General features: G+C 38.9%; 1 protein-coding gene, 1 non-coding gene and 1 pseudogene across 2 annotated transcripts; 2 read left to right on the forward strand and 1 right to left on the reverse strand.

The window, feature by feature from the left end:
- Positions 1 to 37,685: 37,685 nt before the first annotated feature.
- Positions 37,686 to 106,602, reverse strand: WIF1 (WNT inhibitory factor 1). The gene is made up of 10 exons (XM_004053507.5): positions 106,050 to 106,602; positions 105,423 to 105,562; positions 64,888 to 64,996; positions 55,802 to 55,942; positions 54,729 to 54,824; positions 53,677 to 53,772; positions 49,522 to 49,617; positions 43,085 to 43,180; positions 42,183 to 42,278; positions 37,686 to 38,527 (listed from the first exon to the last, which is right to left on the reverse strand). Exons 1-10 carry the CDS (start codon positions 106,195 to 106,197, stop codon positions 38,406 to 38,408), a joined length of 1,140 nt encoding a protein of 379 aa, XP_004053555.1. The 5' UTR covers positions 106,198 to 106,602; the 3' UTR covers positions 37,686 to 38,405.
- LOC115930400 (U6 spliceosomal RNA) lies at positions 80,758 to 80,864 on the forward strand. The gene has a single exon (XR_004067025.1). It is a non-coding gene; the product is annotated as a U6 spliceosomal RNA (small nuclear RNA).
- A 3,333-nt stretch (positions 106,603 to 109,935) lies between the features above and the next one.
- On the forward strand, positions 109,936 to 120,147 carry LOC101147190 (MICOS complex subunit MIC26-like; annotated as a pseudogene).
- Positions 120,148 to 121,896: the final 1,749 nt, after the last annotated feature.

The following is a 121,896-nucleotide window of genomic DNA, read 5'->3' on the forward strand; positions in this document are numbered from 1 at the left end:
CTGACCTTGGGTGTCTGGAGGGGCACTCCTAATAATCTGGATAGATGAGCTCTTCTAAGACTTCTCCCAGAAGCATGTTGTGCTGGCTTTAGAAAGAGGTTAAATGGAATCCAGTGTTCCCCTTTACTCAACTTCTAACAGACATTTGGAATTGTTCATCAAGAAGGTCCTTGGAGGAACTTTGGGGTCACTGTGCTTCTATAATTGTAATTTTGTTAAATAATAATGCATGATATAAATTCTTGCTTATGGTGGGCAAGCAACAAGGGCATGACTTTATTTATATCAAATCAAATTTTAGAAACAATACATCCCCCCTCCTCTAATATGTTTGGTCTGAAGGAAATTTATGCTTAGACAGGTGGGCCCCACATACCTTCCCCAGGGTTGTACAAGAAACTTGTGTGGTGTTCAGAAAATGGAAAACATACCCCCAGTAGCCTGTCATTGCTACTAATATCTCACCATTACTTTTTCACAGTCTCTTGAAGATGGGTGGCTTAGAGTGGGCTAGAGAAAAATATGATGACAATAAAATAGAAATTAGTACCTCAATAAATGATCCAGCCACAAGAGGATGAAGACATGGTCTTGATGATTCCACTGTGCATTCTGTTTCTGGCAGAGCAAGGCTTTGACTTCAGGCAGTTTGACTCCAGAGCCCATATGGAATGAATTTTTTGATTCATTCATTAAGTCGACCACCTATCCCATCAACCAGTGGTATTTATCACCCACCACATTGCAGGCACTGTGTACAGCTATGAACTCCTAGCACAGGGGGCCTTTCTTAATGTGGTTCAAAGCCTAGCTGTAGAGGCAGACATAACCAAATGCAGCAGGGGAGGAGAGTTCACACCTTGCTACTCAGATGTGCTAAAAATTAAGTTTCCTTTATTTCTTATGATAGGTCTCATTCCTGCTGATGGTAAGAAAAACCGTTAAAATTATCAATCAATAAAACTAATTAATTCTTTTATTTTTTAAAATAGCTACTTTTGGTCTACCTCAGTCTCTTTTGGGTACTTGTATTTAGTATTTCTCACCCCTTCTCTTTCTCCTTCTTTGGGCATGAGGAAGCCTGAGAAGCCTGTGGGTAGGGAGAGTTCTTTGCTTGTGCTGTACCCTGAGAATTGTGCTGGGATTTCTCTGCTAGAACTTCCTGGGGTTTCTACAGACCCTGGTCCTCTTCCCTTAGGGAGTTTCAACCCTGAGGAAGAACAGGGCCCTTCATCCTGACCTCTTTGCTTTGCTCACTTTCTTTCCTCTGCAGGGAAGAGGCATCTACATCTATGGATGAGAGTTTCTAAGAGATATTCTTTGCTCTTCCATGATTGTCTTCGATGTGGCTTTCTGCTTCCTTGGGGCATTTGATTATGCATTCAACAAACATTTATGAAAACTCTACCAAGTACTAGGGATATATCAGTGATCAAAACAAAGGTTCCTGCCTTTGTGAAGTTTACATCCTAGTGGGGGGAACATGAAAGAACCAACACACGTAGTGAAGAAGTAAATTACCTAGTGTGTTAGATCATAAATGTTACCAAAAGAGAGAAAGAAAAGCAGGGTAAGTGTGAAGGAGACTGTGGGGCTGGAGGGTAGTTGCCATTTTAAACAGAGTAGTCAGGGTGGGCCTCATTCCGAAGGTGAGCTCCGGGAAAGATCTGTAGGAGGTTGGCCAACTGGATCTGGGGGAAGAGCATTCTGGGCAGAGGGAACAGCAATAGCTAAGGTGGGGTGTGACAGGCACACAGCAGGGAGACTGGGCACCTCTGGAGTGGAGTGAGTCAGGGATCAGCAGGGCTACAGGAAGAACGTTCATGAAAGTGGAGCGGGAATGTGTAATTGTGTGAAACATTTATATAGCTCATTTTTCCATCAAAGTTTTAGCTCCTTTAGCCAAGATGCATGCAATACTTCTTTTTGCTGGCATTGGAGGCACTTGATAATTACTAATTTTTTTTTTAAATAAAAGATTTTGAGGGATTACTTGAGTATAGTTCTACCTAGTGACACAGTGATGAGCTATACTCTCCTTTGCTGTTTTAAATTCCTGACAATGATTGCACTTAGTCCTGAGTTATGGTGGAACATTTCTTGTTTACATTCAGATCTATGCTTGTTCCGTTGGCAGAGCCTCAATCAGTCAGGTCGGAGCAGGAAGATACTCCTTCGGCATTGTGCCCTGATTCAATAAGTCATGCGGAGCTCACCACAGCACTTAGCTCAGAAGCACAGAATCTCATGGGTCACAGATGTTTTTGCCTAGAGGAATGGCATTTTTATTTAATATTTAGGTAAAGGGGGCAGCTGTACATGGTCATCCTGGAAATTCATTGCAGGAATTTTTCTGATATGCCCTGCACAGATATTTCAATTCGGTGATATATATTTTATATCTTTGAAATCAAAGTTTTTATAGTAAATCTATCAAGGAGGAACTGAACAGGTGCCATTCTTGCCCAGTCAATTAATATGATCTCTGGCCCTGAATCCTGTCTCTTGTAAATTTATTCAAGTAGAGATTACTTACTTTCTGAAGGGGACCTGATAAGAAACCAGGAGCTGAGCATCTGATAAGTTACTTTTCTGTGTTTGAACAACTAAAGAAATGTGAGGAGCATGTTGGAAAAAGAGAGATGGCTTTTAAGTTTCTGTTAAGAATTAGCTGCCTGTCTTTGTACTGTACAAAAGTACAATCTGTAAAATATCACATTCCTAGAAGGTAGATTAATGAAATTCTGAAACCATCTAAATATGATACACCTCTTGGGCTATCTCACATGTGTTAAAATTGTTGCAGATATTTTCCCATCACCACAATTACATATTTTTTATGTGTGGATAGAAAAAGGAAAAGAATTCATGAAATTAAAGTAAGTCTTTCTCGACATGTGGCAAATCCATCGGATATATGATAAATCTTTTTCAGAGCTGAACTCAATAGGGCAAGAGTATTTATTCTCTTCCAACTCAGCCTGAGCTCTAGTAACTCATTAGTCGAGCGTATAACTGAACTTTGCATCCGAACAAAGTTCCGGAGGCCCCCAGTGTGCAGTTTGTTTCTTGCTGAGCACATTTTAAGGTTGTATTTTGAGTTGTTTGCCTTTCCCCTCCTTGAACGCCATGAAGCAGTTTACTAGAGCAGAATTGCTTTTATGTGTCCTTTCTCCTTTCATGTCCATTTTTGGCTGGCTCTTCAATAGTGTGGCCATTGGCATGAGCTGTAATGCTCTGGTAACTGGGCAAGCAATTAGGAGAGCCAAACAAATCTTCCTTCTTGCAGCTGGGCTTTCCTGGCTTCTCTAAACACAGTCGGCCAAACAATGAAGATCCTGGGAAGAAATCAAACAGTAAAGCACTTCTTTCTTTAAAAGAAACACACTCAAAACTTTGCTAATAGTTGTCATGTTGTAGCTGAGGACAGGATGCTTCAGGAACCAATGCCATATGGATAGTGTTGGAGGGGGTGGCTGGAGCCATCCTAACCTGGTGTTTCCTGTGATTATCCTTTTGTGTCTCCCTACCTCTGTGGCAGTACATCACTTTAGAAGCAAACACTCAGATTCCAGATCAATGCATGGCTAATAGGTGAAGCTTCTGGAAATCCCCACTGACATTCTGAGAGGCCAGCTTGAAGGGTGAGAAAGGAGTGAGACACCTCTTCCAACATCTTGGAAACAAATGACAGATTAGTTCTGGAACTGTCATTAGGACCTTAGATGAAATTTCTTCCATCGTAGAAACTAAACAAACTAGAAGAAAGAGAAAATAAAAAACAACAAGCAAACAAAAAACACAACGAAATGTGGTTTATAGATACAAAAGGAACAATTAAGTTAGTAAGAATAGGCAAGAACTCAAAGGTAAATAGAAGCACGAATTTTGTAGGCATGGGATCAGATAAAATACATTTTTAAGCCTTTCAAATCTCTGAATCCTACTGCTCTTGAAATGCAGCTGAAGAAATGGAAAAAACATGGCTAGAAGCTTTAGTGAAGCCAGGGGAGTAGAAATTCTTGGTTCTAGTCAGCCAAACTCATCCCAGGAACAGGGAATGAGGAGTCAAAGGAGTCATTCTTCCACATCATCCTTGTTAAGGACACAAGAGCTGTAGCCTCACCCTTCCTCTTTGTAGACACCATATGGGATCAATCTTGGTGATGATGATAAGTCCTTGGTGAATGTGATAGTTCCCTTTAAGATCCTTCAGATTTGACATGGAACTGGGACTGGGTGGAGGGGTGGAGTCAGAGGAGGGAGAGAAAGGGATTATAGGGGAAGAAAGAGGATAATGAATATCAAACAAACCACAAGAAGACAAAAAGATGGGACTCCTCTGAGAAGTTTCAACACTTCCCAAATGAGTGAGTTAGGAAAACCTCACTAAATGTACCGCCCTTAATTTAAGGTAGTAAAGAAGAGGCTCTTTTGTATTGTGTTTTCTGAAGGCTGGATTAAGTTCTGATGCATGCTTTTGCAAACAAAACAGTAATTCTTAATTTCTCAACTTGCTGGAGCTTGCCACTTGAGTAGGACACCTAGGATAAAGCTGCTGTGTGTTTTTCCAATTTACAAGGACAATCATGAGGGAAAGAGCACTGTGTTGGGAGCCTAAAGATGTGGCTCCCTGCCACCAACCACTTATGCAAACTTTGGCAATCAGGTAGGATCTCTGGACCTGCTTTCTCATCTGTAAAATGATGCTGGGTTGATGACCCATTAGAATGCTCTGAGTTCTAGAAATACCCTCAAATTTGATAATCTATAATTTTGAGTTTATCTCATGTTTTCCCAGTTGACATAACTCTTAGTCATCCCTTCTGGAAACTTCCTCAAAATTCACTTTAAAAGGAAAACTTTATGTAAAATGTTTTCTGTAGATGAATATGTGTCTCTAGTTTTTATTTGCTAAAGGCATGTGCCATGCATGCCATCTGTAGGAAACCTCTTCTTTTCCCTGCCTCTTTCTGAGGGTAAAGCTTCCTTTCTTACTGATCTCCACATGATTGCCAAGGATGAGACCAAAGTGGAACCTTTAACAACAGTAATAGAGTGAGAGGAAAAAGAAAGAAGGGAAGGGAGAAGACAAGTCCAGGGAGGACCAGGCCAAAATGAGGAGGATGTGAGGAAGAAACTATTATACAACCACCCTAAGGAATGAACTTTGGCCCTGGGCAGCCCTCAGGATGAGAGGGGTTCAACAGCCCTCCGATGGCTCAAAATTTCTAAAAAGAACAAAGAATGCTTTAGCTGGCCTAGCTTAGAATGTACACCTACTTTTCTTGAGTTCTGTGGGACTTTAGGTTACACAAATAAAAGGGTACTGTAGCCTGACAGTCTCTAAGGCAGAAGTGGGATCTGCCAACTTAAATGAGCAGCCCTAGTGGAGCAGCAGCACCTTGGGAACATGAGGAGGCATCTCTGAAGGCCTCCTGTTAAAGAAGCAGGGGCCGGGCTCCTGTAGGGACACCTGAGAAACATGCAACCCCATGAGTTGTCATTGGATCCATGGGTAAAGCCCACTGCGCCACTCCACTCACCTTTTTTCAATGCAAACAGTCCTCATCTTCAGGGCTGCCCTCGGCTCCTGTGTGAGATGGACACATGGTGTGCCACCATGTTGCATGCATCTGGCCTGGGAAAAGAGGTGAGGTTGGATTTAAGTAGGGATTCCCCTCGAACAACTGTACTTAGCAGCCCTGCTCGAACTCACACTGGAATTATCATCCAGGTCTATGACAGGCAAAGCACAAACTCCCACCCACTGATCAGCAACTCAGCCTTCCAGAGAAGCAGAATCAGGTTACTGTACAGGGGAATCATGTTGACTCTGTGGGATCCTGGCCCCCACGAGGAGAAACTTTGTCCTAGAAGAACCAGTACTTAGTTCTTCTACTTTACATCTCCTTTTAAAGCGAACTGCTTTCAGCAAAACTAAGCTTTGTTAAAAGTCAGAAGGGTGGCTAAATTCGGCTGGAGTCTGGGAGGGTGGCAGTGATTGGAAAGAGTGAAGAGGCTCCTGGGTGCTGGCAGCATTCTCTTTCTTGATTTGAGGGCTGGTTACACAGGTGTGTTCTGCTTATGAAAATTCACTGTGCAATACGATCATTGTGCGTGTTTGTGTGTATATGTTATACCTCAATTTAAAGAAACATTTTCTTTGCAAACCGCCCTGGGCTCTGCTCCCCTTCAGGACAGGGGATGTGTTTTTATTCACTGCTCTATTCCTTGCTTTGAGCGCAACGTCTGGCTCATAGTAAGTGTCTTAGCTCAAGTGGTGGCAGATTTCGCATCTGGTGAGGCCTGGCTGGCTTCCTAATTCCTACATGGCTCATGGCTGTCTTCTCACTGCGTCTTGGTTGGTGGAAAGGGTTAAGAAAGCTCTCTGGTTTTTTTTTTTTTTTTTTTAGATGGAGTTTCGCTCTTGTTGCCCAGACTGGAGTGCTATGGCATGATCTTGGCTCACTGCAACCTCCACTTCCCGGGTTCAAGCAATTCTCCTTCCTCAGCCTCCCAAGTAGCTGGGATGACAGGCACTTGCCACCATACCCAGCTAATTTTTTGTATTTCTAGTAGAGATAAGGTTTCACCATGTTGGTCAGGCTGGTCTCAAACTCCTGACCTCAGGTGATCCACTCGCCTTGGCCTCCCAAAGTGCTGGGATTACAGACGGGAGCCACTGTACCCAGCCTACGGTCTCTTTTATAAGGGCTCTAATCCCATTCACGAAATCTCCACCTTCATGATCTAATCATCTCCCAAATGCTGCACCTCCTAAAACCATAGCATTGGGGATTTGGAATTTGATGTATGAATTTCAAGGAGACACAAACATTCAGACCATGACAATAATACTTAATAAATACTCGTTGAGTGAAAAAAAGAGAAGGAACTGCTTTCCCCTGGTGTCCTGGCACCAACCATCTGTCATTGTCCTTCAGAAGCATCGGCTTCTGAATAATGAGCCACTAAACAGACGCAATTTACAGATGTCAGCAGCTGGCAACAACTCAGCGCCACCCTGGAAAGGAAGCTCAATGAATAGGTGCCTGGCCTTTTGTGTGTTTTCAGTTCTCTTAAGCATAGGATGAATATTCAAGCCTGGAAAAACCATGCTAATAACAAATGTAAATCATCTGGGCCTAACATCCATGGTGGTGAGAAACTTCAAGCCGAAACTTCAAGTGGAAAGGTCCAGCTGCTCTTGGAAGGACCAAAGGACCTGCCCCCAGGAGGTTCTTTCTTAACCCACAGTGGATTGAGCTTCCAGACACCCTGACAATTCCAGGAGAGCCCTGCTGTCAGGTATTCCATTGTTACCACAGGATATATTTGTTCTGGTTTTAAAAGTGTACTTAAAATATTTTTCAATCACAAACTTACAGAAAAGTTGCAACTATGGCATAAAAATCTTTCTGTTTTTTTCCTGAATCTTTTTCCTTACATTAGAGAATAAGTTGTTGACCTGATGGCCATGAATCATTGAATACGTTAGCATGTATTGCCTGAAGTAAGGACATTCTGCTACACAGCCACAGTACAACCATCAGATTCAGGAAGTTAACAGGGATACGTCACTACCATCAAAACTTCAGGCCTCATTACAGTTTTTCCAACTGTCCCAATAATGTCTTTTATTGCAAAACGGTCCTACTCAGGATCATGCCTTGCATTAAATTATCATGCCTCTTCAGCTTCATTCAGTCTTTCCTTGACTTTCATGACCTTCATACTTTAGAAGATTGTAGGCGAGTTATTTAGCAGAATGGTCTCAGTCTGGGTTTCTCTGTTGTCTTCTCATGATCAGATTTTGGTTATTCATTTCGGATAGGGAGTCAGAGGAGTGAGGCATGTTCCTCTCCTTCCATGCTCTCAGATGGCACAGGAATTTGATTTGTCCTGTGACTGGTAATGCTCATTCGTATCACTTAAGAAAGGGGTGTGCCTGGTTTCTCTGCTCTATCATTACTTGTAATGGTAAGTATTTTGGGGAGAGGCACTTTGAGACTATGTAAATATCCCATTCATCATCAAATTATTAACTTATTAATTTAATCTGTATAGACTCATGGTTTCCTTGCTATTTATTTAGTGGGTTATAATGTACTACCATCATTCTTTTTAAAAATATTTAATTGTCCCCAGTTTGGTTGTTGTATCCTTTTCAGTTGTCTTCTGTGTGCTTTTGACACATCCTCATCATTCTTCGAGTACTTCTTTGTTTTTCTGACATAAGATATTTCAGGCTTATCTTATTTTTTTCCCATGCCAACCCAGGAATCAGCCATTTCTCCAAGGAGCCACACACACACACACGCACGCACACACACACACACACTCCATCTTTATTTTTGTATCTTGCTTTGCATATGGAAACATCAAGTTCACATCCATACCTCTGCTTCTAGTCCAACACCAATGCCATGTGCCCTTCACGTGGGCTCCAGCACTGTGTGCTGGTCTGCCCCCATCTGTGGAGGCCTGCTTGGGCTCTGACATCCTACTCAAGGACACCTTCATCCGGACAACCTCCTCACCCTGCTTGGGCTCTGACATCCTACTCAAGGACACCTTCATCCGGACAACCTCCTCACCCTGCTTGGGCTCTAACGCCCCTCAGTGCTGCCCCAATGTGTGGATCTCTTCTCATCACACTTGGGCTGGAGCTCCCTCCTCCTCCCACTGCCAGCGTGGGAGCCCACCTGGGTCTGCACCACCTAATGGCTTTAGGACTAAATTCTCCAGAAATGGAAGGGAAGAATTGAGAAGGGAAAGGAGAATATGCGGAAGGATAACCTTTTCCTTAATTTTGACCCCAGAATACTTTGTTCAGTATAATTATTTCAAGAGCGTATTATGTTCTTTTGAGGTGATTCATCCATGTCTTTTGGTTTATAACTGAGAAAGATATCCTTTTAGACCAATAAGAAGAAATGCCTGATACTTCTTTATTGTAGTTTCCAGAAAAGTGTTTACCATGTAAGTCATATTACTATTTCAAGCAACCTGGCCAACCCTTCTTGGTTGAGGACAATTGAAGGGGTGGGTAACAATTCTAGTGATAGTAGCAGAAGACTCTTCTTTGATTTGTAGCTTTCAATCAAGACAGCCACTGAGAATCTGAACTGCCACCCTTTTGCTACCAAATGAATCCAGATCACGCCCAAGAACCTGTGCACACTGCTGCTCTGGTGGGTGGTGGAGTGAGGAAGGGGATGGAATTCTATGTCCATTATCCCCAGAGCTGGATGGAAAGATACTTCGGTGGCAGTGTCTCCCCAACATACCCATATTATCACTCCCTGTGTTTCCCAATATTCTTGACCCTTTTCTATCTCAGAAAGGCTCTATTTGCCTGAAGGCATTTCCCAAAGAGTATGGGGCTAGCTTTTGGGCCCCTCTTCCTATTTGAGATGCTTAATCCAGGGCCATAATACAAAACATTGGTTTCATGCCATTATCAACATTTCTTCCAGAGGGCGTTCATGCCCACAGTTCTCCTGGAGGCTTGTCCTGATAAGCCAGAGGACCCGACTGTTTTCTGTAATCCCCTCTATATTTAAAATAATTGGTGATATAAATCCTGGTTTTAAGAGACTCAGAAATTAGGTAATAAGAAATCTAGTAATGAATAAATACAGTCATTTGAAAACACAGGGAGAGTAAGTTAATGGTTAACTTCTTCCATGCTTATTGGTTTCTTTCCCTATAAGCCTAGACTTAATAATGGGATTCCAAACAATTTTTCTGGACTTCACCCACCCCACCCCATGCCCAGCCCCAACAAGATTACATTGGGTCCATCACCCTGGACTTTTGTTATACAGAGCTTACTTGGTTTTAGTTATTTAGTTATCCAATTGCTTTTTAAAATGTCTGTATTTTCTACTATATGTTCCATGTGGGCATACACTTTATAGGCTTATTCATCAATTGTGACTGTAGTGCTTAGCATACTGTCTTGTGCATAGTCAGAGCTTTAAAAACATTTGTTGAATGAATGAATAAATTAATATTTTCTGAGCACCTATTATGATGTTATCAATGTCACATTATTTAATCCTAATAGCAGCTGATTTTAGAGATTGGGAGATAGGCTCTGAAAAATTAAAAACTTTGTGCAAAGGTGCATATGTTTTAAAGGGGAGAACCTGAATCCAAACTCATTTAGAGAAAGAATGACCTGTAGTGGCTAAGAGCACAGGTTGTGAAGTCAGACTGCCTAGATTAGGCAATTTTATAGGCTGTCATGAGGAATGAACGAGTTAATGCAGGAAAAGCACTTGGAACAGAGCCTGGCACAGAGCCAGAACTTGGTAGACATTAGGGATTAATGTAATTTATGTCTCTCAACCTGTGTCTTTCCACTCTATCATGTTGCTTCCTCTCATTAATCAACAAACTTTCTCATGTTCTTAACTGCCCTCCCATTAGCTAAAATACGAATCAAAATTAATATACTGCTTGTGAACTGTGATTTTAGAAATATCAAAATCTAGAGGCAGAGCCAGAAGGAAGAAGCCTGGGTCCCTGAATCACTATGTGGAGGAAAGCTGCCCATTCACCAGGGGTATCTGCTTTAGATCACAATATAAGTAAGAAATTAAATTATATTGGATTACATCTCTAAATTTGTGGGTGTGTTAGTTACAGCAGCTAGCCATACCCAGACTAATCTTTTTGCAGCAAACATCTGGGTGGGTAAACTAGACGACAGTTACTTTGTGGAATTTACAACCACTGCCTGTTTTCCTTTCCCCTTCCCTATCTCTCTCTCTCTGTCTTTGTCTCAGTTCCTTTCTTCTGGAAATCACATTCAAACAACATTTAAATATTGGGGGGAACAGAGAAAGAAAGCAGGAAGTCCTACTTAAGCTTCTAAGTCCAAACAAGCCCTTTGCTGGGGTATTAGGGATTTGCATATATGTCAGTAAAGTGGGATTTTGGTTCCAATTTATCTATTATTTCTTATGAGTATGGTTTTTCCCGAAATTTTGTGATGAGGATGTGGTGGTCAGGGAAGGATGTTACATTCCTGCATCTCTATTAGTGATATGATCATAAGAGCACCAAAACTCACTTCTCTCCTTTGCCAGAAGAGACTCTGCTGTCTTTTTATCAAAATAGTGAATTTCATATAAAAATTTGTTGCTGTTTTAGTTAACTGCACCTGTAAGAATCCTGGCTGTTTGAAAAAATTGTGAGACGATCCTACTTACAGGGTAAAAACCCTGATTAAAATCTTTGGAATATAATACTTATTACCTCCAAGCAGTGAAACACAAAAATTTTATTATTACCTTGCATTGCATTTATCATTAGAGGAGAAAACTGTTTTCATAAAAACAAAACAAAAACAATAATAATAAAAGCCAGCTTATTTTTGGAATGTTTTTGTTGGACACTATAAAAACCACCCTCAGTGCCTTTTTCTCCACCTGTCTAATTTGTTTAGGAATTAACTTGAAGCATTTCCTGTAGAGAAGGCAGGCTTGACCACCCCTGCCCACCCTGGCTGAGGCCAGAATCAGATGCTTTTTCTTTGTGTTTCCACAGTACGTTCTGCACACATCCCACGGAATACTAGCGAATTACCTGCTTTCCCTCCTATTCACTTGTTAATGCCAGGTCTTACTCATCTTTAAACTTGGAACATGGTAGAAACTCAATAAATACCTGTTAACATGATTAAGTAAATGATAAACAATTTACATCTGCAACAACCTTTGCTAGGTAGGATACTTTGAACTTGAAGGTACTATTGTACAAGGACATCCCTCAGCTCCTTGGGAAGTAGTGTACACAGAACCTTCCCTTTAGAGAGGGAAAGCAAGATTCTGGGAGGTTTTCAAATGTTTTGTTGAAATCCACTTTTGTTTCCCTTACGAACTCTTTTTTTTGTTTGTTTTGTGTTGTTTATCACTCCCTATGCCTCAATGGACCACATGTTCTTAGCTATAGAAGGCTGAAATACTGCTACAAATTGAGCCTTGTAGGAACTTAAAAGGAAATGTGTCTCATAGGAAACCTGTCCTCCAGCATGTTTTAAGTGAGCCTCAGACATTTGAAGACACAGACCTAGACACTAAAATGAAAATAACAAGAAGGAGCTCCCGAGATGGGGATAGGATGCCTCAGATTTGAATGAGTAGTCAATTGAGTCCAACGAGGGTGCCAATGAGCTCTTTTACGTGGTTCTGGCAAATGTACCCTGCAACCATAATTTTCTCTCAAGGTATCATTAAAATCAAATGATTCCCTTATTTTGGGTATCCATTTACACTGTAATTATTTTGGTTTTTTGTAGTGACTTTCGTGGTTAAATTAAGCAATTCTACTCCCGCCTGTGTAGATAATGTAATGACTTTTTAATCATTTGTTTTCTACTAGCCAAATTGTTTCCATGATCCCATTAGAAATTCTTCTGTAGTGATTCCAATGGATTTATTGAACTACTGGTGACAGCCACACTGATGAACTGCAGGCTGCCTGCTGCTAGATTCAGCCAATAAATATCAAATACCTTCCATTTTCCCCTGGAACTAAGAAAGAAGCTAATAATTCTGATCAATGGACATAGTTCCTGAGTTTTGCCATAGAAGTCATAAAGAATACCATGTGGGTATGGTAGTTTAAAAACTGCAGTTATTATTTTCTTCTGATTATAAAGGTAATATATTATTATAGAAAATTCAGAAATATACAAAATACAAAAAAACTATGAAAATTACCTATAATTTCCCAACTTAAAACCATTTCATATTTGATGGTATTTCCTTATAGTTTTATCTAGTTATCTTTCTATTGTCTCTGTCTGTCTGTCTGTCTGTCTATCTATCTGTCTATGTACCTACCTACGTTCATGTCTGTCTGTCTGTCTATCATCTTTACTTACCTACCTATCTATTCAAAATTAGGGCTATAACTTACATGTGATTTTTTTCCCTTTAATATGTATGATGAGTATTTTTCCATGTCACTGAGTATTCTTTGAGGTTATGATGCTTAATGGTTGTATAGCAGTCCGTTATATTCATTTGTTCTCTAAATATTTTCCAAACTCCTACTATGAACAAGCACAGGATGTGCTGTGATTTATTTAGCAATTTCCCTGTTGTTTTAACACTGGGGAGCCCTTATAGGCTTTGGAGCAGTGGAGAAACATGATATGACTTATATTTTTTAGGGCTTTCAACAACAGGGAAATTGCTACATAAATCACAGCGAATCCTGTGCCTGGCAACATGGGGAGCCCTTATAGACTTTGAAGCAGTGGGGAGACATGATGTGACTTTTATTTTTAAAGGATCTCATTTTGCCAAGAGTAAAAAAGCTTTAGTCCTGGTGATGGCCTTTGAGGCTTACTCCCAAACTTTACCTCTCTTGCTTCATCTCCTGCTCCTCCCCTGCTCAAGCCACTCCAACCACATTGGACTCCCCACTTTTCCTTTGGAAAAGGCCCCTGGGCCTTTTCACCAGCTGTTCTCTATGCCTAGAATGCCGAAGAACTCACTGTTCAGTTAGCTCAATGCCTTCAAACCTTTGCTTGTATCACCTTCTTAATGAAGCAAACTGCTCCTCCCCATCTTACCTTTTGCTATTTCTGATCTCCTTCTCTCTCTTTCTTATTCCATTTTTTGTTTTTATGTTTTTAGAGAGAGAGTCTCACTGTATGACCCAGGCTGGAGTATAATGGTGCAGTCATGGCTCACTGCAGCCTCAAACTCCTGGACTCAAGGGATCCTCCACCTCAGCCTTCCAAATAGCTGGTACTACAGGAATGCACCACCACACCCAGCTAATTTTTATTTTGTAGAGATGGGATCTCACTATGTTGCCTAGGCTGGTCTTGAACTCGTGGCCTCAAGTGATCCTCCTGTCTGGGCCTCCCAAAGTGCTGGGATTACATGCATGAGCTACCATGCCTAGCTGGCTCTGTTAACCTCATATGCTTACTTTTTTTTATATGGTGAGAACATTTAAAATTTATTATTTTAGTGATTTTCAAGGACAACACATTAGCTATAGTCACCATGTTGTACAATAGGCCACTTGAACTTATTCTTCTTGTGTAAATGAAGTTTTCTTGCTCTATATTTTTCACATCATCTATTACTTTCTGATGTACTATTTACTTTCTTTCTTCAACTTTTATTTTAGATTTAGGGGGTACATGTGTAGGTTTGCTACATGGTACATTGCATGATGCTGAGGTTTAGAGTTTGATTGCACCATCATCCCAGGTACTGAGCATAGTAGTTTTTCAACCCCTGCCCGCCTCCCTTGCTGCTCTTGTATTCCTCAGTGTCTATTGTTCCCATCCTTATCTCTATGTGTACCCAGTGTTCAGCTCCCACTTATAAGTGAGAACTCATGGTATCTGGTTTTCTGTTCTGCATTAGTTCAATTAGGGTGATGGCCTCCAGCTGTATCTGTGTTGCTGCAAAGAACATGATTTCACATTTTTTATGGCTGCATACTACTTCATGGTGTATATGTATCACATTTTCTTTATCCAATCCACCATTGATGGACACCTAGGTTGATTTCATGTCTTTGCTATTGTAAATAATGCTGCAATGAACATACAAGTACATGTGTCTTTTTGGTAGAACAATTTCTTTTCCTTTGGGTATATACCCAGTAACGGAATTGCTGGGTCAAATGGTAGTTATATTTTCAGTTCTTTGAGAAATCTCCAAACTGCTTTCCACCATGGCTGAACTAATTTACATTCCCACAAACAGTGTATAAGCCTTCTCCTCTTTTCTCTGGAGTCCCACCGACATCTGTTATTTTTTGACTTTTTAATAAAAGCCATTCTGTCTGGTGTGAGATGGTATCTCATTGTGGTTTTGATTTGCATTTATCTGATTATTAGTGATGCTGAGCAACAAACATTTTTCATATGTTTGTTGGCTACTTGTATGTCTTTTTTAGAGAAGCATTTGTTCATTTGTTCAAAAGTCCTTTGCCCGCTTTTTAATGGGGTTGTTTTTTGCTTGTTGATTTGTTTAAGTTTCTTGTAGATCCTGGATATTAGACCTAGGTTTTCTTCTAGGGTTTTTATAGTTTGAGGTCTTACATTTAAGCGTTTCTTCCATTTTGATTGTATATTGTGATAGGTAAGAATTCATTTTTCTGCCTATTGATAGCCAGTTATCCCAGCACCATTAATTGAATAGGGAGTCCTTTCTCTATTGCTTATTTTTGTTGACTTTGTTGAAGATTAGATGGTTGTAGATGTGTAGCTTCATTTCTAGGTTCTCTATTCTGTTCCATTGGTCTATGTGCTGTTTTTATCCCAGTATCATGCTGTTTTGGTTACTGTAGCCTTATAGTATAGTTTGAGGTTGGGTAGTGTGATGCTTTCAGCTTTGTTCCTTTTGCTTAGCATTGCTTTGGCTATTCAGGCTCTTTTCTGAGTCCATACAAATTTTAGAATAGTTTAATCTAATTCGGTGAAAAATGATGGTAGTTTGATAGGAATAGTATTGAATCTGTAGACTGCTTTGGGCAGTTTGGCCATTTTAACAATATTGATTCTTCCAATTCATCAACATGGAATGTCCTCCCATTTGCTTGCATCATCTCTGATTTCTTTTAGCAGTGTTTGATAGTTCTCCTTGGAGAGGTCATTCACGTCCTTGTATCGTTAGATGTATTCCTAGGTGTGTGTGTGTGTGTGTGTGTGTGTGTGTGTGTGGCTATTGCAAATGGGATTGCATTCTTAATATGGCTCTCAGCGTGAACATTATTGGTATATAGAAATGTAACAGACTTTCGTACATTGACTTTGTATCCTGAAACTACTGAAGTTGTTTATAAGTTCTCAGATTATTATGGCAGATTCTTTATTATTTTCTAGGTATAGAATCATATTGTCAGTGAAGACAGATAGTTTGACTTCTTTTACTATTTGGATGCCTTTTATTTCTTTCTCTTGCCTGATTGCTCTGGTTAGCACTTGCAGTACTATGTTGAACAGGAGTGGTGAGAGTGGGCATCCTTTGTCTTGTCCCAGTTCTCAAGGTGAACGCTTCCAGCTTTTGACCATTCAGTATGATATTGGCTATGCGTTCATCATAGATAGCTCTTATTATTTTGAGGTATGTTCTTTTGATGCCTAGTGTATTGAGGGTTTTTATCATGAAGGGATGTTGGATTTTATTAAAAGCTTTCTCTGCATCTATTGAGATGATCATATGGTTTTCTGTTTTTAATTCTGTTTATGTGGTGAATCACATTTATTGATTTGTGTATGTTGAGCCAAGCTTATATCCCAGGAAAAATGCCTATTTGATTGTGGTGAATTAACTTTTTGATGTGCTGCTGGATTCAGTTTGCTGGTATTTTGTTGAGGCTTTGTTCATCTATGTTCATCAGTGATATTGGCCTGTAGTTTTCTTTTTTTGCTGTGTCTTTGCCAGATTTTGACATCAGGATGATGCTGGAGTTAGGGAGGAGTCCCTCCTCCTCAATTCTTCGGAATAGTTTCAGTGGGATAGGTACCAGCTCTTCTTTGTACACCTGGTTGAATTTGGCTGAGTCCATCCATCCAGGGTTTTTTTTTTTTTTTTGGTTGGTAGATTTTTTATTACCGATTCAATTTTGGAACTCATTATTGATCTGTTTAGGGTTTCAATTTCTTCCTGGTTCAATCTTGGGAGGTCATGAACTTATAGGATTTTATCCATTTCCTCTAGATTTCCTAGTTTGTGTGCATAGAGGTGTCATAAGGATGTTTTATTTTTCTGTGGAATTGGTTGCAATATCACCTTTGTCATTTCTGATTGTGCTTATTTGGAACTTCTCTTTTTTTTTCCTTGTTAATGTAGCTAGCAGTCTATCAATCTTGTTTATCCTTTCAAAGAACAAACTTTTGGGTTTATTGATCCTTTGTTTGCATTTTTGTGTCTCAATTTCATTCAGTTCTGCTCTTCTTTTCTTCTGCTAGTTTTGGGGTCAGTTTGTTCTTGTATTTCTAGTTCTTCTAGGTGCAATATTAGATTGTTAATTTGAGATCTTTCTAACTTTTTGATGTAGGCATTTAGTGCTATAAACTTTCCTTTTAACACTGCTTTTGCTGCATTCCAGAGATTTTGGTATTTGTGTTTCTGTTTTCATTAACTTCAAATCATTTTTTGATTTTTACCTTTATTTTGTAGTTTACCCAAAAGTCATTCAGGAGCAAGTTGCTTAATTTCCATGTAATTGGGTGGTTTTGAGTATTGATTTGTTATTGATTTCTGTTTTTATTCCACTGTGGTCTGAGAGTACTTTTGGTGTGATGTTGATTTTTTAAAAATTGATTAAGACTTGCTTTGTGGCTGAGCATATGGTCAATCTTAGAGTATGTTCCATGTGCAGATAAGAATAATGTGTATTCTCTGGTTGTTGGGTGGAATATTCTGTAGATCTCTTTTAGGTCCAACTGGTCAAGTGTTGAATATAAATCCAGAATTTCTTTGTTAGTTTTCTGCCTTGATGATCTGTCTAACACTGTCAGTGGGGTGTTGAAATTCTCCACTATTATTATTATTTATTATACTTTAAGTTCTAGGGTACATGTGCACAATGTGCAGGTTTGTTACATATGTATACATGTGCCATGTTGGTGTGCTGCACCCATTAACTCGTCATTTACATTAGGTGTATCTCCTAATGCTATCCCTCCCCTCTCCCCCGACCCCACGACAAGCTCTGGTGTGTGATGTTCCCCACCTTGTGTCCAAGTGTTCTCACTGTTCAATTCCCACCTATGATAGAGAACATGCGGTGGTTGTTTTTCTGTCCTTGTGGTAGTTTGCACAGAATGATAGTTTCCAGCTTCATCCATGTCCCTACAAAGGACATAAACTCATCCTTTTTTATGGCTACATAGTATTCCATGGTGTATATGTGTCACGCTTTCTTAATCCAGTCTATCATTGATGGACATTTGGGTTGGTTCCAAGTCTTTGCTATTGTGAATAGTGCCACAATAAACATATGTGTGCATGTGTCTTTATAGCAGCATCATTTATAATCCTTTGGGTATACACCCAGTAATGGGATGGCTGGGTCAAATGGTATTTCTAGTTTTAAATCCTTGAGGAATCACCACACTGTCTTCCACAATGGTTGAACTAGTCTACAGTCCCACCAACAGTGTAAAAGTGTTCCCATTTCTCCACATCCTCTCCAGCACCTGTTGTTTCCCGACTCATCAACGATCGCCATTCTAACTGGTGTGAGATGGTACCTCATTGTGGTTTTATTTGCAATGCTCCAGTGATGATGAGCATTTTTTCATGTGTCTGTTGGCTGCATAAATGTCTTCTTTTGAGAAGTGTCTGTTCATATCCTTTGCCCACTTTTTGATGAGGTTGTTTGATTTTTTCTTGTAAATTTGTTTAAGTTCTTTGTAGATTCTGGATATTAGCCCTTTGTCAGATGGGTAGATTGTAAAAATTTTCTCCCATTATGTAGGTTGCCTGCCCACTCCGATGGTAGTTTCTTTTGCTGTGCAGAAGCTTTTCAGTTTAACCAGATCCCATTTGTCAATTTTGGCTTTTGCTGCCATTGCTTTTGGTGTTTTAGTTATGAAGTCCTTGCCCATGCCTATGTCCTGAATGGTATTGCCTAGCTTTTCTTCTAGGGTTTTTATGGTTTTAGGTCTAACATTTAAGTCTTTATTCCATCTTGAATTAATTTTTCTATAAGGTGTAAGGAAGGGATCCAGTTTCAGCTTTCTACACACGGCTAGCCAGTTTTCCCAGCACCATTTATTAAATAGGGAATCCTTTCCCCATTTCTTGTTTTTGTCAGGTTTGTCAAAGATCAGTTGGTTGTAGATGTGGTATTATTTCTGAGGGTTCTGTTCTGTTCCATTGGTCTATATCTCTGTTTTGGTACCAGTACCATGCTGTTTTGATTACTGTAGACTTTTAGTATTGTTTGAAGTCAGGTAACGTGATGCCTCCAGCTTTGCTCTTTTGGCTTAGGATTGTCTTGGCTATGTGGGCTCTTTTTTGGTTCCATATGAACTTCAAAGTAGTTTTTTCCAATTCTGTGAAGAAAGTCATTGGTAGCTTGATGGGGATGGCATTGAATCTATAAATTACCTTGGGCAGTATGGCCATCTCAACACTGACTCTTCCCATCCATGAGCACGGAATGTTCCTCCATTTGCCTGTGTCCTCCCTCACCTCATTGAGCAGTGGTCTGCAGTCCTCCCCAAAGAGATCCTCCACATCCCTGCAAGCTGGATTCCCAGGCATTTCATTCTCCCTGAAGCAATTGTGAATGGGAGTTCACCCATGACCCGGCTGTCTGTTTGTCCATTATTGTTGTATAGGAATGCTTGTGATTTTTGCACACTGACCCTGCATCCTGAGACTTTGCCAAAGTTGCCCATCAGCCTAAGGAGATTTTGGGCTGAGACAATGGGGCTTTCCAAACATACAATCATGTCATCTGCAAACAGGGACAATTTGACTTCCTCTTTTCCTAATTGAATACCCTTTATTTCTTTCTCCCACCTGATTGCCCTGGCCAGAACCTCCAACACTACATTGAATAGGAGTGGTGAGAGAGGACATCCCTGTCTTGTGCCAGTTTTCAAAGGGAATGCTTCCAGTTTTTGCCCATCCAGTATGATATTGGCTGTGGGTTTGTCATAAATAGCTCCCATTATTTTGAGACACATCCCATCAATACCTAGTTTACTGAGAGTTTTTAGCATGAAGCGCTGTTGAATTCTGTCAAAGGCCTTTTCTGCATCTGTTGAGATAATCATCTGGTTTTTGTCTTTGGTTCTGTTTATATGATGGATAACGTTTATTGATTTGCTTGCATTGAACCAGCCTTGCATCCCAGGGGTGAAGCCAACTTGATCATGGTGGACAAGCCTGTCGATGTGCTGCTGGATTCGGTTTGTCAGTATTTTACTGAGGATTTTTGCATCGATGTTCATCAGGGATATTGGTCTAAAATTCTCTTTTTTTGTTGTATCTCTGCAAGGCTTTGGTATCTGGATGATTCTGGCCTCATAAAATGAGTTAGGGAGGATTCCCTCTTTTTCTATTGATTGGAATCATTTCAGAAGGAATGGTACCAGCTCCTCTTTGTACCTCTGGTAGAATTCGGCTGTGAATCTGTCTGGTCCTGGACTTTTTTTGGTTGGTAGGCTATTAATTATTGCCTCAATTCCAGAGCCCGTTATTGGTCCATTCAGTGATTAAACCTCTTCCTGGTTTAGTCTTTGGAGGGTGTATGTGTCCAGGAATTTATCCATTCCTTCCATATTTTCTAGTTTATTTGCGTGGAGGTGTTTACAGTATTCTCTGATGGAAGTTTGTATCTCTGTGGGATGATAAAGGGGGGTGATATCCCCTTTATCATTTTTCACTGCATCCATTTGATTCTTCTCTCTTTTCTTCTTTATTAATCTTGCTAGTGGTCTATCAATTTTGTTAATCTTTTCAAAAAACCAGCTCCTGGATTCATTGATTTTTTGAAGGGTTCTTTGTGTCTCTATCTCCTTCAGTTCTGCTCTGATCTTAGTTATTTCTTGCCTTCTGCTAACTTTCGAATGTGTTTGCTCTTGCTTTTCTAGTTCTTTTAATTGTGATGTTAAGGTTTCAATTTTAGATCTTTCCTGCTTTCTCTTGTGGGCATTTAGTGCCATAAATTTCCCTCTACACACTGCTTTAAATGTGTCCCAGAGATTCTGTTATGTTGTGTCTTCGTTCTCATTGGTTTCAAAGAACATCTTTATTTCTGCTTTCATTTTGTTATGTACCCAGTAGTCATTCAGAATCAGATTGTTCAGTTTCCATGTAGTTGAGCAGTTTTGAGTGAGTTTCTCAATCCCAAGCTCCAGTCTGATTGCACGGTGGTCTGAGAGACGGTTTGTTTTAATTTCTGTTCTTTTACATTTGCTGAGGAGTGCTTTACTTCCAACTATGTGGTAAATTTTGTAATAAGTGTGATGTGATGCTGAGAAGAATGTATATTCTGTTGATTTGGGGTGGAGAGTTCTGTAGATGTCTGTTAGGTCCACTTGGTGCAGAGCTGAGTTCAATTCCTGGATATCCCTGCCAACTTTCTGTCTCATTGATCTGTCTAATGTGACAGTGGGGTGTTAAAGTCTCCCATTATTATTGTGTGGGAGTCTAGGTCTTTTTGTAGGTCTCTAAGGACCTGCTTTATGAATCTGGGTGCTCCTGTATTGGGTGCATATATATTCAGGATAGTTAGCTCTCCTTGTTGAATTGATCCCTTTACCATTATGTAATGGCCTTCTTTGTCTCTTTTAATCTTTGTTGGTTTAAAGTCTGATTTATCAGAGACCAGGACCACAATCCCTGCTTTTTTTTGTTTTCCATTTGCTTGGTAGATCTTCCTCCATCCCTTTATTTTGAGCCTATGTGTGTCTCTGCACGTGAGATGGGTCTCCTGGATACAACACACTGATGGGTCCTGACTCTTCATGCAATTTGCCAGTCTGTGTCTTTTAATTGGAGCATTTAGCCCATTTACATTTAAGGTTAATATTGTTATGTGTGAATTTGATCCTGTCATCATGATGCTAGCTGGTTATTTTGCTCGTTAGCTGTTGCAGTTTCTTCCCAGCATCGATGGTCTTTACAATTTGGCATGTTTTTGCAGTGGCTGGTATCAGTTGTTCCTTTCCATGTTTAGTGCTTCCTTCAGGAGCTCTTGTAAGGCAGGCCTGGTGGTGACAAAATCTCTCAGCATTTGCTTGTCTGTAAAGGATTTTATTTCTCCTTCACTTATGAAGCTTAGTTTGGCTGGATATGAAACTCTGGGTTGAAAATTCTTTTCTTTAAGAATGTTGAATATTGGCCCCCACTCTCTTCTGGCTTATAAGGTTTCTGCCGAGAGATTCGCTGTTCGTCTGATGGGCTTCCCTTTGTGGGTAACCCGACCTTTCTCTCTGGCTGCCCTTAACATTTTTTCCTTCATTTCAACTTTGGTGAATCTGACAATTATGTGTCCTGGAGTTGCTCTTCTCGAGGAGTATCTTTGTGACATTCTCTGTATTTCCTGAATTTGAATGTTGGTCTGTCTTGCTAGGTTGGGGAAGTTCTCCTGGATAATATACTGAAGAGTGTTTTCCAACTTGGTTCCATTCTCCCTGCCACTTTCAGGTACACCAATCAGACATAAATTTGGTCTTTTCACATAGTCCCATATTTCTTGGAGGCTTTGTTTGTTTCTTTTTACTCTTTTTTCTCTAAACTTCTCTTCTCGCTTCATTTTATTCATTTGATTTTCAATCACTGATACCCTTCCTTCCACTTCAGCTACTGAAGCTTATGCATGCATCACGTAGTTCTCGTGCCATGGTTTTCGGCTCCATCAGGTCATTGAAGATCTTCTGTAAGCTGTTTATTCTAGTTAGCCATTCGTCTAATCTTTTTTCAAGGTTTTTAGCTTTGTGATGGGTTTGAACATCCTCCTTTAGCTCAGAGAAGTTTGTTATTACTGATCGTCTGAAGCCTTCTTCTCTCAACTCGTCAAAGTCATTCTCCGTCCGGCTTTGTTCTGTTGCTGGCAAGGAGCTGCATTCCTTTGGAGGAGAAGAGGTGCTGTGATTTTTAGAATTGTCAGCTTTTCTGCTCTTGTTTCTCCCCATCTTTGTGGTTTTATCTACCTTTGGTCTTTGATGATGGTGACGTACAGATGGGGTTTTGGTGTGGATGTCCTTTCTGTTTGTTAGTTTTCCTTCTAGCAGTCAGGACCCTCAGCTGCAGGTCTGTTGGAGTTTGCTGGAGGTCCACTCCAGACCCTGTTTGCCTGGGTATCACCAGCGGAGGCTGCAGAACAGCAAATATTGCAGAATGGCAAATGTTGCTGCCTGATATTTCCTCTGGAAGCTTCATCTCAGAGGGGCACCCAGCTGTATGAGGTGTCAGTCAGCCCCTACTGGGAGGTGTCTCCCAGTTAGGATACTAGGGGGTCAGGGACCCACTTGAGGAGGCAGTCTGTCTGTTCTCAGATCTCAAACTCCATACTGGGAGAACCACTACTCTCTTCAAAGCTGTCAGACAGAGACATTTAAGTCTGCAGAAGTTTCTGCTGCCTTTTGTTTGGCTATGCCATGCCCCCAGAGGTGGAGTCTACAGAGGCAGGCAGGCCTCCTTGAGCTGCAGTGGGCTCCACCCAGTTCGAGCTTCCCGGCCACTTTGTTTACCTACTCAAGCCTCAGCAATGATGGAAGCCCCTCCCCCAGCCTCGCTGCCACCTTGCAGTTCGATCTCAGACTGCTATGCTAGCAGTGAGCAAGGCTCTGTGGGCGTGGGACCCTCTGAGCCAGGCACTGGATATAATCTCCTGGTGTGCCATTTGCTAAGACTGTTGGAAAAGCGCAGTATTAGTGTGGGAGTGTCCCGATTTTCTGGGTACCATCTGTCACAGCTTCTCTTGGCTAAGAAAGGGAATTCATTGAGCCCTTGTGCTTCCCGGGTAAGGTGATGCCCTGCCCTGCTTTGGCTCATGCTCCGTGGGCTGCACCCACTGTCCAACAAGCCCCAGTAGGATGAACCCGGTACCTCATTTGGAAATGCAGAAATCACCTGTCTTCTGCATTGCTCATGCCTGGAGCTGTAGACTGGAGCTGTTCCTATTCAGCCATCTTGGAACCTCCAGTGAAATTCTCCACTATTATTGTGTGACTGTGTAAGTCTTTTCATAGGTCTAGAAGTACTTGCTTTATGAATCTGGGTGATCCAATGCTGGGTGCATATATAGTTAGGATAGATCAATCTTCATGTTGAACTGAACCCCTTACCATTATGTAATGCCCTTCTTCATCTTTTAAAACTGCTGTTAGTGTCATGTCTGTTTTATAAGAATAGCAACCCCTGTTCTTTTCTATTTATTTTCTGTTTGCATGATAGATCTTTCTCCATCCCTTTACTTTGAGCCTGTGGGTATAGTTACATGTGAGATGGGTCTCTTGAAGACAGAAGATGGTTGGCTCTCATTTTTTAAATCCAATTTGCCACTTTCTGTCTTTTAAGTGGGGTGTTTAGACCATTTACATTCAAGGTTAATACTGATATGTGAGGTTTTGGTCCTGTCATCATGTTATTAGCTGATTGTTTCATAGACTCAATTGTGTAGCTGCTTTATAGAGTCTGTGGGCTATGTACTTAAGTGTGTTTTTATGGTGGCAGGTATTGTTCTTTTCTTTCCAAGTTTAGAACTCTTTAAGGATCTCTTCTAAGCCTGTTCTAGTGGCAATGAATTCCCTTTGCATTTGCTCATCTGGAAAGATTTTATTTCTCCTTCACTTATGAAGCTTTGTTTGGCAGAATATGAAATTATTGGTTGGAATTTCTTTTCTTAAATTTAAAGATGCTGAAAGTAGGTCACTAATCTTATCTGGCTTGTAAGTTTTCTGCTGAAAAGTCTGCTTTTAGCCTAATGGAGTCCCCTTTGTAAGTGACCTGACCTCTTTCTCTAGCAGCCTTTAAGCTTTTTTTCTTTCACATTGACCTTGGAAAGTCTGATGACTATGTGTCTTGGGGATGGTCCTCTTGCACAGTATCTCACAGGGATTCTCTGAATTTCTTGAATTTGCATGTCAACCTCATTAGTGAGGTTGGAGAAATTTGGGGGGACTAGGTCCACAAATATGTTTTTGAAGTTGCTTGCTCTTTTTCCTTCTCTCTTAGGAATGCCAGTGGGTCATAGGTTGTATCTTTTTACATAATCCCATATTTTTCAGAGGTTTTGTTAATTTTTTTTAATTCTTTTTTCCTTACTTTTTTTCAGACTGGGTTGATTCAAATGACTGAGCTCTGAGATTTTTTTCCTTATCTTCCTCTAGTCTATTGTTAATGCTTCCAACTGTATTTTGAAATTCTTGTACTGAATTTTTCAATTTCAGAAGTTCTGTTTCATTCTTTCTTAAGATGGGTATGTCATCTTTCAACTCTTGTATCATTTACTAGTTTCCTTGGATTGAGTTTCAACTTTCTCCTGAAGTTCGGTGAACTTCCTTGCCATCTAGATTGTGAATTTTATTTCCGTCATTCTAGCCACTTCAGTCTTGTTAGGATCCATTGCTGGGGAGCTAGTGCAATCATTTGGAGACAAACACTTTGAACTTTTGAATTCCTAGAGTTCTTGTGCTGGTTCTTTCTCATCTGAGAGGGTTGGTGTTTCTTTAGCTTTTGAAGTTGCTGTTGTTTTGGTGGAGTTTTTTGTTTTTATATATTTTTTTCCCTTGAGAGTTTGTGGTGTATGTTGTATGTAGCCAATTGGTTTCATCTCTGGGTGATTTCAGAGGGCCAGGGCTTGTACGGGTTCTTTTTTTTTTTTAACAGAGTCTCGCTCTGTCACCTAGGTTGGAGTGCAGTGGCACAATCTCGGCTCACTGCAACCTCCACCTCCCAGGTTCAAGTGATTCTCCTGCCTCAGCCTCCCGAGTAGCTGGGATTACAGGCTCATGCCACCACGCCTGAATAATTTTTGTATTTTTAGTAGAGATGGCGTTTCACCATGTTGGCCAGGCTGGTCTCGAACTCTTGACCTCTGGTGATCTACCCACCTCGGCCTCCCAAAGTGTGGAGATTACAGGCATGTGCTACTGTGCTCAGCCTTATATGGGTTCTTTAGTTGTAGCTAGATTCCTGCATTAGGTTTCACATATGAAGTGTGCTGAAGAAATTTTTGTTTGGTGGTCTAATTCAGACCGAGATCCAGTAAATGGCACTTAAGAGTAAGGGCCAGCAGGTAGGCTCTTCCTCATCTTAGCACCTCTTTTGTATTCTCAGCAATGTTCTGGAGAGCACATTTGGGGAGATGGGAGGGCAAGAGATGACCCTCTTGTCAAGTTCATTCCAACAAGGCCTTGGAAGAGCCCCCTCGAATGACTGGTGCCACACCTACATTTCCTTAGCCCCAAGGGGGTGGGGCTCTGGTAGACTGTGTTCCCTCCTCTGTTAGGGGCACCCCAAGCCAAAGGTTAGGTCACTAGGAGACCTGCAGCTCCCCAGAGAGCTGGTCCTCTGTGATTGGCATAGTCAGGGTGGGTAGCAGGGTATCTGTTGGGGTAGTCTGTTGATGAAGTGGGTCAAGGGCAGAGGATCCCTAGACAAGGCAGTGTTGTCAAGGATAGGCAGCTGCTGTGACACCCAAGGCCCTGGGTTTTGTGCTCAGCAGACAGCTATGGGGACAGCCCAGCCTGTGCTTCCCCAACCAAGTTTCTTCTTGGTGTGTCTGCCTCGGTAGCAGGCCCAACCAGCTAGTTTTGTCCTAAGCCTTCTGTGCCCAGATTGCTGGTATTCTGGGATATGGGGCTTCATTGGGCAGATGCTGCAGCTGGCAAACAGGCTACATCTTTCCTGGACTGCACTTGTGGAAGGGGGCATGCCCAGCTCCCATGCCAGCATACGAACCCATACTTTATTCTTTTCAGTGTTGTGACAGTAGGGGCCCCTCCCTCACTTGAGCTCAGATCTCAGCTCAATACCCTTGAGCTGTGTGCTCAAACCCTGGGGGGTTTGGGTCTGGGCCCATGGCTTTGTCCTCTGGCCCCACAGGGTGGCGTACTGACTCCCAGGCTGCAGTCAAAGCACTTGGGCAAGGCTGTGCTGTGTGCACACTCTTGAAGGGGCAGCCAGGCAGGGGTCTTGGGAAAGGCCAGTGGACAGCAAGGTGTACAGATCAGACACACCCCCGTCTTGTGGGAAAGACAGCCCTTCTCTATCCCAGCCCCAAAGTCAGCAGAAGCTAGAGTCACTCAGAGCAAGATAGAGAGCTCTGGGGATGGGCACCTATGGTTGCCTTTTGCTACAGCAGCTTTTTGAAAACAGAATCATACTCTTTGGAGTCTTCTGCACTTCAGTACTGTGTTTCCAGAATTCACCCATGTTTGATTTCTACAGCTGTGGTTCATTGGTTTTTGCTGTATGTTACTTATCCAGTGTCCTGTTGATGGACAATTGGGTTGTACTTACCTCTGTTATTATAAATAACACTCCTACAAACATTTTGCTCGTGATTCCTGGGGCATTATATGCAAAATCTCTGTAGAGTGTATACCTAGGAGTGGAATTGCTGGTTCATAGAGGATGTGTATATTCAGCTTTTCAAGATAATATGTAACTCTTCTTCAAATTGGTTGTATCAGTTTATATTCCTGCCAGCAGTGGATGAGAGTTCCCATTGCTTCACATTTTTCTGTTTTTTTGAGACAGAGTCTCACTCTGTTGCCCAGGCTGGAGTGCAGTGGCATGATCTTGGCTCACTGCAACCTCCATCTCCCAGGTTCAAGCCATTCTTGTGCCTCAGCCTCCCAAATAGCTGGGATTACAGGCGAGTGCCACTGTGCCTGGCTACATTTTTTGTATTTCTAGTGGAGATGGGATTTTGCCATGTTGGCCAGGCTGGTCTTGAACTCCTGGCCTCAAGTGATCCTCCTGCCTCTGCCTCCCAAAGTGCTGGGATTACAGGCTTGAGCCATGTTACCCTGCCCACATTTTTCTAATATTTGGCACTATGCTAAGGTGGCTGGCAAGTAGTATCTCATAATGGTTTGAATTTGCATTTACCTTATTACTAACTTAGGAGATTGAATGTCCTTTCAAATGATGGTTGCTATTTATCTTTCCTCTTTCGTTTTTTGGTGGGGACAGAGTCTCACTATGTCAGCCAGGCTAGAGTGCAATGGCATGATCTCAGCTCACTGCTACCTCCGCCTGCTGGGTTCAAGCGATTCTCCTGCCTCAGCCTCCCGAGTAGCTGGGATTACAGATGCCTGCCACCACACCTGGCTAATTTTTGTATTTTTAGTACAGACAGGGTTTTGCCATGTTGGCCAGGCTGGTCTCTAACTCCTGACCTCAGGTGATCCACTCCCCTCAGCCTCCCAAAGTGCTGGGATTATAGGCGTGAGCCATCACGCCTCTTTTTTTTTTTTTTTTTATAAGGAGTAATAACCAGCATTAACACAATCACTTATTGGGTACTACGTTCTGTGTGCCAGTCTCTGCATGTCACATGTTATTCCCTTATCAACCTTATGAAATAGTTACCATGATATTTTGGGGCCCCAGAAAGATTATTATTAGAGTATATGTTATAAACTGTATTTCTCCAAATCATGGCCTTCACATCTTTATGACATGTGACTTGAGAACCCAAGCCTAGCCTGTAATCCTGCAATTTGACTGTAGGTATCTAATTCCTAAAGTCTATCCTAAGGATTTTCAGAGATCCAAAAAAAATCCCTAGTGGTTATATGAAAGAAAAATTTCTAGACTTCATCTCCAAGACTTTTCTTTGTTACTTTAGCAGAAAGGCTAAGACCACTGGCATTTTTGCTTGTTTCTAGAGTGATATAAGAAATCACTTACATGTGAAAACACCAACCTAGAGCAAGGTATAAGCTTCTTTTCAGGACTGTCTCTTAGAGGACCTATACATTTTTTTTTTCTCAATGAATGATTTTTTTTTTTCCTGTTTGACTTCCAAAAAGGAGTTGGCTGGTGATTATATGAGTCTGGAATTTTAGAAAAGAGGAATGTACTTATTGGTTCTTTTGAATGAATCAATCCAATAAGCATTTATTTTGAGTCTGCTTTCTACAACGCCCTGAGATATAGAGAGATATGAGAGAACAAGGGGACTTCATGCCCATCTCCACTATGTTTCCTATTTAGTTGAAAAGTTTCAAACTCTCAAAGATGGGAGGATTCATTCCTTTTTACTTGTTACAAGTAATTTTTTTCTCATTTATGTGTACCCCTGGAGTATGGGGGTTACACAAAGTTTAGGTTAGGGTTCCTGGTTGATTCTCAAATACGTAGAAAGTTATCATTTTCAAGAAACATTTTTGACAATGTTGATAGTATATCAGAGCAAAACGAGCATCCCAGAGCTTCCTTCAGCCTTCCTGAGAGAAAACCCATAGGGAATATTGTGGGATGGCTCCAAAGGGATATGGAAAGGCGATATGATTCTGCTATGGGTAGCTGGAGCTAGGCCACAGCAGGCTAAGCAGATCTGATCTCCCAGAGCCTCCGTCACCCAATGGAGGAGACCCAGCAAGCCTGGCTGACAGCTGCATCTGGGGGAGTGGAGAGGTGTGATGTGTTCTATTGCCACTGTTCTGTGTGATGTGTTGTGTTGGGCCAAGTTAGGCTCAGTGAATCCACTGGGCCACAGGACCCCTAGGTGTCCAGGCTGCAGGTCAAGGGACGATGAGCAGAAAGTTAATGAAAGGAATGCAGAAAAGGATGACTTGTGAGCCCATGGAGGCTGGAACTAAAACTTACCTTTCTTTGTATACTCCTGGGCAGGTCCTCTCCTCAACTGTGCTTGTCTTCCAGCCCAGTACCATGCTATGTCTGATGATTTGCTTTATTAGTAGAATTGAAAATATAACAAAATTTTAGATTTGACTAAAACACATACATACACACTGCACACTCATATCCTGTCTTCAACCTTTGCATCACTCACTTACCCTTTGCATATATGGTCTTAGGCTATCATTCACTTAAAAAAAATAACTTTATTGGGATATAATTTGCATACCATGAAAACCTCCCATGTTAGGTATAGATTTCAATGATTTTTAGTAAGTCTACTGAATGGTGCAATCATCACCAAAATCTAATTTGAAACATTTCCATTATCCCCAGATAGATCCCTGATGCTCATTTGCAGTCATTACCTGCTCCCCTCTGCCCCTCCAGCCCCGGGCAACCACCAATCTACTTTCTGTTTCTATAGATTTGCCCTTTCTGGGCATTTTATAAAAATGGAATCATACATAACAAAGTGTGGTCTTTGTGTCTGGCTTCTTCCACTTAGCATGAAATTTATCCATGCTGTAGCATGTATCAGCATCTCATTCCTTTTTATTGCTGAATAGTGTTCCATTCCTTGGATATACCATATTGTGTTCATCCAGTCACCAGTTAATGGATATTTGGGCTGTTTCTACCTTTTGGCTATTATGAATAATGCTGCTATGAACATTCGTATGCAAGTCTTTGTGTGTACATATGCCTTGATTTCTCTTCAGTATAAATCTAGGAGTGGAATTGCTGGTTCTTATGGTAAATCTATCTTCTCAAGATCTTATTCACAAACATCCAGTTTCTTAACTTTTTTAGAAGCTGACAAGCTGTTTTCCAAAGTGGCTGCATCATTTTGTATTCCCTGTGATTGACTTAATGGTATGAGTTCTGTCTCTCTCTGTAGGGTGTAGGTTTCTTGAGGACAGCAATCCTACTGCATAGGTTTTCGGTCATTGATGATGATGACTGTAGTGGGCTGAATGTGGCTCCAAAGATACATTTGTCCTAATTACTAGGATGTGAGAATATTACATTACATAGCAAACGATGTATGTGATTAAAGATCTTGAGAAGAGAGGCTCATCCCAGAATATCCAGGTGGGCCCTAAATGCCTATTGTGTATTTCTTATTGTGTCCAATTGGTTTGGACACCATGATGTAATGTTTCCTTTATATAAATACATAGATGTAAATAACCTCACATAATAGTAAAATAGTTAGGAAGAAGTTCATTTTCAGTATTTTTATTCTTTTTAAAATAATTAATATAATTTAATTTTTATTCATTTGCAATTTATTGATTTTATAATTTGTATTCATATAATTTAATTTTTAATAGTTGCAGAGTTTAACAACTGGCTTATTAGTTTCTTAAAAATTTAACAAGATTCTCTCTCATGAGCTGATATAAACTAATTCTAGCTCATTTAGATTCATGCATATAAAGAGTATTCAACAAAGCCTTGCATACACAAATGGAATGTATTAGGTAATTACTACTGCTACTACTATTAATTACTTTGACTGGTGAGCTCTACAAAGGCTGAAAGTAGACATATTCCCTTATTATCCTAGCACTAACACTGAGCTAGGGCCACCCTGTTTTGTGCCCAGGGAAGATTGATTACTGTTTGAAGAGACTCAAATTTAAGGGCATGGTCACCCAAGAACAGCACAGATTTGGTAGCAAAGTGAAGGAAATGTTAGCTACTCCATCTCTGTCAGAGTGCTTGATGTGTTCAGATCATTTTAAGAGCCAATTGTTGGGAATAAAGAGAGGGCCCAGAGAGGGGGACAGGAAAGGGAAATCTAGCTTAAGGTGCATCATTTTGGGGAATCTGGAGTAAGAACCATCAGCTTGTGAGAGGAAGTGTTGAAGGTTCGTCTCTTTATTCCTATCTGCTGTTCTTACTGGTATCTGTGCTCCCTGTTGTCTTTAGTTGGTGACCTTTTGTTCTCTGATCACCACTTCCATCCCTGATTTAAAGTTGAGTAATATTTAAGAAGCAACTGGAGATCAGGAATTGACAAAATCACCATGAAAGCATACCAAAGGCAACTGACTTTAAAAAACTACTTCACAGGTAATTCACACATGGGCTTCCTAGATGTTGGATGTTACTTAAATGTCTCAAAAATAAAATCACTATAAGGATCCATTTATCCTTTTGTTTAATTCCATAAATTGTAAACTTATACCTAAGTTTGCAGAAATTGAGGTGTTTTCTAATGCTCCTATGTGTAAGTAAAGCTAGAATGAAAACAGATCAATTCATTTAGGGGAAATATAAGTAAATTATGTAAAAACAACTGATTTACTTTATACCAGAAATTCTTTGTGTTATAAGTGACAAGTTTCACTCATCCTTGAATTAGCTTCAAAGAGATAGTGTAAATTCTGGAGAGAAAAAAAGAGTGTGTTAAAGACTCAAATTTAAGGACTTCAAACTACTTATCTAGGAGTGTGCTTCCCAAAGCATGCTGCATGGAATTTTATTTCTGGGAAATGCTTCAGGAATAAAATTTCCTAAATTATTCTTTTTAAAATTATTTATTTATTTGTATTCATATAATTTAATTTTTAATAATTGCCGAGTTTAACAACTGGCTCATTAGTTTCCTAAAAATTAAACAAGATTCTCTCTCATGAGCTGATATAAATTAACTCCAGCTCATTTAAATTCATGCATATAAAGAGCATTCAAATAAATTCAGGGTGAACAGTCTCTTTGATGAAGTAAGTTTGAGGGTGCTGCAGACCAGTCCCCTCTGACAGATGATGGCACACAGTCACACAGTAAGGGCTCTGAGGAGTGCTGCTGTAAAGACATCCCTCAGCTTAGTGTAATTCCTCATCTTCTAGACATATTTGACCCCAGAATCCTGTTTTCACCTAACTCCTATTAATATTCCGAGCAACTAGTGTTTCTAGGACACAATTTTGGAATCTTCACACTAGGGTTGTTACTGCTTCTAAGTGGTTTTGTGATCTTCAGCAAACCCTAGCCCTCATTTCTCTGTAGATTTACTGAATCCTTTCACAGAGATGCTGTGAATCGAAATTTCTGCAGAGAGTTTCTCTAAAAAGTTTCAAAAACTACTTTTGTGCTGGGCTAACATTCCTTAGCAGAAAGCCAACTTATGAGTTCTCCTATTACTCCATTCTGCAGAGACTCTCAATAAGGCACATCTGTGGAATGTTGACCTCGGAGTGACACACACTTAAAAGCATTGGTGGACACTTGGCAAAGCCAAGGAAGTTACAACTTGCTTCAGTTTTCAGTTTGATGGTCTGCTTCAAAGGTCATTTTCTTTTTCTTCCTCTTCCTCTTCTTTTTCTTTTTTTGAGATGTAGTCTTTCTGTGACCCAGGCTGGAGTGCAATGGCACGATCTCAGTTCGCTGCAACTTTTATCTCCCGGGTTTAAGCGATTCTTCTGCCTCAGCTTCCTGAGTAGCTGGGGTTATAGGCACATGCCACCATGCCCAGCTAATTTTTGTACTTGTAGTAGAGACAGGGTTTCACCACGTTGGTCAGGTTGGTCTTGAACTCCTGACCTCGTGATCTGCCCACCTCGGTCTCCCAAAGTGCTGGGATTACAGACGAGAGCCACTGTGCCTGGCCCTTCTTTTTCTTCTAAAGGCACAATTGCTGCAGTAATTTTCTGTAGTACATCCTTAGTTGCATCGATACAGGTTGTCGTGGCATAACCTACGTTCACATCCTCGTTTCAAGATTGGCTTAAATGTGGAGCCAGATGACTGTAGCCTTAAGGCCCACCTCAGTTCGTTACCCTGAAGCACCTCCTCGGCCTGGTTTTGGATTAGAAACAAGGTAGTACAGAATCCAAATAAACAAGCCAGGGCAGAATATCCAAATGACAGAAAAGCAAAAACTTATTCTTTACAACTCCAGTAAAATACTTAGGTTTAGCTCATGTGACACAGCCAAGGATTCATTTTTCGACAAGGTGCCCAGTAGACTTGGTGCCATGGGTGGCTTTGCTTCTGCAGAGGATGCCTTTGTTCTTTCCTCAAGCGTGTTATGTTTTAGGCTCAAATGCAAACTCTGAGCAAATGGTCATCTTCACAGAGTAAAAAAAAATCACAGATTTGCTTTTTAATTTTGGGTGTTTTCTTGAAATGAGGCAAGACTAATTTAGGCCTTTGGGACATTTGTTTTGGGGGTTTTTGGAGACTGTCATATGGCTTCTCATTGAATTAAGCTTCCATGTTTGGGGATGAATTTATTTTTTGTCACAAGGCTTAAGATCCCAACTCAGCCAGGTTTCTGTGTGTTTCTTCTAATAAAGAGCAGAAACTATGAGTTGGAATATCCCCGAATTATCTTTTGGGTTAAAATAGCTTGTTCACAGAATTCTGAAAAATATCTTTCCCTTGTGAGCTATAAACTTAAAGCTACAAACTCCTTTCCTAAGCAGGAACTGATGTTCAAACAATTTGACTGGACTCAAACATAAAGCAAATAAATACTTGTCCCCCCAATTTGTCCTCTACTCTCTTCCCTAATTTTGTGTTTGCAATATTAATTCAGAAGAAATTCAGTAAATGGTCACTGACATAACCAGTTTGTTGGCTAATAATTATTTCGTTCTCAAGGCCTGAGTTTTTACAGTCAGCCATGGGACTGAAGCCAAGAGAAAGGCAAGGGAAGAGGCCAGTGCCTAAGGAGAGGAGGATGTTTTCTATTTTACCCAAACTTCCTCATGCACGGACCTAAGAACTTGCTCCCACTCAGGGTCAGCTTCATGGTGTGGGAACTGTGCAGTTGCACAGAGCTCTGCTTTGAGAAGGGCCTCATGTTTGTTGCATGCTCTGTTGTCACCATCTTGAAAATTTTAATACTTTTTGAACAAGGAGCTCTACATTTTCATTTTTACTCTGGGTCCCTCAAATTATGTAGCCTGTTCTTCTCCTGGGTTATAGATGGCTTGGACTCTCTGCTTTCTTCTCACTCTTCTCTTCCAGTCATGCCCCTGAGCCAGGCTCAGGACCATGCTCAGTGCTGGACTCGCCATTGTCATGTCCTCTGGAGAAGGAAGCTTATAGGGAGTCAACTTTCAGTAATCCTTCTGTGGATTTTGTGGATTATTTGTTATCTCAGTAGCTTTTTTGTTTTGTTTTTTTGTTGTTGTTTTTGTTTGTTTTTGTTTTTTGTTTTTTTGGCCATCCCATGGACCTCTAGTTGGTTTGGACTTTCAAGAAAAGTCAGGTAATTTCAACAGTCGTGCAAGCTGAACATGAGGAGGGAGGTAAATATGTTGCCCAGGAAAAATCCCACAATGCCAAAGCTCAATGAAAATTACATTTCATTTGTAATTTTATACTCATCAATGATAAACCAGTAAACAGGTACAACACCAACTTACATTTGGAGTTTACATTAGAATTCTAAAAAATCTTACTGAACACCTGAATACTTTGGTTTATGATGTCTGTTTCCTGTATATGGTTTCTATTTTTTATGTTGAACCATATGGAGGCTCATTTATTCAATGTGCTTATTAAATTTTTATATTTGCACCACTTGTATAAGCTAAGAATTGCTGCCACAAAACTCCTTTCTTTATATAGTCATGTGTGTCTTTTTTTCTTTTCTTTCTTCCTTTTTTATTGCCTTAGGAAATTCTTTTGAAATGGCAATATTTCTTCTTTACCCAATTTAAACATTGCTCACCTTGCCATATCCCCTTCTCCTCTGCTACCTTGGTAGAAATGCTTTTATGAAACTGTACTTTATAGTGAAGATTTGTGCCTTCTTGAAGAATATGAAAAGAAATAGTCCTCTCTGCTATTACTCTGTCCATAATACTGAGAGCATTCTGTATTACATGACACTCTGACTTCTTTACGAGAACCATAGAAGACATTTCTCTGCTCTGAGATCTGGCTTAAGGGCTACGTTATCTGGGGCCATAACAAGCATATAAATCTAAAATTGTGCCAAAGAGAATAAAATGGCAGATACCAGAGACTGGGAAAGGTGGGTGAGGGGAGAGGGGGAGTGAAGAGAGGTTGGTTATGGGTACAAACATACAGTTAGATAGAAGAAATAAATTCCAATGCTTGATAGCAGACTAGGGTGACTATGCTTAGCAACAATATTACGTATATTTCAAAGCAACTAGAAGAGAAGACTTGAAATGGTACCAACACATAAAAATAATAAATAATCCAATTACCCTGACTTGATCATTACACATTCTTTCCATGTAACAAACACTCACATGTGCCCCATAAATATGTAAATTTTGTGTCTATCTATCTATCAATCTATCTAGCTATCTAGCTAGCTGTATCTCAATATAGCAAAAGAACAGAAAGAATTTTAGGCCTGGAGACATATAGTCTGGAATAGTGGATGAGAAGCTGAACCCTGTCAGCATTTTCTTTCTCACCTCTTTTTCACGCAGTTCCTCTATAAATAAATTTGAAAGAAATATTTTAAAGATTATCAGCCTGAACAGATGCCAAAAAAGTAGCATTCCCACAGACCTACACCTCTTGATCTAGCCCAAATAGAAGTACCTCATGTAGTCTAACTTCTCCTGACAACTAGTTTGTTTTCGTATTTATGGTCTTTGGGCCTCCTAACCAACCATGGTTTCCTCTTTGAGGAATGAGGTTAGGACAAAAGGTGCATATGAGCTTCTGCACACTTGTGAGAGATAAGTATATGGTCCACCTCTCACAAGTGTGCAGGAGCTCATGTATGCCTTTTGTTCAATCCTCCTTCTTCCACCAATTTTATTGTCTACACTATTTCCTTTTGCCTCATTTTTCCTACTTACTTTATCTTGCTGATGGTATACGTCTGCCTTACATCCTTACGACTTTAACTTTTAAATTCTTGTTTAGAGGTATTTTATGCAGATACTATCCTCCTTTTCCTCCTTCGTCTTCTTCTTCCTTCCTATCCACCTTCTGTTGTGTGGTAACTTTACAACAGAAACAACAATGATTTCATGTCCCGTGAAGTCACAATTATTGGCCTTTCTATTTGTATTTTTTCTATTCCCTTTAACATTTCTGGCTTTTATAATGCATATATTAGTACAGTTATCCACGTTAATAAATAGTGGTCATATATAGGACTATGTGCTCAAAAATGTCTAATGAAATGTGCAATTCAAATGGTTCAGAGATGACCAACCAAGATTATTGCAGTTGGTCCCTTTGTTTCAGACTAACTTCCCTATCACTCTATTATTCATCTGTTAGTTAATACAACTCAAGTGCTTAGAACAAAGTAAGTACTATATACCTTAGCTATGATTATTATCCTATTGCCAAACTTGACTTTCTGCCACCATCCTAATCTTCATTATCACAGATTTGGATTTTTACTTACTTAATAGCTTTAGATAAATGACTTGTTCCCGTAGTGGGATCCCAATGTTGGTTCCCTGGCTCCTGGCCTGCTTTGCCAAGTCTATGTGATCACAGGCTGACAGGCCAGGCTCTCCCAGTTAGAAGAGAGGTTGCTGTGGTCCTACACTGCATCAAAAGATGCATTCCCTCAGCCAAAGCCTTTCCCTTGATCCCTTCCAGTCATCAAGTCACTTCTCTACATCACACAACTGATCATGCCACACCCTACTGGAAGAAAATCTGTAGACATTAGACTATCTATGAAATTAAGTCCACATTCCCTTGGGAGAATCAGAATAACATATGCTGGAAAGCTGCTCTCTAGGATTTGTGGAGCTTTGTGTTCTATTGTGTCTGCTGAGAAAAAGGAAGGAGGGAGAGCAGCATAGTGTTACACTTTGGAGTCAGATGTCACAGATTCAAACCCCATCCCTGTCACGTGAGATCTTATTGTCTCCAAGCCTCAGTTTCTGATCTGTAAAATGGTGTAATGATACCTGCCTCATAGAATTGTAAGATAACCCATGTACTATACTTGGGAACTGACAGGGCTGTTTGTTTGTGTGTTTTTTACTAGGCTCCCTCAAATCATGGTACCAATAGGTTTTTAATACAGGGTAGCACTTTTCATTTGTAACATTCTGACCCTTGAGAAAGTCTTCCACTAAAGGGATATTTAACACATTCTACTTAGTGAGAATGTGAAATATTCTTGAAAGAAATAACAAGCTGAGACCTGACATAAATAGTGTTGCAGGTGGTGACAACAGAGAGCAGTATGGCATGGTTGGAGTACAGTCAGAGAGCTGGGAGGGAGGGCTGACACTGAAGAGCTAAGGCAGGGGCAGACAATGGAATAGCTTTGTTTTTTTATACTGGAAATATTAACTACCACTAAATTGCAACCAATTTTATTTTCATAAGATAGCATGTGCAAAGATCACCGCCATACAACACTCAGAAAACTAAAGCAGCACCTTTATTTTATACATACAAACAGTATAAAATGTTTATTAGGTAAGAGCTGTGTTTTGTTTACAATATATTATATTGCTTCAAGCCAATGCAAAAAGTTCATACATTATATTCCCTATTTCATTGTGTTTAGAATATATTATATTGTTTAAATGCCACTACCACAGTGTAATTTTTTTTTTAATACTGAATCTCTGGAATAATGGTAAGGTCAAAATATATTGTATTGAGAGTTTAAAAATTAACAGCAATTTTTAAAAATGTAACAAACATCTAAATATCTGACAATAAAATCTGAAATGCTGTAACTTCAACATTATTAACTGCTCCATCCAAATTCTTCTGACTTACGCATTTTTGCCCAATTTAACCTTTCTGATGTTCCCCTGCCCCCAGACACCATAAACGCATTGTAATTTTGAAAATATCTGCCAACTACACACTGAAAATTTTAACCTGATCAATTGACATAATATAAAATCTGTCCCAAAGCACTGCAACAAGAAAATCTATACCATCATGCTACAGACGTACTTAGAAAACTTAAAAGGAAGAGTAAATATCAGCTCAGTGATTTATAATGAAGCTAATAAAATTCAGGCCCGTATTCTTAAGTGTAATGAACATTATTTGAACATTCAACACATGAAAGGTTAACAAAGGCTATGAACTTGGTGTAACTTAAAACGTTTCAGATGTCGGAGTTCACCAGATGTAATTGGATTCAGGTGGATCCCGCCGCTCCTCGGCCTTTTTAAGTGAAGGCGTGTGCTGCCTGAGCTGGGCGCCTGCTGGCCTCAGGGCATGTATGAGGCTGGCTCCGTACCCTGCAAAATTATTCACAGCTTAAAAGGAGAGAAACTACAAAACCAGGCTCTTCAGATTCATTATTAACCATTCAAATGAAATCCATTTTTGCCTTTTCAATCCAGAATGAAAACTGCAATGACCACAAAAAGCTACCTGAATGAAGAGATCTCTGTTAAGAGCAACCCATTTTACTAACTCCATGAAACCAGGTTTCCATTGGATTTCTCATTCCCTATATATTCTGGCCATGCAGAAACTCTTGATGCAAAATCTGGGTGAATGTGACTGAATGGAAGTATAGTCTCCATCCAAGGGCTGGTAAGGATCTAGCATTGAAATTTTGAATGCAGCTGCAGATTTGGTCGTTGATCCTTTTCACTGCACTGCAAACCTAACCCAGCTGATATTGATCCAGTTCAATATGACAACCCGACTCTTCATAAAGATCACATGATTGGGTGTGGCTATTGCACTTATAAGACAGGAATTTTGTGAAAATTCAGGACTTCCATTATATGTGTTAGGGAAAAGGTTAAGATTTGAACTGACTCTTCCTTATCAATAGAGATTTGTGTTTTGGTCAAGGTGGGCATCTATCTGTTTCCAGATGGGTTGTAAATGGAATGTGCTAAGTTACACAACTTCAGACCTCCCTTCTTCCTACTTGGGGTGATGCTCAGGGGCAGTGACTCATTTCTCATTTCCTAAAACTGATCCAAGGCAGCAAATTACATTGCAAAAATCTGCCTGCATCTTCTTGTGCATCTGAGTTAAATTCAGCATTTATTTATTCCTTGTGTCTTTAAATGCAAACATGCCATTAAGCAGCTACTGAGAACAGAATACTTTGTTCCTGAATGTGTTCCTTTGAATTGTCAGTATGTAGTCTAGTAGCTCGTGGAGTGGTCAAAACCTGAGCCAGCAATGAGTTGGAGTAAATCTCTACCATGCTGCTTGGCCTGTGACCCATGAAGCCCAAACCTTTCTGTTGGCGAGGGTGAGCCTATGCGGGGACTTCTGTCTCCAGTATCCTCCTCCCCACCATCATGCCTGGGTCCCTGGAACTCCCAACGTGTCATCCCACTGGGATTATGTTCTTAGCAGAACTCTGTGCCTCAGAGCTTCCTTGTCACCTCCCTCTAGTCAAAATAAACCCCCTTCTTTCAGCTCAATTATTTTAGCTAATGTACAAAATGGCTGGGTGACCTCTCCTGGAAAACACGTTTGCATTTGAATCAAGCACCAGGTCATCTTCTTGGCATGCAATGCTTGGATTTGAAGGAGGCACACTGATGGCAGACGCTTTCAGCAGCATAATCTCCAAGTGGGGGTGCTGTTTGGAGGCTGGCAGACCTGTCGGGAGGCATCATCTACCACACGAGGGCCCCTAACTTGCCTTCCCTTTGGAAGAATGGCTGGGTGCATCAGAAGTAACAGTGCCCTTGTGCTCCCCTCTTCATCACTTGTGGAGATCACTGGGATCTGGATGTGAGTCTTAGAAGACCTTTGTAACTAAGTCCTTGCATGTGTGGTCTGGACTAGGCTTGAGGATTTTTGAAAGTTATTTTGATTCTGAAACAAGCCTCAGGGTTTGTCTCCAGTTGAGGGTGGCATAAGAGCTTCGGTTTACTCTTTTCCAAGATGGCACTAGAAATATTGAGTCTCCTATAGGTCTTTTAGTCCAAAGATCTCCTTATCAGTATGTCCTAGCAGGGATACCATTCAACCATTCCCACTGTGTGAGAAGCAATTTTCCAGAGGAGCGGCACTGCTTATTAAACTGTGTCCACCTGAAGCCAATTTAATCAACCATCCAGTTAATTCAGTGGGTGAAAAAGCATCAAATCAGTGGCTTAGTGTAGTGATATGGTTTGGCTGTGTCCCCACCCAAATCTCATCTTGAATTGTAATCCCCATAATCCCCGTGTGTCAAGGAAGACACCAGGTGGAGGTAATTGAATCATGGGGCTGGTTCCCCTATGCTGTTCTCCTGATAGTGAGCGAGTTCTCACGAGATCTGACAGTTTTATAAGTGTTTGGCAAGCTCCTTCTATGGTCATTCTCTCTCCTTCCACCTTATGAAGAAGGTACCTGCCTCCCTTTGCCTTCTGCCACGATTGTAAGTTTCCTGAGGCCTCCCTAGCCATATAGAAGGGTGAGTCAAACCTCTTTCCTTTATACATTACTCAGTCTCTGGAAGTTCTTTATAGCAGTGTGAGAACAGACTAATACATGTAACCTAGACCAGATACCAACCTACCTGAAAGTAAACAGATGTATAACTACATATACACTTATTATAGATACATTAAATGAATACAATATGAACATTGTAAAATATAAGCAAAACTTAGAAATTAGAAAGACTACCATAAGTATATTAAATGTATATTTATATATAAATATAAATCAAATTTAAAATATAAAAAATATTTAAAAACTAGTATATTCTTTTAGCACCCCAGTGGATAATTTCCACACTCACTGGGTTGCATGCACCAACCTTTGGAGACTACTGATCTAGGAAAACATCTGATATGTGAGTGATTTGTTCAGTTTGTATCCATTACTTTGGAGACATAATATGGTAGACACAACCTGGAATTTTGTGAATTTGCTTCTTTTTTTTTTTTTTTTTTTTTTTTTTTTAGAGACAGGGTCTTTCTATGTTGCCCAGGCTGATCTCAAACTCCTGGATTCAAGAAATCCTCTTGCCTCAGCCTCCCAAGTAGCTTGGACTACAGGCATGTGCCAACACTCCCAGCTTGGAATTATGTTTTTGAAGAGTATGGTATGTGACTGAAGTCTTCCTTTTTTCAAACTAAAGTGGACAGTGGGCCCATGCTTAGGAGACTGAGTTCTAGCTGCCAGAAATGCTGAAACTGTGTTGTTTTGTTAATTTGCTAATTGACTGTCCCTCCCACTCCACAAGGCAGGGCCTTTTCTGTCTGTGCACGGGTGTGTCCCCAGTGCTTGGATTCATGCTTAGCACAGGAGAGACCACAATCAATACTGAATGAATTTAGCAAGTTTCATTGTGTGTTTAAAATAGGCCAGCTGTTTATCTACATAGCTAGCTCATTTTTGGTAGTAAATTTTGAAAAAATGCAACTCCATTATAACATCTCTCCCATAGACAGCTTTATAAACGTTTTCTTTCCCTCAAAAGAACTCATTTACTTACTATTACCAATACAATTTAAATATTTTAAGAAGAAAATGCTTCATGTTTTATAATGATACTTGACAAATCATGAATTATAAAATCAGAGGTAAGGAGATACCGATTCTACATTTGATTTAAAATCTTAATTTCATGTGTCATTTCTTTCATAGTTAACATACTATATTACCCCCAAATCAACCTGTATTACTAATTTAGCCTAGAAAATATTTGTGATATTTTACAGATGTGATCTTTTACAAAGATGCATTACTCTTTACACACTAAAGCTTAGACTCTAAAGTTTAAAGAGGTGGAGAAGTATGGGGGAGAAGAGGCAGAGAAAAAGCTGCCTTTAATGAAATGGAAAGCAGGGCTGAGTTATAGGTTGACTGTTAGCCTTTGAAGCCAAGAAACAGAAGTGAAAAGGCTGGCCCTTCTTCTGGTCTCCCACTCACTTTTATTTTATTTTTTTTCCTTGTTTACAACTTTTTATTTCTCCCACTCACTTTTATTGCAATGTCTTCCATGCCAACCTTCTTGACATTGGCATTTGTTGGGTTCATGGCAGGTTCCATGTGCACCACAGCCAGGCTCGCAGACAGCTAGAATCAAAAGAAATAAAAAGAGTATTTCCTGAGCTTTCCTTTTTCAACAGAATTACATAGTTGCTTTCCTTGCAATTCTTTAGAATGTGTTAGTTTTGGCTTCATCCTCTAATTTTTTTTCCTAAGTCAGTCTCCAGTCATAAGTTGGTTTTGGACTTTTTGTAAAGTCCTGAGAATAATCTTTAAGCATGATATTTTTCATTCGCAAAGACATTCAGTAGGATTTTGAAACTGCTGGAGCATGGAAGTTTATTTTCCTTAAGAAAACACCTGGCTGGGCATGATGGCTCATGCCTGTAATCCCAACACTTTGGGGGGCTGAGGCAGGTGGATCACGAGGTCAGGAGTTCAAGACCAGCCTGGCCAAGGTGGTGAAACTCCATCTCTACTAAAAAAAAAATACGAAGATTGGCCGGGCGCAGTGGCAGGTGCCTATAGTCCCAGCTACTCGGGAGGCCGAGGCAGGAGAATCACTTACACCTGGGGGGCAGAGGTTTCAATGGGCCTAGATCGCGCCACTGCACTCCAGCCTGGGCGACAGAGAGAGACTCCGTCTCAAAAAACAAAACAAAGAAACCACCTTGTAGTTAAAACGTTCAGTTGCATGTGTGAGTATCCATTTTTTTACATGCACAGATTTCATACCACACCTCTGGTCTACATAAGGAAGCATATATGTCAGTGAAGAAAGGTTAATTGTGATGCCCAGGCAACATGCACTAAGCACGGAAGTATGTAGTGAGAGACTCCTGCTAGTTTAACGACCTAGTAGCCCAGATTGGCAATGTGTATGGGGTACTTACGCTTTGAACAGAGGTCTCCCTGGTAACCTTTGGAACACTTACATTTGCTTTTCCCAATGCATTTACCTCCGTTTCGACAGGGTTGTGGGCATTTGCCTGAAAAAGAGAAGAATGCAGCTAAACAAGGAACCTGGTGCTTCATTCAGAGGTAATTACATTTTTCAAAGGAATTACAAGGCTTTGAGAGGATAAGTGCTTTTAAATGGCAATTTTCATTTATTTCAGATCTACTCTGGCTTTTTTTTTTGAGTTTTGTTTTTGGAACAGACAGGATAATATTTTTAACTTATGCTTTTGGATTATAAATGTATTGCCAAAATGCTGCATTTATATCCTTTTTTTTTTTTTTTTTTTTTTTTTTTAAAGTAAAGACGGGTTTCATTCTGTTGGCCAGGCTAGTCTTGATCTCCTGACCTCAAGTGATCCGCCCACCTTGGCCTCTCAAAGTGCTGGGATTACAAGTATGAGCCACCATGCCCAGCCCAATTACTTTTTAATAAACACAGTAATCTTTTAACTGACTCACAAATACTTGCTAAGATATACTTTACTAAAAGTTATGACATAAATGACCCTTTAAATAATCTTTTCACTGGGTATTGATTTTTGTTTTTTGGTTCTTTTTGAGATGGAATCTTGCTATTTTGCCCAGGCTGGAGTGCAGTGGCAGGATCTCGGCTCACTGCATCCTCCGCCTCCCAGGTTCAAGTGATTCTCCTGCCTCATCCTCCAGGGTTGCTGGGAACACAGACATGTGCCACCATGCCCAGCTAATTTTTGTATTTTTAGTAGACACAGGGTTTCACCTTCTTGGCCAAGCCGGTCTCGAACTCCTGACCTCAAGTGATCCCCCCACCTCAACCTCCCAAAATGCTGGGATTACAGGCATGAGCCACTGTGCCTGGCCAAGTTTTGATTTTTGAGTGTCACTTTTTCTGAAAGTAAGTCTATACCTGTACCTAATGACAGTCTTAGCCTAGGATTCCCCAGAAAGCAGGATCTGCATGCAGCTAGTTTATTTGGGGAAGTGATTGTAGGAAACAGGAATGGGGGAATGGGAGGGGTGAAATGGAAGGAAGGAAAGGCAACACAAAAGTGTGTTTGTGGGTGGAAAGCAGGAGTATGGGGCTGCTAAGTCGAGGTGCAGTGGCAATGGCTGGTGTGCAAGGCTGGCCAAGAGGCTGTGAGATGTGACACAAAAGGTGCCCAATATCACAACAATGCATTTTCCTGGAATGCCCTAGGTCCATAATGATACTTTGTAATTTATTTTATCTCTTTGCCCAATGAGTATTACGAATGCTTTTCACAGATCTTTGAATCACAGAAATTTAGAGCTGGAGTAAGGCCCTAGGTGTAAAAATCATTTAATAAATTTCTCACTTCTTTCTCCAGAGGCTATTTATTATCCCTCTGCAATCTAGAATTTGCTATCCTAAGTCCTAGTTTTTGAAGAAGTGGAAGATAAGGTACTTTTTACCTAGAGCTGAAACCACATCCTATGCCTGGCATAAGATGTTTTGAAGACAGCAAGTAGCCTGTAGATTTTGGTAGTGGAGGAGTTTGGATTGCTTTTGTTGTTCTTTTTCTTTTCTTTTTATTCACTTTAGCAGAACACTCATTACAAAGGCTTCTAGGTACATAAGGAGAAGTAATGAAAATTTATCCTAAACCAACCCGCCTTTCACTCTCTAAGCCCTTCTTTTTATTGCCAAAGAAAGCTGCGAAAGAAGTCAACCCCCATATATTTTACTGACAAGTACTATTCTTGACAAACAAGAAGTAAATTCTTTATGAAAATCATTCTACTAAAAACACTTTATCTTTTTATTTACCTAAAAGGACTTTATTCATATATAAGTAGACCAAAGCAGTATTTAGTCATTGTGGAGACAATATAGACGTAACAATATTGGGATGTTAGGGTCTCTCACAAACCTGGAATGCCGTTAGACATTGAGGTTTTTCTGCATGGAGGTGTTCCAGAAACAAGTATTAAAACAAACTTAATAACAGAATATCACCTCTTCATTGACCAAAAGAAGGCCCTTTTTTTTTTGCCAGGTTTGAATACAAGAATACCATTTACTGTTTAGTTACGATCTCAGCTCTCACCCAAAAGAAGGAATATCTAACTCCAAATTTCCATTTGCATCAAATAAATACCTGACCCCAACATATACACAAAATTGGGTCATATCACAGTACTCTGCAATGCACCAGGTTTTTTCAAGTGAGCAAGGTATAGGATGATAATTATATGGCAGAAAAGACAGGGTACTCAATACGTGAACTACTTGGTGAGCCCGAATTTTCTCCTCCTCTATGAGGGGTGAAGTTGGTAACTGGGATAATGCAGAAAATGACTGGTGGAGATAATCCTTTCATCAACTTCAAGAAGTTTTTTGTTTTCATGGCAACAGGGAAGTGAGGACCCTTAGATTCACCACAGTCAGGAAGGAGGACGTTCTCTCCTGGCTATTATACAACAGAAACGTGACTGCAGGAGACGTTAGACATTCGAAAGCTATTACTAGTTTAAAGACTATAGGAGCCAAAATTCATGAAGATCTGATTGTTTTAAAATTCATAATACTGGAAATATCTTTAATAGGAACTTCTTCTTCCTGAAAATAGTTTGCAACCAAATTCTACCCATTAAATAGTGGAAAACTGAGTCAGCTTGAGAGATGGCACATTTTTACTTAAAGAGACTAAGCCCTGGCTGGGCATGGTGGCTCTCGCCTGTAATCCCAGCACTTTGGAAGGCTGAGGCAAACAGATCACTGGAGGCCAGGAGTTCAAGACCAGCCTGGCCAATATGGTGAAATCCTGTCTCTACTAAAAATGTAAAAAAATTAGCCAAGCGTGGTGGTGGGCACCTGTAATCTCAGCTACTTGGGAGGCTGTGGCAGAAGAATCGCTTGAACCTGGAAGGCGGAGGTTGCAGAGAGCCAAGATGGCGCCACTGTACTCCAGCCTAGGTGACAGAGCTAGACTCCATCTCAAAAAAAGAAAAAAAAAAATAGACTAAGCCCTGTCTAAAGACAAACAGATTTGACTAAGTTTCAGCTGGTGGCATTTTTACTATAACCAATGGATGAGTCCTTGTAAGAAGAATGAAATAAGAATACATTGACAAAATAAAGACATTAAATTTCTTTTACCTATGCAATTGTAGGATAACTTAAATTATCAGTTTAATGAAGTGACAGTTTAATGAAGAAAACAGATAAAAGGGTTTAAGTGCCAACAATTGTCATCTCTGGGTTTTAGGATTATAGGTGATTTTTAATTGTTTTCTCCAATATTCTAAATTTTTTTTAACAGAGAACATTTTATATTGAGAACTTTAATAAGAAGAACCCACTCAGTTATTTTTAAAATCCTTTTCTAATAATCCTTGCATTAGAAAAGGATTATAAATAATTTGGGTAGTCTTTTTAACTGAAGGTTCATTAAAGATTCTTGGGAAATCCATGAGTCTTAGATAACAAGACGTATGTACACACCATCCATCCAGATACCTCTAACCATAGTTTTGTTAACCTACAAGCATATCTCACAATCAACTCGGAATAAAGTTTGAGATGGTATCATTGTTTTTTACTTTTTTTTTTTTTTTTTTGAGATGGAGTTTTGCTCTTGTCTCCTAGGCTGGAGTGCAGTGGCTCAACCTTGGCTCCCTGCAACCTGTGCCTCCAGGGTTCAAGCAATTCTTTTGCCTCAGCCTCCTGAGTAGCTAGGACTACAGGTGTCTGCCACCATGCCTGGCTAATTTTTGTGTTTTTAGTAGAGATGAGGGTTTGCCATGTTGGCCAGGCTGGTCTCTAACTCCTGACCTCAGGTGATCTGCCTGCTTCGGCCTCTCAAAGTGCTGGGATTATAGGTGTGAGCCACTGCACCCAGGTGAGATGGCATCATTCTTGATAGAGGTCAGGAGAAATGAAAATAAAGATGACATCGGAATATACATTTCATTTAAAAAAAACAAAAAACAAACAGCCAGCAATGAGTGCTGGTGAGGATGTGGAGAAACTGGAACCCTCATACACTGCTGGTGGGAATGTAAAATGATGCAACTGCTTTGGAAAACAGTCTGGTAGTTCCTCAAAAAAGTTGTCACCACGTGACTCAGCAATTCCACCCCCAGGTAAATATTCTGAAGAAATGGAAACGTCCACACAAACATCTCACACGCAGATTTTCATAGCCATATTATTCGTAATAGCCCCAAAGTGGAAACAGCCCAAATGTCCAACAGCTGATAAATAAACAAAATGTGGTAAATCCATAAAATGGAATATTATTTGGCAATAAAAAGGAATAATGCAGTGATATATACTACACCATGGGTAAGCACTGAAAACACTAGAATGAACCCAGGTAAAAGAAGCCACACAAGAAATGCCATATCTTATGTGATTCCATTTATGTGAAATGTTAAGAATAAGCAAGTCTAGAAACAGAAAGTAGCTTAGTGGTTGCCAGTGTCTGGAGGGAAAGGGGAAGGGGAGGTGACTGCTAATAGGTACAGATTTTCTTTTGGGGATGATAACATGTTCTGGAATTTGATAGAGGTGATGGCTACACAATCTTGTGAATAACCCGAATGGTACATTTTAAAATGTTGAGTTTTATGTGATTGTGACTTATATCTTAATTAAAAATAAGAATACATAATTCAACTATACTTTTTTGTTTCTGTACCTTTGGAGGCACTTTTCAACTCAAGACCCATTTCCATATTTTCCTGGTAATGTAGTTCCCGTGATAGAAACAGGAAACTTCCGCAAAGATTTTGGATAAAACTTGAAGTAGGGTCAATCAGGAGCTTTCAAAGACCCACATTTTTTGATGCAGTAAAACAAAAAACCAAGAATATAAAACATTGTCTCTGCCAACAGAAGATTCATAAACCTAAGAACATGAAAGGGCATATTTACATGAAGGAAAATGAGCCTATGAACAAAGATTCATAACCATGAACCAAGTAAGTGTGCAGAGTCTGAAGTAAGTACAGGGGAAAATTGAGGGGAGTTAGTTCAGAGATATCTTTATCCGGGAAGGGTAATTAATAAGAATAGAAACCACACCCAGACAATTAATTACATGTTCTATGGAAACTCTAGAGGTATTTCATTTGAACCCTATAAAAATGGTTACTTCATCCACTACTCATTAAAGTACAAAAACCCACAAATAAATTAGAGGTTGAAAGTTCAAACGGGAACTTAGTCTTATTCAACTTTCAGTCTACAATACACTACTATATACACTACTGTATACACTGTTCGGCTATACCAAACAGTGGTGTTTTACAGATACAGCTGGAAATGAAACACAGACCAAGTTTCCCTCAACCAACATATCAAGAAAGGCAGGGACACAGGACACTTAGTGGACAGGCTGACCTTCCTTTTGCTCTTTCTTGAGCATGTGCTTTGGTGCTATCTGTTCTTCTGGATTGTAAGGCAATCTAGGAGGGAGTTATCTCATTTCTGAGTTAAAGAGAGAGGCTACATGACTTGCTGAGAGCTACATGGCTGGTCAATGGCAGAGCCTGGACAAGCAGTTTGGAATATTGATTCCGAAAACAATGATAAGCTACCACATTTCAACCCTTACTTTTTTAACTTTTGTGTATTGAAGTATGACAAACATATAGTAAAGGCATAATGTGTACCAATCTTAAGTTTACAGTTCAGATATTTTTATTTACATAAACAGATGTGTGGCTCTTCACCAATCGAGATACTTAGCATTCCATAAAGTTCCTTTTGCTCCAACTGTGATTCTCGTTTCTACTGTCATCCGTTAGTTTCACCTATTCTTGAACTTCAAAAAGATGGGATCATGCAGTAGGTAATTTTTTGTGTCTGGTTACTTTCACTTAGTATCTGTGTGGTCCATTCATGTTGCTGTTTGTGCTACTATTTCATTCTTTTTTTATTGCTATGCGCCTCTTTTTTCTCCTTTTTCTTGAGTCTACCTTTTTCTCTTAGATGGGTTGTTAGGCTCAGTCTAGGATATCTGGCAGTGAGCGGCAGGGGAAACAGGTACGTAGGTAAACAGATCCCAGCTGTCCCAGAGCTCTGATCTACATTTCCAGTCTGAAGCTATGGGTTCCACATAATGAGGAGGGGACAAAATGACTAACAGAAAACAATGCAACTGTTGAATAATCCAAACCCAGACATAACCAAGTCAGAGAGCATTTCTTCTGAGTCCTCTGAGGTGAGCTGTGTCACTCTTTGCCCCACCTTCAGCCAAAATGCATGGTAGCTGAATCTAGCAAAAAGAAACCACTGGCCTAAGACCTTAGACAAGTTATTCATTCTCTCTGGGCTTCCGACTCCTCCTTGATAAAATGAAGGGGTTATATGGGGTTTCTAAGGTCTCCCCACGTCAAAAGAAGGCAGAAAGTCAATACTCACTGATTTCACACTGCTCTCCCTCTAGTCCTGGAGGGCAAATACATTTTCCAGGGTAGAAACAGGTCCCTCCATTAAAGCAGGTGGTTGAGCAGTTTGCTGTTAGAATGAGTAACAGGGGTGTTGCATTAGACAGTAGGTTAAATCTAACACAAATTTCACTTAAAGTGAGGTGCTATTTTTTAGGCATCTGCTTGCTACTTGCCCATTTCCTGACTAATAAAATAAGCTGCTTTACAAATACAAAAGTTGTACCAATTGCTTACCTATGTGCAGACTCCAGAACATAATAGGAGACCACACACATCATATACTACCCACCAGTAGGAGTTTCCATCTCAGTGAAGAAAGGCACAGTAAAAAAAATTAGCTTTTTAATTTTCTTATACATAGCTATGCCCTTAAAAGGAGAAGAATGGTATAAACCTAAGGATTTTTTTTGTAAACATCAGTTTGGAGGATAAGGAAAGAGTAAAAAGGAGAAGACTTACTTTGGAATAGATAAAAGAGAAGTCATAAATATCAGGACCTGACAAAAAAGCAACTTTCTTTCAGGACAAGATGAACAGATATTTATCTTAATGAGATTGTTTTTTAAAAAATATACTTTTATGACTTTTGGAGAAAAGAGTAACTGTATTCAGAAAAAGACTGTGGGCCCGGGTGAGATCCCATAGGTAGGAGTGTGGCCACAGCAGGGACCAGAGGATGATGAAGTTGGCTGTATCATAGTGGAAGCCCAATAACCAGATTATCCAGGTAGTAATCACACTTCGTGATTCATCCTAAACCCTCTCTCACAGTGTCAGTTTCTGGAATTTCACTGCTCACTAGCACCTAAAATGGAGGATGGAGAAATGGAGAGGGGAGGAGAGGAAATATCTAAAAATAGACAAGTTGGCTCATTCTATAAAGGAAATTAAAATGAGAGCTTGAATTTTTAGCAATTCCAGTTATATGACCCATTTGTTCTTGTCCCATATAAAATTGGCCAAAATTGGCTATAGATGAACAAAAGCTAAAATAAGCTTCCAGTAGGAAAATCAGAAAAGAAATCCAAAAGTTCTAAGTGTATGCTTTCTTTGTGGGAAAAAAAAAGTCCACAAAGTAAAATGTTCTGTGAGTATCATGCTTCTTAAATGATAAATTGTGTTTAAAATCACAAAGATCTCCCAGTTTAAGGAAGTGCTGTACTCACTTTGGCAAATCAAAACTCTTTTTTTTTTTTTTTTGGTTTGTTTTTTAAAAGAGACAGGGTCTTGCTCTGTCTCCCAGGCTGGAGTGCAGTGGCACAATCATAGCTCACTGCAGCCTTAAACCCCTGGGCTTAAGGTTTCTTCCTGCCTCAGCCTCCCAGATGGCTGGGAGTAAAGGTGTACACTACCATGCCTGATTAAGTTTTGAATTTTTTTTGTATAGATGGAGTCTTGCTACATTGTCCACACAGGTCACAAAAAAATTCAAGCCTCTTAATGTGGAAGGGAGCTGTAGCATTTTGGTATAGGATTTAGGATTTAGGAGAACAAGCTCTTGGGGCCTCCTCTTTGCTGGAGTATTGCTAAGGCTGGACAGTTGTTTTTGTAAGTGTGTCCTGTCTCCTCGCTTCTGTTTCTCTGGGAGATAGAAGGGAATGATGAGATCAGTGCCCTGGAAAACTTTGGGATCAGTACCCACTTGGCCCATGCCCCGTGCGCACTGCCCAATTACTGATGTGTAGAATGCAATGAACCTGGTAGCTTCATAGAAAGTTGTAGAATTCGGCAAGGTTGGTTACATAATTTGGCCACACTCTTAGTACTTGTATGCTATTGTATTGTCATGAGCAAGCTTCTCTACATTTCTGTTGTGCAATGATTCTTGATTAGAAAAACAAGCAGCTAGAGACATGAAGTATCTTTCTCTAGGGCTGAGGCCCCACTGGCCAGTGCTAAACTCCTTAGGTCCTAAAGGTTGTGATGTCCCAAGGGCCAATGAAAGTTATTCTTTAATATTTGTTCAAATACATAGTGCTGATGTCTATTTCCATAGTAGTAATTAAATCATTTTTCAGAGCCTCCACATATTCCCTCCTGGAGAATTAAAGCATCTTTTTGTTGAGGTAGAAAGTTTTTTTTTTTTTAATATTCCCAGATCTCCAGTGAGACCAAGTGGAATTTCAACAGACATTATAAAAGAATAAAAAAATTACTGGAGTCTGATGAGTAGGAAAATCTTTCATTTGAAAGATAAAATATTACAAAATATAGTATGTACTGGAATATAGATAGATATATTACTTTAACAGTGACCATGTGGTGTTTGTCACACCATAGCACTAGAAAAACACTGCAATTGACACTCCATTATGCAAACCACACCAACAATGGCCACGCCTACATAAGAAGGTCTCACAAATGGTCTCTTGTGAATACATGAGTTCTTCAACTAAATCTGGAGGATTTGCTTTATTTATTCATAGTTTTGAGGCAATAAGAGTTTAATTCTCCTCTAGAATGCCCAGTTTTAAAATAGCAGAGACACTGAATGCTAAATTTAGACAAAAAGATTCACAATAATGAATTTTACTCACTGGCTGTTAATTCTTATTAGAGTAATTAGTGCTTAATCTTTATGAAAACACATTTAAAAAATGATTTTTAATCCAATACTATAGTTTTAAAAGACCACTTTAAAAAAGGCAGAAATGCTTTCACATATTATCTCAATATAGTTATAATATATAGCTCAGGGGTGAGGGACAGGAGGGTCAATGGCTTAATTCCAAGTCTAGAGATAGAAAAAGCATGGTCCACAGAGAGATCAAGTTGCCTGCCCAGGTTCAGAGTCACTCGTGGAAGAACCAAGGGCTGAATTAGGTAGCCTGGGTGGCAACATGGTACACTGCAGGATATGAATTTGGGTCAACCTACTCAAGTTCCATAAACCTCACTTTGCTTATCTAGGAATGAGATGGATAATACTTTACATATCTCAAAAGATGTTCAGAGTAAAATCACATAACGGTATGAAAGTACTTTGTACATCATAAAAGAGTAAACAACCATAAGTTATTCTGACTCATACTGAAGGCTCTTTCCTTTAGCTTTCCTTTAAAAAACAACAACAACAAAAAACTGCTCATGGCAATCTTACTTGGTAGTAACTGAGTGATCACTAAAGAGACACTTTTCAAGAATAAAATTTATTATTCTATCTTAACTCATATGTTTATTGACAAAAAATGCTCTATTCATACAATTAGCATTTTTAACACAAAGATAACTTCATTAAATATACAAATTTCACAGCATAGTCTTTATTTTTTTTCCACTTAAAAGATGTGAACTGGGCAAAATAAACAAGTCTCTTGTAAAGAGTATGAATCGTTCAGCAATTTTAGGGCCAAGTTTGAATCCACTCACTAAGAGTAAAATCTGGCTGTGTTGCTGCAATGCTAAGAAGGAAGAACCTGATCTCTCTGGGATGTGATTTGTGAGCAGAGTATTGAATCGGGAGTCAGTAAACTTCTAGGTTAGGCAATGTAGAGCAGGTTGTTTAATTTTAGCCTTAGAAGCTCACCCACAAAACCAATTTAGGACATACTAAAATTCCATGTGGCACAGACCAGCTAATTGTTCACAAAAATTTGCACTCCCATTACATAATATGAGATGTCAGTGGGAGACAGCTGTCCAGCCAGGGGCAACATTTCTTCTGCCTGAAACCAGGTAGGACCATGAGGCTAATTCCTACCTATGGAATAGGTGTGGAAGTTTTGTGGGTAAATTCTGGGCCAGGGCTTTTAAATTTTTTAATTAATTTATTTATTTTTAGCAGTGCTTACTTCAATCCTTCTCTGCCTATTGGCTGGATCTAGAGAGTTCCAAAGCTCTAGGCAGGACCACAGATAGATGGTGCCTGGGCTCCTGAGTCACTGCATGGAGAAGAGCTGCCCTGCCCACTGACCAGGCAAAATGCACTGGAGCATTCTGTGAATGAAAATAAACTTTTGCTATTATGCTACACTAAAATTGGGATTTCAGTTACTATAGCAGCCATCTTTACCCTAAGCCATACACTCTCAGAGCTGTTATGAAGAGTGAGGACATATAAAGTAACTTATTCTAATCAAACATTTTAAAAGTAAAAATAACTTTCTTCTTAAAAAGAAACTGTTACCTTTGTCACAGTTCACTCCATAGAATCCAGGTGGGCAGATGCAGAAACCAGGAGTCACACAAAGTCCACCATTCATACATCGTGGGGTACAAAGGGCTTATAGGGAGAGAGAACCCTGATTAAGGCCAAATGGTATTTTGGAGCAGGACCATTTTGAAATGTCAATAATACAACAGGTCTACATTTTCAAGCTTTGTGGTTGACTCTAAAATGATTACTCTTCAGAGATACAAGTTTGCTATACTAATATTATTTTTGTGGTATAAATTAGGCTGTTTTTCAATTTCTCAGCCAATTTCTTAGAGATGACTTTCGGATTGGTTCCATTTGAGTACTTGAATAAATTTTCCCCAGAATCATTTTGACTAAGATGTGGTCTTCTTAAAACTGTTAAATATTTTCACTTTGCCCCATTTCCTTAATCTTCTAATTCCAACATAAATGCAAAGAAGAAAAATAAGAAAATATTCTTCTTTCTTACTTATTTTAAAATTATTTTTTAACTGTCTCTCACAGGATATTCTTATTTCTTGAAGATGAAAAATATTTTGCTTACTGTAGTCAGAAAAGCTCTTAGTATTTAAACATCTTATGATTAATATTCATTTCCTTGCTTATATCTTTTTTCATGTATTTTTTAAAATTAATTTCCCTGAAATTGATGTACTTACTACACAAATTCTTTTCATCCACTTTTTTGCCTTATCATAACTTCATAACTCAGATATACTCTTAGTTGTGAATCAAGCTACTTTCAACTGGAACAATTTCAGATCAGTGGTGATACTAGCTTTTAAAATCCAACTTAAGAGGAGGAAAAAAACCTCAGAATTTTCATAAGATTATGCCAAAGTACAGTGGCTATATTTCTGAAGTGGGATGAGTTGGGGGAGATGGCCAGGAATGGCCACAGAAAGTGAAGGCATTGTGCCAAAATTTTCTGCCCCTGTGACCAGGAAAATAATTTCAGGTGTTAAAAATACACATGGGGCTCCTGCGTGACATCCATGTTCATTAGGAAGGGAGCAAGGGAAGTCGGCTCCATGTCTTACCTTTCTCACAGTGAGGTCCGTGGAACCCATCAGGACACTCGCAGATGCGTCTTTCATTACAAAAGCCTCCATTTCGGCACCCACCTGGGCACTCAGCTTCAGCAGAGAGAAACAAAGCTTATATGGACACCCTTGAAATCATGTTGGGTGAATCACAGCCAGTGTGAGACAGTAGTGTTCATTTCTGTTCTAGCCCACCAATTAATCATAATTGATCAAATACCAGTACTTCCAACTCATTCCCTCGATATCACTTGGATTTCACTAAATCTGCTGCAGAGTAAGATTTTGCCTCCCTTATTTCCAACAGTAGGGGGCTCTTGGAAGAAGGTAAGGCAAATTTTATTCTGCCTTCATCTCCTCCTATGGATCTACTGTACCTTGTTAAATTCACACTGCAATTGAATGAATGGTATTGCCTGTCCCCTTTCAGAGGATAAGATGACTTATGGGTACATCTTTAGAGCACTGAAATGCTCCAGAGCTTAAATTCTGAGCTAGAAAAGCTTGTATGGGGATGTGAAAGGAGCCAGGCCTTTATAGTTAAATGGGCATCTGGGGTGTGGTGGGGAGGTATTGAGTGAGGCCTTGACCTGGTAGGGATCACTGGCATGAGGTGGCAGTCTGTCCTCTGTGGATGTTCATTAGAGGTTATATTAGTGTTGCCTTTGGGACAAGTGGGAAGTGCTGGTAATTATGAGCCACACTGCCTTGAGCAAACAGAGCAAGAAAGGGGGAAATTCATGACCACGGGTGAGATACACTGGGACTCCCAACAACTGTGTTGGAGGAGTGGAGAGGGAGGAAGAAAAGGTGTTTTGAAAAGGTTCCTATTCCTAGTATTAAAAGTGGGGTCAAGGTCAGAGAAAGTCTATCCTAGTACTGTTGCTAAATCCTGTGCTTATCATCTCCTCCTTCTGTTGCTGTAGCTATAGAGCCATCAACCAAAAAACCATGTATGTATGTGTGTGTGTGTGTGTGTATGTGTGTGTGTGTATAGATATAAATATTTGGTCCAAATCACACCTAAGCCCTTACAACATGTCTTCTCTTGAATCACCATTGGTGCTTACCTTGTTGACATGTTTTAAAGAAGATAGCATTTTGAGGTGTTTGGAGAATGGTGTTGCCTTCAGAATTCATAACAATCACATTCACTTCAAATGCTGCCACCCCATCCTGTTTTCCAAGACATGGGAAACCAACTTGAACAACTAAAAGAAAAAAAGAGAAAGTGTGGAGAAATAGTTAATCTAGTTGATTCTAGTTTTACAGAAATCTTGGGAAGAGAGTCAAAGGACAAAGCAAAAATGTTCACATGTTGTGGATTTCCTTGTATCTCCACGGGAGTAGGAACTGTATTTTGAGCATCTGGGCTCCACAGAAGTTGAGCATCATGTCAGGTGAAGAAAGAGTGAATGACTCCAATTTTTACCTCATTAATATGGAATTGGGGATATTCTGTTCACAGTCTGGACTTGTACTATCTTAAATATTTTCCCTGGAAATTAAAGATGGAAAGAAGAATCATAAAGTGGTTAATTATGTATACGTCAGTGTAGCATAGGAAGAACAGAAAGACAAACGAAAATAAATAAAAAGCGGTTGATTTGGGGAAGAAACTTTGTGGCATCTTCATCAGCCTCCATATAATCCAAAAAGGGCTAGAAATCAGCATTTCATAATCCCTTAAATAAAGTCTGATGAGCAATACCCCACTGGTTTATGTTTACTATGTGTATGTGAAAGTGACAAAATATCTTCTTTGAAAATACTTTACGACTCAGACTAGAGTTCAATCATTGGACCGAGTTAATGAAGTTAATATTTTCTCAGGCTGTTTGTTAATAAGAAGTGTCCATATCTCAGGCATCTTGAAGAGAGTTTGATGTGATGAAATAATCTCATGAATAGGGTTATATCTAATGGTTTATGTTCTTAAAGAGAAGCTTCTCTTTCTTGTGAGTCTAATGATCACTCGGCCTGTGCAAGTGTTGACAATGAAGTCACAAAGCAGGGATTGGGAACTGAAGACATTGCTGTACAAAGAGGGAAGGAGGACACCCATTGTGGGATAACCACAAGTCACTGGGTGAAAATGGGGCAAATCAGATGTGATCATTTGCTGAGAAGCTGATTATGTATATTTCCAACACCCAATGGGTTATTATAACATATCCACTGGGTAAGACTGATGTAGTAGATCCACCAGACTCTTGTTCTTTCTTGTGAATATAAAGAAATATTGCTAATGGGTATACATGTGATTTTTTGCTTCATTTTATTTCTGCATGGCAGGTTATGGTTTCTGCCAAGCTTGTGCAAACTGTATCAAGCTAAGACAAATCTTTTCCTTTTAGAGTGTCGATAAACTTTCTCCCTAGGTTTATAGAAATAAATGAGCTGGAAACTGGACTGCCCTTTTCTGTAAAGCATTGCACACAAGCTGGTCATACAATTTCTCAATGTGCTTTTGGCAACCCAAAACTCCTCTTACAGCTCTGGTATTGTCAGTGTTCATTGCTATGCCATACTCAAAATTACATGGACTTCTATTTCCACCTCCCCTGAAACTTGAGATTTTAACATTGCAAATCATTATGATGAAAAGGAAACACAGATATTTTAACAGAAATAAAAAGAAAAAACAAAATTGTGTCTAAAGTTCTAAAGTAAAATTGTCCCTATTGAAAACCTTGGCTTAATGAAATCTCATATATAAAAATGCCAATTTACAAAACATTTATGAATGGAGATTTCTATTTCAGAAAGAAGCAAAGGAATTGACAAGTAATTTCTTTAAATTTTTTGTACTTATACTTTGTTCAATTATAAAACTTTACTCTTCGTATGACTCTTTTACATGGACAGGTAGGCCAATAATTGCTTTGAGGCATAAAAAGATGGAAAAACTTGAACGGATACTTAAAGATAGAACTTTCAGAATCTTCCTCACTGGACGCCATCATCCAAACTTATTTTCCAGGTGTATCTTTTTTCTGAACCACATTCAGCCTCTCCTTTGCAGCCCACCTGATTCTTTTAAAAATGCCCTTCAGTTTTATTTTGGCTTCCAGAATCTTGGTATGGAAGAGAAGATGCTTATCAGTAAACTCATCTTCATTTCTGCTTGCCAGCATTCTCAAATTTCAAAATGTATCTTGGATGTTAAATATCAAAAACTGTCTTATTAAGTTTGTAGGAAATTTAGTTAAGAACAATTATTAGTTCTTCCACATCTTCAGATGTGCTGAAAGACCGTTTACAAATCCGGTTAAATTATGACTACGTGTTCACAAGCTCTGGTTGTCAGTTGTCAGGGGATGCTTCTAGAGGGCTTGGAGTGCTCACATAAAAGTGTGTGGTTTGCGGCCAGGTGCAGTGGCTCACTCCTGTAATCCCAGCACTTTGGGAGGCCAAGGCGGGCGCATCACTTGAGATCAGGAGTTGGAGACCAGCCTGGCCAACATGGTGAAACCCGTGTCTACTAAAAGCAAAAAAATTAGCCGGTGTGTTGGCATATATCCATAATCCCAGCTACTTGAGAGACTGAGGCATGAGAATCACTTGAACTCAGAAGACAGAGGTTGCAGTGAGCCAAGATAGAGCCACTGCAGTCCAGCCTGGGCAACAGAGCAAGACTCCATCAAAAAAAAAAAAAAAAAAAAAAGGAAAGAAAGAAAAGTGTGTGGTTTGCTAACATAATCTTTAAGTCAATTAAAGTAAGGACATGTTCACAGAGTTCCTAGGCCTGTGGTGATGCTAGAAGATACGGCTTTCCACCATTGCAAGGAACAAAAGTGAGGTTGCAAAATCTAATGAAAGTTTTAAAATAGAAAAACTGCAAGCAATTTTGGCAGATAACTAAAGATGTAGTATCTTCATTTTCTTAGTAAACCAAAAGAAATGATATCCCTAAAAATTATTTTACTAAAGTTATATTCAATTACTGTTATAACTGATATGAAATATTTTCCTTCTTATAGTTTTTAAAGACCTAATATACTCTAGGCTTGCAATTTTTGCTAATTTTATTTGTGCATAATAACTCTAGCCATTAAATTCAGCTTCAAGTTAAAAATGAACACATTAAAAATCCCATCAGCCCAGGTATATAAGTTTTACCTGCACATTTCTACCTCTTTGGAAATAGAAGGCATGTAAGCACAGTTATGACCTGAACCCTACTGCAGAATGATTTGTAAAGAACTAGGAAATAAAGTTTAGAAATTAGGAGGTACCTAGCTTATAATTTCAATGAATTATTATTTTTTTCACTGAGGACATCTTGAGCCAGATCAACAATTAATTTTTAATGTAAAAGAAGAATTACAGAAAGATGTGATAAACCATACCATTATACTTGCCCACTCTTCAATTTTAAAACACAAAGTAAAAATTTTATTTTCTCTTGTGCAAACCCTACTTGTCTTCCTTTCTGTTTATATAAACTTTATCTATAAGACCATTTAGGTAATAATATTTATAATTAAACACCTTTTAAAAGTTTTCAAAGAATTTTGCTTTAAAAAAACAAAATCTGACTTTAGTTAGCTGCATCTCCAGTAATTGCCTTTTGTCAACCCTGTGCTCTGCGCAAACTATTTCTCTCAGTTCCCCAAATGTGTGGTGCACATCCACAATTTCCTTACTGCACACCCAGGTGCTTGGAATGTTCTTTCTTGTGTTTTCTGTCCTACTGTCCTCCCACTCAACTTTCAAGGCCAAAATTAAATAGTACTTGCTTTCTTTAGCCTTTCCTAACACCCCTTGCCTATATAATTACATTTATATATTTTACAAACACCTATATATATTATTTCATTGTGGTGTAATGATTTAATTATGGTTTGCATCCTTTGCTAAGGATGAGAATTCTCAAAGGCAAGAACTATATCTTGTTTTTGTAATCTCAGCATCTAGCATATTGTCTGTCACAAACTAGGTACCAACAGATGTGATATATGTTATGGTAGACACAACCATATACCTTGTGTGCACAGGCACACACTTGCACTTCCACACATGCACATATCTGCACATATACACAGAGACAGAAATTCACCATAGACAGTAGGAGATGTAGAGAATAAAATACTAGCAACATGCACTCAGAAAAACAGATGCACCAAGAAAAAGAGACATCAAAGGCAGAAAAAGCAGAGACTCTTTGCTTCCAAGGAATAAGAGGAATGTGAAAGTCATGTATTTTTGCAACAATAGGCATACGAGTAAAGAGCCATTGTTCCCAAACGCTAGATGAAGTTAGGCCAGATATGAATTCCAGTGCAGAATAGGATGTATAATCTAAACGAGGTGAATTAAAACAACTCAGAAAAACTAAAGCAGATCGAATATAACTCACAGCATTGAAGTACAGACTGATATGCAATTGATTGCACATGAACTAACTTTTCTACAGAAGAAAGCAGCAAATTTGTTCTGATTGCATACTGCTCCCACACACAGATGGGCATGGTGCTCAGATAGCCTCAGCCTCCAGTCAGTTGAGTCCCTGTCCTTACAACAAGGCAAGAGATGAGAAAGGCAGGCAAGAGCCCATCCTCCACACCACATGATCATGAACCGCTACATCACTAGAAATATCCAACATAAATATTCATCAGTCCTTTAAGCTGCCCTGCCAGCCATTCATTCTCTTACCAAATACTTAGCACAAACTCTGGGCTTCACATTCTGCTAAGAACTGAGGTCACCTATAAGAAGATGGTCTCTCCAGCATAAGCACCTATTTAACAGTGTAGACATTGGATTCCTAAAAGTCCTAGTTGAGAAACACCACTGCTCTGTTGGTTTCATGGTCAGAAAAAGAGAGTGTTCAAAGAGGCAAAGTCCTGGCTTCATGAAACTGTTTTTTGTTATACAACTCAGTAATTTTACTGAACCACCCTGCAGTTTGTATTTCCTGTTTTTGTTCTCTTCTGATGCCAGAAGGCAGGCACTTCATAACTGTTAAAGATCAAGAGTTTTCTTTTTTCATGCAATGTTTAGGCATATAGGAGTCTGTAGGATAAAAGAACAGTTTAGCAGCTTGGGGGTATAAAATAGCCTTGTAGAATGATGAATGCTACCTGGATGCTTAAGAGCAAAGACACACTGATTTGATTACTTTTTAATAATGCAAGGTACCTTCACTTCTCCTACTGGAGGGACTGAGCTAATGAGGCTAATAAGTAGCTGCCCTGCAATGGTGTAAGGTTCCCATAAACTTCTTGCACCTGCATTTCTACAAACAAATCCTACATCTGCTTCGAAAAGACTATGTGTGTGTGGGGTGGGGTGAGGGAGTTGTATATGCAAAGGATGTGTGTGTGTGTGAGTCTGTGTGCACACATGGGCATATGTGTTCATATCACCTGGTTCCCAAAGAAGCCTTGTTGTTTTTAGTTTCAGGTTGACCAAAGTGTCACCCACTTTTTCCTCTACATTTATTATTTATAAAGAACGTAAATTATTAGAAAATGATGTTCTATCTAAACATGATCTATTAAAATATCCTCACCTCATATGTTCAAAATCTTATTTGTCAATTTCCTAAGAAGTAGAATTTCAGTAAGATTTTTTTTTATTTTTTATTTTTTTATTTATTTTTTATTATACTTTAAGTTTTAGGGTACATGTGCACATTATGCAGGTTAGTTTTTTAACTAGACACAAAAAGGGAAAAAAGCACTTAGGATACAAGCATTAAATTAGAAATTCAAAGACGCAAGATTTACCAGAAGCTGAGCAGGTAGGTATAACTGGTAATTAATTAATGTATTTTTAATGGACTATGATGAGCTTATATTCCTTTATTAATCAGAAAAAAAGAAAAATATAAAATAGAAATTGCGAGATGTTATGTACTTATTTTATTCTGACTGCTTCCAAAACAAAACAAAACAAAAAGAGCAAAAAATATGATCAAGAAGAATTTTATAGAAAATTATCTTTAGCCAGGTGCTGGCTCATGCCTGTAATCCCAACACTTTGGGAGGCCGAGGCAGGCAGATCACTTCAGGTCAGGAGTTCGAGACCTGCCTGGCCAACATGGTGAAACTGCATGTCTACTAAAAATACAAAAATCAGCCAGGCATGGTGGCATGCTCCTGTAATCCCAGCTACTCAGGAGGCTGAGGTGAAGAATCACTTTAACTCAGGAGGTGGAGGTTGCGGTGAGTTGAGACCCGCACCACTGCACTCAAGCCTGGGTGACAGAGGGACACTCTGTCTCAAAAAAAAAACAGAAAAGAAAAGAAAAAGAAAATTATTTTCAACTAAGAAGGAACACTATTGACAGGGCATGAGATTGAGTGATGATCATATTCCAAGAATTTGGTGGCTGGAGTGTCTTTCTCTTCTCCACAAGGTAATAAAGCCCTACCAATGCCATCTGAGTGGAATCAGCGTATCCACATCTCTGGAATAGATACTCACGTCCTTGGGGCTACACATCTCAGGTGAATAAATCTTCACCCAGAACCCAAACACATCTAAGTCAGAAACAGATCCTCTAGGGGTGCTGTTGGTTACACCTGCAGCACTGTGATGATCAAAGAGAAACTGAAGTTATACTCCTCCTGTCTACACCCACGATGACACTTAGGTCGGGAAATTAGAGAAACTCTGTTTATTTAGTCTCCCACTCTTATGGCACTGGAATGCAACAAGGCAGATCCACTGGAAGTGGTAGATAACCGTAATCTGAAAATGCCCTTTGTAAAAGTATCTGATCTCCTGATTACTTTAGAGACTTAAATTAGCTCCGAAGGGGATTTTTATTTGACATCTGACAAAATTTATTTTCACGTTCCTCTAGAAGAATAAGACTAAATTTTTTTTTAAAAAGAGAGAGTATGCCATCGATGATTTTAAAACACTATAAAGCTACCGCTATCAGAATAGTAAAATAAAGAGTAATCTCTAAACACACCCTATGTGTAGAAAAACTTAATGTGAAATAAATAGCATATCTTGAATCAATTCAACTTCTCATGTAAGAAAAGTTAATTACTCAAAAATAATTCAGGTTAGAGCCTTATTTCATAATATTCCAAAAATAAATTTTTATAAAATGCTAGATGCATATGAAAGTCATAACTTAACTGCTCTCTGGAATAGGAATTAGTATCAAAACATAAATGCAGTGGAAAAAATTGCAAAGGAAAAGATAGGTTTGACCACATAGGATTTTAAAGCCTCTGCATATTCTCCCCCAAAATAAAATATAAATGTTAAATTGAAAAAAATGCAATAAGTGGTAAATATACCTAATATACAACAAGCTTTGCAGATCAGTAGGAAGAACACTATTATCTCAATATAAAAATGAGCATGGTACACATTTTTCATGGTCTAATAGATACAAGAAAATATTTTCTACCTTAACAGGAATAAAAAATACCAAAAGAAGACTGTGACAAATGACTTTTTACTTTTTCTTTCTTTTATCTTTTTTGAGACTGACTTTTTTCTTTTTTGCTCTGTTGCCCTGACTGGAGTGCAGTGGTGCAATCATAGCTCACTGCAACCTCCACCTCCCCAGCTCAAACAACCCTCCTGCCTCAGCCTCCTGAGCATCTGGGACTATGGGTATGTGCCATCACACCTGGCTAATTTTTTTTATTTTTTGTAGAGACAGTCTCGCTATGTTGCCCAGGCTGGTCTTGAACTCCTGGGCACAAGGAATCCTCCCCCCTCGGCCCCCCAAAATGTAGGGATTATTGGTGTGAGTCACCACACCTGGCCTGACTTTTCACTATTTAAGCCACTAAAGTAGTTAATGTGATTAATAACCTATGTTGATGGGATTACAGTAAGCCAAGCATTCTCCCTATTGCTTAACCAGGGTAAAAATGGGTATGATAACCTTTACAGAAAGTAATTTGGCATTTTGGCAATTTGTTTTAAGAGTCTTTAAGAAGCTCATAGTTCCTATCATTTGACACAATAATTCAACTTTTAGGAATCGATTTTAACAAAATAATGAGATAAGCACCAAGATTTTGGTATGCACATTAATCCAACAATTACTTTCTGAATACCTGTTCTGTGCTGGGCCCTGGGGTGGAGCCACAGTGAACAAAAAAATAGGGCTCCTATGTGCATGGAAGTTACCATCCATTAGTTTAAAAAAATATTGTGATATTGCTGTAGTCAAACTCTAAAAACAACATCATTAACAAATAAGGGAATGTGTATACAAATTATGGTATATCCATAAAATAGAATATTGTAAGAGCATTAAAAACAACTTTTGAAAAAATCCATAATGACATAGGAAATGGTTATGTTAAAAGGCTAAAAGCAAAAAAAAAATCATGACGCAAAACCAAATATATATTATCACAAATATCTAAAAATTCAGAGAAAAAAGATGAGAAGGAAATACATTAGGATGTTAACACAAGTGATCTCTGTATATTTCTAAAAGTCAGAAATCCCGGGCTCTAGTCTCAACTCTACTGCTTATTACTATCCTAATATTTGACTTTGGGCAAGTCAGTCAAATCTCCTAAGTCTTAATTTTTTAATTTAGAAAATGGAGCTGCAATTCTGGATTTGACTCGCTACTAGTATTCAAATTACATAACGCAAGAGTGAGTCTGTTGTAAGCTGAAAAGCTTTAAACAAATATCACATACTATTATTTTCTTAGCAAAGAAGGATGATTAGACTAGAAAAGTTGAACCCCTTTCTCCCACTTTTCCATGTCTCTTCTCTCCTTCAAATTCTAATTTAATACAATGCTAACTTTTGGGGAATTTTCTTGACTTATCCCATTTGCCCCCCAATCACTTACTTTGTATCTTTGCCACATTTTTGTGTATCTCATTAATCCTTACATTGGCCAAATATATCTCACCAGATGTGTTTCTTTCTCCTTTTTTTTCTTTAAAAAAGTCTGGAATCACTTATGAACTTAGTGTGGGCTGGGCTGGGGCTATTCTGAATCTTTAGAAAATTATATAACCATCATTTCTTCATCCCATCTTAATCCTTTGCCCAAAGAATAACAATCGAACTGTCCTAAAATCAACAGATCTCTTCAGGAAAACATTTCATAACCTCTCTGATGTAGGACATTTGCATCTTAAATATTCTCATCATCATTACGTTTTAAGTGTAAACCTTTCTTCAGGCAAAGACCACCCACCTGATGCCTTGTGAGGCACTGTTCCCAGCAGAGGGACATTGACAGTTGGATCTGCCATGATGCCTTTATCCAGGGAGTGCAAGGACAGGAATTCATAGAAGTATTCTGCCTACAACCAAAGGCACTGACAGTTAGTAACATGGAAACCCGAGAGGGAGAAGTCACCACAGAATTCATCGTCCATCTGATGGGGCAGAGATAATTTTCATTACAGGAACTCTGGAGCACACAGCATCCAAGATACTGGGTAGGCACAACTCACCCTTCTGTGTTAGACTCTGGAGAGAAGTGATCCCTAAAAACATTAAAAACAGCCACAATAGTTAATCTGTTTTTGTTTGTTTGTTTTTTGAGACAGAGTCTTGCTCTGTTGCCCAGGCTGGAGTGCAGTGGCGCAATCTCAGCTCACTGCAACCTCTGCCTCCCAGGTTCAAGCAATTCTCCTGCCTCAGCCTCCTGAGTAGCTGGGATTACAGGCATGCGCCACCACGCCCTGCTAATTTTTGTATTTTTAGTAGAGACAGGGTTTCACCATGTTGCCGGGGTCTGTCTCGAACTTCTGACCTCAAGTCATCTGCCTGCCTTGGCCTCCCAAAGTGCTGGGATTACAGGCTTTAGCTACTATGCCCGCGCAGTAATCTTTTAACTTAAATGATATTAATTGCTGTCTTTTTAAAAGATTGAGAAAAAAAATTCTCTTAGGGAAATAGGTGATGTCAAACCAGTCACTGACTAGAATCCATCTCAGCTATTTTAATCATTCTTTAATACTCCTAATTCTAAATTCTGAAGTGAGTCTTTTGATCAGAATTTGGAGAGTTGTAATGAAGTCCCAAATTCCATGATCTTGCTGTTAACATTTATTTTTTACTCTCATTCCCTTTGAAAGGTTTATATTTAATGTCTCAATTTAATTGTGGAGAGAAAAGCCAAAAGATGCAAAAACCACCATCACAATAAGACAACAAGCCATAAACCTTTACGTTGTGAACATTTTCATTTACCCACTAAGTCTAGTTGAGAAAATGATTCCTGCTACTCAAATGGCCATGAATACTGAAAGTAATGATGCATAATCTCACTATAGAGCTTTAATGCTTAATGGATTCCCAACTGGATTATTAAAAGCGTTTGTGAAGGCCAGGCACGGTGGCTCACACCTGTAATCCCAGCACTTTGGGAGGCTGAGGTGGGCGGATCACTTGAGGTTAGGAGTTCGAGACCAGCCTGGCCAATATGGCGAAACCCCGTCTCTACTAAAAATACAAAACTTAGCTGGGCATGGTGGTGGGTGCTTGTAGTCCCAGCTACTTGGGAGGCTGAGGCAGGAGAATTGCTTGAACCCAGGAGGTGGAGGCTGCAGTGAGCCAAGATAGCACCATTGCACTCCAGCCTGGGCAACAGAGCAAGACTCCATCTCAAAAAAAAAAAAAAAAGTGAAAGAGAGGCATTACTAGAGATGCTATAGACATTTAAGCAAGAAAAGGGAATATTGCCATCAATGTTACACCAATAAATTCAATGACTTTGATAAAATGAACTCCTTGAGAAACACAAATGAACAAATCTGACAAGAAATAGAAAGTTTGAATAGCCTTATGTCTGTTAAGGAAATTATATTCAAAATTGTAAAACCCTCCCACAGAAAAAATTCCAGGGTCAAATGGCTTCCCTGGTGAATTCTCACAAACATTAAGGAAGAAATAATGCCAACATTACAGAAATTTATAAGCATTGGAGATTGTTATTATTATCATCAATATTGTTTTCATAAGTCTCCTCCCTCAGTTATCAGCTTCCAGCTTGAACCTGGGAGGCAGAGGTTGTCATGAGCTGAGAACATGCCACTGCACTCCAGACTGGGTGACAGAGTGAGACTCTGTCTCAAAAAAAAAAAAAAAAAAAAAGCAGAAGGAGAGTTGTGATGGTAAAATATGTTCTTGCTTAGAAATAAAGAACAATCAATAAATAGCACCAATGCTAACATGAGAGTTAGGCAAGTTGAGTGGTTCTGCAGTTACCTGTAGAGACATCCAGAATTACATTAATGTAATGTAATGAATTCAATTAATTAATTATTTTTTTGCATTCTATCCATTCAGTTCCACACCCAGAACTACATTAATTCAATGTAATTAATTATATTAATTTTTGCATTCTATCCATTAATTAAAGAAATTACATTAACATGGGCTAGAAGGAGGTTGCAAAAGAATATGACCCTACAAGCAATATAAAATTTATTTTACAACATGAAAGATATTAAGAGATACATGGTAGACATTCAAACAATTTGCTGCTTTAAATCACAGTATCACATGCAGCAGGCATTAAGGACTTCACATGAGGATAATAATGCCAAGGGGTAGTCTCAGATGCTGTGGGAACTTGTCCATACTTGAAGTTAATTGAGAAACACTTCCTGGTTTCACTAGGCCAAAAGGATAACCTTCATGGACCAAATTCCCACTGCATCCCCTCCTGTGAGTTGTGGTCAAGTTTCCAAAAGACCACTGTGGACAGTTCCCTAGGTGGGTAACAACATTGTTTAAATTAATTTATAAAATTGATTCACTAGGATGGCCCTGAGAATAAAGGGTCATAAGGCAGGTAATTCTTACCCTGTTTAAGGGAAGGCAGAGGTTTATAAGAAGTCTGATGAAAGGAGTGTTGTCAGGAAAGGTAATTCAATTTGGAATGAATTCCTTTGAGAGAGAGAACAGTATTTCTGTCCCTACAAAAAACCAATGACTATTAAAAGTGGATTTGTTTTCATGAATCCAGGTGTTTTAAATGACTTCTACCACCTGCACTTCCCTCTACATTTTACTAGATAATATGTATCATTTAACATACTGTTCTAAAACGTCTTTTATTTGGCACTATGAAAGGATTTAGTAATAGATGCCCTTATAATGAATAACATTTGAATTATTTCTATTACTAAGTACAGTAACAACAATCACACAATAAACTTGGGTGTAATGCACACCATGTGCCAAAACATTCTAAAGACTATTAACAGTACATATAATGATGGAAAAGAACTGAATGGATAGAATGCAAAAACTTTGAAATTAAAAGGTCAAATACCATATAAGTTATCATTTGCTACCCCATAATTATATCTTTGAGCTTTGTCACATTATAAATTAAATATACCTTTCTATGTGTGATATATTTAAAAATTACATTTGTAAAACTACAATAATTTTAACAAATATAATTTAACTTAAAAAATAAACTTTTAGTTAATAAGAAAAACTAGACACCAAGATTAAAACAATGATTGTGTAGAATTGATGGTGATTTTTTTCCTTTTCTCTCTTTTTCAGATTTTCTATATGTGAATTTATATCTTTTCATGAAATAAGTGCATTTATTATTTTTTTTAAAAGCATTAATCATGTACCCTACTTTCAGTTCCGTGGCTGATGATTCTTTTTCCGTAATTCTCTGATCATAGATAAAATATTCTTCTTGAACATCTATTTAACATGGCTGTGTTTATACAACAATTTTATTTAAATCTCTTGCATGTCTCCTTGAAAGTGCAGCAATTCGCATAAAATAGCTTCTGAAAGTCTCTTTCAAAAAGTTTTGATGTTCAAAGAATATGGAACTGAAAAAATTCCATTCGGAGGCCAGAAACATAACTTCGCAGAGCCTTTTTTTTTTTTTTTGAGACAGAGTCTCGCTCTGTCGCCCAGGCTGGAGTGCAGTGGCGCAATCTCGGCTCACTGCAAGCTCCGCCTCCCGGGTTCACGCCATTCTCCTGCCTCAGCCTCCCAAGTAGCTGGGACTACAGGCGCCCGCTACCACACCCGGCTAATTTTTTGTATTTTTAGTAGAGACAGGGTTTCACCGTGTTAGCCAGGATGGTCTCGATCTCCTGACTTCGTGATCCGCCCGCCTCGGCCTCCCAAAGTGCTGGGATTACAGGCATGAGCCACCGCGCCCGGCCTCACAGAGCCTTCAGGTATGACCACAGAAGGTAGACTGAGAAGCATGGAATCTGTTATACTTAGCATCAGAGAGTTGATAATGAGCAGTGGCACGACTGCTCCACATGATGCAGCTAAGCTTAATAGATTTCTCTGGACACCCAATACTCTGATCTAATCAATAACACACTTTACACAAAAGTGCCCCTTTTATTTCTTTGAGAATCAGTAAACATTTGTCTTATTCTAATAAGACTGTTCATAAGGCAGGAACTGGTTTCTTTCTTGGATCTTATCAGCAAAAGGCAGTTACCAGAGTAAATCGTTTTCTTTCTTGCTGAAGATGATAACTAACGGTGCATGAATCTCTGAAACATGTAATTTCCTGGATACTTGGTACATTTCTTTAAAAAAGATTTTGTCTGTGGTTTTCACTGCCTCTTTAAAAATTCTAACTTCACACTGGGAAGTTTTAAGATTAAAAAAAAAAAAAGAAAAGAAGAAAAAAGAAAAATTTTAACTTGAAAACCATTTAGAAATTGACTAATCTTTTATCTCTGATGTTGACACTAACTTCTTTCAAAGTTTTACTTTGCCATTGTAAAGAAATCTAAAACCATCAATACTGTGAAAATATTTCCACAAATATAGTATTATGAACTACAGAGTAAATATATCCTTCATTTAACCTAAGGGCTTAAATTAAAAGCCACAAGAAATGACTGATGAACAATATATTTATGCCATACTCTAACTTCTAGACAGGACTTTCTGTTTTTACTTTATTTATAATAAATATTCTTAGACCCAAATCTCCCCATTGGAAAAACTTATTTGAGAGCAAATAAAATCTAAATTCTATGCCAAAGAGAACAGAGAACTAGCTTTAAAGTTTGGGAACAATTTCCACAAATTGTAGATTTATTATTTAAATAAAAGGAACTCAGGGCATGAACAGTAATAGAGAAATGGTATACTGGAGAGTCTAAAACCTCTATTAGGAAAAAGTACATTTTGTTCCATTAAATGACACTAGAGGAAACTCAGGTAAAGGCAAACAGAGTAATTATTTGGGAAACACATGAAAAGGTTGCTTTGTATTCAAACAAAGAATGGGTCTATTCAGGAGAATAACTCACTGGCCTGGTTTGCCATGCAGTAAATTTTCTTTTCATGGAGAAGCATAAAAGACACCCAAATATTATCAAGAGAGGAGTGCTGGAGGTCATTTAACTTGCTTCCAATGGACTTGGCTGAATATTAGGATTGTTCCTTCCAGATGAGATGAAGACATCATGTAAACAGCAAAATGGGACAACTTATAAGGCCTTTGTTCTGGCACTCCTTTTAGGGTAGACATAGAGAAAGGAAGCAGAGAATTGCATTAACCATTGAGAGGAATGAAGAGAATCCAGTATTTCTCTTCTACCTTTGAAGTTCTATGTTTATGGTGTGTACTTAATCTAATAAGCACAATAATTGTAGGAGCCTCTGAGTTAAGAATCAAAGATCTTTCAGAAAACCAAGGACTTCAAACCTCTTTTAACCCATATATCATGATGCTGACCTAAGTGCTCATGGAAGAACATTAAAACAATAAAGTTATCATCTTTGTTCTAAAGAAGGTTTCAGGCATTTATAGATACAAAACACACAAAAGCTGTAAGGTTTGAAAATTTTCAAATAATTTTTGTTGAATGTTTATTACACTGCAGTTACTGTTTATTTAATTCTCACAACAGCCTATTATTGTTACAGCATACAAGTGAATTCAGATTTGCAGTTTCACTGTGAATTCAGATTAGCAGATTCACTGGGTATGAGAGGTACTAAAGAGATGTAAAATAGATTGTATGCTGTATGTGAAGGGCCAGAAAAAATCTAAAATAAGCAAGAAAGGAAAATAGTTCAATGTTAAAGACCCAAACAAAATGAATAAGCATGCCCAATGATTAAAATAATCTGAATATCTAGAGCAAAAATTGCCAGATCTCACATTCTTCCTCAGAATTCTTCTTGTTACCTCTGCAAAATTTCATCCTTCAAACTCAAAGCTCATTATCGTTGGACTCTGTGACACTCTTCTGATTCTCATATCACTTCTTGATTTTCCTGCATTTCCTCATTAACTCTCCTCTCCGCTCATAATCATATAAAATCACTAAGACTCTTTTTATATTGTCATGAAACTCAGGTATTTTCACAGATTGAACCATTTCCCTGTAGACAGCGATGCTCAACATGAACCACTCACATCCTTCTTCCAAAGCGCAGACTCTTCTTGCCATCTACCTCATGCCCATGCTCATGTGCATGGAGCCTGGTTCATTATCTTCCAAAATCAGCTTCCCCCACTTGATTTCTCTTTTCTTTTCTTTCCTTTCATTTCCTCTTTTCCCTTTCCCTTTCCCTTTTCCCTTTCCTTTCCTTTCCTTTCCTCTCCTCTTTTCTCTTTTCTTTTCTTTTCTTTTATTTGCACCTTACTCTTGCCCAGGCTGGGATGCAGTAGCACGATCATGGCTCACTGTAGCCTCAATCTCCTGGGCTCAAGCCATCCTCCCATCTCACCCCTCCAAGTAGCTGGAATTACAGGCATGAGCCACTGTGCCTAGCCCCACTTAATTTCTTTTTAGCTGCCAACGGTCTTGTTATTGTTTCAGTTAACAAAGATACTGAAGCTCAGGGTTATTGCTGTTTCTTACCTCTATCTCATGTCCCCACAGAAAGACACCAAAATCTTATCCTTTCTTCTTTTATATCTTATGATTCTGTACCTTCCTTTCATCCCCACCACTTCCACCTGAATCCAGCATTTATTTCCTCATACTGGCATTTTTATAACATTCTTTGAAATATTCTTTTTGCCTTTCTCTTTAAAAGTGGCCAATACATCAAATTAAACCACCACTTTTGCCATGTTACGATCCTTTCCTGTCCCTGCTTATGGCTGGGATAAGGCCTTCGGCCTGTTAGGTGTCTCCACAGCCTGGTTCCTTTATCTTTTTATCTCTCACTACTCCCCAACAGGCATCATCTTCTGGAGCTCACTGGCCAGAGGTGATACCATAGCCATGCCTATATTCCAGTGATTTAACCTCTACTGACCTTCAATAGGATTTAAACCGCTTGGCCCTTAAACATCTACCACTATGTATTACTATTTAACTTTTCATATGTTTATATCTTGTATTTTCATCTAAATGTTGGATTCCTTGTGGCTAAGAATGGGACTACATATTTTTTCCAATGGTCTACTGGAGACTCAGCATTGTGCACAGCAAGGCATTTGAAAAGTATCTGCTGAATAAGTGAATGAATGACCTACTGACAGGCATCCAGAAGTGTAAACCCGGCGCGTTCCAGAACACATTGTTGTGGTAAAATGGCATTAGCCTCTGATTCTAGTGACAGGCAGCAGCTTTTCTGTTTGGCAATTGCTAAGTTACTTTTATGGGCCGAAAACTTCTCTCTTACTTTTCTGTGTGGTCAGTCATTGCAGCCCACAATTGAGAATACAGAGCACTTTTGAAAAAAAGAACAATCAAACACATTTGTTTGATTGTTATAAATTGTAATAACATTTGTTATCTACCCGATCTGTGTGTAGTTTATAACTGTTTTATGCTTGTTCTGGCACAAACCTTTGGCAATAAGGTTCCCAGAAAGAATGAAAGGAGATAATGTAAATGAGGTCCTGTTCTGACACAAGACTTTGCCCAAGGCTCTTCTGGTTTATATTTCCCTCTTGGGTTTCCAGTCACTTTGCCTTCTATAAATTACAGGATGTAATTGTGCTATCACTGGGAAACTGTGAAATACAGATTGAGTATCCCTTATCCAAAATGCTTGGGACCAGAAGTGTTTTGGATTTTAGATTTTTTTTCAAATTTTGGAATATTTGAATATATATAATAAGATATCTTGGGGATGGGACCCAAGTCTAAACACAAAATTCATCCATATTTCATATACACCTTATAGGCTGAAGGTAGTTGTATATAATATTTTAAATAATTTTGCAATTAGTCACATGAAGTCAGGTGTGGAATTTTCCACTTGTGGTGTCATGTTGGCCATTAAAAGTTTCAAATTTTGGAGCATTTCAGATTTTGGATTAGGAATGCTCAACCTATATCAACAATGACTATTTTTCCCTGCCTGCTTTTGAAACTAGCTCTTAGAAGAACTTGTTTCAAAAGGAAAAGGGAAAGCACCTTCTCATGCAGCGTAGCTATTTATTTTACTGATCATGGCTTAAACAGGCAATGGAAGAAACATTGCCTAAAGAGAAAATCTCAATTAGCCAACTTCTTCTGTTCTAGTCATTGTTTTTATACACACTAGACTAGACCACAGCCAGTGGGCTGGACTGAGGGAGTGAGGTTATTGGAATATAATGGTGATATTAAAACTTGAAGTTCAAATAAACACATCCAGGACTATGAGAGTTTTGTAAATTAAAACTGGCAGGAGATCACAGTTTGGCTTCACATGAATCTGAAATTTCTAAGACATTTTCCATTTTTTCCTCCTAGGGTTTGGAATCACCACTGTTCATGCAAACCAGAAACAGACCTGGCTATCTGACAAATCATTGGCTAGTTACTCTCTTTCAAGATGTCTAAAGATAGAGAAGCAACAGAGGGCTATATTGCTATTTTGTATTAAATAAAACCAACAGTTAAGATGTTTTATTTTTATTTTTTGAGGAAGGGGTGACAGAAAAGTAGAAAAGCAAAGCATTGGGAAATGGAAAACACTTTGTTCAGCTCATCTAAAAATTGAAAAAAAAAAAGTATTGGTATAAATATAGTCTTTAAACCACATTTAGCCCTGTTCAGCACACTGCTTTCGCTGGTTTGCCAAAATTTATAATGGAAAGGGTGGTGTAGGCAGCAGTGGGGCTTCTGAAAACTTCTGTTCCCCTCGAGCTTCCAGGACAAGTGCCTCCTCCTCACAGTAAGCCTGCTCCAACTCAAGCAGTAGCAAAGTCCTGGGTCGATGCCAACCTAAAAATTGGGCATGGGGAGGAAGGAAGCATTAGGCAACTATGGTGGAGTAAGATAAGGGACTGAGGGAAGAAAATGTCATTACAGGTGGTGTGGTTGACACTGTGGGGACCAGGGTCAGTCTAAACAGGAGGTGTGGAAAAAGAAACAGCGTGGAGAAACTTGAGAGCACAACGACACATTTCTGTTAGATGCTAAGGCAAGATGATGATTCCAGAGCATGGAGGTGCCCAGAAAGCAGCAGTGTGTGTGCAGGTACTTGGGAGAAGAAGGGAGAGGGAGACAGTTCTGGAAAGGGAAAAGGAATCTCTTTCCTAGTGTTTCTTTTTTTTTTTTTTCATCTCATCTCAAGGCTTACATTTGAATATTTCTTTTCTTAAAGCTTCAGAAGCAGTCATTGAGTATTCATCTGTATGAAGGGAAAAGAGAACTGTGCTAAGAGCTATTCCTTTACTAATAATTTTTTTAAACCTGAGCAATTGGCTGGGCATGCTGGCTCACACCTGTAATCCCAGCTACTCTGGAGGCTGAGGCAGGAGAACTGCTTAAACCTGGAAGGCAGAGGTTGCTGTGAGCCAAGATCGCACCACTGCACTTCAACCTGGGTGACAGAGTGAGACTCCATCTCGGGGGAAAAAATAAAACAAAACAAAAATCCTAAGCAATTACCCTCACACCTTATGCAGTACATTTGTTCTTCATCAATATCTAATTCCCTTGTTCTCTCCTTCATGCATTTCACATGGTGGTATATTTCAGCAAATCAAAATTTTTAGGACAGAATGATATTTACAAAGTGTACATAAAAACTTGAGTAGCACATGTAAGTAACTTAAAGAGGCAAAATTAATGTTCCATTTCTTTCACAGTTCTTTAAAATGCATAGTTACCTCCAGGGGTGTATATTTACTTCATTCTATTGATAAAAAGTAAATGTCAAAATTTTAAACTTGAAATATCAGAAGATATATTCAGTGATGACTTCCAAAATATTTAAAATTAGGTCATATTTTTCTTAGTTTAGCTCTAGGTAGTTTTCTTAAATTCTTTAGTATTTTTTCATTGAATCCACATGGACAGTATTAACTTATTCTTTGATTTAAAAAAAAAGGAGGAAAAAAAACACAGACTTTCCCCCTTAGCTTAATGTTTTGAAAAAACGCATTAGATACTTTCATAAAGGTTATGAGAAGAGCCTTAATTTGACATTTTTGTTCAAGTAATTGCAATTGCATATTTCACAATACTATATTACAAGGTATCTTCTAATGAGCAGTTTGTTCTATTCCTACCCAAGAGTCAAACAGGAAAAAAAAGTCTGTAACCTCTTGGTTACAGATTTTCAAAGTCCAAAACTAGTCTTACCAAAGAAGATTTTAAGAACAGTCATGTATTTGATAAATTTTATTTTACACTTTAGGAAAAGTCATTGCCTAGAAGATACAACATACTTGGCTCTTTTAATTTTCTTCTAAGCCCTTCTAATCATTTGCTATTTAAAAGTTGTTACTCATATATGCATTATTCATTCTGTTTAAGAAAAAGAGAAACTAAGGCAGAACTGAACATTTCCTGAGGAGCACTGATGATGACAAGCCATAATCTGAGGACTAACTAAATCTATATGGCCAACTTCAATTGTCCTCCCAATCCCCAAGAAATTCTTGTAAACATCATTAGTCTCTCCCTTCTTGTACACACAACAGTTTCATAGTTTTCCCCAGGTATGCTGTCCCATTCCTGCTATCTTCTCTCAACTGATGTCAATATCCACAAAGAAAACAGAGATTACTATATACGAATCCTCTCAACATCCCCCCCATCTATCTACAAATAGTCTAATATCCAATCCTGGTTCCTTTCCATATCCTCTGAGACTGGCCCCATCATTTATGCCATCTGTGCACATGTAAGTATACTAATGTGATGAAAAGATTAAAAACTCTGTCTCTACCATCATTATGCTTTTAAAAGAGTCTATAACCATGGCCTCAGTTTTCTTGCCCATCAGTCTTTACTACAGTATGGTTTTTGCCCTAGTCACTATTAAAATTTCTCATAAAAGGTTACTGATGATTTCCAAGTTGCTAAGTCCAATGAGCCCTTTCCCATCTCTATCTCTCCTGTCTTCTATGAAATTTTTTAATGACAATTAACTTCTCCCTATCTTCTTTTTTGATGTATACATAGCAACTCTCTCTGAGTTTTCCTTCTCCTTCTCCAATCACTTTCTCTAGTCACCTTCACATGCTCTTCTCTCTATAATTGCACCTCAAAAAAAAAAAGTTCTGAATGTGGGTCTATGCATCCTTAGAGAATGCATAGGGATAGCTTCAATATTCATATGCATATGAATATTTTTCTGGGGGGGAGCAGATTCTAGCTTTCATCACATTCTCAAAAGAATCTATGACTCAAAAAAGTTAAGAACCATTGTCTTAAATGTTGATGTTCCCAGGAAACAACTACTAGTCTGCTCTTCTGGCTTATGCTCTCTTTTTGGGGGCATCTTATCTATTTCCATGACTTCAAATTACACCTACATTTCATTAGCCTCCAAGATTTTTATCTCCAGTTTTCACCCTTCTCCTAATCTCTAGATTCATATTGATAACTGTCTACTAGATTTCTCCCTTTGGACTTAACATTGGAAAGATAATGGACAAACTCATTATCTTCCCAATGAGGCTGTTCATTTGTATTCCTTAGGAAAGCATAATATACCTATTACCCAAATTTTTTCCTGTATTACAGTTTGAATAAAAAGAAATCACAGACTAGGTAAAATGGTATTGTGATTAAATTCTACTGTGTTTATATTTCCAAAAGCAAGTTTGATTTTCACAGGTCTTGCCTTTTACCCCAGGAATCCATTTCAATGAATAGCTCTGATCAAAGGTTTAAAAGTAAATTAATTCTAATTAATTAAGAACAAAATCTTTTCCAAATTGAGATACACACAGAAGAGCAAATCATTATATCTGGCTGATCTTTCTGTGTTCACGCCTTCTTTCATTCATTCACCCAGTAAATATTTACTGAGTAGTTTCCATGTGCCAGGTTCTGCTCTAGGCACTAGGGATGCAGCAGTCAGCAAAAGAAGTAAAAACTCTTGGCCCTCATGGAGCCTACTTCTGATATGAGAAAGAGGAGGAGACATATAATTTTTAAAGAAATATTTAAATGAACATATATCAAGTAATGACAGGCACTATGTGGAAGACTTCAGTGGAGAAAGATGGTAGAGAATAAAATGTGGAACATATATACCATGGAATACTATGCAGCCATAAAAAATAATGAGTTCATGTCCTTTGCAGGGACATGGATGAAGTTGGAAACCATCATTCTCAGCAAACTAACACAGGAACAGGAAACCAAACACCACATGTTCTCACTTATAAGTGGGAGTTGAACAGCAAGAACACATGGACACAGGGAGGGGAACATCACACTCCGGGGCTTGTCGGTGGGTGGGGGGCTAGGGGAAGGATAGCATTAGAGAAACATAATGTAGATGACGAACTGATGGGTGCAGCAAACCATCGTGGTATGTGTATACCTATGTAACAAGGCTGCAAGTTCTCCACATGTATCCCAGAACATACATATATATATGTGTAAATATATGTATATATATACATGTATATGTGTATGTGTATATGTATATGTGTATGTACACGTGTACATACACATGTATATTTGTATATATATGCGTGGTAGGGGATTGCTGTTTCTGAGAGGACAGACTCGGAAGACTGCTGGGCTGGGATGTTTTACCAGAGACTGGAATAAAGTGAGAGAGCAAGCTATGCAGATATCTGGGGGAAGAGCAGAGGGAATGCTTAGTGCCAAGTCCTTCAGGTGGCAATGTACCTGGCACATTCATAAAAATAGCGAAGAGGCCAGTGTGGCTGTATCAGAGTGGATGGGTACCATGGTTATGAGCATGCAGCTCATGGGGAAGCAATGCCTTAACCCAAGCAAAGCTGTCTGGAGATCCCAGAGGAGGAACCCGAGAAAGCGCCCATAATAACAAGATCAGTTTTAAACATCCTCTGGGGCCAGAGGAAACTCTGTAGATGACATCAACTCCTGTCTGCCTCTTACCTCTGATCTCTCTTGTCCATGACCCCTCTCCTGGAGGAGCTAGATCCTACTGAGAAGGGTCAACCATGTTGCAACCAACCAAGCTGCAGCTAAGGGAAAGGAGAATCTTAACTTTAAATAAAGATCATAATTTTAACTACCACACAGAAGAGGAGATTTTAATTACTGGCATGAGAATAATCTTAGCACTAAAGTAATCAGAGAACATTTTATTATGTCAGGTTGACTACAGAAATCTCAGGATCTGCCTGAGCATCCATCCAAAGACCTAAAGAGAAAGTAGCCTAGTGGTAGGTTTGCAGGAGCTGCTGTGAGAAAGAGTAAAGATCACTCTGTGTGATTACACATGATGGCATTTTGCTTCTTTGGTGCAATAATTTATGTAAGGATGTTAAGAGTAAAAGAGTGGCAGCAGATTTGCCATTTGTAATGTTAGGCAAACTCATGGTCTGTTTTTTGTTTGTTTGTTTTTTGCCTGCTTAACACATGCCAGAATATTAGGACACATCTGAGCCCTCCTTCATTACTTTTTACTTATATTAAGTTATACCTTAGCTTTTTAATTTCTAAAAATTGTTTTCTGCAAATTTCGAGTACTTGTAATTCCTGTTCCTAGATGTATACCTATTTAATGGTAATCACTCTCTTCTGAAAGCACGGCAAATGACAGTATTTTACAGTCAAAATAAATGGTTATAAAACAAATGAGAGCAGACACTATAGTTAGTCAAGCTGATTCATTAAAAAAATACATACACACACACAGACACATTAAAGTTGAATCAACTGTCATCTTTTAGTGATGACTGTTGATCTGATGTGATGAGAGAAAGTTCCCGCATGTGGATAGGTGGATTCGGCTCCCGGATGGTCTGGAACATCGTTAACTCATACAGACTGATTCTGGCCCCAGTTCAAACTTCTAAGCCTTTGTTCTTGAGGCTCAGAGGATGGCTTTGAAGTTCAGGATAAAGCTCTTCCAACACACCATTACCAAAGAATAACCTTTTGATTATGATCTCATGAAAGTATAATCAATAACTTACATAAGTTAAAACCATGGCAAACAGTGACGGTTCTGTAATTGGACCTTTATGAATTCCATATGTTACAGTCTCGGCATTAGCTAACAGTCCTGCATAATACACATATCTCTTCCCCAAACATAGCCGCTGAACTTTCTTAAAAGGCTATGAAACTTTTCACAGCTACTGTCAGCCTTGAACTCTTCAAACCCCTAAGCATGGGTGTAGTACCTAAAGGGCACGATTTTTGGAAAGTCTGAAAGGACAAATATTTCTCCCAGATCCAACAAACACTCATTTGCGGAAAGCAATTTAATCAAAGACAGTAACTTTTTACCTAATTGCATGGCTTGTGTACTTTGAAAAACATATCGGGGGGAAAATACTTTTCCGACAAATCATTGTTAAAATATAAGTGAAAATATATTCATTTAGCAAAGACACGCTCTCATGTGAAGATCCCAAATGCCTGGGAAGCCATTATGTCATTAACCACATTATCTAGGGTTTATATTTGTTTTCTCTTTCTCATTAAATGAAATTGCATTATTAGCAAATTAGAAACGTGGGTGTTTAATGTAGCTTGATTGCCTTCGCTTTGGGAGGAAGGGAAGTAAGCATGAAAAAAACAAAACCAACAGAATTTTCTGATCTAAGGGGGCAACAAAGAAGTCTGAATTGAAGGAGCACTTAATGACAGAATAAAAGATATCCAAGGAAAGATTAGTCCCATCTTTTTGTACTAAACATGAGATCTTTAAAGAGAGATGAGTATATTGCCAAGTGCAATAAATAAAGAGGGCACACATCAAAGGAGTTATTTTTGTGTCTTGGCTTCTTCTTTCCCAGTAACTATTACTAACTTCCCTCCCACTCCATCGTCACCTTAGTGAGTTTTGTTACCTGTTATCATGGATTCTCCTCCTCCTCCTTCTTCCTCTTCTTCTTTTTATTTATTTATTTATTTATTTACTTATTTTGACAAGGTCTCTCTCTGTCACCCGGGCTAAAGTGCAGTGGTGCAATTTTGACTCACTGCAGCCTCCATCTCCTGGGCTCAAGCCATCCTCTCACCTCAACCTCTGCAGTGGCTGGGACTACAGGTGCATGCCACCACATCAGACTAATTTTTGTATTTTTTTTTTTTTTTTGTAGAGGCAGGGTCTTACTATGTTGCCCAAGCTGGTCTTGAACTCCTGGGCTCAAGCAATCCTCCTGCCTCGGGCCCCCCAAAGTACTAGGATTACAGGTGTGAGCCACTAGTGCCCAGCTTGAATTTTTCTTTATTTTGGAACATATTTGAAAGTTGCCAAAGCCACTTCTGAGCAAATTTATATGTCTCTAGATTCTCTAGTTCAAAATAGCACTCTCAAGCAATCCTTGTGGCTCTACTGCCACTACAGAGAACTTTTCCTCTTGTAAATGTTAGTATCTTTCAAATTAGAAATACTCACAATACATTCATTGTACTCATTGCATTAAAAATATGATATTTGGCCCCATATCTCCTCTATTTGATTATAATTCCTAGAAGCAGAGATGATAACTATTTATCAGTCTATTTTCAATAGTCTGGTTTATTTTGTAAAGGTAATTTCAAATGTCTTGCACACAAAAAAAGGATGATCAAAGAAAACAAGTAATACCAAAGGGGAGAGAGATCAGGTTTTTGAATATCTTCAGTTTGACTATCTTTAAAGAAAATATCAGTGAGCTTGTTAGGGCCCCATTTGTAATAGAAGGAAATAGGTTATATAAAGAAGAAAAGAAAAGAAACAGATCGTGCTCACTTCGGCAGCACATATACTAAAATTGAAACGATACAGAGAAGGTTAGCATGGCCCCTGTGCAAGGATGACATGCAAATTCATGAAGCATTCCATATTTTTCAAAACTTAATTCAAGATGGATTACATACTTAAATGTAAAACCCAAAACCATAAAAACCCTAGAAGAAAACCTAAGCAATACCATTCAGGACATAAGCATGGGCAAAGACTTCATGACTAAAACACCAAAAGCAATTTCAAGAAAAGCCAAAATTGACAAATGGGATCTAAATAAACTAAAGAGCTTCTGCACAACAAAAGAATCTATCATCAGAATGAACAAGTGACCTACAGAATGGGAGAAAATTTTTGCAATATACCCATCTGACAAAGGTCTAATATCCAGAATCTACAAGGAACTTAAACAAATTTACAAAAACAAACAACCCCATCAAAAAGTGGGCAAAGGATATGAACAGACAATTCTCAAAAGAAGACATTTATGTGGCTGATAAATATATAAAAATAAGCTCATTATCACTGGTCATTAGAGAAATGCAAACCAAAACCACAATGAGATATCATCTCATGCCAGTTAGAATGGCAATCATTAAAAAGTCTAGAAACAGCAGATGCTGGCGAGGATGTGGAGAAATGCGAATGCTTTTACACTGTTGGTGGGAGTGTAAATTAGTTCAACCATTGTGGAAAGACAGTGTGGCAATTTCTCAAGGATCTACAACCAGAAATACCATTTGACCCAGCAATCCCATTACTGGGTATATACCCAAAGTATAATAAATCATTCTATTATAAAGACACATGCACACATATGTTTATTGCAGCACTATGTACAATAGCAAAGACTTGTAACCAACTCAAATGCCCATCAGTGATAGACTGGATAAAGAAAATGTGGCACATATACACCATAGAATGCTATGCAGCCATAAAAAGAATGAGATCATGTCCTTTGCAGGGACATGGATGAAGCTGGAAGCCATCATTCTTAGCAAACTAACACAGGAACAGAAACTCAAACACCGCATGTTCTCATTCATAAGTGGGAGTTGAACAATGAGAACACATGGACATAGGGAGGGGAACAACACACACTGGGGCCTGTCAGGGGTGGAGGGCAAGGGGAGGGAGAACATTAGGAGACACCTAATGCGTGTGGGGCTTTAAACCTAGGTGACGGGTTGATAGGTGCAGCAAACCACCATGGCACATGTATACCTGTGTAACAAACCTGCACATTCTGCACATGTATCCTGGAACTTAAAAAAAAAAAAAAGAAACAGATCAATAGAAAAAAACTCAATGTATCCAAATCAGTAAAGCTGATGTAATCTGATTCATGATTTGTGTGGATGTATGGAAACTAAGAGCTCTGAAAACTGGGCCTCTTTTATTCACCTTAAAAAAAAAAAAGAACAGCTCTGAGAATTATACACAAGTCAGTATCAATATTTGTTTTCATGGCTTTATTAATAGCTAGATGAACAACCTAGACATCAACATAGAGTCACAAGATGCAAGCCGTGCCATATTAAATTGATGTCTTTGCTCAAAAGAGAGGACAAGAAACAACAGAGATATCTACCTCCATTTCAAAATTGATATTGATTCCTTCCTACATGGCATAGTTATAAAATGAGAAATCTAGCCTCTACCATTCTAGGGGATGGCTAAACAATAGATTTAAGAGTCACACCCAAAGCAGAAACCTATGTCAGCCTGGCAGACACACTGGGTGCTATTTTATTCAGGTTAGTCTCAGAAACCAATCTATTAGATATTCTTGTTAGTGACTTTGACAAATACAAATATGAAGATGCTCAAGTTGCCTACTTCTTTCTCCTACTTTTCTCACTCCCAAGTCTTATCATTTATTCATACTAGTCTACGTTTCTTTTCCTGATCCCTCCAAAATCACTTTGTTCCAAAAAATCAAGTCCTTCCTCAACATTTATTTCTAAATTATCTCCTGACCAGAGAGTGAATCTTTCCACAGAACTCTTTCTGTTGCCATTTTTATAATTACCTTAGCATTGTCTTTTATGTATTTCTGTCTTTGGTGTCTTCCCTTAATTTTCTTTGATTGTATCATATCACTTTGTGTGATACGATTAGAGGAAATTAAAATTCAAAATGTTCTAGTATCATACAGGAAAAACATGTTTACTAAATGGAAGAAGTGAGGAAGAGAGGAATTGTAATTCTAGGATTGGCAGATTCTGGTGAAAAGAACTCATCTCCAAGAATAAGCCAAAGTTATAAAACAAATTAAGAGAAGGACAATAGCACATCAGGGTTAGTACATGTTGTGCTAGCATAATGTCTTTCCTGCTCCATAGGCAGTGGATAAAATAAGTCAATTTATGAACACAGACTTTTAGAAATAGGTTAACATAGGGTCAGGCCAATTTTTCAAAGTCATGTAAAAATAGCACTATTTTTAAACATATATATTATCTGACTGTTAAACACTTTTCAACTCTGTTTGAAAAATCTGTATCTGTAGTTCCTTTTGATGCTCTTGGAATGTCCATAATAAGGAATCTCAGAGAGCTTTGTAAACAGGCCAGTCTTCACAAAGCCCTTCTAAGGGAAAATAGCAGATCACAACACATACCACTTTAGAGCCGGAAAAATTCTAAGAGATCATATGGGGAAGTGGAGGGCTAGGCAGGTTAAGTTACATTTCCAAAGCCCCCCAGTCAGGACTGGCTCAGCATGCTTTCCATGATATCATATGGCTGCCACACCAACCACTTCCGTTTTGCTATTGTTCAATACCTACTATGTCCTGGGCATTGTGCTGGGCAAAATGGATCATGGCCAGAACTGAGTCACCAAGTAGTGCTTGCAACTAGCCCACTCAGCTACTGCCTCAAAATTGAACATTAAAGTCTGTGTGTGTGTGTGTGTGTAATGGATAACACAAAAACAGATCAATGGCCTTCCCCATACTCCATTCCAGAGAAAAACTGTAGGCAACTTTTTCTTTCCACATTTTATGGGACTGTGATATGGTGATGTTGTATCCTAAGACTGAAGCACAGTGAAAAACCCTGCTCTGGTTGTCAGAAAACATGTGCCCTTTAGCCAGCTCTATTGCTAACTCCCTCTGGGAAATCAGTCATCATTTCTAGTCCTTGGTTTCCTCATCTGAAAAATAAGGTGGTTCAACTAATCTTTAAGATTCCCTCCCTTCTAAGAGTTCAGAATTCTAAGCAAGCCCTTAGCAATTTCTTCTAAGATTTAACATGGAGTCCAGAGCATTTGGGAAGAGAATATAGCTCATTCTGCATACATACCTAAGTAGAGAATTTACGGACTCGATATAGACTTAGGTCTTAAAGTCCCAGCATAATTGTTCTGTGCTCTTAGTGACCTAAGATCTAATAAGCAATCTTCTCAGAAACACATGTGAACCTAGAAATTTGATGCACAAATCTCTTTGGAGACATATCTTTGCCTTTATCAATTCCTGATGTTTTCAAAATGTGTAGAAATCTTTTGATAGCCAATTTATGAGATTACTTAGAGTGAGCCAATGGGAATGACTGAGAATGATTTCCCTCCATCAGACCTGCCCATTTCCCTCCTATTTGCCGCATGTTCACTGCAGCAGATTTTGCTCAAATAAGCCACGTGATGCTCCTGCCTTTGAAGTGGCTACAGAAGATGCTCTGCAGCAGAGAGGCCAGCAGTCTATAAACAATAATTTGTGTATGCCTACCAGGCTCCCCTTCTCCCCAACCCGCCACCTTGAACTGTTGTAATCCATAGAGAGCAAATTTAGCAGAAGTTAACAGACACTTCAAAGCCTGAAACAGAGTCTTTACTCAGATATCAAGACTGCTGGTTCAAGTGAAGCCAGCTCTTTGGCTGCCTGGGTACTTTCTCCAAAGACTCTCCTATATCTACCCTTTCCTCTTCTTCCTCTTGGATATACAGCTCTGGGAGCGCTGATTAGCAAGTTTATTTGCCTTTTCTTTTACAAGCACCCATAAGAATGTATTTGTTGGCTCAGTTTCCTCATTTTTATACAATGTAGCATACACATTCTTTCTCTTCAAAAGTGCTATTTTCCAGCCAGTAATGACAATAACTCTTTAAGTTTTGACGTTGATCTACTTGTTAATCCCACTCTACTTCGTCCTTAAGAAAATTGAGGAAATAACACCTCTGAGCATTAGGAGAATATGTTATTTAATATTAAAAACATTTTTAAAGCATTTCTATAAAAATAAATGTCCCAAACTCTGTTATTTTAAAATATTTATGAATAAATGCATGTGCACATGTATATGAAGCATACAAAGAAACTCATAAAAATATTTTACTCATTCATTTAAAAGTAGTAGAAAATATGCTTCCTTATTATGTTCAAAAGGAACTATTTGGTTTATTTTTTAGGAATTACCTACTAGTTTTGTATTTGTAGGCTAGAAGTATAATTTATAGTGTAGCATCTATCTGATGGGTCCCGTGTTCACAATTATAGTCATCCCCATGCAAAGCCTCTAAACTTGAGGGATCTTAACAGCCCTGATGAAAAGGGAGATCACTCACCTACCACTTACTGATCCCCCACTGCCCCCTACAGTATAAAATTCCCACTGAGAAAAACTTGTCCTAACTGAACAAAAATGTAGGCACAAATCAACGATTATCAATACTACTTGGAAAGCTTCATTTGGAGGATTTTTTAAAAGCGACAAAAGCATACTAAAAAAGAGATTCTTGAATAATTCTGTTGGAAGTATGGAGTAGTCATTACGAGCCATTCAGCAATAACGTATGTGCCAAGAGCCCGTAGAATAATTGGCAATTTGACTCAGAAATTCCACTTCTGGAACTCAGTCTTATGGCAATAATCCTTATACAGAAAAAGTTTTATGCATCAAGTTGTTCTTCACAGTGTTACTTGTAACAGTAAATATATATATATATATATGTATATAAAATTTAAACAGAATGTTTAAATAAACCACAGAATAGGGCCAGGCGTGGTGGCTCACACCTGTAATCCCAGCGCTTTGGGAGGCTGAGGTAAAAGGATCATTTGAGCCCAGAAGTTCAAGACTAGCCTGGGCAACATACTGAGATCCCATCTCCACAAAAAAGAAATAATAAAATACCACAAAATATTGTGTAGCCACTTAGAAAAAAAACCATGTTTACCGAGTATGTGATAACATGGGAAGCTACCCTACTGCCCTTAAGCAAAAAACAAACAAAAAAGGACACAAATCTTCTTAGGTGAGTTAACTATATATGAATGCTCTTTTCCCATTCTTCTTTCTCCTTTTTGGTATTTTCCAAATATTTTTAAGGGTGTGCTAATTTATGATGGAAAAATGTAATGAACTTAAAACTCAGTCAGGATTCATAAAAAGACATGGTTATATCCAGGAAATTAAGTACTGCAAACTTTAATGAAGTTCCAGTTTATGTTCTTGGTGAGTAAAAGGTTTTGCAAGTTATAATTACTACAAAGACAACTAGCAATATAAAAACCTCAGTTTGTAACAGAGGGACTAAATCTCAGAGTCAGTTTCTCAGTTGTTTGTAAAGAGCCAAGCCAGGAATAAATGTCATGAATATCTAGAAAGAAGCTACCATTTGAGGAGGTCTTACAGGATAAATATTAGTAATATAGCTGTTCTGTCTACCAGCCTCAGAGTATAACTCCTAAAGTCTGTTTATTAGTCAAATTGAAGACACTGAAATCAAGCTAATAGAGAAACCAGACAAAAACTGCCTAAAATTTAAGAAATTTTATTAACATTAAAATGGCAAACAGTATTTTGAAAAGTTAATTCTGCTCAAAATTTGCTTTATTTTTGCTATAAGCAATTGTATTGTCCATGCTATTTTTCTTGCTGTGATTTAAATTCAAATGCAAAACTAAGAACAATGCAGAAATGATAGTGACCAAACATAAATCACAGACATTTTAGAGTTGAAAATAAAAAACCCTTATAATTTACCAATGAGGACAAGAGTGAAATACTTGTCTGAGGGCTCAGATAGCTGGTGTGGGAGCTGGGCTGGGAGACAGGTCTCCTGAAGTCAGCTCAGTGTGATACTCTGAGTTCACAGAGTGGGACACCATTCACTTAGAGTGGCATTTGGGCATCTTGCCAGCATATCCCCCAGCTTGGGATCAGGAGGACCAGCTTTCTTTGGCCTAATGACTTTCACCTAGCACTAACAGCTCATTAATATAAAGGGAAGAAAAGACCCTACTTTTTCATTGTCTACTATGTGTCAAGAATTTTGTACACATTATGCAACTGCATTTTGTTGCCATTGTAAAAAGTAATTTAATTATTTCCTTTTAGTACTTTAAGAAACTGAGGCCCTCAAGAGTTTAGTTGATCAAGATTTAACCTGTGCTGCCTTTTGCTTCTCTTTGATAGTAACTTCTTTCACTGGTGGGCAGGTAAGACAGAATACATGGTATACTGGTCAAGGTTCTCCAGAGAAACAGAACCAATAGGAGTTATATACAGAGATTTCTTATAAGGAAATTGGCTGACATGATTATGGAGGCTGACAAGTCTCATGATCTTCAGTTGGCAGGCTGGAGTCCCAGGAAAGCCCATGGTGTAGTTCCAGTCTGATGGCCCTTAAGAGCCAGTGTTTCAGCTCGAAGGCAGTCAAGCAGGAGTTCTCTCTCCCCATAGGACGGGCAGCCTTTTTGTTCTACTCAGGCCTTCAACTGATTGTTGGAGACCCACCCACATTAGGGAGGGCAATCTACTTTATTCAGTCTATGGATTCAAATGTTAACCTCATCCAGAAACAGAAACTCCCTCAAAGACACACACAGAATAATGTATGTGACCAAATTATCTGGGCACCCCAAGGCCCAATCAAGTTGACACATAAAATTAACATCACACATGATGTTTTTGCCAGTATGTTCAGCTCAGGGCCTTGGACTAGGCAGGCAAGGTCCCCAGGTTGTGAATTTATGGAGGCACTCATTCCTAGGCTCATACAAGCACGCTGAGTGCCTTGCTTGCTGTGCCCTAGTCCTGGCCCTCTGTTCCACCCAAAAGAGTAGTTTCAATCACATCTCTTAGATTGCAGTGTTTTATATTGGGTGGACAACTATCTATAACCAAGTAAATACCATTCTAGAAAAGCCTTGGATATATAGAGTTTCTGAAAGAGTGGATGGCAAAAAAACATCTAAAATATCAAGTACAAAAATAGATGATGGGTGAGTATTTCTATGTTTACTATGTAATGAAATGGAAATCCACTTATATTTTCCACTCAAAATGTTTCCTTATAATTCAAATAGCATTTATCGACTGGGCCCTTATATATTTTTATTGAAAGGCAAAAGCATTTCTATAAATCACGAACACACAAATCTTTTGTGCGTTATAGAAAAATGCACAACTATTAAAGATTAGGTTTGAATTATTTTACTTTTGGCTAAAGGCCACTTACTGTAAATTATCAGTTATTCCTCATATTTAGTTATCTAAAGTTTCACTAATGCATGATTTTTCCTTACTTTTTGGGAGGACTGAATGAACTTAATGGGATAAAATAAATGAAAGCATGTTTTAAATGATTAAGTACATGAAAGGCATCATTACTGTTAGAAGAATAACAGAACAATGTCTTACTTCATTTCAGGAGAGCTGTACCAATTTACACTTTGCCTCTCAGTTTATGAGTGAATGCTTCCTCAAACTCTAGACAATATAGGACATGCAATAAACTCTAAACTCAAGCCTGCAGATAACTGAGAAACTAGATAAATGTTCAAACTTTGGGAATCAAAAATATTCCACCAGTCTGGAGCCAAGTGGATTTTGTTCTATTTGGCTTCTAAACTAGATCTTGAATATGATGATTTGATATATATAGGACTCTACAAATGAAACTGCGTTTTTAAAAATTGATTTGAGTGGACAGGTAGGCCTACCCTTGTGTAATATGGAGGTAAAATAATATACATATATGTACATGTACCTTGGCATTTGACTGCTAGAATTCAAACCCAGGCTCTACAGGTGACTAAGGTGTGACCCTGGGCAAGTTACTTAATTTCCTTGTGCCTCTTACTTCTCACATGTTTAATGGAAATAAAAATAGTGGCTTCAAGCCTGCGTGATTTGGTGACACCCTGTCTCTACAAAAAAAATTTTAAAAGCCAGGCACAGTGGTGCATACCTCTGGTCCCAGCTACCTGGGAGGCTGAAGTGGGAGGATTGCTTGAGCTCAGGAGGTTGGGGCTGCAGTGAGTCATGTTCATGCCACTGTAATCCAGCCTGGGCAACGCAGCAAGACTCCACCCCACCGCCAAAAAAATGAGTGTTTTTAGCTCACAGAATTGATCCCAGTAATAAATGAGATAATCCACGTAAATTACCTTAGAAGAGCGGCTGGCAGACAGTAAATGCCCCATATATGCCAGTTCTTATTATTAGGTTAAATCACATAAAATTCAAGCATTTTGACCTATGAAAAAAGACAATTTCAAGCAAGTGCAACCATTATTTACCAAAGCCACTCTATTTTAACTTCCCCTGCAGGTATAAACTCTTCTTGGTCAAAGTCTTTATTTAAACTCACCCTCCACAGCACACAGCAGGATACCCTTCATATGCATGCAACAGAATGTCTAAATAAGATGAAGATTCAGAAATATCCTGATTTCAAAGGGCTGAAATTGCAATTCATCATGGATTCTGCAGTCAGACTACCTGAGTGTACATCTTGGCTCTACTACCTACTAGCTGTGTGACCTCAGGCAAGTTATTCAACCTTTTTGTGATCCAGTTGCCACTTTTGTAAAATGAGAATATCAGTAGTGCTTATCTCATAGGGTTGTGAGAATTAAATTAGATAACGATGAAAAATAATAAGCACAATGACTGGCACATGAGCAATACTTAATAAGCATTAGACATTTTCCTCTATTTTCTTCTTCTACTCCTCCTCCTTCCACTCCACCACCCCTTCTTCTTGTTTAGTTCACAATACAAGGCTTACAGGCCAAAATATGATTTTAACATTCTGTAAGTAAGTAAATTTCTAATTCTAGCAATCAACTCTTTTCTCATTAGAGCATAAAGAGTGAAAGGCCAGTAAAGCCTATCTGTAACAATTTTATACTTTTGATAAGTATTTAGGAGTCAGGGCTTAAGAAATGCAAAGCTGAATATATGAAGTAGCTGAAGAAATTGGGGGTGTTTATCATAAAGAAAAGATGATTTAAAGGGGATGGGAGCTGGTTTAAAATGCCTGTGGTCTGATTTCAAGTACGAAAGGGGTTAAAACATACTCCAGTGGCTCCAGAGGACAAGGAGAGAACCAAGACCAGGAATTACTGATGTGACCAGGAGAATAGGAGTAGAGCTCCAATTGGGATTTTGGGTTCAGCTGTGTCTCTGGTGGTCTGTGGCACCCACTGGCATGCATGAGATGCCAGGGACCCACTAATGGGGAGTTTGTTTATGCAGCTGCCTAGGAAATAAGGGGGAAGGAAGTTAGAGGTACACATTTGTACTGAAAGATTCTAAGGCCTGGCCCTAAGGACCAGGCCTGATTTCTACGGGGACATGGGCTGAAGGAACTTAACATTGGTGTACTTCACTGGGCTCAAGGTATTAAGCCATGCTACCTGTCTGTTTTGTGTTGCTGTAACAGAATAGGCTGGGTAATTTTAAAAGAGTTTATTTAGCTCTTGATTCTGGTAGCTGGAAAGTCCAAGGGCATGGCACTAGCATCTGCTTGGCTTCTGGTGAAGGCCTTGCATTGTGTCACAATATGGCGGAGAAGCAGAAAGCAAGCAGGTGTTTGCAGAGTAAGGGAAATGAAGGATTTTGTGGGGGCTTGGACTAGTGCACCAGGGTGTAGCTGAGAAGGCTTGACCCACTTTCTAAGAACCCACTTTCATGGAAACTAATCCAGTCTCACGAGAGCAAGCACTCACCCACTACTGTGAGGGTGGTACCAATAGATTCATGAGGGATCTGCCCCCATGACCCAAACACCTCCCACTGGGCCCCACCTCCCAACACCGCCACACTGGCAATTAAACTTCAAGATGAGTTTTTGCAGGGACAAACCACAACTAAACCATTGGACTGCTTTAGGTACCAAGTGACAAAGTTCAATGCCAAATGAGGAAAGGGGTAGACTCTTCTCCATTCTGCGCAGGACACCAAGCTGTTCTGAGGCCATAAGCCCTGTAGAGAATACAGGCCAGCTTGACCCTTGAGTGTTTACAGCTTAAGAAGCATGGACAGATTGCACTCAGATCTGAGAAGCAGACTTCTCACCAGTGGCACCATGGGTCAGGATATCTCCATTCACGATGGCATATGTGGAACTCTTCCAAGGACTCACAGAATTAGCTGGTCTTTGCAAGGGAAAAAGTATGAGTAAATGAAACAGAATCCCTGCATGAGCAGTAGAGGGGACAGGTTGGCACTTCAGAGTATAAATGCAAGGTAGGAATCTCCAAATGTAAGCCCACAGGCTGGTAGAGTCCAGGGATATTCAAGTTATACTGGGAAGACAGATTTGGACTCATTATAAAAACAACTTTCTATGATTAACAGAATCATATATATATATATATGATCATATATATATATAATTTTTTATTTTTATTTTTTATTTTTGAGATGGAGTTTCACTCTTGTTACCCTGGCTGGAGTGCAGTGATGTGCCTCGGCCCCCCCGAGTTTCAAGTGATTATCCTGCCTCAGCCTCCTCAGTAGCTGGGATTACAGGTGCTCGCCACCACGCCTGGCTAATTTTTCTGTTTTTAGTAGAGATGGGGTTTCACCATGTTGTCCAGGCTGGTCTTGATCCACCTGCCTCGGCCTCCCAAAGTGTTGGGATTACAGGTGTGAGCCACTGCACCCATCCCAAAAATATATTTTAAACCCCAACTTAATGAGCTCCCTGCCACTGGGCATGTTCAACCAGAGGCTGAGAGACCACAGTTCATTGATACTTTGGAGAAAGATTGAGCTCACTGAGTTGGATGAGCTCTGGAATCTCTTCCAACTCTGCTCTTCTGTGTCTTCTAAAGATACAGCCAGAGAAGGCAAAGAAGAAATTGGATGAACATGGAGAGATAACTCAAAACTTGACTTCTGCCTAAATTTGAGCAATTACTTAAAAGAAAAAGAATATGTAATCAGTGTGTAATGAATCATTCACATTTTTAATGAGGATAAGTTCTAACTTTTGATGAGTTTTAATTGTATCAGTGGCAATGAATTTGGGAAACTTTATTTTCCAACCTACTGAATATAGTAATGAGCTATTGAAATGAGTGACATAAAGATCACAAATGGGCTTCTGTTACACAGAGAGCACCTGCAAGCTTAAAAAAAAATGTTGAGATGAAAAATTCCATAAAGAAGTAACTTTTACATTGCCATCTGCTGGTTACTGCTATAAGTGACAGCAAATATAAATACAACCTCAATCCTAATTGAGTTCTAACTGTGAATAAAAATATTGATTGCTTCAATGTGCTTCAAACATGCAGGAATCAGAGTAATTCTACATGTCTATTGGGATCCATCTGGTTGTTGTCTAAAGCAGGAGATGTCCTGGCCTGGCACAGTGGCTCATGCCTGTAATCCCACCACTTTGGGAGGCCAAGGTGGACTAATCACTGAGGTCAGGAGTTCAAGACCAGCCTGGCCAACATGCTGAAACCCTGTCTCTACTAAAAATACAAAAATTAGCCAGGCATGGTAGCTCCTGTAACCCCAGCTACTCAGGAGGCTGAGGTGAGAGAATCACTTGAACCCAGGAGGTGGAGGTTGCAGTGAGCTGAGATCACACCATTGCACCCCAGCTTGGGCAACAGAGCAAGACTCCATCAAAAAAATTAAAAGTTAAAAATTTTAAAAAAGTAGGAGATTTCCTACCTGGACTTGCCTTCAGATGTGAATCCTCCCAGTGGCACATCCATTATTGATACTGAAATAGACCTTGGAAACAAGGCATCCTAATAAGCACTAAAATATAGGTTTATTTAGGCCTGCCTTCAGCTCCCACAAACAAGTTTCCTCAAGAGTTGTTCTAGATGTTTCATTTGGAAGAGTTGACTTGCTCTGTCACCTGGTGGTATAGTGACATTTGTCATATTCATCTCCAAAGAATTAATGGCAAGTCGAAGGCAGACTATAGTAGGCCCAATTATCTCAAGTACATAAAAGCCATGAAGTTAAGCAGAGCAAAAGTTGTTCCACTTGTTAGTATCTTAGTGTGACAGTCTCAGAGTGTGCTCTGAAGAACACCAGGAACCCTATGCAGATAATTCACTCCTCCCCCAGCCGAGTTAATGCTCCTTTCTCAGTACTTTCATAGCACCTTCTTCATACTGCAATTACAATACGTTTAATATTGTATTGTTATATGAGTTATATCTGTTTCCACATTAGACTGTGATCCCCTTGAGAGCAAGCATCATATCCAATTTACATTAGTCTTGTTCATGTTCAACCTAAGCTTTGGTGTTAGACAGGACCTGAATAAATATTTACTGAGTGGAGGTCAAAAGAAGGAAGGGCGATAGGGCAGATGAGAAGGGGAAGGAGGATTCCCTCTTCAAAATCAATGTTTCCATTCTCCACTTCATGTCTTAGCTTCAGAGTCAAATTTTTTTCAATTGTCTACCAGCCTTTGCCATCTGAATGTTCAGTAGAAAATATGTATCCAGGAATTTCCAAATGGATCCCCATGTGTTTGCAGCCCAAACTGTTCTGCCCTTGCTCTAGTTATTGATTTCTTAGTTAAGACATCATTATCCATGCAACAATCTCAAAGTCATCTCTATTCCCTCATTTCCATTAACACCCATGCTCAATAAGTCCTGTCGATTACACCTCCCCTCCCTCTCCACTGCCTGCCTTGGTTCAGGTGCTCCTCACCTTTCATGGTATCTCAAATAATTTCCTAATTGGCTCCTTGTCCTTAGTCAAGCATCCCATCATCTACCTCCATCTGTCACCAAAGTTACCTCTCACAGACAGAACTGTTGAATATTCCTGGACTCTACCAGTCAATAGGCTTACATTTAGAGAGTCCTACCTTACATTTATACTCTGAAGTGCTAACTTGTCCCTTCTATTGCTCCTGTAGTAACTCTGTTTCATTTACTCCTACTTTTTCCCGTGCAAAGACCAGCTAATTCTGTGAATTCAGATACAACATTATTATCTACTTTTAAGCGTTCGATGGCTCTGATTATCTATAAGACAAAGTCAACTGTGGCATACCTAAGGTGTCATAATCTTTCCCAAACTTATTTCTTAGACCCATATTCCTCAGTTCTGTTCCATAAAACCTAACTGTTCTAAATAATTGTCATTTTCCAACTACACCAGTGATTCTCAGTTATATGTATTTCCCTATGGGTTATTCATTATACTTAAAGTGCCCACCTCAGCCCCACCCTCCTTGGCCACTCTGCCTACTAAACATCTTTCATGACTCAGGTCTGCTGTTACCTCCTTGGTGATGTCTTCTCCAGCAGATAAGTAATTGCAAATTTACCTAATCAGTAGCAAAATCCTCTAGCTTTATACTCTCGTAGCATCTTTCTTAGGGCATTATGGCCTATATGAAGTCTCTCTACAAATTAGGTGAAAGTGCCCCCTCTGGACAGAGGCAGCTCTGTATCCAAACTTGAGAAGTGAGGTATGGGCTGGATTTCAGCTCCAACTTGCCCCTTTGGTTGGGTTCCCATATACATACATAATACCACAGTTATTATGATTGCTTTATTGATGCCACAGTCTTCTCCCCAGCTGGTGACTTCCTGAAGCCAGTTAGATCAGTTAAAGCTTGTATTCTTAGGACCAAGGACATACTAAGCACTGACAAATGTTCTTTGAATTGTTACTTTTTGGAATGAGAAGATATTCCAAAAGTTGTCAGAGCAGATCTGAGGAAAGTCTCTGAAGTATATAAATATGTGCATAAGTGTTCTTACCTATGTGATCTTGGGCAAGTAACTTAATTTCTTTCTTCTCTTGTTTCCTCGTCTACAAATTGAGGAGAATAAGAAATGCCTGTCTCAGGGTTACTATGAAGATTCACTGAAGATTCACTGTAAAGCACTTAGAAGAGTGCCCGGCCCAGAGTATATACCATGTAACTAATGACAGTAATAGGATACACAAACGGTATTTGGAGATGAATCTTTTTAAATTTGGCAACAAACAATACAATTTTGGAGAAGAGAATCTTTATGCTTTGATTTCTGAAAATCTGGAGACAGATCTTGCATTTGTATAAAGATATTACCATTAATGTTAAATGACTGAAGTTGTTTTACTTCAGAGATAGAATCATAATATTTTAGAATTTGAAAGTTTAGAGATAATCCAAACTGCTTTTCTTATACATAAAAGTGTTAGGGCCTAAATGGGTTCAGTGACTTTTCCACAGTGTTTCTCCATCTGTCCCTGACCACATGTCCAGCCTCATGTCATCATCCCTCCCCTGCCCCCTGCCCCCTTCCCCTGGCCCCCAATATTCTCCTTTCCACACACCAAGCCCCAGCCTCATTAACATTTCCCAGAATGCACTTTCACAACTCTGTTGACCCTGACTGTGGTAGCTTTTCTCCCTGTGCCTTCCTCCCATCTCAGCTCATTAAACAGCTTCACAAACATTCTTTGAGCTCCAGTTCCACTGTTACATGTCTCCTCGGTGAAGCCTTCCTCTACTCCACCAGCCCAAACTAGCTGCATCCCCCTCTGTGCTCCTAGAGCTCTGTGTTCATACATCTGTTTCACACTTATCAGAGCAAGGGCTGGATCCTAGCTGCCCAGGTTTAAATCCCAGCTCTGACACTTACTAGTTGTGTGACCCTGGTCGTCTGTGCCTCCGTTGCCTTATCTGTCCAAAGGGAATCATAATGAGACCTACCTCACTTATTCATTCATTCAACAAATAATTATCAGCTGCCTACTATGTACCAGGAGCTGTTCCGGGACCTGGAGATATATGGTGAACAGGACCAAGTCCTTGCTCTCATGAGCTTACATTGAATGGAAAAGTTAATCAATTAAAACCTATTATAATCAAGTATTACCATTATTCTAAGAGCCATGAAGAAATGTTCAGCAGAGTAGGAGACTCAGAGTGATGGAAAGAATGGTGGCTGTTTTATTACAGAGGGGAGTCAGCGGAAGCCTCTCAGAGGAGTGACATTTAATCAGAGACATGGGGGAAGCCAGGGAGCAAGCCCTGCAGAAATCTGAAGGGAGTGCATTCTAGGCAGAGGAAACTTCACGTGCAAAGGCCCTGAGGCAGGAAAGGTGAGCCTGGGGTCAGGGGATAGGATAGCTAACAGGGCTACTGCCAAGTCAGTGAAGCAGAGCAGAGAAAATGAGGCACTCCTTGTTCCTGGCACCAAGATTTTCAGATTTTTATCTTCTAAATATTTCTCTAACCTCTTCACCCCTGATCTCCTCTCAGTCCCAGATTTCTCTCCTTGCAGTTGAGCTACCCTCAAAACTACCCTCCACCCTGTGATGAGATAATCTAAACATGTATCTCCAACCCCATTTTCCGCTCCTTTCTACTTTTTCATTATCTGACCTGCCACTGCCTATAGACTAAAGTCCCAGATGCCTTCACATGATGGACAAAGCCCTCTAGAAGATAGCCCTGGTTACCTCACCACTTCCTACCTTGTACTACACACTCCAACCACACCAAAGTACCAGTTCCCCCAGAAAACTATATTTCTGGTCTCTATGCCTTGCCTCAAGCTGTTTCCTTTCCCTAAAAACCATCCCCTCTTCCGTGTTTTTGCTTGGCTAACTCAATAGTGAGACTCAGCTCTGGAGTTACTTTTCCTCTGTGCCCACATCATCACCTGGGAATACTTCAGTACTTCCACTTTCCAGGAATTGTTAAGGGGATATGTTTATGTATCTGTCTCTCCAGTTAGCTTCTAATTTTCTCAAGAGCAGATAACTGGTTCTTAATCATGTTTTACCCCCATGGCATGATTTGTGTTCTGGCCCAGGGCAGCTAAGCAAACTACATTCATCTCCTTTCTCATGCTGCCAGCTTAGGAACTTACCCTCCTGCCACTGTCCCTTTGTCCCAGGCCTACAGTACATAGCTACCCTGTGAGATTTTATTCAGATGAATGGGTTTCAAAAGATGCCTAACAATTTCCAAGATTCTTTCATCACATTCATCCAGAAAATCCAAAGAGAAGATAAAATGTACAGCTCAGAAGGACAGACATCCATATGTCTAGCTGAGAAAAACAGGGAAGGACAGTAATTGTCCTGTGACTTTAGAGTTTGTGCTAATAGTAAGTTTTAAAAGGAAATCAAATATTTGAAGATGCAGGCTTATTTTAAATAAATCCATTTCCAGTGTTCAGCTTCTCATTTTGTAAACTTAAGGATCACTTGCCAACTTTAATTTCTACACTTCTCTTGTACTTTTCCTGGTACTTAAAAAGGTAGTGTAGAAGTTGAGAATAGATGCTAAGTCAATGTTTTCCAATTAACATATTATTTTCCTTATTTAAGCTCCCTTTTATGTTATGTTCAAAGTTCTAGACTCCATTAAAAATGAAATTATTTTTAGTTCTATGCACTTACAAAAAGAATTTTTTTACAGTTCCCTGCTCTAATCTCACACACACACACACACACACACACATACACACCATCCTGGAGCTGAGACTAATCATTGCAACTCTTTTGAAAGTTTATTAAGAAAGAAGAGCTAAATGAGGGTTGTGGAAAAACTGTTGCCGACCCAACAGATACTCAACGATTTACTCAATACAAATTTGCAACATATTGAGTTCACTCTCTCCATAGCCAAGAAGAGAGAAACTTCCCTGAGTTGTTTCTATCTTCTACTTCTTTTCCCCCAGACTCTCTCTCCATTATTTGGCCCTGACCTCCCTTCACTGGGCTTCCATTACTTCTCAGATGAGATACAAAGCCCCTTATGATCACCCAGAATATGTTTTCCCCTCTAAGACCTCCAAGCATTAGGACATCCTGAGCTCTTCCCTGGGAAGGCATTTTCCTCCCTTGCTGATGGGACTCATTCTTTCGGATTAATTCAAACATCACTTGCTCAGTGAGCTCAGTGAAGTAGCCCTGGCTCCCTTCCTTCCCCAGGCAGGAAGAAGAGTGGCTTCCTTTGGCCACCCAGCCAATCCTGTACTTCCTAACCTCATTTGGATGAGTGAGATTAATATTTGTTTTCTAGAGTACAAGCTCCCAGAGGGCAGGTACTGGGTTTATTTCTCTTTGTATGCTCTGCACCTGGCTCTGTATTTGTTGATTGAGTGCTTGAGTCGGAGAGAAAGGCTGCACGGGAGAACAACTTGCCATCCACCAAGGTTCTATAGGAATGTAAGCAAGTTACTCACATGTAACTTTACTGAGTTGGCTAAATTACTGCAGTAAAAGAAGCCCTGAACTGATAAGGCCTCCTCCAGAGGTCCGGCAACAGGATAAGGGACATTTTTGCTGAACTCAGTCCTCAAAGTTTTTCCCTAACCACACCCATCTTATTCATCAGGGACAGTTAAGTTAAATCAGTTTGATCCAAAACAAAATGCTTTATTGGATATCATACCTTTCTGCTTCACCACAACAATTTCAAAGATTTTATTTGTGCAAGCAATTTAGAATCAGGAATAAATAGGGAGGGTGCCAGCAGAGGGTTTGTTTACGTGCTTTTACACCACCGTGAAAGGAAGACATAGCAGAGTTTACATTTATGCCATGTAAATTGCCATAGAACCAGATGTGGCTTACAAGGTACCTTGTAACTCATCTCCTCTAAGCAATAAAGGCTTTTTTTTTTTCCTTCTGGCAAAAGTTTGAGAAACTCACTGCTGTTTTCTATCAGCAGATACAACAGATGGCTGGCACATGCCTGCTTTGCTAAATGAAATGGGCTCTCTGCAGAATTACTCTTTGATCCCTAGTGGCATGTCTACAACACCACAATGCAAATACCACAGCATAGCAGAATCTAAACGTTAAAGGTTTAAAGCTGTGCTTTTGATATGAGTACCTCCTGAAAAAAATCATGCCCACAGTATGTAAACATACTCACATTCCCACTTTGAAACCATGGAACAGGGGTCAGAAAATGAGGCATTTCCTCCATTTGGTGACATAAAACCACCACTAAGGTATGACAGCAAACCCCAGGAGTGCAAAGGTATGAAACCACTTGGGTCATAACTACCAAAACAATCATAACTCTATTAGGAAAAAATGTAGACAGTACACATTAAGGGATTTCCATAATAATAATGTGTTACCATAACTGCAGGGTTGGAAAGAAGTGTTTAAGGGTGTTTGGCAGTTCCTTTGAAGTTGGAGAGGGAATTCTTGAATTAAAATTTACCCTATCTTTTTTATTTTTTTTTGGTTTACGTCAAGGGGAGAAAGGGAAAAAAAACACACTTTTAATATAAGTCTCTAACTCCAGTCCAATGGGAAACTTGAGAGTGCAAACTGTAGCCAATTTAATGGGACCAGTGTTACATCACATCAAACACCATATTACAGAAACAGATCAGTAGGATGATTCTGTTTTTTATAAAATTAGCAAATATGTGAGTCCATTGTCAGAGAAATGGCCTGTTTCTGTTTTCCCTTTTTTCCAGTGGTACTTTTCTCACTTTAAAGCTGAATTTGGATGATACTGACTGGAATCATTCACAAAGACACCAGTATCCAGACAAAGTTCTTAAGCCTTTGTTATATTTGACTTTTAAATTATTATTGTTGTTACTTCTGATAGTTTTCAATAATTCAAGAAGGTTTTTAAATTGATAGGGAGCTACGCTAGTGTCACTAACTCATTTGTAATAAACCTTACATGTTGGAAAATGTTTCACTTGATACGCTTTCTCTTGAGCATATCTAATATTTTCTATTTTCAGTGGTTATATATAAAAACGAAGAAACACATTCCTGCAGTTTAACTCAATAAAGTGAGTTATTGTACGGTATATACATGACCTCCCACATCCCCAGGGCAGCAGACAAAATTCTCCTGTTCTTTTCCTGTATCCACAGCAACACTTCAGTTTTGTTTTTAAACATGTGGAGATTCAGAAAAATGAAGGTACCCCACTGACTTTTAGTAGTTATAAGAATTCTGCACACTATACATGATAAAAAGCACACTTTAGGATCTGGACCTGTTGGTACAGATGTCTAGAGCTTGCCTAGCAATCCAGCTGTTGGGTTTGAAATTAATATTGGTTGATTATCATCACCCAGAGAATTTCTATTCCATAGACACCAATTTCACCCCAACCCTTGCCATCTATCTTAGAAATCCAGGCCCTTGGTCACGAGGAGGTTGGAAAACTAGTACAGATAGCTCAGCATAAATCCTTTGTCATTGCTAAAAAAAAAAAAAAAAAAAAAAAAAAAAGCAACATCAAAAGGGATGCCCTACTAACTAAGTACTAGATTCCTAGTACCTTAGCATATTTATGCAGGTGATAGAACGTATTATAGTTATCAGGATCAAATCTATGTGACCTTTGTAAGTAAAGATCTATTTATATAATCTACATAAATAAAAACCTTTTGGCCTTACACCAAATTGGTTCATATGGAAATCAGTAGTGGTATCCTAATATTCGATTCTGATTTGTCTAACAAAACTTCTCATTAAATTTTTACTTGAAAGCCATTGGGCTTAGAAAGGGTTATTTTCCAAATAAAATGTTTAATTAGTGCCTTATTTAGAAAACTAAAATTGCTGCTCATGGCCGCTGCCTGTCTCAAATTTAGAGAAAAATAATAAAGCATGCCTCATTGAAAGATATCTATTGAAAAGTTTTATACAAGAATAAAGAGTATTTTCCATTAATTACTAAAAATCCATTAAGGCTAAGCTTTTGCAGTAGAAATTCTTCTCTCATCTAAAAGCCTTGAGAGGAGGCATGTCAGAAAATGAGTATCAGAAGGTTAAATGGAGGCAAAGTTGTCCATGAGAAATGGGAATCGCAGGGAAAGGGAGAATTCATGAAACATGATTTCAGGCAAGAAAGATTTGGGGGGACCTCAAAAGAATTTGATGAGAATCTGATGAGCATTAATAAATTCTTTGGTCTCCATAGTTACGATGACCCATGAAAATCACTGGTGTTATCATTTTGTTGAGTGATAAGTAGTGTAAAAATGATACCAGATAATAAAGTATTTATAATACAAAACATCATACAATTTTAAACTCACACACTGTTTATACACATTTGATGTAAAATAATCTTTTAAATTACAAATGAATTCATTGTAGAAAAACCAAAACATAATAGATGAAGATGTAACTGGTGTTTACATCTTGGAAGATCAGATGTTAATTTTTTCTATATCTGCCAACATATTTTGTAATGGAATCAAACAGAATATACTATATTATACACCAGGGGTCCCCAACCCTCGGGGCACATATCAGTACTGGTCCATGGCCTGTTAGGAACCAGGCCGCACAGCAGGAGGTGAGCAGTGGGCGAGTGTTCCCCAACGCTCGCATTACCGCCTGAGCGCTGCCTCTGTTAGATCAGCAGCGGCATTAGGTTCCCATAGAACTGTGAACCCTGTTGTGAACTGCACATGTAAGGGATCTAGGTTATGCACCTTTTATGAGAATCTAATGCCTGATCATCTGTCACTGTCTCCCATCACCCTCAGATGGGACCATCTAGTTGCAGGAGAACAACCTCAGGGCTCCCACTGATTCCACATTATGGCGAGTTGTATAATTATTTCATTATATATTACAATGTAATAATAATAGAAATAAAGTGCACTATCCATGTAATGCACTTAAATCATCCTGAAACCATCCCCCATCCCGTTCATAGAAAAATTGTCTTCCACCAGGCGTGGTGGCTCACGCCTGTAATCCCAGCACTTTGTGAGGCTGAGGCGGGTGGATCACAAGGTCAGGAGTTCAAGACCAGCCTGGCCAACATGGTGAAACCCCGTCTCTACTAAAAATACAAAAACTAGCTGGGCATGGTGGCACGTGCCTGTAATCCCAGTTACTCAGGAGGCTGAGGCAGGAGAATCGTTTGAACCTGGGAGGCAGACGTTGCAGTGAGCCAAGATCACCCCACTACACTCCAGCCTGGGCGACAGAGTGAGACTCTGTCTCAAAAAAAAAAAAAAAAAAAATTGTCTTCCGTGAAACCAGACTCTGGTGCCAAAATGGTTGGGGACCACTTTTATAAACTACTTAATTTGTATGAGACTCTTCCCATGGCCCCAAATGGATGTCTAGAATATCCTTACAACTGCTTCATTTAATTATTCTGCCACTATTGCTGGACCCTAAGTTGTATCTATTTTTTAATTTTTATAAACAGCATGATAAGGAACACTCTTGGACCTAAATTTTTATTTATATCCATGCTTATTTCCTTGGCATGAATCTCTGGACGTCAAATTGTCCAGTCAAAAAGTCTATATCCTGCCTTTTGCCATCAGAGTCTAACAGCCCTGCAAAAAGGTTTACATGCACATTGTCAGCATATGATAATGCACTATTCTCCACATACTAAAACCACTTTTAAAAGATCTGACGAAGTTGATGTGGGGAAATGAATCTCACTGTAATTTTTATTTGCATTTGTTTGAAGTGGAACATGAGATGCATTTTAAGTGGCACCAAGAACACTTTGGGTTACTGTAGTGGTCCTCCACCTTTTGGGCACCAGGGACTAGTTTTGTGGAAGACATTTTTTCCACAGACCGGGCGGTGGAGGAATAATTTCTGGATGCTTCAAGCCCATCATATTTATCATGCACTTTATTTATTTTATTACTACATTGTAATATGTAATGAAATAAGCATACAACTCACCATCATGTAGAATCAGTGGGAGCCCTGAGCTTGTTTTCCTGCAACTAGACGGTCCCATATGGAGGTGATGGGAGACAGCGATAGATCATCAGGCATTTGATTCTTATAAGGAGTGTGCAGCCTAGATCCCTCGCATGTGCAATTCACAATAGGGTTCACATTCCTATGAGAATCTTATGCTGCTGCCGATCTGACAGGAGGCGGAGCTTAGTCAGTAAGGAGAGGGATGGGGAGCATCTGTCGACACAGACAAATCTTCAGTCACTGGCCTGCCACTCACTTCCTGCTGTGCTGCCCAGTTCCCAAGAGGCCATGGACCAGCACTGGTCTGTGGCCCAGAGGTTGGGGACCCTTCGTTACTGGACTAATAAATTATTGGAAGTAAATAACACCTTACTGCTTCTATAAGGTCTTCAATCCTGAGGTTATTTTAATGTTGTCCACATGTTGCTAAAACACTTAAATATAAAATTTAAAACTTCATTAATGAGCTATGTGTTTTGTTTATGTATTGTTGAAATGCCTAAATATTTGATATCATTTGGATGAAATAATCAGATAATGAAATGAAATTTCCATTTTCCATGTAAATGTTTTGATGTGGTTTGGCTTTAGCCATAGATGCCTTTCAAAATACTAATTGGTATTGAAGTCATTTTTCCCATCTTCAGAATTTCTGTGCATTTCAAAAATTATGGTGCTGGGATCACATAACTTTAGTAAGCAAAATTATCCATAATTAAATAATATTAAACATAAATAAAAATAATATTTTAAAGCATCTTGCTGCTTGGTATTGTGTAGATTCTTCCCCCTCACCACCCTTTCCCCAGAAAGCAGATTTTATGTAGTTAGTTGTGGTAAGCTATTCAAAGCCAAATGAGTAGAGAGAGAAAGGTAGCTTAACTGAGGTGCTAACATTGTCCTGCATCATTAGATCATCTACATAGGTGAGCAACACTTAAGCAGGAGAAAAAAATATTACAAACTTCCTCTTCATGCCAGTTCCATTCTCCTCCCTAATCCCCTGCAGGACATATTCCTGAGATTGTATGACATGTCAGTCCATTTTGTACTCACCAATATGCCAATATTTGCAAACATGCATTATACTGTTAAGCAATAGGATAAAAGCAACATGGAATTTAAGCCTTTGCTTCAAATTCTATTCTTCAACAGACAAACATAAGTGAGAGAGAAAGAGATAGAGGAGGGAGGGAGAGGGGGAGAGAGACAGAGAGAGTGAGCGCGAGAGAGCTATTGGCACTTTCTGCTTCCCCTACAGTTAACCAGTTACCAAACCCTTTCAGCTGGAGGGGTGCAGTTCAAACTGCCTTTTAGTGATTCTTATGAACCCATAAAGGTATAGGTTAAAAAATGTCTTTTCAAAAATATAGAATTAATTGGCCACTTAGTTAATGACCATCTGATGAGCGGTCAGCCATAAGTAAACAGATTCAGCTGAAAAGGAGATAATGAAAGGCCATTCATTGGTTTATTACTGATTTCACAATATTCCCAACTTAATTGTTTATAAAGTATCTATGAAGAGGGACTTGTAGGGAGAAAAGGAATAATCTCCCTATAGAGCAATGGAAACCTCGATGAACCTATCTGCAAAATGGGGGTATTAACAATAGATGACTTTCCTGTTATAAACCTCAGTGAATCCAAAACCTCAATTTTTTTTAACCACATAGCAATGGAAGTGTTGAAGGGTCTAGATTTGATCTATTTCAGAAGAAGAAGAAAAAGAGAACAGACTTGAAGGGAAAAAGACAGCTAAAAAGGTCATGTCTATACCATAACAGGTAATTAGAGGGAAACAAAGTGGTTTCTCAATTCAAAATAGTTATTTTTTATAAAGTGTTTTCTGTATCACATTCTTCTGGAAAATAATCATTTAAGGAACTTTAGAATAAAAGACCTCAAAATGTGGTTTTAATTATAATGATTTTCATAGTAGACACATTTTACCAACTAATAAGCTAAAGAATGCATTGCTTACCATTTGTCCTCTAGAGTAAATTCTCCAATTGTACAAAAGAAATTAAATTTACATACGCATTTTATTCTTTCTTTCTAAAATTAGAAGCCATAAAAACGTACAAAAGGTAACATATAAAAGATGCTAATGTGCTAAGGAATAAAAGGAATGCTTCTTCATAAAAAATAGATTCCAGTTTTCTTTTCCATATGAAAGCATTTAAAATGGTAACTTGAAAACATAGGCTGCAATATTTTATAACGTTCTTACATGACACCTTTTGGGTCTAACTTCTACCAGAAATATGCAACATTCACGTTCCAGTGAATAACATTCAACATACTGACTTTTTAAAAGTGCACAATGTCAAAAATACTTACAGACTTTAAAATTTGTTGTAAAGTATAAAGAATGTCACAAGTGATTAGAAACTACTATGCAAAAAGAGTCCTTTAAGTGTGTTAAATTTTAATGTCAATGATCACAGAAACACAGTGATGTTGGTATTGGAGGTCTTTATATTTCCAGCAGCCTCAGGACACTGAGTCTTATCAAAATAATGGGCTTAGGCACAAGGCTTGCTCTTTTCTTTTGAAAATCATTAATTTATATGGCAACTTGAAATAAATGGAAATTAATTCTTTATTTGCTTTGGCAATCAGATGAGAAATTCCTCTTAATAACTGTAAAATGTACCAGGCTACACACTATACAGTACTATTTCCACCTGCCATAAGGCAGTGGAAATATTAAAGTGTAATTTTCTCAGAACTTACCTGCCCTGCAGCTTGCCAGGTAAAATTCATGGAATGGATATTGACAGGAATAGCTGGCATTCTCTGTTGCGCTTTTCTGAAATCATGTGTAAAAGGTGCCATTTTCCCCTCTGAAACAATCAGGATATCTTCTTCAAATCCTGGTTTTTAAAATAATAAAACGATCAAACCAGGTAGACTTGAAATCATCTAAATCAGAAGTTTCAAGCAAAAAGAAAACCAAAGAATTAGTGTGGGTCATTTCTGTTCACAAGCATCTGCCTTCAGTACCATCAACGCTACTAAGATTAATTTTTCTCTGTGGATGATGAGAATGATGCCAACAGACCCATGCTTTCAGGGAAAAGGGATGGACATGGAGTTAACCGACGCAAACAAATGCTGGGTGCACCTAAAAACGCACGGCTATAAAAATTAACAACAGCATGATCAGAACACTAGATCAGCTTTGGTTTCTTAAAAGAGAAGTTTATAAGCTTTCAGATGGAAAATATCTAATTAAAAGAGGGGAACACTCTTTTATGGAAATTAAGTTTTAAAACACACGAAACGCAGGTATCCCTCTTTCTTGAAGAGTGGAGAGAGGAGGACACAGGCAGGGGAAGGCGCTGGACGCGGGGGCCTTACCTATGAGTACTCTTGCCTGGTGAGCATCGATCCATAGGTACAGGCTCTCCTCCTGCGGCGGCCCGGCCTCCGCCCGCAGTGCCAGCAGGCACAGGAGGATGCTCCAGAGCCAGAGCGCGGCGGCAGGGAAGGCGCTCCTCCGGGCCATGCTGCTCAGGACCTCCTCGCTGCGGGGAAAACTCCTCGTGCCGCACCTACGCAACCTGGCGCCGTCAGATACTCTGCTGCGCTGCAGCTCCCTCAGCCAGGGCTGTTCCCGTTTAGACGGCTGGGCGCGTCGCCTCCCGGCCTGGGTGCCAAGGAGCCTGCGAGAGCAGGAGGAGGGGGCAGGCAGGACGCGGGAGGAGGAGGGGGGGACCAGCGGGCGCGAGCCGCGCAAGAAGATGGGGCGCGGGCGGGAGTGGGGGCGGCAGAGACGTAAGACTGGCAAAGCTGGCGAGGCCAGCAGTCAGCGGGGCAAATAGAGCGAGAACAGAAGAGCGGGAAGGGCTGGCGCGAACGAGGTGCGAGCGAGGAGTGGGGCCCGCGAGGCCCGGGCGGCCGCCACATGGGGGCGCTGTGGGCCCCCCCCGGGGGCGGGGCCGCGAGGGACCCCAGAGGCTGCTTTCACAGTGCGGTGCGCCCAGTGGAGCGCCCGCGAAGTGGGCGTGTAGGGCTGGCGGACCCGGAGAAGGGCACTCAGAGACCCCTGGGACATCACTCGCCACCTCCTCGGGCCAAGGGAGGCTTCGGGGGAGGGAAATGGGGAGAGCAGACAACGCTGGGCTTGACTGAGTGCTGATGATGGTGATGGTGATGATGATGATGATGATGATGAGGGTGATGACTCCTGTTCCTCCTCCGGCGCTCACTGAAGGCGCAAATTGCCCTTCGTCTCCCTTTCAGCCAGTAGGATTCCTCTCTCCGCCAACCCTATGCGCTCCGTTCTGCGATAGGCTGACACTTTGCGCGCTCCCAAGCAGTTAAAACTCGAGGCTCGACTGTCCGGTGGTGCCGATGGCAGGCGCTGGCCTTGGCTCGAGGCGCAGGGCGTCCAGCTGGTACTTGCCCGACACCCAACATTTGGGGATGCCCGTCTGTCTCCCTGATAACCCGGCAGTGCCCGGAAGAGTGCCCTGGGCCCTGGACGATAGCTGTACCTGACCCTCCGGGGTAGGGCTCCTCTAACATCGTGGATATCTTCACGTTTGCTGATATTTTTTAAAAGTTGCTGAATTCGGCCGGGCGCGATGGCTCACGCCTGTAATCCCTGCACTTTGGGAGGCCAAGGCGGGCGGATCACCTGAGGTCAGGAGTTCGAGACCAGCTTGGCCAACGTGGTGAAACCCCGTCTCTACTAAAAATGCAAAAATTAGCTGGGCATGGTGGCGGGGGCCTGTAGTCCTAGCTACTCCGGAGGCTGAGGCAGGAGAATCACTTGAACCGGGAGGCGGAGGTTGCATTAAGCCAAGATCGTGGCACTGCACTCCAGCCTGGGCGATAGAGCGAGACTCCGTCTCAAAAAATATATAAATAAATAAATAAAATAATTTTTTAAAAGTTGCTGAATTCACAGGTGCGTGGGGGCAAAACCAAGGCTCTGGTCTCGTCTGTGAGAAGCATGCTTGGCCGGCAGTGGGCTGCAGCATAACCTATCCACCTGGCCCAACAGAAAGAACTGATTTTTGCCTCCTGCCTAATTCCTTGGATGCACAAAGAAAACGGAAGCAAAAGGGTTTTGTTTTGTTTTTAATTTAAAAACTTAGCCTTCGGACTCAGAAAAGGTTCATTTACTTGTCTTTGTTCTTTAGTACCCGACGCTGTGACAAATGCCTCAAGGATCAAATGTCTGGGGCTGGGCGTGGTGTTTCAATCAGTCCTTTATAGAGTAGCAGATGCCTCAAGAGGGAAAAACAAACAGAAACAACAGAAGAGAAGGTGGACATGTGCAGGCATCAAGTTAAATCAGTGTTAGGTTCTGAGAATATAGATTTCCAATGAGGAAATATTTGCAGCTATACAACCAACCAACAGAAAAAAAAAAAAAGGAAAAAAGGAATTAGACAAGAAGTCTATGACTGATTTGAACTTGCAGTGTCTTAATTTTTAAAGTACTTTTATTTTAAGTGCTTACTTAATCCTCACAACTCTTAAGTAGGTACTACTATTATTCTTATTTTACTGACGAGGAAAGAGGGCTCAAAAAGTCCAGTAAGTTGACTGTGGATATCCAGCTGGTAAATGAGAGTAAGGGTTCAAATCCCAGACACTCTGATTTCAAAGCCCATTCTCTTAGTAACTTATACCTCATACTGATAAATAAATCATAATTAAGTCTATTTGCATCCAAAGCTTCACAGTGATTCTTCCTTTACAATAAAAATATTTACCTGTTTCCCAACATTGCATTATTTTTTATTTCTGTGAATATTCATGTATATAATGTATGAACATTAGGCTACTTTTAAAACACTTTAATGTTATAATGCCAGTGTCACCCAGGTAAAGATAATAATTTCACAGCACAATAGGCATTTTCTTTGACTCGGAGCGTGTGGTTTTAATTTAACATTTTTTTCCTAGTTCTGCGCAAACCTCTATGGCTCTTGGTGCAAGGACGCCCTCTACCGGTTTTCCTAATCAAATACTAATTGAGAAATATTCATAAAATTTATTTTTTGGTGCAAGAAAAAGAGGAACTAAATTCTCTCCTAACTCGGTTTCCTCTGAGTGAGGTTCTTCTGCAGCAGTTGAATTTGGTGTTGATAACAATGGTAATCTATCTTGATATAAGGACGTTTTTTTCTTCCAGAATGGTTGTTTTCTGTTTACTTCTCTCCAGCACAGGACACTTAGAAAAATTATATTTTATTAGAGATAGATAAAGAGAAAGGCTATTTAAAAAATTTTTGATATAAACTCGTTTGGTTATTAAAGGGGACAAAGGAACACATGTTTTGTTATACAACAGCGATTTTTAAGGGTAGCAGCATGGATCTTTTTGTAGGGAGGTCTATCTCTAAGAGATGAATCAGGCTTGACTCTCCTTTCTGTTGTTAAGGAGCAGTTACGTAGCTATTTCATTAAGAATTGATTTAAGTTTTTAAATTTCTTTAAACAAACATGTGACAATATTTACTAGCATATGATAAAAATTTGGAAATAATGTGCTAGGCAAGTCAACTTCATTTCGTTTGAAAATTCTGCCATTTATTTTCCAGTTCATTATGCTTCCTTTCCTTGTGCGATTCCCTCTCATCAATTATGTGTGCAGGCAGCTTCATTTATTTGTTCATTAACTCATTTGCTTATTCAACAAAGATTTATTAAACAGCTATTATATGTAAGACACTGACCTGGAAATTATAGTACAAATAAAACATGATCATAGCCTTCAAAGAGCAATAGAGCTACTAAAATAAGTAAGACAAGTACCTAAACAACCATAATACAAGGCAGAATGTGGTGATTGTTGATAAGGCAGAATGACTGGAAATTCATAGAAGAAATCTTGTATCTAGAATTCTGTACATTTGTTTGTTCATTCATTCATTCAAAATATATTTACCCAGTGTCTGATGTTTGCCGTATATAAGCACAGGGGATAGAAAGGTAAGTAAAAAGACAGCCCTGCTGTCAAAAAACTCTCAGTCTAACAAGGGAGTGTGTTGAGAATAAACAATAGAGAGGAATGAACGCCATGGTAGGAAAATTCACAGGGTATTTTGGGACTCGAGGAAAATCCTTCGAGGCAGACTGGGTTCTGGGAAGACTTTCTAGAGTAGAGCATACTTGAGCAGTCTTGAAGGTCAAAGGGGAATTGAGCATGCAAGGGGGAAAGATAAGGAACATCCATGCATAGACAGTGGCAATAGTGAGAGCAAGAGACATGAGAAAGAATGGCACCATGCAGGATCTGCAGGTGCTGACCTGTAGTATGATGAGCCTGGAATGGGAGAGGGAGGGAGCAGCTGGGGATGAAGCCCAAAATGTAGGTAGGACCTGGTTATGGAAGATTGTGCTGAGAACAATTCCAAATAATTTGTTTAGAGATGCTGTCCTCAAAGAGGCGAGGCGTAACTCCCCACTCCTGAAGTGTGGGATGTGCAGAGTGACTTCCTTTTATAGCGTGCAGTGTGGAAAGTGGGGAAAGTAACAAACCTGACAAACACTACTTCAACTAGGTGATCAAGATCATCAACAGTGATGAGTCATGTGGATAGTATGTGCCCTTGATATGATGTGATGAGAACGGTACTTTACCTCTGTGATGTTGCTCCTGAAAACCCATAACCCCAGTCTAGTCACAAGAAAAATATCAGAAAAACCCAACTGAAGGACATTCTACAAAATTCCTGATAAGTATGCCTCAAAACTGTCAGTGATCAAACAAAAAAGGGAAGTCTGAGAAACTCGTAACCAAGAGGAACCTAAAGACACATGACTACCAAATGTAATGTGCTATCCTGGACGGCATCCAGGAATAGAAAAAGGACATTAGGTACAGCTAAGGAAATGTAAATCAACTGCTAATAACACTGTATCAATATTGGCTCATTAATTGTGACAAATGTACCATTCTAATATAGGATGTTAATAACAGGGAAAATTGGGTGTGGGGGTATATGGAAACTCTCTGTACTATCTTTGCCATTTTTGCTGTAAATCTAAAACTGTTCTAAAATATAAAGCTTATTTTAAAAATTAAAGATCAAGACTTGAATATGTTTAAAAAATCTTAGCTGCTGACATTTGAAAAGCAGGTTTTTTAATTAAAAATTTGATTTCTGGCTGCTCTTGAAAATGTAGAGATCTGACAATATTCCCTTCTTAGAAAGAATCAGATGGTGTGAGTAGTGACTGCCCTTCAAACAGGACTAGCGTGCCCAGTCGTTACAGTTGCACTACTCTTCCATCCAGCATGCTTTGCTCTTTTACTTGACCATCTAGGCTTCTGTAGGTTCCTGAGTTTGCCATGCATATCCTGGAGGAGACCCGGAGCGACAGGGAAGAAGAAGGTATCTGAGGGGGCTGAAGCCAGTGCTCATCTTGGAAGTGCAGTTGTGTGGGAACCAGGGCAACAAAGGTAGGTCTTGTCAGTGTTCAGCCATTCACTCACCCAGGCAAGTTGCCAGAACTATCTTGGTGACTGCAGGCATTGGGACTGAGACTGGTGCATATCAGCTGCACCCTAAGCTGTGTCTTGGAGAAGGAAGGAGCAGATACCCCTGTACTATACTGCTGTGGAGAGGGAGACATGAGATAGTAAATGAAAAGGGCAAGTTGGCGAGGATTATGCTTAAAAAACAAACTCTCTTCTTATACTACCATATATAATAGCTATATATAACTATGGATAGACTATAACTGTCTACCTTTTCTATAACGTCTGAAAGTTTATATAACAAAATATTTCTAGTGGTTACCTATGGGAAGTAGGAACACGGATAGGGAATGATTTTCCATTTATGCACAAATATTTTCTGATTCGTAATAAAATGAGAAGATGCTTTTGTAATTAAAAACCATTTTTAAGAACAGAAAAAGGTTGTTTTATGCCTGCTTCAGTCGGTTTCTCCTGAAGTAAGCAGCTGTCAACACCTAGGTTAGCACCTCTCGCTATGCGGCTTGCACACTTTACCACTTAAGAACTGCACATCACAACACATGACAGCTCATTACTGAAGCACAGCACAGCCAGAGTATTCCTTATCATCCTATGTGACATTCTTGCCCTTCTTTCTTCACATGATGGCATTGCCAAGCAACCTAGCATATCTTGTCTTCCAAAAACCATATCTATTCTTTTCTGTTCATCCATGCTGTTTTATCCTTATGACATTTAATGAAGGGTTTTTTTTATATGATAGGGAAGAAAGGGAAAACAATTTCATTGCCCAATAGTAGAGGAATGAGAAAGCAAATTAGAATATCTTCATAGGAAGAAGTATTATTGAACTATTAAAACTGATGTTCTGACAGATATTCAACCATGAATCTATCACCACAATAACAATAATAGATATTACCTATCACTCCCAAAAGTTTAGCAAAATCTACACTTGAAATATGTGCAGTTTATTGGATGTCCACTATATTTAATTAAACCTGTTTTAAAGAAATTTTAAAAAATAGTGTTTCATCAGGAAGAAAAAATGGTAAATTGGACTATATTAAAATTAAGAACCTCTTATCAAAAGACAGTATTGAGAGTGAAATGACAAGCCATAGAATGGGAGAAGATATGTGGACGTATGAGACTCTTATCCAGATCATATAAAGAATTTCTACAAATCTACAAGTGAAAAGAGAGTCCAGCAGAAAAACGGTCAAAGGCTTGAACAGGCACTTCGTTAAAGAACATACCTAAATGCCAATTAACACATTAAAAATGGCAACTTTATTAGCCATCAGAGAAATGTGAATTAAAACTACAGTGAGAAACCTCTTCAGCCCCATCAGAATGGTTAAAATGAAATAGAAAGAATATATGAGGTTAGTGAGGATATGAAGCAAACAAAACTTATATACTGCTGGCAGGAATGTAAATTGGTACAACCATTTTTGAAAATTGAAAAGAAGTACTAAAGCTGAACTCAGAAATTATATTCTCAGGTATAAGCCCAACAAAAAGAGACGTATGTCTATATATGTCTATATATGTGTATATGTATATGTATGTGTGTATATATAGTCATCCAAAGTAATATATAAATATGTGTGTGTGTATATATATATATATAGTCATCAAAAGACATGTTTATAAAATCCCTGTTTATAATGGCACCAAAATAGAAACAACCCAAATATCTATTGACAGTGGAATGGATAAAGAAATTGTTACATATTTATAAATGGAATATTACATAGCAATAAGAATAACAAATTGTATTAGTTTTTGCGATTAAAAGCAATGGTAAAAAGTCGCAATTACTTTTGCCCCATCCTAATAATTACAACATTAATGACTCTTGAAAACATCATGTTGAGTTAAAAAAGCCAAAATGTACATACTTTGGCTTTAAATATGATTCCATATTTAAAAAATTCAAAAATATAAGAAACTAATCTATGATATTAGAAATCAAGACAGTGATAACCTTTGAAGAGTGGTAATGATTGGAAAGGACATAAAAGAGGCTTCAGTGGTACTAGTAATGTTTTGTTTCTTGATTTGAATCTTGGCTACATGAGAATGTTTCTTCTGTGAAAATTCAGTAAGTTGTCCACCTATGATTGACATACTTTTCTATATGCATGTTATATTTTAATAAAACATTTATTAAAATTAGAAAAAATCAAGAATGGGCTAGAAGAAAACATGGGCAAATGTACTTGTAAGTTTAGAATGGGGAAGGCCTTTCTAAGGAAGACAAAAACTATTTTTTAAAGATATATACATTTGGCCAGGTGCAGTGGCTCATGCCTGTAATCCCAGCACTTCAGGAGGCTGAAGTGGGAGGATTGCTTGAGCTCAGGAGTTTGGGACCAGCCTGGGCAACATAGCAAGATCCCCATCTCCACAAAAGTTTTAAAAATTGTCAGGTGTGGTGGCATGGGCCTGTAGTTCTAGCTCTTGGGAGGCTGAGGTGGGAGGATCTCTTGAGCCCAGGAATTTAAGGCTGCAGTGAGCTATGATCACTTGCCTGCACTCCAGCCTGGGCAACAGAGAAAGACTATGTCTCAAAAAAAAAAAAAAAAGATAAAAGATAAATAAATTTGACCTGAAAAAATTTTAAATAGCTGTGTAGCAAAACCCACCATAAACAAAATACTAGGGAAAATATCTGCAAAAACATGACAAAGGGAAATTTTCCTAAATTTCTAAAATGTATGTACTAACCAGTAAGTATGCCATCCAGTAGAAAAATGGACAAGGATATAGATGAAATATAGATGATTAACAGAAACAGAAAGACAAAAAGTTACTTCATTCATAATGAAAGAGAAATGTTTTGTTTTACAGATTGCCCAAATATAAAATATTGATAAATATAAAATTAAACAAATTAAAAAGTAAATACACATAAATATTATCAAGAATATAGGAATCAGATAATCTAATACATTATTGGTGAGAGTGTAAATTGATTCATCTTTTTTGGAGAACAATGTTCTATTTCTCAATATCCATAAAAATTCAACATCCATATATCCTTTGACTCAATAATTCCACTGCTAGGAGTATGAATATACTTGAAATATACTGACTTCTTTCTAATCTAAGTTCTAGCTTTCTACCCATTCCTACATTCAGAAAGTTATCTCAGACACAGACATCCTAGAACACAGACACTTGAAGCACTAAAAAATTCCGTGGGTAACAGAAGTACTATATAAAGGAGCTTAATTCAGAATAAACCTCAAATAATGAAATGAGACAATTTTGACATATTGCTTTGATGAGGCCATTTTGCCTGGAACGGGAGTGGGCATGCCATTTTCACCCATCCTTTTGACAGAGTTGTTTCGGTGTCAATAGGAACGTGCCTGCCGCTGCCACAGAGTAACCCTCATTTCTTTTTTCCCTGAGATTTTCTGTGTCTGATGAGGCTGAGGAATGGCAAAAAGCTGAGGGGTGGGGTGAAAACATCTAGTTCGTATATTATGTGGGAAAAAAATATTGAAAATGTGATGGTCTATAAACATTCTAGAAAGAAATTTAGGTAAGCATTTGGCAATCTTTCTACACAAAAATATTAAAGCCAGAAGCCACATAAAAGATAGTCTATCATCTATCTTTGCCTTTTATGTGGTTTCTGTATATGTGCATATCTATATATCTATTTACCTAGATATAGTACATATCTATATATATACCTCTATTTACATAGATACAGATATATAAATATAGGTATTGGTATAGGTATAGATATACTCAGTGATTCCAGCAGAAAAACGTTAAAGGATTAATTAAACAACATTAAAGAATTAAATTAAAGAAACAACATTAAAGGATACACGATGTCCTCAGGGGAAAATGTTGGGTTAAAATCCCTAATATAACTTGCCAAATTTTTAAAAAAGAGATAAATCTGAAATAATTTTTTTAAAAAAGAGATGAATATTCCAATAGAAAAATGGGCAAAGCTCCAGGTAATTCACACATACACACAACACTCAAATAAATGAAAAACTATGGTCATTTAACCTTTTTAAAAGATGTTTAACTTCACTGGTAATCACAGAAATACAAATTAAAACAATGAGATATTCTTTTGTTACCTTTCATAAAAGTGAAGATGAAAATAACACTCATTATTGAGAGTATGAATTGGTGCAATCTATCCAGAGAGCAAGATGGTAACTTGTATCAATATTTTAGATGGGGGTATACTCTTTAACAAGAATTTTTTCTTCTGAGGATTTATGAAATAATCAGATATGCATAAAACATATGAACAAAAATGTTTTTGGAAAACTTTATAATATTAAAGAATTAGAAACAATGCTCTCGTGTAATATATCCATGAAACAAACCTGCACATATACCTCCTGAATCTAAATTTTTAAAAGAAAATTCTTATATTTAAAAATCTTCAATATATGGGCATTTGCTTTATTTTAAAATTAAGCTTCAAAAGTAATTAACAGTAAATTATTAGTAGATGAAAAATGGTTTAAAGCTTATTGTATAATTTAGATAAGGTCTCATCTGTCTTTTGCACTGCTAAGAGATGAGTCTTTTGGTTACAGCTCTCTCGGTCCTGTGGGGACCTCAACGAGGAATGTTGTCTGACACTGGAAATAGGAGACTTGAGAATATTTTTGTAACAAATTTTGACAAAAGAATTTTTTTTAAAAAAGCTTTATTTATGAGACATTATTATCATCAAGAAAGGAGAAATTTCTAGAGACTAGAACACAGAAGTAGCACTTCAAGATATTCCTTTCTTAGTGTGAACTTATCTGAGAAATTCAACTGGTAATCAGAAGATTGGCGAACATTAATCCAGGATGATCATCCAGCATGAGATTACTAGATGGCAAAAGAGATACTTCATCTTGGCCAGTGGGTCTCAACTGTAGCCCACCAGGAAGCATTTTAGAAAATTTTTGGTTGTTGAGACTGGAGAGTACTTTGGGCTCTTACAGGTATAAGCCAGGGATGGTAGATGTCCTGCTACGCTTGAGATAGGTCTACACTGGAATTGTCCCAAGTCTACACATTTTTTGATTGCCTAAGTGGAGATTCATGTAGATGAAAAACCTATTCATACATATCCGAACCCTAGAAACCTAACTGCATTTTGCATTAAAAAACACATTTTTTTTTTTGACACAGAGTCTCCCTATGATGCCCAGGTTGGAGTGCGATAGTGCCATCTCACTGCAGCCTCCGCCCCCTAAGTTCAAGCAATTCTCCTGCCTCAGCCGAGAAGCTGGGATTACAAGCATATACACTAAATTTTCCAGAACTACAATTCTTGTGGATAATAAGATTCTCTGAAAACTAAGAAAGTAAAATTCTACTTGGTTTTGTTCTGATCCTTACCTAGAATTGTTCATATTTTATAAAAATCACATCATCACACATCCGTTTTTTTCTTTTTATTTTCCTGTATTTTTTTAATGCGGAACAGCTTCTGATCTTGTTACTTCCCTTAAAATGAAAACTTTTTCATCAAAGAAGGTGTAAGTATTTCATTACTTCACTTGTGTTCAACCATTTTCATTGTGAATACGTGTTATTTTATTAATTGATTTTTTTTGCTTCTTTTATTTATGTTACAGTAGTGTACTGATTTTTTGAATTTATATTTGTCAAAGTAGATAATATTATTTATGGATTCTATTTGAAGATTATAAATAGATAAGAGCAGAATATCTGTTATAAAAAGGCAGCTTTGGCTCATCCTGTAAAGTCTATATACTCTGTGATTCCATTTATGTGACATTCTAGAAAATCAGCAGAAGGGGAAGACATCAATAGTTATCAGGGACTAAATGTTTGGGGGAGGGTTTGGTTACATAGGAGTAGCATGAAGGAATTTTTTTGAGGGGAGGTCAATGTTAACTGCTGTGAATCTTGACTATTGTGGTAATTACATGACTACTTGCAGTTGTCAAATATTATAGACATATACACCAATAAAAAAGTGAGTTTTACTGTATATAAATTTTAAAATAAATTTAAATAATTTTAAAAACTGGAGGACAAACAGAAATAAAATCCAGAAAATAAAACAACCGAAATGGTGGCATTGAGTCTCATGTTAAAAACCACTAAACTATGCCTTTGAAACCCATGACATTCCTGCCTCCAGAAACAGTTCACATCTCTAGTAAATTAACTACTTATTCCCGTCAGGGCCAATTTCATTCTCCTGTGACTAGTGTCAGCTATGTGGAGAAAAAAATCTTTTTTTATTGAATTCATAGTAATGAATGAACTATATTTCAACCAAAGCCATCAACGTATTGGCAGTTAGAATGAAAACTTAGGTTACTTAATTCTAGTGATCTTTTTATTATGCTATACTGCCTTACTAGTTTTGTGCTAAAGTGGAAGAATACTGTAAATTCTTAAGTTTTTCCATTCATTGCCAGCATTACCCTTCTAAAGTAAAATAAAATAAAATACCATTACTCACATTATAGTGCCACCTGAGTTTACTAAGAAAGTAGAAAAAAAAAAGAAAAAGTGATTTTCTTAATAACGTTAGCATTCACATTCCTAGAAGAAAAGTGTACTGTAATGTCACTTCTATTGACAAAAAATACAAGTCTCTTGTGTTTTTATCAGGTGTTTACAATAGGTCAGTGTTTTGGCTAGGGTGTTTAACGCTTTTTGCCATTTATGGTATATTCTGTAGCCTTCTAAAACTGCTTTGAGAAATTTTAACATGTAGAAATGTTTAGTTCACTTAATGCAGGCAATTAAAATAGTTAAGGGAGGAACATTAGCTAATAAAATGTCTTAATTTGGATAATATCCAAATAATAGGTGTCAAAATGATGAATTAATAGCTCTTAAAACTGACTTGCCAAACTGCTATTCAACCAATTAAGCCACATGAGTAAGTAGCAAGAATATAACATTTAGATGACTATTAATTGGTAACTATGCTAAGAACCTGTAATTCAAATTCAGTATGTTTGGCTTTCTAAAAGAAGAACCAAATAAATATTGGTTTAATAAATTCACTTCACAGCAATTGACACTAGAATTGAGTGTGAATTCAAATATTTTAGAAATAATAAACAAAATGTATCTTTATGGATTGTAAACTGAATCATGGATTTGAAGGCAGGATGAGAGTTCTTCATGCCCATGTTGCACATTGCAGTATCTGTGGCACACAGTCAGCCTTCAAGAGGTATCCCTACTTCAGCTACTCATGACTGAGTTTGCAATCATCCTGTCCACCATCAATTTAAAATTGGTAGTTTCCATGATTTATCTAGCAGGGGGGTGAGTGGGGTAGAAGTATAGATGAAATAAGACTCTCCATGAATACTCAATAAGATAAATATAAGCTGAAACTTCTCCTGCTAGTTATGATGGAATAACTGGTATTGGACTTGTCCTCATATTGCAAACAACTAGAAAATTGGAGTATCTGAGGGGACCAAGAGTGGGGAGGCTGAGGCAACTGTAATTTGTAGAGCAAAGAACTTAGATAATAGAGCTGTGGAAGGAAGGAAGGAAGGAAAGAAGAAAGGAAGAAAAGAAAGAAAGAAGGAAAGAAAAAGAGAAGAGAGAAAGAGAGAAAGAGAAAGGAAAGAATGGAGAAGAAAGAAAGGAAGGGAGGAAGGAAGGAAGGGAAGAAGGAAAGAAAGAAGAAAAGATAGACAAAGGAAGGAAGGGAGGAAGGAAGTAAGAAAGGATGGGAGGAAGAGAGGTAAGGAAGAGAGGGAGGGAGGAAGGAAGGAAAAGGAGGGGAGGAAGGAAGGAAGATAGGGAGGAAGGAAGGAAGATAGAAAGGGAGGAAGGCAGGAAGGAAGGAAGAGAGGAAGCTGGAAGGAAGGAACAGAGGAAGGGTAGAAGGAAGAAAGAGAGGAAGGGAGGAAGGAAAGAAGGAAGGAAGAAAGAAAGGAAGGGAGGAGGAAGAGGGGGGAAGGAAGGGAGAGAGAAAGGGAGGAAGGAAAGGAGGAAGGAAGGGAAGAAGGAAGGAAAGAAAAGAGCTCAAGGAGTCTGTGTAGCAGTCTCCTTGCATCTGTTTCTAAATACTAGGCTGAATATTCATAAAGGGAAACTTCACAGTGCTTTTTAAAGAACCGCTGGGAAGCTACAAACTGAAAAATTCCCGGAGCACCCACAGAACTAGGAGACATTTGAGTTGCAACCAACCAAAGTGAAAAAAACCTTATTGAACACCTGGGGCACTTAGTAGAGACTCCAGAAGGATAATCCTTTAATGGTAGGGTTAAACTAGCTCTAGAGTAAAGGCTTCCCTAGACCCACCCTAACAAAGCTTTCCAAAAAGATTCAAAAGAATAAAGATAATCTGCAGGTAAACTAACTCTCTTCAAAACAAAATTCACTTTAAAGAAAAACTTTCCTTCTGGAGCCGCTGCTGCCAGCAACATGTCCAAGGTTAATTCAGAGGTGCATGGGGCCAGCTAGCCTGAGCTTTCTCACCTTCAAAGTCTATGCAGCTCCAAAAAAGGACTCACCTCCAAAAAATCCCATGAAGGCTGATGAGTTTGCATTCTACTCAGTTCCCAAGGGCCAATATAGATACGTGGAGGAGTTAAGAACCCAGCTGGAAGAAAGCATCTCTCAGCTCCAGCATTATCGTGAGCCACATACAAGTTGGTGTCAGGAAACATACTCCCAGACTAAGCCCAAGATGCAAAGTTTGGTTCAGTGGGGGTTAGACAGCTATGAATATCTCCAAAATGTATCCTCTGGGTTTTTTTCCAAGACTTGGTGCTATAATTTTGCTGGCCTTGTTGGACTCCTTTTGGCTAGAGGTTCAAACAGAAAGAAGCTCCACCTGGTTTCATGGCATTAGCTGCCTGTATCTATCATCCACAACAAGCTATTGTGTTTGCCCAGGTCAGTGGGGAGAGATTATATTATTGGGGTTTACAAAGATATGTAGTCATAGAAGATATATGGAAGGAGCACTTTCAAAAGCCAGGAAATGAGAATTCACCTATAAATAAGTAGAAAACGCCATGCTTTGCCCATTTTAATCAGTTATAGGTAAACATTGGAATCTCCTTACAATAAACCAGGGCTTCTACAGAAAAATGGCAGAGAAATCAGTATTGAATGTATTAAATTTGCATTCTTCTTCAGGAAAATCTATACTAGGCCTCTGTTATCTTGGGTGATGCTGTCCTACAACCAAACTAATCTGAAATCCTTTCACCTAGAGATAACGTATAAGCCTTAGAACTCCTCATTCTCATGTTGCTATTTATGTACATAATTAAACTACAAGTGAAAGAAAAGAAATTTTTAAATGCAGACACTTAAAGCCTAAAATTTGTATACTAAAATCAGTATACAAAAAATTATTAGTAGGCATGTGAAGAAGCAGGAAAAAGTACAGGGCAAATGAATCAATAGAAAAAGACCAAGAAATGACAGCAATAATGAAATTCACAGATAAGGACTTACAAACACCTATTTAAAATATACTCAAAAATTCAAAGGAGGCCAGGCACGGTGGCTCACACCTGTAATCCCAGCACTTTGGGAGGCTGAGGCAGGCAGATCACCTGAAGTCAGGAGTTCAAGACCAGCCTGGTCAATATGGCGAAACCCAGTCTCTACTAAAAATACAAAAATTATCTGGGCATGGCGGTGCACACCTGTAATCCCAGCTATTTGGGAGGCCGAGACAGGAGAATCGCTTGAACCCAGGAGGCGGAGGTTGTAGTGAACCAAGATTGCACCACTGCACTCCAGCCCGGGTGACAGAGCAAGACTCCATCTCAAAAAAATAAAAAAAATTTAAAGGAAAATATGAATATAATGAGGACAGAGATGACACATATAAAAATAATACAATTGGAACTTCTACACTGAAAAATGCATTATCTGAAATTAAAAAATTAATTGAATGGGTTTAAGAGTAGTTTAGATACTATAGAAGAAAAGATCAATAAACTTGAAGGCATAACATTAGAAATTATCCAAACTGAAGCATATAGAGGGAAAAAAGTTTGTTAAAAAAAATAGAGCCTCAGCGATCTGTGGAACAATATTTTGCAGACTTTCATATGTGTATTTGAATTTCTGGAAAAAGGGAGGGCAGGAAGGCAGAAAAAATATATTTGGAAAGATAATTTCTGAAATATCTCCAAATTAGATGGAAACTATAAACTCATAGATCCAAGAAGCTCAACAAATTGCAAGCAAGATAACTCCCCAAAAAACTATACCAAAGCACATCTTAATCAAACTGCTAAAAACAAGTGATAAAAAGAGAAAAATCTTAAAAGCAGGCAGAGAATAAAAGACACATTACTTACAGGGAAATAAACTTAAAAATATCTGCTAGAAAAAAATGAATTTTACAGTGCCAAAAGAAAAAAAAAGTCAATCTAGAATTCTACATTCAATGGTAATGTCCTTCGACAAATTAATATGAAATAAAAAATTTTCAAACAGACGTTGAAAAAAAATTGTTGCCAGAAGACCTTCATTTCAAGAAATACAAAAGGAAGTCTCAGGCTGAAGGAAAATTAAAACCAGAGAGAAATCAGAAGTGCTAAATATGTGGATACATATAAAATAATATTTTCTCTTTTTAAAATTTCCTTGAAAAAGAATTGACTTTTTAAATCAAAGATAATAACAATGTATTGTGAAATTCATAACACATAAAAGTAAAGGCTATGACAACAACAGCACAAAGAATGAGAGGGTGGGAATAGAAATATCCATTGGAAGGTTATTATATGTGAA

The sequence above is a fragment of the Gorilla gorilla genome, chromosome 10 (assembly GCF_029281585.2).
Source record: "Gorilla gorilla gorilla isolate KB3781 chromosome 10, NHGRI_mGorGor1-v2.1_pri, whole genome shotgun sequence".
NCBI lineage: Eukaryota > Metazoa > Chordata > Mammalia > Primates > Hominidae > Gorilla > Gorilla gorilla.

Bases quoted from the DNA above. Each gene is read 5' to 3' on its own strand.
- WIF1 (XM_004053507.5), bottom strand. From the start codon at position 106,197: ATGGCCCGGAGGAGCGCCTTCCCTGCCGCCGCGCTCTGGCTCTGGAGC. The intron at 43,181-49,521 runs GTGAGTATTGAC...TCTCTTTTTCAG, and splicing joins GGGAGAGCAGTGTGAAATCA to GCAAATGCCCACAACCCTGT. The intron at 38,528-42,182 runs GTGAGTGGGAGA...ATAATTTTGCAG, and splicing joins TGGAAGACATTGCAATAAAA to GGTACGGAGCCAGCCTCATA.